We start from the raw sequence: 144,179 nt of genomic DNA on the forward strand, positions 1-144,179 counted from the left end.
ATAATCTGAACTCATGGTTACCAAGTAACAAGGTGGTCAAGATTTCATTGTGCCATCAAGTTTTCAATTAGATATAATGGCTCTCCACTAATCAAATGGCTGACTTACGTGATTAGTGTTTTTGCAAATAAAACTCATCATCTCACTGGCTATTGATCAATAGTACCACACAAATGAAAGTGAAGTATCCACACTATTGTGCACTATGCCCATTCGATGGACAAACTAGGAGCCTAGGGATGCAAAAGGACTCAAAGTATGCAAAGTGGCTGGAGAAATCCCTATTTATAGACACGTGAGCCAACTGTCCAGGTGGTGCCTGAGCTGTCTCGTACTTTGGGTGCATTAAATGGGGGTACCCGAACACTTCAGGTACATTTGCTATTTGAGTTTTCGGAATGTTTCAAGAGCTAAAAAAAGGGGGTTAAAGTTAATTAACCCCTATAATGCCTCCTTTCCCGATGGTCTCATCAGACCCTGCAAGATGCAGGTATCAAGGGTATCCTAAAATAGTGGCATTTGTCAAGAATCGCGTGGTGGGGGGACTTGCTTGAGCTGCTGCGCAAAACACACACAGTATACACAAGAGGAAGCTCACTCAAGAACACAAGAAGAGAGATGGAGGCCAAAACGTTTTCTTGCTGGTTTTTTCTTCTTCTTCTACATACTATACAATGTACACAAAGTATAGATAAGATACAACATAAAGGAAAGTGGCCTACTAAGTCAAACAATGCATGACCGACTACACTAATCGACTGGCGCTATATCTTTGCCCCCAGCTGTATGTAGGTGTAACAAACTAAATTTAATAAGTGATAAGTCAGTGGCCATGTAAGTATCATAATGACCACCAATGTGCTAAGTGTAGATGTGCGGACCCATCTAGCCAGGTGGTCCATCATCAATGTCCACACGTGTTGAGCTTGCCATCTCAACACCCCCCCTCAAGCTCAGCTCTATCTCTGTAACTCCAAGTAAGCTTCGGAACTTTCAAAGCTTCTCTGCACCCAATGTCTTTGTGAAAATGTCAGCTATCTTATCTTGTGTGCTGACATATACCAAGTCAATCTCTCCTGCAAGTACCTTCTCTCTCACAAAGTGGTAGTGCACCTCAATGTGTTTTGTCCTAGCATGGAACATTGGATTCCTAGCTAGCTGTATCCTACTCATGTTGTCAGAATGAATGACAACTGGACCATCTCCCTGCACGTCCAAATCACCTAATAACTTTTGCAGCCATACCACCTCACATGCTGCCATAGCAGCACCTCTATACTCAGCCTCTATACTCGATAAAGCAACTGTAGTTTTCTTTTTGCTGCTCCATGTAACTGCTGCACTACCAAGGGAAAACATGAATCCACTTGTAGATCTTCTGTCTAGCATGCTACCAGCCCAATCTGCATCTGTGTATCCAAAATCCTGTACGTCGTTACCTGCCTCATAAAAAAGTCCATAATGTAAAGTGGACTTCACATACCTCAATATACATCTAACAGCATCCAAATGAGGCTTTCTAGGCATCTGCATAAATTGACTGACAAGGCCAACAACATAGCTCAAGTCTGGTCTTGTGATAGTCATGTAAATCAAACTCCCTACTATCCTCTTGAACATAGTAGGGTCTTCTATCTCAACTCCAACATTAGCACTCAACTTCACATTGTGCTCCAATGGTACTGAAAGAGGCTTACATGCAATCATACCATACTTGGATAACATATCCAAGCCATACTGCCTTTGGGACAGCCATATACCATCATCACATCTGATCACCTCAATACCAAGAAAGTATCTCAGCTCACCCAAATCTTTCATCTCAAATTTCTTCTTCAAGAAGTCCTTAACCTCAGCAATCCCATTGTCACTGTCACCTGTAATAATCAAGTCATCCACATAGATGACTATGATGACTAAGCCTGCATCTCCCTTTCTCACATAAAGTCAATGATCAGCATCAAAAATACAAAATCCAATATTGAGAAGATACTCTCCAATCTTGTCACGCCATGCTCTAGGTGCTTGCTTCAGCCCATAGAGTGCCTTCTTTAACCTGCACACATATGTGGGATGCTCTAACTCCTCATAACCTGTTGGCTACTCCATATACACTTCTTCTTGAAATTCACCATGCAAGAAGGCATTCTTAACATCCATTTGCTCCAAACTCCAACCTTTGGCTGCTCTGCCAAGGCAATCACATACTTAACAGTTGCCATCCTAGCAACTGGACTGAATGTCTCTTCATAATCTATGCCATATGTTTGAGCATAGCCTTTTGCAACCAGCCTAGCCTTATACCTGCTAATTGAACCATCTGCATTATGCTTGACTTTGTAAACCCACTTATAGCCAATAGCTTTCTTACCCCTACGTAAGGGTACCAAATCCCAAGTCTTATTGGCTTCTAATGCAACTATCTCCTCATCCATTGCTCCATCCCAATGAGCATGACCAACAGCATCCTCAAAACAAGTGGGCTCAACATCTTCAACTAGTTTCACCATATAAGCATAATGGTGAGCTGCATAATCTTCAAAACCAAATCTTTTAACAGGATATCTGACCCTGCTAGATCTACGTACCACCGGATCACTCAATGGACCCTTTACCTTACTATGAGCTCTCTGTACACTTGGTGTCCTGACTGAAGGAATACCAAGCTCATCATCCAAACTCTTTGAACCATTAGAATCTCCGTCACATCCCAAATGACTGGTAGATGCATCATTACCATCCAGCACTTTCTTCTTTCCTTTGTCCTTCCCTACAACACTTACAGATCCACCTGAAGATGTGGGGCTACTTCTTAGTCTCCCAGACCAAGGTCTCACTGTAGGTGTAATACCAGATGATATTTCTAGTCCACTAAGACTCCGTGATTCTTGTTTATCTTTCTTCACATAGCTGTCCTAATCATTATCATCATCCGAAACATCACCAGCAGATGTATACCAACTTTCCATCTCATCAAAGATAGCATCCATGCTCACTCTGAACTCACCTGTGACAGGGTTATACAACGATACCCTTTCTGATCTAAGGAGTATCCAATGAAAACACATTTTTCTACCTTTAGATCAAGCTTCTTCTGTAGCTCATCTGGCATATGAACGTATGCAACAAAGCCAAATACCTTCAAGTGTGATACATCATCAAGCTTCTTGCCAGTAAAGCATTCTTCAGGAGTCATCCCATGAACTGCAACTATGGAAGATCTCTTCATAACGTAGACAGTAGTATGAACAGCCTGAGACCAAAAATGTTTAGACATATTCTTTTCAGCCATTAATGCCCATGCAACTTCTGCAATATGCATGTTTTTTCTTTCTGCAACACCATTTTGCTGTGGGGTATACCTGCAAGTAAATTGCCTCTTTATCCCATGAGTCCTCAAGAAGCCACTGAACTCATTAGAGAGGTACTCTCGTCCTCCATCTAATCTCAAGCACTTCACTTTTAAGCATGTTTCTGTTTCAACAACTGCCTTAAAGATTTGAAGTTCTCAAGCACATCACTCTTTTCCTTCATGAGTATACCCATAACTTCCTTGAACAGTCATCAATAAATCTGACAAAGTATTTGCTGCCACCAAGAGATACATTCTGTGTAGGCCCCCAAACATCTGTATGTACTACATCAAGTATATTTCTGCTCACTTCTCTATCATGCGAGAAGGGTTGTCTTGCCTGCTTACCAAATTGGCATGCTTCACAGACTTTATGCAATTCTGCAACTCTAAATGAAGGCAACCCTGTAACCAATCCTCTGGACTGCATTAATTTCAGCCTTTGCACATTTGCATGTCCAATACGTTTATGCCATATTTCAATATCTGCAACTACTCCTTTTCCTTTAGCATACATAGAAGCATCCATTGCAGGAATTCCAGCATCTAAAGTGAACATTCGGCCAACTCTACTTCCTTTTGCGACCAACCTACACTTATCATTAAATTCTTCTACAAAACAACCTTTTGCATTGAATCTGACTTGCAACCCTTGCTCTATCATTTGGCCAACAGATACTAGATTCTTTATAATTGATGGCAAATGTAACACATTTGTCAAACTCTTTGTTTGGCCATCATACAAGGACAAGGGAACCTTTCCAATGTGTGAAATTGGGTGGCATGAATCATCACCCGTCTGCACATAACCTGAGTTTTGTAAGTCCTGCATCCATTCAACATGACTGGTCATATGATTAGATGCACCTGAATCAACATACCATACATCATCATATGTCCCATTTCCTGTAATTGCATTCATCATATGCTACATAACAAACAGACACTCATTTTTGTCTTCATTCTGTCATGAAGATGATGCATAGTTTCCTTGATGCAATTTACTACTACGAATATCATCCTTCTTTGCATAGCAATGGGCTGCAATATGGCTTGTTTTGTCACAATAATAGCAAACAATAGCAGAATTTCCAGAACCTCTATTCTGCCATCCACCTCTTCCTCAAGAGCTCCCCCTACCTCTAAAGTTTCCTCTGCCTCCAGAAACCTGCATTTCACCAAACTGTTGATTGAACCTGTTTTGTTGGTTATCGCCAGCACGTCCCATACCATGGCCTCTCAAGAGGATCTTCCACGTTCTCTTCCTGAACTCGAGTAAAATGCTTGGACCTATTCACCATTTCTTTCAGACGAATCACCTTACATATTGATCTCTTCAGTAATCATGAGAGAGATCAGCTCATCAAAATCTGGAAATGGCTTTTGTACATATACTGAAGTAACAAATGATTTTCATGCCTTCTCATTGTTAAGGCCACTCAGAGTGGATGAAACCAAATCATCATCATCGGGCATTGCATCAATCGCTGCTAAGGCATTTGCAATGCTCCTCACCTTCAAAACATACTTATTGACAAGCATTTTTCCTTTCTTCAAGGCATTCAACTCTTGCTTGAGTTGAATCTTTCGTGCCTTTGTATTTACTAAAAACATGCTCTCAAAAATTGTCCAAGCTGCATGTGAAGTTTCTGCATTCCTGATATGTCCCAGCATAGTATTATCAATGATTGCAGATAGCCAGTATATCAGCTTTTTATCTTTCCCATTCCACTCTTTCCACGATTTTAATTCATTTGTAGTCGGAGGGATACCCAGCTCTGGCTACTTTTCTTCACCTGAGACAAACTCATAAAGGCCCTTTCCAATAAGGAAGTTCGTCGCACGGAACTTCCATGAAGGGTAGTTGTTCTTATCGAGCTTCTCAATAATGGGATTTCCACTATTCTCTGCCATTATCACAAGCAATGATACAGCACAGTAAGCTAGTCTTCTGCAATCTTTCACAACACATGAATAGCACTACACCAAGCAATTTTTTTCACTGATTGCTCAATAGTACATGTAATCTGGAACCTGTTTGCAAATAAACCTTATGTTTGCTTCCTACAAACACCTCAAAAATTATAGATTCGCAATCTGTAACCTGTGCACCCACTTTCGGTCAATACAGTCGAAATCACAGTGTACCCTAAAACTGTTGTCTGCAACCTTGCGACTCTAAAACGGGGCATGAAACGGCCTCAGACGCCCAAAATAACTGTGGGCCAGCCTTAAAGGGCTGATCTGCAGAATATACAATGATTTGCTTATACACCAAATCTTACAACAATCTGAGATTTTTGCTCGACCCTGCTTTCGGTGCCTCCACTAGCACTATCCAAGAGAGAGAGTGGAAGAATGGGAGAGCTTCTTACCGGTTGCTTGCTTGCTCAAACCTTGCTTCTTCTCCTTCACTTCAGCCTTTGAGATCAGCCTCTCTCAGTGGCGCAGCTTTAATACCATGTCAAGAATCGCGTGGTGGGGGGTCTTGCTTGAGCTGCTGTGCCAAACACACACTGTATACACAAGAGGAAGCTCACTCAAGAACACAAGAAGAGAGATGGAGGCCAAAACATTCTTGTTGGTTTTTTCTTCTTCTTCCACACACTATACAATGTACACAAAGTATAGATAAGATACAACATAAAGGAAAGTGACCTACTAAGTCAAACAGTACATAACCGACTACACTAATCGACTGGCACTATGTCTTTGCTAGCTATAGGTAGGTGCAACAAACTAAATATAATAAGTGATAAGTCAGTGGCCATGTGAGTATCATAATGACCACCAATGTGCTTAGACGTGCGGACTCATCTAGTCAGGCGGTCCATCATCAATGTGTCCGCACATGTTGAACTTGCCATCTTAACAATATGGGACCCTTCTATCTGTAAAAAATGTGTAAAACTAGTATTTTAAAAATCCCTTATGTTGAACTCACGTGATACATACTTATATTGATGAGACTGATCTCCCCGGGCATTTTACATATTTACCCTGTTTATGACCAACAACCTTTGTTAACAAAAAGACTGTAAAATTCTGGAACCTGAAGCTATTATATACATGACTAAATGACCATTAGAGCTTATAATACTTATTCTAGATATTTAGTAAAAGTCAAGAATCATCATGTTGAGGAATCCTAATGGATGATAGTCCATGTTTTACACTCTTATCATGCTTTGCTCTCTATATTGATCATGGGCAACTAAGGGCATTGTTGTATTCACCTTGGGGGTATATTGCCACAAGGCATTTATTTAGCCTGTGAGAAATATGCCCTTGAGAGGCGTTTATTCTGCTTGAGAGATGTATGTCCCTGAGATGTGTATTATTCGTGCCAGTGAGAGGTCATAAGAGACATATTTAATGGCCCATGAGACGTGCATTTATAGACCCATAAGATGTATATAACCATGAGAAGAAAACACCCATGAGAGACACATGTATTGACCCATGAGAAGCACATTGCCCATGAGAGGCATATCTATTGGCCCATGAGAAGCACATTGCCCATGAGAGGCATATCTATTGGCTGGGAGATATTAATAGTTGAGTTTGACTATTATCATCATTAGACTCGGCTTATGTGTAAAGATAGGCAAGGATACATCTACGATGATATTAGGATAAGTTGCAACTAATTCTAGATGATTCACATTTATGTATGGATATCATCAAATTTATTTATTTGTGAAGGCATGCCAATGGATGTATTTATTTTTGTTGTGTTTCCTATAGTATTTGTTAATTATTGATTGCAAGGCATAATATATTTAGTATATTGGATAATTATTTAGGCACAATATTATAGTATTTTTTATGAAAATGGTTAAGAACCTTAGTGAAAATGATTATTTTTGTGAAAATGACTATTTTTGGACATAAGAATAATCAAATCATTACGTCCTTGTATTAAGGAGAGCCTTCTCAATGCATGTGGGGAGATTGTACCAATGTTAGTATCCTTCACTCTCTTGCTTTTTCCCATGTTCATGCTTTCTTGCTTTTCTTCTGAATTTCTTGTGTATGAAAGATTAAACTATGATATTGAGGTTTCGATAATGGCATGTGAAATTGATGCTTCTAGTAACTTATAATACCCTTGGAAACTTCCTTTAGACTTTTAGCTCCAACAATGGTTGTTATTAATAATTACCATTTTTAATAGTCATTATAATTAGTTATTTTTACATTTGGTTAACAATGTTAAAGGAACAAAATATTAGTGACTAATGACCAAAAGCATTAGCCATAAGAAACAACGGCTCAAGCATAATGATTAAGTTCCTTTGGAAATAATTCATCTCACAAATATTGTTGAGAAATAGACAAATGATATATGATCCAAGAAGAGATGCCATGAATCCCATATGCACAGTGAGGAGAGTGGAACAAACGCAACTTCTATAAAGCATTGTACTTGACTATCATTTTCACAATGGAATGAATACAATATCATGATGCTTTGTACTTTCACTTAGTATCTTGTTAGTGTCAGTTCATTACACAAAATTGTCTTTATGAGTCTAAGCTAATGTATCTTGGAACCTAATTCACTTATGTAACAGCTGGTCTCTCTTTGCCTATGTCAACATGAGACTTGTCTTCATCTTCCATCCTCCATAGCCCCTGCCATGCTCTAGATCCGCTCTTTTTTAACATGGTATCACGAGCCCAATCGGGCATGGCTTATCTCATCTCGATCTCTTCTTAGCTTAGTTTGAGTGTTGGATCTCATCTCTAACTTCATTTGCATTTCTACCTTCAATAAAGCTTCCATGGCAGCCATAGCCAATAGTAGCCTGTCAGCTTGAAGCTTTTATGTCTCTCTCCACATGCCAAATTTCTATGGACTTCCTTCTAGAGAAGTGTTTACTACTTCGAGAGATCCTCCCTTACACCTCAATCATTGACATTGGGGAACTATAGCCTCAGCATTACCTGTTTTCAAAGTTGCTACCATAACTGTGTCTGTGGACAGTAGCACCTACCTAACTTGGAGGAGTTGGATCTCCACATACATGCTATATTTCTTCAAGCTCTCTTCTAGAGAAACATCCTTGAATTCCATGCACTCCTGTCTAGCACATTACAGTGGAACATTGTTGCTTCTTGGCTCTAGCATTAACAAAATTTGTCGTGCTGCCCTGAAATGCATTTGCCCGTCATTCATATGTTTATATTCCCTGCACACAACACAATATTTACCAAGACCATAGAGCTTTGGAAGCTTGGTTCTCATAAGCTTCTTCTTCATTAGACGATTCATCATATAAATGTGCCTACAAGCTACCCCAAGTGAAAAACCAGTCACTTGCATGTGTAACCCTAATTCCACCATAGCCACTTCAACTACAAGCTCAATTTTCATCTTACTCTTTCACTATTTACAATACACTAAGGTCACTACCACTCAGATTTACTTCCAGCAAGGGCAATCTCCAAGAAAAAGATTTGGAAGTTCAAGCATCAACTATCAAAGTTCAACATCAAACTTCCACTACATAGTATCTCTTGATACTAGCTAGTGTTGTTTAACACTACTATTACTTGTATCTCTTGACACATTGAGGAACAAATCCTTTGCTAATTGATTTGCTACTAATCAACAGGTAGAGCTTGAGCGAATAGCTAAATTCAACGATGAAGGCTTTCATGCCTGGAAAGAGAAGACCATGTACCACCTTATGCAAAAGGATTTGTGGGACCTGTTTGAAGATGATACAGATAGCAAGAAGAAAGATGATGAAGATGGGTTCGTTGAAGAATACCAGATCGAGACAAAGGAGTGGAAAAAGATGAACAACAAGGCTCTAGGCATCATTTCCTGGGGACTAAGTGATGATGTGCTACATCATATCTTTGGCATTAGAGATGCTAGAACTGCTTAGGAAGAACTTGACAAGATGTTTGGTACCCAAGCAAAGAATTCAAAGGTAAAATTACTCATGTAGTTTTATAAACTAGATATAAAAGACAGTGCTTCCATGACCATACACATTAACAAGTTCAAGAGCCTGTACTGCTTGCAAGTGTAAATAAGGATCCATATGAGACCCTTGTGTCCACCCTAAGCAATGTTCCGTCTCTCACTTAAAGGTATTGAGCACTCTCTTCTTGATGAAGAGAGCAAACAAAAGAATAAGAATGCAAAAGATGGTATTCCATCATATAGGGAAAATGTATTATACACCAAAGGAGCTGCTAGACCCAAAGGAAGAGGTCAAGGATTCAACACCAACAACAAAAATCGGATGACATGTCATTATTGTGGTAAGACTCACCATATAGCCAGTGAATGTTTTCACAAGAAAAGAGCACAGCAGATGCAGAATGATCACCATCAAAACTAATTCATGAATGAAGAAGAAGAAGAAGAAGATGCTTTCACTACCATCAACAACTCTAACATAATATTCTAAAAGAATTTTCATTGTATCTTTCATATTTTTTCCCTTAGTGTATTTGTTTTATAAGAATTCCTGCCAAAAATGTAAAGTTTCAAGCTTTAACTTGACTAGGCTGCCTATGAGATAGTCTTCCGAGCCATATCATGAAGGGGGAGCAAAAGCCAGCAAGTGTAGGAACTCGTCATTTGAGGGAGGGTGTTGAGAAATAGGCAAATGATGTATGCTCCAAGAAGAGATGTCTTGAATCCCATATGCACAGTGAGGAGAGTGGAACAAACTCAACTTCTATAAAGCATTGTACTTGACTATCACTTTCACAATGGAATGAATACAATATCATGATGCTTTGTACTTTCACTTAGTATCTTGCCAATGTCAGTTCATTACACAAGATTGTCTTTATGAGTCCAAGCTAATCTAAGTTGGAACCTAATTCACTTGTGTAATAGCTTGTATCTCTTTGCCTATGTCAACATGAGTCTTGTCTCCATCTTCCATCCTCCATAGCCCTTGCCATGCTCTAGATCTGCTATTTTTTAACAATTTTGTTGTCTGCCGATTAAGTTGGTTATTGATCAAGGCACCCACTTCTTAAATGAAGTGATAGAGGACCTCATATCCACATTCATGATCATACACCAAAATTCCTTTCCATATTATTCTCAAGCTAGCAACCAATCAAATTCAAGCAATAAGATACTTACCTTGGCATTGGTCAAAATGATCTAGGGGACCAAACTAATGGAAGTCTTGTGTATGTATAGAATAGCATATAAAAGAGCCGTGGGCCAAATTACATTAGATTAACTTGTGAAGCTAATGTGATACATAAGTGGTGCTCTTTGTTTTGAGAATAGTAATACAAGAAACATGGGAAGGAAATACTTGGATATAGTATTTGATCGAATTGAAAAGATTGATAGAAACAAAATTGTAGCATTCCATTCACTTGTTGTAGAGAAAGCCTACAAAAAGACTCAATATTACAAGTATGTCTAATAGAGAAGCTTTGTTGTGGGTGACCTAGTTCATATATTCATAAAAAGAGGGTCATATAAAGGAGACAAAGTCCAAGGACTTCCCCATTAAAATATCAAGTCTTCAATCAATTTCATGGTAGAAGATCTAATAGGAAAAGGGATGGGCTATTATAACAAAAGGCATATCAAAAGGCCCTACCCACCTAGAGATCCAAGACATGAAGAGCCCTTACAAGATGACGAGCTAAAATTCAAAGTAAGAGCAATGTAGACTAGATACCTAAATGAGGAAAATAATGTGATTGTATCCCCTATATTCATTAGGCTAATCGCTAAAAGGGAATGTTTTATAGCTATCCATGTTGATGAAGGATCAAATCAAAACGTCTTACATTGTGAGGATATGCCTACAACTTGAGCAATGAGAATTTATGCTAAGGAACGCTTAAATTAGTCCCCAATAACTCCTACTCATTCTTAGTGAAGTGTCAAATTTTAATGATGATTGAAACAAAAAATGTGCCAATAATGTTTTATATGCTTCCTAACTAAGGGGGTGCAAGAGAAGAAGTTTTTATTGGCAAATAATTTAGGGCTAACATGATCTAAAGGGTCAACTGTATAGATGTAGAAGAGTGCATTTTACCCTATCAATTGCTACTTGGGTCACACCCTTTAGCCAAAAGCTTACTATGACAAAAGATGAGTGGAAGGAAATCAAACAAAGCCCTAATCAAAGAATAGTGAGGGAGGTAAGGATTGGTGTAAAGACCTTAAGAAGAAAAATCCCAAACCTATCATTCAAGCCATCTTCTTAGAAGCTATGATGCAAAAGAAGACAACCCAACCAAAAAGACTTAGAGAGAGCAATCACATCTTCATCAAGGGACCAAGCTTAATAGTAGAGAAGATAACCATAGGGAGAAAATAATAAAAATATCATGACATCAAAGAAAATACAAGTAAATACCAACCATCTCTCACACATACATGCACCTCTATCTCGGGTGCAAAGCAAGATCCTTCTTAGACATGCATGCATCTTGAGGCTCTAACTCACCTACAAATAAAAGCTTGGTTGTCAAAACACACACACTTTATACATTACTGCACTCAAGGCTTTCTAGATGTCAAGACTAATCATAAGAAGGGTTTACATGGCAATCACAAAATAAAACTAGAAATGTTATAAATTCATGTCATTCTCAAAACGATAGCATTCTATCTAGACTTTGGGGGACACCATTGAGTTAAAGACAATAAGTCATTTAAAGAAGTAATCAAGTCTAATAATACAATTCAATGTGGAAATTTAATGCGTCTATTAGCATTCTAGAAATGCCACAAAAAAGAGGCCTAAATCCATGTAGGACCATAAAAATTTGACACCTTAACAAAATCTTTTGTTATATTGCCCTATAATGGTGCTCTAAGCTCTAAACACATCCTAAAAGAGAAGTAATCCAAGAGCTACCATGTATTTCCTCACATCAATAAAGTAGCCCTTCTTCTATGCTTTAGGGTAGTGACATGCCTCCAATACATCCCAAGCTATTTACATATTTCTTGTAAAGCATGAAGCAACAAACAAGGTGCACCTACCAAGCTAACAACCATTAAATAAAAATCATATTAAGCATGATATTTTAGGTCACTTTGGGGTGAATATGCAACAGTCAACTTGTGCCTTTCCAAGATGCTTGTTGTGATTGGCAAGATCCTAAAGGCCCTTTCGGCCATTATTCATGCTCAAGTTTGACATCCGGTTCCAAATGATGGCCACTTGAGATAATCATGCACTTGATGCTATCTATACTTTAAGATCATAACCAATCTTCTCTTTACACAATTGTGGCAATTTATTATAATTGAAAGTGAATCCAACTACATACTATTTACATAGGAGATTCAAAATTCCTTACCCTACCCAACCTCAATTTGTAATAGAAGACTTTCTTGGTCCAAGAACAAAGCATTCCTAGTTCACCAAGTCAACAAACGAATACTACCAATACTAGACATGTAAGATCAACATTATATGAGCTCGATTTGCTAGAGTAGTGTCTTCAAAATGTAATCCGATTGAAAATGCCCTTAACTAACACTAAAATATTCTTTTTGTAAGATAATAGAGAGGTATTGATGAGTACATCATATACATGTGCTATGGGTCAAAGGACAATCTATGTGATTGTGATTTGGAGATCCATTGGCTTTTCCCTAATCAAGGTCTTTTTCAAGCACATGCCCAAATTGTTAAGATAGGTGCTTTAAATATCAATGTCCACTACCAACTACAAGGCTTCTTGTACATAATGTCCAAACTAGTTGCGTGCTAGGAAAAGTTGGGAAGATCATAGAGCAAAGGAGATAAAAGATAAGAGTTCAAATCAAAGTACAACCCTAGAGCCAATTCCAACTTGGGTATCGAGTTCAAATGAGATGGTTCAATTACAAGTTTTGTTCAAGTTTTAAGAAAGATATCTCCTCATACATGTTCAAATAGAAAAAATTATTTGCAAAATTTTCCAATTGCATTGTCATTGATAATGCTAACCTCTTTAATAAATAAGATTCAACAATACCTCCTATATCAAACCCTTTGGAGATGAGATATATGGAGATTACAAAATGAAAGTAAGTTGTTGAGTTGTAGCCGCTATATAATTATGAAGATCAACCATTCCTCAAGTAAGCCATTGCATCAAGAAAGTGATCTAATGCAAGGTCCAATATCAGGATGTTCACAATGTCTCTATACAATTGTTGCATATGGAAATACCCATCCCATGTGTTGCATTCTATTTTATATGTCCTCAAGCCAATATATACTAATATTTATTTTCATTAGATTATTTCATGTATATTAGTTCCATTATGATGTTTCAATAAAAAGCATTAACTTAAAATTTGTAATACAATTATTGCTGCAATAAAACTACAATTAATATGGATATAATGAAAATCACATTATATACCACTAATAATAATTGCATTTTTAATTGAATGTTATCTTAGTCACAATACAATTATATTCAAAGATGTCACCGAATATCCATGACTTATGAAGCCAATAGTTACTTTTAATTTTTATTTGTGTGAGCCATATTAACCTAAATACCAATTAATACAACAAGATTGCATGTACATAATATTATTCTAAAAGTAACCATTCTTATTATGTATCCATTTTAAAACACTATCATTAAATTAGTTGTATTAACAAGTTTTTAAACCAATATTGTGTTATGTTTCATATGAAATAAGCTATCATCAATTTAGTTAATGATTACTATTATTAAAGCGATTGTCTCTAAAACAATTATCTAAGATGCACTTTGCATTGGTTACTGTATTTACATGTCGATCTATTGTCTTACCAAATGGTATATGAGTTTTCACATCAAATCAAATAACGTACTATATTTTCCTTATTATTTGTGTGTGTGTGTGTGTGTGTGTGTGTGAGCATCGGTATCAATGTCGCATGTGTGTATGTATGTATACACGCGCGCACGCATGTGTGTGTGTGTGTGTGTGTACACATGTATATATCTATATATATTACATATATATACATATGTATACATCTATATATCTATATATATACATATACATATACATATCTACACACACACACACACACACACACACACACACACACACATATATATATACACAAAAAAGTACTCAACGATTGTTTAACTTGAACACTTCAGAAAATATGTTGCAGCAAGGTACTTCAACTAAGTTATTGTTTGATTGGAGCTCTTAATGTGCAACAAGGCAAGTTTGAGATAATAACCCCTATAATTTTATTTATATGAAGACAGGACCATGTTCACTATATAATGAACTTGTTTCCATCAGTTCCTCCTTTAACAACAGCACATCCCAGACTCTAATGTAAGCTCAAGGGGAAGCTTTCATGTCTGACATGATTGACAAATCATGGTTGAAAACCTCTGCAGCATTGTCCTTCATCCTCAGGGGCACATCATAAGCACGTTTCAGACAATCAAGGGACTGAAACTAATGCCCCTTTAGATCGATGGAGAACACCACATGCACACACAATCTCTAGGTAGAATGTCAACTCTTGACAGTTTTCAGGCACTGGTAAGTGAGAGACATAGAATGCTTTCACCATTGCCACACCAACGTACTCAGCCTTCTCATCATTGCTCTCCTCACCTCTTCTCACATAAATGTAGTAGCTCAAAACCTGAGCATCTGTAAGGTCCTCTGCATCCCAAGTCAGTAACAGACTTACAACTTTCTTTCCAGACTGTCTTTCCCATACGATTTTGGAACTTTTCATAGTGACTGTGCAGAAAACATCATGACTATGAGAGTTAGAAATAGAAATATGGCCAAGAAAAGCCGAGTAAGACATAGTCACTGGGTTCTCTGAAGCATCAGTATGTTTGGAATGCCTGTGTTTAGACTCTGCAGAAACAAGATGCATGACTTCTTCTATATTCAACTCATGAAAATAACTCACAGCAAAAATGCCCTCTACCTTCCCCTGTACATCAATTGTATAACTTCTGAATGTCCACTCAGGATAACCCTGGATTTGATATGTGTCAGTAGGGGACATGGATGCTAATACCAAGCTGTCAAATTTGTGGTGTTCCTCTTTCATGCAGGTTTCATCCGCTTGACCCATCAAAAGAATCTTGGTGATGCCCACTTGATCATGCAACTTGAACAGCAGACACAGTCGAGAATCGTGTTCCTCCCTGATCTGAAACTTTCACAACAGAAAATTTCAACGCACAGGGTCACAAACAAAACTGTTTTTGATAGATGATGTGAAAAAACGACATTTTCTACCGTAAATGAGACATTGAGAGCTGTATCAGTGATGTTGATGTCTGGTTCATATAGCACCACCAGGCAACAACATTGCTTTTCAAATTCACCGGAAATTTTCAGAGAACCCCCACCATTATACACAGGGCAATCCTGACTGCCAAGAGTTGGAAGTCAGCCTCTACCTTCATGCTCAACTACTGTCTAGCAAAGAAGATAAACATTTTCCACGGCTTTTCACCTCACAACAGCTCGAATACCTCCCTTGCAACCTGGCATAGAACGAAGAACTGGCTACACAAAGTACATACATACATGAGCCATGAATTTGATTAGCCCATTGAAAAGGCTCTCAAGTTAAAATTAAAAAAGATGCCACCAGATCCAAATTGTCAACTGAAGATGGGAAACCTTGAATTAGCTATAGACCCCATGGCTGATCAGCAAACACAGTTGTCACTCATTATACACAATTGAGTATTTCATCTCACACATGCATAAAAGAGCTCATGCCATGTCTAGAAAGGGAATCTCAATTAATAGACTACACTATCCAACTTAAATTGTGTACTTTTCCAAGGCTTCAGAGCAACTGCTCATCTAGTCCTCCAAGTGGACCAACTAATTTCTCAATGTGGCTCGAGAAAATCTCTGGCCTAGCTAGCTCGCACCACAAACCACAGTTGTGTCTCCATTCTACCTAGAGTCTAGACCTGTGAGACCTTGACACTTCTAACCTATCCAAACATGTCCCATGGCCCACATATCACTGCTGGGCACATGTAACATGTAAAACTCTGCCCTACCCACTGTCGAAGCATATTCGCAAATCTTTTAGTTGCATAGTCCAAAAAATGCATGCACTCAAAGATGCTTTTACATGATGAGTGCCCTGAGATTGTAATCCACACTTTGTAATAGTCAACATACAAGTTAACGAGCCAGATGACATACGGTATCTTAGCCTTTAGACCCTGCTTTGAACAATGCCCCTCTTCCTGAACTGTTTCAATCATATCTACCCTCTCTCTCTATCTTATCTCTCGCTATTAGTAAGCCTCCTTTGTTAAGGGAAGCCAAGACACTCAGTTGAAGGGCTCATATTATTTCTTAGACACCTTTTTAGATCTCTTATTTCCTTTCAGATTCTTCAATATGACTTGAGTGGTACAAATCATCGTCAATATTTTACGTCTCTCTAATGCTATGACATGTCTTTCTTTGGCTATGGTTCGAGTTTTCATGGCAATTTTTGCCCAGAACCATGAAACAACAACTGCAAAGATCTCTGGAAAAGAAACATCAACTGCAAAGATATCATATCAAATTTTCATGCTAGGCATCTACTTAGACTTCTCTTACATAATTTCAACAGGTACCTTTCCTCACAGAAGTGTTACAATATTCAAAGTCCAGCATGGAATGAAGAAGGAAACACTTTCACTGTCTTATCCTATTGGCAAGGCAATGGTATCTTAACAAATGAAGAATCTGAGACTTTGTTACTTGGTGGTTTTTTGGAGTTAAGCAATGAAAAATCTTTGTGTAATTTTGCATCTTCCATAGCAGCTACTTGTAGTCTTTTTAAGCCTACTTGGGTTTCCCAAGTCCTAGCCACTGAGTAAAGTTTAAACATACTCGCCTTTTTGCTTCATCTATGGACACCAAGAAAAAAAAATATTCACAACAATATAGTCATACGACCACATTTGAGTTTAGGACCTATGCACACACCTAAAATGTCCCAATGCAACCTATTAGGAGTCATTTGTGCTACCTCTCCACAGCAACTCAACTCCTTTAAGAATAATGAGATCCTTTTGACTTTCACTCAAATTAACTAGGGCTCCATACTAAGTAAAATAAAAATATTTATGATATCATCTTGATTTGCTAAATCCTTCGACAATAAAATATAATATAGAATGTAGATCCTATTATGAACATAAACCATAAACAAGAAAATGTATTGGAATACTTTGCAAGCCCTTTCAATTGTTGAACTTACTTGAAAGTGATTTAAATACAAATGATTCCACTATCACATCAAAACAAGTAGATAGCAAAAGGGAAAAATAAAAATGACTCCATCTTTGTTTCTGATTACCTGAAGATGTTGGCATGAGAGGTTGCTCCATGGGTTCCCTGATACTTCACTTCCCTTTAGATACAATTTACCTCCAAAGCCCTATTCAAATAATGAAACTGACATGAAATTTGCCAAAGCCTAAAAACATAGTCAAGCATAGAACAAAAGATTTAAGTTCACATATATCAGTGAAGGCCTTCACTTGATCAAAGTCTGAAAAGAAGGGAAGTTTTGTTAGGCAATGTTGTGTAGAAGGCCAACAATCAGCTATAAGACCCCACCAGCTGCATATTAGGAAACAAGAGAATTAAAATTTACATATTTATCAGAGAAGCATTAATGTTGCCCAATAAGAGCTTGGCAACACACATCATTCTTCTAGCATACAATCTAAAAGGTTGCCTAATCTCTGAATACTCAATATATACAAATGTAGTAGCTCTAGCAAGTCAATATTGTTAGCTTTCCATCACACAAGCACATAGCATAGTGAAGAAGGATAACATGAAGAGCCCTTGAGACATCAAAACAATGTCCCCAAGTCGAATTGTGTTAAGAGCATGTCTAAACTGGTGGGGACATCTCTGCCCTATCCTTGACAAGGGGATGATTAAGGGATTGATGTCCCATTGTCAAGGAAGATAAAAGTGACCCCCAAGGGACAACTAGGTGGTGTTCACATGCCCCCGCAAGCATACACATTCTCTCACATTTCTACACTCACACATTGATGGTTTTTAGTTTTGAAATGTTCTTTGTATATTGAGTTAACTACTATCTGCTCTCTAAGAATAAATAGTGATATTTATATTGTGAGAGTGCGCAATAGAAAGAGGAAAGTGAACACTAAGAGAAGAAACAATGTGACTGCAATGGGTAATGGTACAAGGCTGTGGCAATCAGCCCCAACATGCAGCTCTACGCGTCAATGTGGGCGCCAAACAGTAGCAAGGGGATGAGAGAATGAGGGCTGGCTGATCAAAAGGATCAATGATGGATAATGAGGGAGAGCAAGCCGCCTATATATAGGCAAAAAATAACAAAACCCTAAATAGGGTCAAAACCCTAAAAATGGTCAAAAGTGCCCAAAAAGAAATGCACAAATGTGCCCTCCATCTAAAGTGTCTAAAACACATAAAATGACAAACAAATACACATTCAAAGCTCCTAATGTCCCCGTCTTGACTCAAATTGAGGCTCTAGCTCACTGTGACATACATCCTACTCAAGCACCAATGGAACTAGCTCCTCCCAAGTGAGAGCCTCTCGGCTACGAGAAGTGAGAAGGCTAGTGTAGAACACATCATATGTCGGTGATGGAAGATGTGAGAGAAGTGTCACAACGAGGTCCTCCAAAGAAATGTCTATACCAAGGGATGCAAGCTCATCCTAAAGTTCCTCCATCTTGTGGATATGGTCCCTCATTGTAGGGGAATCTGAGACAAAAAACTGTTGTAGATTCAACTCAAGAGTAATCGATGCCCAAATGTTTGGATCCCGAAGAGAGATAGATGCCAATCTCCTCCAAATCTTTGCAGCATTGCTGATATGTCGAACATGCACAAGCACAAAATCTATACAACTCAAAAAGAGAAAAGAGCGAGCTCTCGCATTCAAGCGATCCCACAAAGCTGTCGAAGCCGCGGTCACACCATCATGAGGATCCACAGTAGGTCGAAGTATAGAGACAGTAACAAAATCCCAAAGGTCACACTTGTCAAGGAGACACTCCATGTAGTACAACCATAGATGGTAGTTTGTTTCATCCAACTTCTCGGATGTGCGTAGAGAGGGTAGGACTAGCACCTTCTTACGAGATGCCATCAATGCCAATCGGGGACTAGAAACCCCGAAAGAATATAGCAGGAAAGAGAGATAGGATGGTGGTCAATCTGAATCATCCTGAACCACACAATCCCCCATAGCATACACATCAGCCATATCTGTCCTTCAAGAAATACCTACAAGAAAACAAAGAAGTTGTTGCCACTGGGATGCTCTCAACCTGTATGGGCTCCGTTGATCTGTAGGTCAACATAAGATGTATTTGCAGCAATGTAGACGGGGAGTATCCGAGGTGAGAGAGACAACTCAATGCTGAGCAAAGAGGAAGAGTAAAAAACACAAATGAATACAGGTCTTCAACCTATAAGCATAGCCAATCTAGGGGCTGGTATCGTACCAGAAGTGCCCAGAAGTATAATGCATGCACTAAATGCACATTTGCCCTACGTTAAGCCTGATAAAGAGGCCACCCAACACCGAAAAAGAAGTGGTCATTCTACTAGCTGGGTTGCACCATATAGACCTGCATTTTTTGTAGGCAGCTCTCGGCACACTTTCTACAGAACCAGGCCTTGCATTGCCTGTGTTTTTTGTAGACAACCTTCCTCTGCATTTGCATTTAACAGTAGGGCACCCTCCTTCAGTTAGGTGGCACCTATTCTCAGCTGGACGGCCTGTTTAATAGGCGGACAGAATCATTACACTGCAAGGCCTGGTTCTGTAGAAAGTGTGCCGAGAGCTGCCTACAAAAAACACAGGTATATATGGTGCAACCCAGCTAGTAGAATGGCCACCTAACCTGTCGAACACCGCCCAAGACAAAAGCGCAAATCTGCCCTGGTAAATGTTGGGAATAAAGGGCCATCGTGCCTATTATATGTGCACAGGTGTGAACACACCCTTAACACATTGTACTTTCATACATATATCTATCTAAAAACCTAAAGTGGTATACTGGTCATTGTACCGAAAAATGTGTTCACTCTCTACTCTGCTCTCTTGCACTCTATCTGTCTCTCTCACTGCGCATAACGACTGTTTGCCTCGATCTCTGTGCCTAACCCTTCCCTACAAACTGGTATCAAAGCTGACAAGAGACAGCCAAGGTGCTGCAGGAGTTCGACGAGTAGCAGTTGAGAGGCAGTCAACAGGAGCAACGGGCAGGTTGAAGGCAGGCTCGTGTGTTGCACGAGTTCGACGAGTAGTAGTTGAGAGGCAGTCGACAGGAGCAACGGGCAGTTGACGGGCTGATGAGCGTGCGACGGGCTGGGTGAACAGGCAACGAGCTGGACAGGTCAGTCGCGTGACCAAGCGGGCGACAGCTACACAAGGACAGCAGTCGTCAGCGTGTGACGGTCCAGCGCGTGGCAGGACCAGCGGGGCAAGGACAGGCCTGATGGGTCAATGGACCCATCATCCAAATTTTTTTTCTTCAAAAAATCTTTTTTTCAAACTCCTCTCCTCCAGGCGTTTGCGCGCCCAAGCACAGTGTGCAGATCTGTGCAAAATTGAGCCAAAGATTTGGGGCTTTTCCCGAATTTCAGGATCTCAACACAAAATTGGACTATCTGACTCAGAAATTGTAAAGTCGGTGCACATTTACCCGGGAATTTTGGGGCTTTTCACAATATAGTGAAATTCCTTCAATTTCACTAAAATTAGTGCACGCAGGACTTGGAAAATTTGGGGATTTGTCCGATTTGATATGAACAAGATGCAACAATGATATTTGTCTCCGAAATTGCAAGAATTTGTGACATACTATCCCCGAGATTTGGGGCTTTTCATGTACATGCACAAATTGGGCTGAAATTAACCCAATTTCTCGACATTGAGGCACATTGGACCCCGTGCAATTTGGGGCTTTTGCAATTTGGGCAAAATTTGTGCAACATTTGGTCATTTTATGTACATGTAGGTTGAATTCCGAGCAATTTGGACATCAACACTTTGTAAAATTTGGGGGTTTTGACGAAATTGCTTTATTTTGGCAAAATTGGACAGTCCTATGCATGACAGAGGAAATGCAGACGTGTGTTTGACGCTTTGAGCACAAATTTTTGGGGCTTTTGACCGTTCGTGTCAAATTTTATGCCCGTGGATACATGTACAACAGAAATTGCAGCTAAAATTTTGGGATTTCTCATGTAATGTGATGCACATGCCCTTTGGAACAGCTGTAATCAGTTGGATAATGGTTTGGTGCTTCTGAAAACTTAATTAGAGATCTGAAATCAGTACTTCTACGTGGTCATTTATTGCTGATTGGTACTTGTTGGTACCTTGGTCACTTGGGTGACCGTTTGGGCCTACATTTACTAGTTTTTTTTGTCACATTTGGGCTGAAAATCATGGCTGGCAACAATGATAGCAGTAATTTGATGCACGTAAAGAAGCTTGAAGGCGCACATAATTTTGTAGTTTGGCAAAAACAGTGCTACAATATCCTGTTACAAAAGAAGCAAGCCAAGCCGATCAAAGGGGCAAAGCCTGCGGACATGGATCAGGATGATTGGGATGAGTTGAATGAGCTTGCACGCTCAACAATAGAGCTATCAATTTCTGATGCCTTGCTGTTCAACATTGAAGGTTTGGATTCTACATATGCTATATGGACTAGACTAGAAGAACTGTATGCACAGAAGACTGCTGCAAGCAAAGTGTATTGGTTGAAAAAGCTTATGGATTTGCATATGAAAGAAGGTACAGCAATGTCTACTCACTTAAGTGAGTGTAACTCCATTTTCAGCCAGCTGGTTGCCTTGAAGTTCATGATTGATGAGGAATTTAAGGCTACTTTATTGCTTTGCACTCTACCAAAGAGTTGGGATACATTCAGGACTGCTATGAGCAATTCTAATGTGATCCTTTTGTATGCTGATGTAGAGAGTGCTCTACTTATGGAAGAGATGAATCGGCAGAACAATGCATCCAATAAGTCTTTCAATGCTTTGCATACTAAGGGCAGATCACAGCAAAAGAGCAAATATGATGGCAAGGGACGTAGTAAATCACGTGGCAAAGATGTTGAATGCCATCATTGTGGCAAGAAGGGTCACTTTAAACGTGACTGCTACAAATGGAAGAAAGAGAAAGGAAAAGGTAAGAAGACAGATGATTGCAAGGAAGAGAAGAGGGACAGTCAGCCTAAGAAGAGCAGTGTAAAAATTGAAGAGCTGAATGTAGTCACTCATGACAGTGACAGTGGGAGTGATGTACTCTTTGTCTCTTCACATTTTGGTGCACATGCTTTACTTGCAGATACAGATGATGACATGCATACCTGGATTCTTGATTCACGTGCTTCCTTTCATGTCACCCCTCATTGTGAGTGGTTTTCCGTCTATACAAGGGGTCGACATGGTGTTGTCCATCTTGGGGACAACTATGCATGTGAGATTGCAAGTATTGGCAGTGTGCAATTACAGTTTCAACATGGCTCTATCTTTACACTTCAGCATGTACGCCATGTACCTCAGCTCAAGAAGAGCTTGATTAGCACAGGGCAGCTAGATGATGATGTTTTTCATACCACCTTTGGTGATGGGAAATGGAAGATCTGTAAGGGATCTAGGGTTATTGCCAGAGGTTGCAAGAGTGATACTTTGTATCCACTTCATGTATCTAGTGTGCGTGACCATGTTGTTGCCGTGACCGAGCAACCAAGCGTTTCTTTGTGGCATGGCCGGTTGGGACACATGAGTCAAACAGGAATGAAAGTGCTTTCTCGTTTGGGTTACTTGCCTTGTCTTCGTTATGCTGATTTTGAGCACCGTGATCATTGTATTTATGGCAAACATGCACAAACTTCTCACAAAAAGTCTCTTTCTTTGAAATCTTCTCCTCTAGAGTTAGTGCATTCGGATGTATGTCAAATCCTAGGATTATCTTTAGGGGAAAAGAAATATTTTGTCACCTTTGTCGATGATGCTACACGGAAGGTATGGGTTTATCCCATTCGTAGCAAGGATGAAGTGCTTGATAAGTTTAAAAAATTCTTGGCATTGGCTAAAAATCAGACAGATAAGACACTTAAGTGTCTTCGCTCTGACAATGGTGGGAAATATGTGTCCAAGGCCTTTCAGGCATTTTGTGACAACAAAGGGATAAGGAGGGAGCTAACTACCCCTCATAATCCGCCCCAAAATGGAGTTGCAGAGCGTATGAATCGGACCATACAGGATAAGGTCCGTACGATGCTGTCTCATGCTGCATTACCCCATGGTTTTTTGGGCAAAGGCTGTTATGACAGCCGTTCACTTGATTAATCGGTCACCAAACAGGTCTTTTGGGGGGGGGGGAGAGTTTCCCAAGAAGCGTAGTTGGGCAAGCCACCTTCATATGCTCATCTGAAAGTGTTTGGTTGCGAGGATTTTGTGCACATTCGTAAAGAAAAACGTAGCAAACTTGAGCCAAAGTCCTGTAAATGCATTTTCCTAGGATATGGTGACGAGGGTGAAATGGGGTATAAATTGTAGGATCCCGAGAAAAGGAAAGTAGTACGCAGCAATGATGTTATCTTCCGGGAAGATCGCATGCACAAACAGCCCGAAAAGACTAAGGAGGTCTGTAGGGTTGAATTCCAAGAATAAATACCTTTTGGACAGCAAAATGTGCCCACTGTACAGGAGAAAATACCTACTGTAAATGAACCTGTAAATGCTGGAAATGATGCTAGAAATGATCAGCTAACTATTGCCCATGAAAATAAGCCATTACATGTGCAGGAACAGCCAAGACAACAAGTTGTTAATGCTGATTTGCAGACTGAAATGCCAGGACAGCATGCTGAAAATGGAAATTTGCAGGAACAGCCAGCAAACAATGACCATTGGGTTAGGAGATCGTCTAGGGCTACTAGACAACCTGACAAGTTTGTTCCTGGTGCAATTAATGTGGCTGATTATGTCATGCTAACAGACTGTGGTGAACCGTCTTGCTTCAAGGAAGTAATGAACAGACAGGACAGCAAGAAATGGTATAAAGCCATGCTGTCAGAGATGGAATCTCTTGAAAAAAATGGCACTTGGGACTTGGTGCAGTTGCCTAAAGGACAAAAAACCCTTCCATGCAAATGGGTTTACAAGATGAAGGTCACTTCCGGTTCCTCACCAAAGTAGAAAGCAAGATTGGTTGCAAAAGGATACCAGCAAGAGCATGGAATTGATTTTGATGAGATTTTCTCTCCTATAGTCAAGATGACTACATTGAGAACCATTTTGGGCTTGGTTGCAGTTAAGGATATGGAGCTCATACAGATGGATGTAAAGACTACGTTTTTACATGGTGATCTGCATGAAGACATATATATGCAGCAGCCTGAAGGGTTTGTTAAACAAGGGAAGAAAAAAATGGTATGTAAACTCAAAAGAAGTTTGTATGGGATGAAACAAGCACCAAGAGAATGGTATCATAAGTTTGATACATTCATACGATCCCAAGGCTTTCATAGAAGTCAAGTGGATCACTGCTTGTACACCAAGAAGGCAGCAGATGGCAGCCTGATTATCTTGGTTTTGTATGTAGATGACATGCTGATTGCTGGCAGGGATACTCATGCCTTGGATTCATTGAAGCAAAGTCTTCATGGCAGCTTGACATGAAGGATCTCGGTGATGCAAATCACATTCTTGGCATGCGAATACTCAAAGATAGATCGAAAGGCTTACTCTATCTATCTCAGTAGGAGTATATCTCCAAAGTTCTGCAGCGTTTCAATATGGAGGGGGGGAAAACAATTGGGGTTTCATTGCCTCCATATGTGAAACTCAGTGCAGAGAACAACCCTACATCTGATGATGAGAAGGCTGAAATGGCCAAGATACCATATGCTTCAGCTGTTGGCAGTTTGATGTATGCTATGGTTGCTACACGTCCTGACATTGCTTTTGCAGTGGGAGTGGTTAGCAAATACATGGCAACCCCTAGCAAAAAGCATTGGGATGCAGTGAAAGGTATTATGAGATACCTCAAAGGCACAAAGGAGTTGTGCATCTGCTTTGGAAAGCGAAAGGCATCTGTTGTTGGCTTTACGGATGCAGACTATGCTGGTCATGTGGACTGTAGGAAGTCCACTTCTGGGTATGTGTTTACTTTCAAAGGAGGAGCAATCTCTTGGATCTCCAGGCTACAAAAGTGTGTTGCATTGTCTACTACAGAGGCAGAGTATGTGGCTGCCACTGAGGCAGGCAAGGAGGCTTTATGGCTTTCACATCTAGTGGGAGAGCTTGGCATCACAGAGTTACCTGTTCTCCATTGTGATAGTCAGAGTGCTATCATGCTAGCACGGAATCTTGTCTTTCATGCAAAGACAAAGCACATGCAGGTGAAGTACCACTTCATTAGAGATGTACTTGACAGCAAGAGCATTGAGCCTGTCAAAGTGCATACAAATGATAATCCTGCAGACCTTCTCATGAAGGGTCTTCCAGCAAAGCGGTTTGCTCATTGCCGACAAATGACGGGAGTTGGATAGATATATTTATTTCAGCTTTGTACATACCTAGACTTAGTTGATTCTTTTCTCCTCTTAAGGCACATTGCCTTTAGGTGGGAGGTTGTTGGAAATAAAGGGCCATCGTGCCTTTTATGTGCACGGATGTGAACACACCCTTAACACATTGTACTTTCATACATATATCTATCTAAAAACCTAAAGTGGTACACTGGTCATTGTGCCGAAAAACGTGTTCACTCTCTACTCTGCTCTCTCGCCTTGTCTCTCTCACTGCGCATAACGACTATCTACCTCGATCTCCATGCCTAACCCTTCCCTACAGTAAACACAACAGTAAAGGGCTGGAAACAAGCCGCCTTGCCTTGTTTGACTCCAAATGCAAGGTCTATAGCACGTGGAATGACGACTGGCAAGTTTCACTGTGCGGATAGCACACTCCTCTTCAAGATCTCCAACTCCCAGGGGTGACTCTAATATCATGTGAGAGTGCGCACTAGAAAGAGCAAAGTGAACACCAAGAGGAGACAAAGAGAGAATGAAGGAGAGAGAAGGAGCAATGTAACCGTAATGGCTAAAGATACAAGGCTACAATAGTTAGCCCCAACACACAGCTCTACACATTAGTGTGGGTGCTAGATGCTAGCAGGGGGATGAGAGAATGAAGATGGCTGGCTAATCACAATGCGGATAATGAGAGTGGGAGAGCTAGCCATCTATATATAGACAAAAAATAGGAAAACCCAAAACAGGGTCAAAACCCTAAAAAATGCCAAAAGTGCCCAAAAGGAAATGCACTAATGTGCCCTCCATCTAAAGTGTTCTAAACACATAAAATGACAAACAAATACAATTCAAAACTCCTAATGTCCCCATCTAACTCAAACTAAGGCTCACAGGCACAAGATGACTACACAAGACATACACGACTGCTAACATATACATTCCGTTAAAACTTGCCAATTCGGCAATGCCCAATGTTTTAGTCCGTTTGTAGTGTGAACACGACTACATTAATAAGTTGTGTCACCCCTTCTAGAGTTAGCTAACTTTAGTTAAGTTGGGGATTTGGTCTACCTTAGACCTAAGGTTGTACTTTCACTCTATTGCTTTCAGTTCACTAAGTACTATCTATCTTTTTCAGTTCACACTGTCTACTCTCACTCTCTCATTTCTCTCTTCTCTATACCTGGTCAATTTCCAAGGTTTGGGATCAAAGCCATCTGCGCGCGAGTTTCACTCAACCACTGCCAACTAGTACCGGTCCACCTGAGGTCCTACAACAACCAGCTCATCTGCTCCACCTGTTTGTGTCGCCTATGCCACATCTTCCTGCTTCTGCCCGCCTCCTATCCCGCTATCGTCCGCCCTATCTGCCAGGTGTTGTGCTAAGAAATGCACTTAGCCACTTAAACAGCCCCAAAACGTGCTTATTTTAGGCTTATTTTAGCCAAAACCCTAAAACGGGGAGCGGATCGAGAGAGTTAAGTGGGAGAGAATCTAGAACTCTAATTTTCTATAAATTGGCAGCCAGCCCTCCACTCTTTTACAATCTCGTTTTTGCAGGTTTCAGGTGTTACCAGCTTGCTGCCCACACCCCGGTCACGGAGGACATCTTAGTCCTTGCTGTCCATCACTGTTCCCTACAGTCCGGTGCCTGTTTCCAACCCTCCACATGCTGATTGCTGCTGTTTCTGCCTGGCGACTGACTGATGTTCATCTGCACTGTTGTCGTACAGCCTGCCACGCCACCAAACTGCTGCGTTTGCAGGCTCCAACTGCCGCCCTAACAGTTTTCTCTCTTCTGTCTACAGTCGCTATAGTCTTTCTCTCTCCTGTAAGCTGTCATGCCTGCGTTTTCAGTTTTTCTCTCTCCTACAGTCTCTGTTTTTAGTCTTTCTCTCTCCTACAGGCTGTCCTACCTGCGTTTTTAGTTTTTCTCTCTCCTACAGGCTCCGTTTTTAGTCTTTCTCTCTCCTCACTGCTGTCTGCATCAGATCAAGCTTCTCACTGCTGCGTTTGTTGGTGTTCGACATCCGAAGGCTGCCTTGCTGCGATTCAAGATCCGTTTGGAGTACAACACACTCTCCAACTCATTACCCCTGCCCTGATCCTAGGGATACAGGAGTTCGAGGTTCAGTATTCATTCACTGCATAGTGTGTTTGCGACATGAGCATCATATTATTAGTAGTCATATCATTGCATTTATTCACTGCGTTCATTGTCTCTCAGTTACTCTAACCCTAACCCTAACTGTGTTCTTTTTATCAATCTGTGCTTTGTCGTATGGTTTCTATTTATGTTTTTGTGTTAGGGTATTTTCTTTACATGGTATCAGAGCCTGGTACTCTCTGAGAAACCTAGGCCTTTGATCTGAAAGCTCTTCGCAAGAAGCAAGAACAATAGTAGGTTCAAATGACTTCGAGCACATCAACACCAATTCAGTCTCCAGATCAGCCTATGCCGAGAACCGAGCGAGAGTGGGCCGATCAACTTGCTCCACAAAGTTCTGACATGGTGGGAGAAACATCTGAGTACATGGAAGAAAAGATAGGCAAGCTGACCTCTGAGGAATATAAACTGATCATAGCCTATCGACAAAAGAAGATTGAGGAGCTCGACCGAAGGATTGCCCTTCAAGAAAAGCTTCTAAATGAAGGTATGCATGGATTTCACTCTTCAGATGTTGCGCATAAGTCTGATGATGTTGCAGGGCCGTCGAGACCTCCATCAAGGATGGGTCTCCCCTCTTGGAGAGCAAGATCCGGAGTATGTTCCATTTTTTCAGACTCTTTCGTCCTCTCCGGTGCAAGGTACTTTTGATTCGTCTTTTGTGCCTTCTTCTTTTACCTCTTCTGTTTTGCAATATACTGGTAGAGATTATATGGAAGAAAGAGTCCAGTCTATTGACTACGGAAAAGATCCTCTGAAGGACCAATTCTTGTATGTTAACACACGTCGCGGGGATTATAAGAAAAAGCCAAGTAACTCTTCTTCTGTCCTTCCTTCTTTTCTGTCTACTTCACATAATCAGAATGAATTTGGTGTTCCTTTCACTTCATTATATGGTGTATCATCATCTTCACAGTTTCATTTTCAGTCTTTAAATGATAAAAATGAACAAAAAGAATCTGCACCTCATACACCTCACTTTCAAAGCCCACCCATCCCACCACACTCTTCCGCTACTTCACCACTTCCATTTACGCCATTTACATTTCCATTTCAGACACCTCATGTCGCACCGCACATCACTCCGAGGGTTATGGAAACATAGGCACATCCTTTAGGACCTCATCCTTCCCTCAGCCGCATGGTGTTCCACTTTCGGAATCATTGCAGCCTGGGTATCCCACTCAGTCTCTCTCGAGTGTGGATCAATTGCTTCCACAGTTTGCCTCCATGGCATTGCCTAGTGAACCTTCTGGCCATAATGTTGTGTCTCAGCCTTACTTTGGACAAGGCTATTGTGTCCTAGTATCTCCACCTACACCGGCACCTTATGGAAACATTCATGTTCCAGTGCCTCCACATCAATCGGCACTCATTGGACACTCACAGCCTACTTCTGCCTACCCACCTCTTCCCCCTCCTTCTTACTCTTATCAGACACTCTCACCTCGACCATCTTTCCACCATCATCTTACTCTACCCACCCGACACCTCATGGTTCTAGCTCATCTTCTGCCAAGAATGCATTTAATGACAAGACTCGTTTTAACGGGTCAAACTTTACTACTTGGTCGAATTTGATGAGACATGTCCTTGATTCACAGAACCTATGGGATCTAGTGCAGGGATTGGAACCCCAATCCGATCCCGCATTTGTTCCATACGAGGTCGTTCACTCATGGAAGGCTAGGAATGCCTCCGCTATTGTCGAGCTGATGCAGGGCTTATTGCCAGAGTTTCATTCTCAACTTCAGCATTTTGACTTAGCATCAGAGCGATTAGCACACTTGACTGACCGGTATGCGGCTCGAGATAGGACCCGTCGTATTAATCTTGACCATGAGCTTCAGCTTTTCAAAATCACTCACCGGGATGACTTGAAAGTCAAGTTAGCTGAGTATCGGTGTCTCCTCGCTGAATTCTCCACTACGGGGACTCCCAAGTCCTCTGACGATCAGGTCACATTGTTCCTAAATAAACTCCCCAAGAAATACTTCAATTTTGTGAAAGGAATAGTTTCAAAGCCTACCATGCCCACATTCTATGAATTTGAGTAACAGTTGTTGCGTTACGCACGGTTGTTCGATCAGTTTCATATGAATTCCTCTTCAAAGGAGGCTCTTCTTGCTCATTCTCAGAAAGGGAAACAAGGGAAGGGCAAACCAAACCAAACCTCCACTCAAAATCAAAATCAAACTCAAAAGCTAAATCAATCTTGGGATTCTCAAGGAAACTCCCAATCACAACTCAAACCTGGGTGGTAGAATATACCTAAAAAGAATAGGTATTGTCAACATTGTCAAAAGACTGGTCATTTTGACGATGAGTGTCGATCAAAGGCACGAGGCACAGCACCAAAACCTAAGTCTCAGACCCCTGCCCCTCAATTGGGTAACCCCCAGCAAGGGAGGCAGGGTGATAGCAAGGGGCAGTTTAAAGGTCAGACTCACACTGCCACCGCACAATCATCTCAGTCGACAATGTTCTCAACTCCAGAAAGCTTGTCTGTCTGGTCTGCAGAGGCCCATATCGTCTCCATAGAGACATCAAATGCGAGTCTCGTCTACATCTGTGAATTGCCTCCCGACAAGGTCACTCCAAAGGCCCACTTGTCACAACCAAGCACTTCAGCTCCAATTTGGATTGTGGACAGTGGAGCTACACATCACATGACTCCTATAGAGGACATTTTCCGTACCCGAGCCCCTGCAGTCGAGTGGGTCCATGTAGGAAACAACTCCTCGGTCAAGATTCAAGCTCAAGGTTGCGTCAGTTTTGCCACTGACAAGGGTCCAGATCTGGCTTCGCTGGACAATGTATATCATGTCCCTCAGCTTGGGGTGAACTTGTTATCTGTTCAACAGCTTTGCCGGTTGGGGCGAGCAATTTTCTTTACAGCGACCATAGTCGAGATCCTTGACTTTCTGACTGGTTTAGTGATTGCTCGCAGTGAGGCACAGCCTAATGGCCTATACCACATGACGCACTTTCTGACCGAGCCGACCGCCAAAGGCATAGCTTCCAGGCCTTAGCCACATCTCGGTGGCCTACGCACAATGAGCGTCTTTGACATTTTTGCTTAGGACATCTTGGTTATAACTCACTTTATGAGTTATCAAGTTGTGAGCCTGTTGAGGGCCTTCCACGCCTGAAGCTAGCTCGAGATGTCTGTAAAGCCTGCCAGCTCGAAAAGCAGCACCGTACCCCATTTCCTCAGCAGTCTACACATAGAGCTGAGGAGCCTCTTAGATTCATTCACGTTGATCTTTGCGGGCTGACATCCACTACCGCTTTGAACGGCGCCCTGTACTTCTTTTTGATAGTGGATGATCATTCTCAATACATGTGGGTGTACTTCCTCAAGCATAAGTCAGATGCTTTTCCTTCCAGTTTGAGAGGGGACGGCTCCTACTCTTGATTGTGACAGTGATGATGCTTACAATTTTTTAGACATTACATTCACTTATTCTTTTGTATTGTATTATGTGCATTTGTAACTTCATCCGCACTATCAGGATGACCTAATTGTAAAAGGACAATTGGCAAGTGAACACTTCCCCTGCGAGGATACTGTCCCAGTGGCACCGTTCATGACATCTTGCATCTCCCTTTGCATTACCCTATGCATTGGCATTCTGTTCATGTCAACATGCATCCGTGCGCATTTATCCCTTTTTGATCTTTTGGAGTGGTCGACTCTAGGATCCACCATATTCATAGCATAACACATGGCAGTTCTGCTAAAGGTAGTTTTCCTACCCTTGCTTGCTTGCTTGCTTTGCTTGTCTTACTAAGCCCACCGTTTTTTTTTTTTTGCTTCTCACATATTCAACACATGATTGGCACATACACTCACTTTTATCATCCTTAGGTACTTTTCCTCGTCAGTGCGAGGGATTGGCTTGCTAGTTTTGTGAATAACTTGGGTTTAAAACTCTCTTTATCTTTTCCTAACTGTTACTAAATCGGCCGCTGCCCCTATATTACTTATGTATTTTCAAAACACTTTTCAAAAAAAGAAAAAAAAAGAAAAACAAACAAACAAATAAACAAGCCCATTGTTGATTCCATCCGCCTTTGTAGGCCTTGGTAGGCCCTTGGGTAGCCGACGAGCACCCTTGGTATGATGCCCTGACCTCTCTGGGGTGATCACTTGGGCTCCCTTGGTAAGATATCCATCGCCTCTGTAGTCTTGGTAGGCCACTGGGCAACCGACGTGCACCTTTTGTCCGATGCCCTTGCTGCTTTGGGGTGGGACGCCTTGGGATAAATCAAAATTTAGGCTGCCTTACTTTTCTCGCCCTATTTTGGGCGTGAGAGGGGGTGTTGTGCTAAGAAATGCACTTAGCCACTTAAACAACCCCAAAACATACTTATTTTAGGCTTATTTTAGCCAAAACCCTAAAACGGGGAGTGGATCAAGAAAGTTAAGTGGGAAAGGATCTAGAACCCTAATTTTCTATAAATTGGCAACCAATCCTCCACTCTTTTACAATCTCGTTTTTGTAGGTTTCAAGTGTTACTAGCTTGCTGCCCACACCCCGGTCACGAAGGACATCTCAGCCCTTGCTGTCCATCACTGTTCCCTACAGTCTGGCGCCTGTTTCCAGTCCTCCACACGCTGATTGTTGTTGTTTCTGCCTGGCAACTGACTGCTGTTCATCTACACTGCTGTCGTACAGCCTGTCATGCCAACAAACTGCTGCATTTGCAAGCTCTAGCTGCCGCCTTGACAGTTTTCTCTCTCCTATCTACAGTCGCTGCAGTCTTTCTCTCTCCTACAAGTTGTCCTGTCTGCGTTTTTAGTCTCTCTCTTACAGGCTGTCCTACTTGTATTTTTAGTTTTTCTCTCCTATAAGCTCCGTTTTTAGTCTTTCTCTCTCCTCACTGCTGTCTACATCAGATCCAGCTTCTCACTGCTGCGTTTGCTGGTGTTCGACGTCCGGAGATTGCCTTGCTGCGATTCGAGATCTGTTCGGAGTACGACACACTCTCCAGCTCATTACCCCTGCCCTGATCCTAGAGATATAAGAGTTCGAGGTTCAATATTCATTCACTGCATAGTGTGTTTGCTGCATGAGCATCGTATTATTAGTAGTCATATCATTTCATTTATTCACTGTGTTCATTGTCTCTGAGTTACTCTAACCCTAACCCTAATTGTGTTCTTTTTATCAGTCTGTGCTTTGTCGTACGGTTTCTGTGTATGTTTCTGTGTTAGGGTATTTTTCTTTACACGAGGTTGCACAGCCCTACGCCCACCCTATCAGCACACAGTATTGTCATCACGACCTAAATACATCTCGAGACCGAAGAACTCAAAAATAGGCCACAAAGATCAACATGAATCAATCTCAAAGAAGCCACAACTCTATGAGTGGATTGCTATACCTATTTTTCTTAAGTACATTCTGTCACCCGGGTTTGAGAGATGATTGGGCCTTTCCTTGGGTCTCACTAGACTGATTTTCAGTCTAGGTGGAATTTTGAGATTTATTGCCCTTCCCTTGCTGCCCCTTTTGGGAAGAAGCAACAAGAGCCCCCTCTACAAGAGATGCCCCCATGAAACTAATCAAACAACCGAGCATAACGCAGTAGCTAACACTAAAATTCATAGAATGTGGGTATAGTGGGCTGTGAGATCACCTGTTGCACAAAGTTAAAATACTTCCTTGGCAGTTTATTTGGGAACAATGTGACCTGTCATCATCAAGAGACATAGAGGCCTTGTAGTGAAGAATCAACAAGGAGTCGCCAATACTCTACCAACTTGACCTTCATCCCAACATTGATTTTGCAACATTGAAGCTCATGATCTAAGTTTATGTGGCAAATCCTATCATAAGCCACATAGCAGTCAGTCAAGTGTGCCCAACGCTCAGATGCTAAGTCAAAGTGTTTAAGCTAGAAATGAAACTCAAGTAGTAAGCCCTACATCAACTCAACTATAGCATTGGCATTCCTAGCCTTCGATGAGAGGACAACCTCGATTATGGTTCCAACACTACACAATATCTCATAGGTTCTGTGAGTCAAGGATATGTCTCATCAAATTTGACCTAGTATAGCTAGACCCATTAAAATGCATCTTATAATTAAATGCATGCTTGGCTAAGAAGGGCGAAGAACCATGATGTATCTGAGAAGATGGATACGGATAAGGTGGTGGAGATGGAGAAGGTAAAGAAACAGGAGTAGGAGGGTAGACAAAAATAGGCTATAGGTGTCTAATGAGTGTCAATTGATACACAAGAACTGAAACATAAATGCTTCTATAAGGTGCTAGTGGAAATGGAGACATTGGGACACGTAAGCCTTGTCCAAATGTGGGTTAGGGCACTATAGAATGAGCAAGTGGTCCACGAGGTAAAGCCATAGAGACAAACTATGGTACCAAATTGTAAACGCCCCGAACAACGTAGTATGATTAACAATTATAATATTCGCTTGTTTTCGAGATTTAATATAAAAGAGAATGAACACTTAAAGCTGAAAATGAAAATTACTCACAAAATTACAGCCATGAAAATGTAAAAGTAATGGAGACAAGATTGAGGGTTGAAGATGGGCAACCCCCCCGAAGGAATGTATTTCTGCTCAACCCAAGTCCCTTAGGGAAGAGCTCAGTTACAATCAACCTGAGAGTGAGGAGAAGTAATTCTCACTCTCACAAGATCATGCAAAGATGTACGAACACACATGCATTATCTATTATGCAATGATAAGAACTGATTTCTTTACAGTATGAGAGAAGAAAGAGGGGAAATCAACCTTTCTTCATCGTTGATCAGCAGTACATGGATAGGGCTTGCTTCTTGTTGCTAAAATGGAAGAAAGAGCTCGAGAAGGAGCTGCTGTAATGAATTTACAGGCTTCATGTCCTGTAAAACAGCAGTGATAGAAGAGAGAATATAGAGGAATTTGATAATGGAGAAGTGGGGGATGATGATGGGGATAGATGGGGCCAGTTTCTAGCTATCTATGGGTGTTGTACATGAGTTTACAGCAAAGAAAAATGATGCTGAATGAAGAAAAACGAGCTCTTATTTATAGGAGAGGGAAGAGCTAGTACAAAAGGGGAAAGTGGAGTAGCACAAGACAAGTGTCCAGCCACATGTCATGAGATGTGACAAGTGGTGGGACACTTGGAAACTTGTGTGACAAGTGTCTTGGCACTTATCTCTTCTCTATGGCCTTCCTTTTTGGGCTGAATACTGTCAAGAATAGAAACAACCAAATTTAGTAAGCACAGTCAAAGTACAGAATTTACTATTTTTAAAATGACATCCCTATTTTTTAGGACTAGCATTTTTAGGCTAATTCGAGGGACCTTCTAAAATTTAGGGATCCCCCAATATGGGTGTCATATGAAAGTTTTTTCCGTGTACATCGCACAAATGGTATCAAAATCTTCATGTGACTTTCCTATGCAAAGAAATGTGCATTTCAAGCTTTCAGCCCACACATGCACATTGTACAAGCATTTCATGATCATGCCATCTTGTTGATTGTAACTGTCTGTTCTGGCAGATCTAGCCCACACTTCAAGGCATCAATCCTTTCTGTGTGCGAGTCTAACCCTGATGTGCGTGAGTTCTGGCCGCAGGCGCCCAATCGGCCATATAAGTGGAAGTGTGAACTATCTTTTCTCTAACCCACCGCGTAGGTCCATCATAACCTATGACCACTCATCAATGGCCAGCTCCAATGCACTTTTCTTTATATCTAATTAGTGCAAAGGAAACAAATTTAATAAATCATTATATAGACAAATTAATGAAAAAGGGTAAAACTCTGTTTATATAGAGTTGTGACATAAATGCTCCACACTCGATGTTGTCCCTGTGGGGGGATATCTTGAAAGTATATGTGCGGGAGAACGAGTTTCCATCACAAATACACCACCCGAATAAGAGAAATGAGAGGTCCTAAAGGCTGTGTCTAAGTGTGAGAAACCCCTCTATGTGGGGTGTGGAGTGTAATGAGGTGCACTTAATAAAGGTAGAAAGGAGTATGCACCAGAAGATGAGAAATGGATGCATAGGAGATTAAATGAATTTGTAACTAGTGTAGTAGTGGAAAATGTGTTAAGTTCCTTTTGTCCATTAAATGCAAATGATAAAAAAGATGATTCACCAAAATCAAATTGACCATGAGATGTAAAAGCGTAAGGCAAAGATGGAGAAGGAGCACTCTATGAAGATATGCTAGGGCTTGCACTGAGGAAACACAGCATGTACAACCAAGACTAAAACACAAAGACTCAAACAAAGACCAGCAAAACTCAAACCCTAAGTCCAAAACACAAATGCAAACTCAAAAACTCAAACACAGAGACAAACACAAACAAAAGAAACTCTGAAGTGAATGAATGATGTAAATGAATGTAAGAGTATATAGAATGCCCAAGGGTAGTGCAATGTAGTGTTGGAGAGTGACGTCCAACATAGACGGATCCCAAGTGTTGTGACCACCAGTTAGAGTGTCGAAGAGAGAAAGATTGCCAAACACAAATCTGACAGATGCTAGAGATGCTAGCGACAGCTGTGGATAATGAATGAGAAAGGTGGCAACACTAAAAGGCTGCAAATGCAGTTGAGTAGAAGACACCTAGATGAGGAGTGTTGCCAGTTGCTGCCTCAAGTGGTGAAGACCAAATGCAAGCTACAAAAGGTCGCCGGAAGGTGTGGGAGATCACTACCAACTGTCGCCTAGTGGAGGAGTGTCCAAATGCAAGCTAGAGGAGGTAGACAATGGCAATAGAGTCCAAACGCAGTAAGGAGAAGAGCACCAAACAATGGATGACAGCCAGGGAGAAAGGTGCCAAGCACTACAAGGACTAATGGAGGAGTGGCAACAATCACGAAGGGTAGACCGCCACATGGGTAAAGACTAATGGCTGAAATCTGCATTGAAAGAATAAGACTGAACAGTGGCAACCTATCTATTTATAGATGTTGAAAGATACCCCAAAATTAGGGTTTTAGGGGACCACTGAAACTCTCTCGAACCGCACACCAAATTTGCATTTTTCATTAATTAAGCATGTTTTGGGGTTGTTTAAAGATGCTAATCAACTGTAAAGTGTGTTTTAGCTCAACACACTCACCAATGGATCTTACATCTTTCACTTACTTTTTTTTGAGTTCAAATATAGAAATCTATCTTCTTCAGGGCTTATGAACCAATATGTGCTTTGAAGAGTTCTTTCATCCTGAGAATCATCTATATCTTGCCAAAAAAGAGGAAGAAAAATCAAAAGATGATGAAGTACTGTTTTGCATACCTGACATAGGAGTGAATGAAGGTGATGTAAATGAAAGAGATAAGAGAGGTAGAGATGGAGATGAATGTGGTAGAAAGATGAAGGGTTTGTACTCCATGCCAGTTTTCATGTCAAGTTGGCCAATCCTTTGTGGAGCTTCTGTCCTTGCAAAATCATTAGACCGGCGCACTAAATCTAAAGGGAAAAACTCAAATTTACCTTCAATCTGTTGTTGAGCTCGATGCACCAAGATAAGATCGTACTCAGCTCGAGTAATCTCGTAAGGTCGAGGTACTTGATGGTATCCAATGACTCATTGGCAGCCAATGGGTCGCGTTTAAATTGGGAGTTTCAATTTCTCATCAGCTTCTAAGTCTACCTATTGTGCACCTCCCTCTGCATTGTAGACTCGGTCATTTGGGATAGTATACCAAAGGAATCTATGGAGTATTATTAAAAGGGTTTTGAGGTAGAGGATTACTTGGACCTACTTCTTATGACTTTCCATGTTTCCTCCATCTCAAGATTTTGAGGTATTCTTCTCAAGAGATAAAATAATAGTTGTTCTCTTCGAGATATCCCCATGTGTTCTTGGAAGGAGAGTCAAGATACCACTCCCTCAGTCTCTAGTGAGGGGAAATTTGTGTTGGGGGTAAAGGCACCTGTGCCTACGTCGCCCTGTATTTACTTCACACACCGTGACCGTACACTAGTACACTATAGGTAGCAGGCACCCATCAATGTAACTTTATCTTTGTTCTTTCAGTGACTATTGAATAAGGGAAGGCCAATCACTAATCGTGACTATTGGAGTCCCCATATACGGTGTCTCTCTCTCTCTTGCTCTTTTACTCCATCTGCCACAGCTCTTGCTTCCACGTATGTGCTTCCACTCAGGCTCTAACTTTCAATTGGTATCAGAGCCAACCATTCGAGGAGCTTCTTTATCCTTTGGTTCAACCCTCGGATTCAAAGCTTTAACTCAGAGTTTCATGGCAGCCATTGTTTCTTCCTCCCGAGGTATGCATTGAGTCTTCCCTAGTTTGTTCCAACTTACTCCTAGCTTGTGGAGGAGCTTCCCAGGGTTTAGCTAAGCCTTATTGAGTATGTATTGAGCTAAGGAGCAGCCATTCTATCCATTTTGAGTGGATACAGAGCATGCTGCAAAAGTCGTAGATAGCTATGGTAGCTTGACAGCACTTTCAAATTTTGGCCATAACTTTTGTATACGACATCAGATTCAATTGTTCTATAACTAGAAACGAAGAGCACAACGAAAGCTACAAATTTGAGCAATCATAGAGTTAATTATGTGAAATTTTCAGTTCTTTGTTTCATACATAACAAAACAATTCTGGTTTAGACAGCAAACAGTACATTCCATAATGCATGTTTAATGCTTCGCAGATGCTATTTTGGTGCCCATATGGTATGGCTATGCTTTCGGATGCTATTTGGATCGTTTAGAGCTTGATTAGCTCAATATTGCAAAGGTTTATTGCTATCATAACAGTTTGAACAGCAAGCATTCAACAGTGAGCTTCATGTTTTGAATACCTATAATGCCTACATGGTATTTCAAGTATGCTACATGTCTATGGTGATATCTAGCATTGATGTATGAGCCCGAATATACTTATGATATGCTTTGGTACTTGGATTTAAGCTACATTTGATATACTTGGACTTTGGTTAGTTGCTTTGAGCTTTTATGCTTACTCACTTACGGGTATTAAAGCTTCATTGGACACATACTCCCGGATGTATTTGTGATGCATATGGGCTTACTAGATGCTTTGATGTATATGTCTTACGCTTTGCTTCCTCACTTTCCATTCCGGATTCGCTTCCAATAGGAGACACTTCTACTTGCTTGGCAGAGCTTGATTCTTTGAGACAATGGGACTCTTGGTTCATACATATGCTTTCTTGTATGCTATTGGACGTAATTACCTCCACTTATAAGCTAATTTAATTCTATATACTTTGGACACCAGCACTTACCTCTGTCAGCAGTTTGTCAGTAATGTGTATGCTTATGGGATGTATGGCTTATTGACAATTTGAGTTTGTGACAACCTTTGGTATTGGTGGTCTATGCTTAGTCACTACTAGTCGCATTCTTTGTATCCCAGTTGTTGCTACTCGGATATCCCTGGCAATGAAAGCTTGCTTTCTTAGCTATTTGCCCATAGTTGAATCGACATATACTAATGTCTTTATTTCAGCATTGCTGTAATTAAAGTTTTCAGTATTCATAGATGAAGTACATATAGAAGATCCTTGAGTACTTTCATAAACAAGATGTTAAGCCTATTGGCTGTCCTTTACCTTCCTATGTGAAGGTCAATCAGGTAGATTGTCCCCAATCAAATGAGCAGAAAGCCGAGATAACCAAGATCCCTTATAAATCTACAACGGGCAATTTGATGTATTCTATGATAGCCACTTGCACTGACATAGCATTTGCAATGGGAGTTGTGGCACGCTAGATGGCTACACCTAGCCAACAACATTAGGACATCGTGAAGAGTTTCATGAGATACTTGAAAGGCACTGCAGATATAAGCATTTGCTATGGTGGTCAGGATACTACAGTCATGGGTTACATTAACTCCAACTATGCCAAACCTACAAATAATAGGAAATCCACCTGTGGGTATGTCTTCATTTTTGCTAGATGTGCAATTTCTTAGATGTCCAAGATGCAAAAATGCACGGCCTTATCTACTACTGAGGCAAAGTATGTTGCAACCACTGAGACTTGCAAGAAGGCCCTATGATTAGGCTATCTTGTGACAGACCCTGGTATTACTGTTACTCCTACACTGTATTCGGATTCTACGAGTGCTATTCAATTGGCCCAAAATCTGGTCTTCCATACGAAAACAAAGCACATTGCGGTGCGCTCTCACTTCATCAAGGAGGCGGTAGAGAACAAGTCTGTTAAGCTTTTCAAGATCTCGACTAACGAGAATCCTGCAAATTTTCTCACTAAAAGTTTCTTAACCAAACATTTTGCCTTCCTTACAAAAATGATGGGCATAGAATGAGATTATGTCTATTCCTCATCCTGTTGTACTTTATATATATTTGTACTACCCATTTTTCTTATTCTCTCCTCACTAGAGGCACATTCGACTTTACGTGAAGTTGTTGAAGGTAAAGGCACCTATGCCTACGCCACCCTGTATTTACTTCACACACCGTGACCGCGTAGTTGTACACCGCACATGGCTAACACCCATCACTATCACTTTATCCTTTATTCTTTCAGTGACTATTGAATAAAGGAAGATCAGTCACATATTGTAACTATTGGAGTTCACACATACAGTGTCTCTCTCTCTTGCTCTCTTGCTCCATCCGCCATAGGTCTTGTTTTGCTCTTGCTTATGCTTATGTGCTTCCACTCGGGCTCTACTTTTCACATTGTTGCCGAAGGAATAAGAACTAAGGGAGATTGCTTTGATGAAGATAGTTGAGACATCTCAAGAAGTGTTATCATGTGCTCTAGAATGCCAAGCTTTCTCAATCAAGACTCAAGTGTCAATCAAGAGCATCCAGCTATGATACCATGTAAAGAAATACTAGGGCAAACACAAAGAAATGCAAATAGTACAACACAATGAACATGATCTAATGCAGATGAGTCTATAGGAATGTAGATGATACCAATGACAATCCCAAAACACAGCAGCAGCAGTCCACCAGACCTGATGATGATGTGGGTAGCGATGAAGGGACTGAAACATGGTCCGCTGTGCAGCAGGATGTCAATGAAGACTCCAGGCAGCAAACGCAAGTATGCTGGCTGAAAATGCAGACTCACAAACAGCAGTAATGGTAATGATGATGACATCAGCTTCCTGTCCACTAGAAGCAGTAAACACAGACTGCACAAGTGAAAAGCACAGGCTGCAACTGGCCATAACAGTGGCTGGGTGGCAGACTGGACAGCAAGGTGGCACCTGCTCTGGCTAGGCAGTAGCTCCTCCAAGAGGTTGTTAGAGATCAGATCAGATCAGGGCAGCAGGCCAGGTTTGGTGCAGTCGGACTGCCTGCAGTCGGACTGCCTGCAGTCGGACTGCACAGTCGGACTGCCACGTGGCAGTCCGACCTGCAGCAGGCAGTCGCCTGCAGCCGCCTGGCCATTTCTGGCGCCCTATTTCCCCCGGTTTTTCGACTATTTATACCTGGCACTTTCAGCAGTCTGGTACACTTCTCTACTCGCAGATTACAGACCGGTGACACGCGTAGATTCCGTCTCTGTTCACAGATTTCAGACAGCAGACAGTGCAGACTGCAGCCGACTTCGAGGTGAACAGCAGGTTGCATCGTCGAGGTGGAGACACGCAGTCCAGCGCACTGCGCCCATGTATATATCTGCATATCTTTGTATTCAGCATTCTTTATACAGCAGATCTTCATCGTCCACTGTCTCTTTCTCTCTCTTCTCTCTCTGCGTTCTCTCTCTCTCAGTCCTACGCTTCCGCACCGCTGCACTCTGACATGGTATCAGAGCAGTGTTTGAGGGCTGACTGAGCGCAGAATCAACCTGAAGAGGAGTTTCCATCGCGACACAAATTTGTGTTTTTTGCGTTTAAGGGCAGACAGGAGGGCTGCGCCTTGGAACAAGGCTGAAACGAGTGTGGGCGCACAGGAAAGGAGTACAGGTGGTGGATTTGCTGCTGTTTACTGCTGTTTGACGCGGAGGAAGTTTGAGTTTTCAGCCTACAAGTGCAGGTTTTGCTTTTTCATCGCCTCCGGCAGGTGAAGAAGCTTCAGGACGCGGAAGAGCCTTAGCAGGCTGAGTTTTCCTAGTCACAGGGGGCTGCTTTTGTGTTTGTGAAGGCATTGCAAGTGAAGATATCTACAGAGATTGACTTGGAGTTCCAGGCGATTATGGACCGGAAGGTGCCTGTTTTACTGGCTCTTCCTGCTGATCAGAAGCTCGACAGCGACAACTACCGCATTTGCCGTGTCATGATGTTGGCCATTCTTGAGTCCTATGATTTGGCGGAGCTGGTACAGAAGGAGATTGACCGGCCCTCGGTAAGAGATGAGTCCAAACTCTCTTCCGATGCTCGTGCGGAGCTGGCCAAGGCCCAGTCTCATTGGGACAAACTGAATGCCAGGATTCGATCCTTTCTCTTTCTATCATGCACTACAGCCGTGATCGCTCACATCGAGCACTTGACGGTGGCTCGGGAGATATGGCTGGAGCTTGATCAGATGTACAATCGGATGACCCTAATGAAGAGGGTTTCTTTGGAGGTACAGATGCGGACCTTGTCCGTAAATAAGTCTTCTTCACTACGGGAGCACATTAACAAGCTAAGGCAGCTACAGATGCAAGTTCAGAATGCGGGGAAGCCAATTTCCTCCGAAGACATGGCGATCACACTATTGTTCCAGTTGCCGCCACGATTCGGTACATTTTACTCTCCCCTTATTGCTTCGGGGCGAGAGTCTACTCTTCGATGGGAAGAGTTGGTTCCTATGGTCTTGGACCAAGAGGAATAGTTAAAGGGACAGAATGCTTCCAAGTCGGAGGCGCTGACAGGTCAAGCCTCTCAGAAGAAGGGGAAGGACCAAAAGAAGAAGAAGGGGGATAACAAGTCCAAGAAGGACAAGAAGAAGGACAAGGACAAAGACTCCACATGTCATATTTGTGGAAAGACTGGCCATTGGAAGAAGGATTGCCCTGACAAAGACACGAAGGACGCCAAGAAGAAGAACACCAAGGATTCTGGAGCGGTGGCTGCACCCTCATCAGCTGCATTTCTTCATCTAGCTGTCATTGAGGACGCTTCACCGAATGCTTCTGATGCTGTGATGACGGCTCCCCAGGCTCGAGAGTGGATCGTTGATAGTGGTGCCTCACGGCACATGACTCCTTCATCAGATGGTGTTGCCCAGCTGCGACCCTCGCGTGGGCAGATTCTCATTGGAGACAGCTCTTCAGTATCTATTGCAGGTCGGGGTAAGATGCAGCTTATTCCGGATGGACAAGGTGGTACACATACCTCAGAGGTTTTGCATGTACCAGGATTAGGGTACCATCTCCTTTCAGTTCATAAGATTTGCTCCCTTGGTCTTTTGGTGGAGTTTGACAGTTCTACGGTGCGAGTCCTTGATCGTGGATCAAGGAAGGTTCTCTCATCCGGCTATGAGGAGAACGGCATTTACAAACTAAAGTCTTCCACCGCCCTCTCTACTCTTCTTCTTACCTCTCAGTCACAGTCAGAGTTATGGCATGCTCGGTTTGGTCACCTGAACTATGACTATCTTCGGAGGGTGTCACGTGGACAGCTTGTTCAAGGGTTGCCGGATATAGTGGTGAGCCAGCAGCCATGTGTCTCCTGCATACGGGGGAAACAGCATAGGGATGCCATTTCCCACACAGCTTCGCGGCGGTCTACTTCACCAATGGAGCTAGTATCTATGGATCTATATGGCCCTATGAGGAATGAGTCCCTGCGTGAGAGCTCGTACTTTATGCTGATCGTGGATGACTACAGCAGGATGACATGGGCCTACTTTTTGGCACTAAAGTCAGAAGCTTTCTCGCACTTCAAGGATTGGCTTCTCTTTGAGGAGAACCGATCGGGCCGGAAGTTGAAGACCTTGCGATCCGACAAGGGAGGTGAATTTGTTTCTAATGAGTCTGCTCGGTTTTGTGCAGATAGAGGAATTCACTAGGAGTTTGCCAATACCAACACTCCTCAAGAAAATGGTATTCTTGAACGGAAGAACCGCAGTGTGATCAAGATGGCGCGCACCATGATGGAGCACCGACAGACCCCTCAGGTTCTGTGGGCCGAGGCTGTGGCTACTGCAGTCCACATCCTTAATCGATCCCCTACTTCGGCCGTGAAAGGGATAACCCCATTTGAGGCTTATTTTGGGACGAAGCCAGATGTTTCTTACTTTCGGGACTTTGGGTGTGATGCCTATGTTCACATTCCCAAGACTCACTGTGATAAATTTGAAGCAGCTTCCCGAAAACAGGTATTTGTTGGCTACAGCTCCCAGTCCCAAGGCTACCGACTGTATGATCCCGTCAAGCGGGATGTGTACACTAGCCGTGATGTGCGATTTGTGGAGGTTCCGGCTACTTCAACGAGTGAGGAGCATCCCGTTCTTGGAGATCCCGGGGAGAGTTGGGCTCCTTCTACAGTTCCACTGGAGCCCGTGCCTTTTGATTATGATTTTGTTTCTGACACAGAGTCTACTGTTCCACCGGACACCTCTGAGGCATTACCACCGGTGGATATTCCAGAGTCTTCTGCTGCTGATGGAGAAAGACGAGGGGAGGTTAGGCCTTCTCCTCGCTGGGCCCATGACACACTCCGTGATTCACAGATCGAGGGGGTTCCTGAGGAGTGGGGACCACAGGATGGTCCGCGGCGGTCACGGAGGCACCAGGCACATTCTACGGAGCTTGTTTGCTCCAACTATTGTTTGATGACCCGTGTTATGTAGGATCGAGAGCCCACCTCCGTGAAGGAGGCTTTACAGTCCGCACCATGGAAGAAGGCTATGGAAGCCGAGTTGGAGGCTATTGAGAGGAATGGCACTTGGTCACTCGTGCCTCGCCCCCCGAAGAAGAAGGTGATTGGAGTCAAGTGGGTCTTCAAGACCAAATACCTTAGCGACGGTTCTTTGGATAAGCACAAGGCCCGCCTTGTTGCTAAAGGTTTTGCACAGCGCCCAAGTATTGACTGTCATGATACTTTTGCCCCCACAGCTCGTATGGCGACCATTAGAGCTGTTCTTGCTTTGATTGGCCATAGGCGATGGCCTGTTTATCAGTTGGATGTCAAGTTGGCCTTCCTCAATGGTGATTTAAAGGAGGAGATCTATGTTGAGCAACCTCCTGGCTTTGGATCTTCAGATGGGCAAGTCTACAGGTTGAAGAAGGCCTTGTATGGCCTCAAGCAGGCTCCGCGTGCATGGAACGAGAAGATTGATTCGTTCCTCCAATCTCAGTTGGGATATCGGCGGTCCAAGACCGATCCGCAACTGTCCAAGAGACGAAGTCAGCTTTACATCGGACGTTCGAGATGACGGACTTGGGTCTACTCCATTTCTTTCTGGGCCATGAGATTTATCAGTCTCAGAGGGGGATCTTTATCTCTCAACAGAGATATGTACAGGAGCTCTTGGTGTCTTTTGAGATGGAGGATTGTCAGGCCCTCTCTACTCCTATGGATCCGAACTGGAAGGCCACTTCCCATTCAGCTTCTCTTTTGGCGCATGCGTCCCGCTATCGACAGTTGATTGGGTCCTTGATTTGGCTTCTCAACACTAGGGTTGATCTATGTTTTGCTGTTGGGCTCTTGGCAGGGTTCATGAGTGAACCTAAGACGGTGCATTGGCAGGCTGCTCAGAGGATACTTCGGTATCTGAGGGGGACGTCTGATTTAGGGGTTCAGTACCCCGCAGGGACAGATGGGTCAAATCTTGTACTTGCAGGTTGGAGCGACTCGGATTGGGCCGGTGACGTGAACCACAGGCGGTCTACTACAAGTTACTATTTTACTTTGGGTGCAGGTGTTATTTCATGGAGTAGCAAGAAGCAGCCCACGGTAGCCCTTTCGTCTACTGAGGCGGAGTATCGGGCCGCGTCTTCCACCACATGCGAGGTTGTGTGGCTTCGGAGATTATTGAAGGAGCTTGGGTGCCCCCAGACTCGTCCTACATTGCTACGATGTGACAATGAGAGTTGCATTGCCTTGGCAAGGAACCCTGTTTTTCATGCCCGGACGAAGCACATTTAGATCCAGTACCACTTCATCCGAGAAAAGCTTCTGGATGAGACCATCACTGTGGAGTACTGCAAGACGGAGGACAATCTTGTGGATTTGTTTACGAAGGCGCTTCCTCAGGCTCTACTTCAGAGACATTCCAGATCCCTCAGGCTTCTGCCCTGTCCAGGCTCTGAGAGGGGGTGTTAGAAATCAGATCAGATCAGGGCAGCAGGCCAGGTTTGGTGCAGTCGGACTGCCTGCAGTCAGACTGCCACGTGGCAGTCCGACCTGCAGCAGGCAGTCGGCTGCATTTCTGGCGCCCTATTTAATGCAGCAGGTAGTCGGCTGCATTTAATGCAGCCCGCCTGGCCATTTCTGGCGCCCTGTTTCCCCCGGTTTTTTGGCTATTTATACCTGGCACTTTCAGCAATCTGGTACACTTCTCTGCTCGCAGATTACAGACCGGTGACACGCGCAGATTCCGTCTCTGTTCGCAGATTTCAAACAACAGACAGTGCAGACTGCAGCCGACTTCGAGGTGAACAGTAGGTTGCATCGTCGAGGTGGAGACACGCAGTCCAGCGCACTGCGCCCATGTATATATCTGCATATCTTTGTATTCAGCATTCTTTATACAGCAGATCTTCATCGTCCACTGTCTCTTTCTCTCTCTTCTCTCTCTGCGTTCTCTCTCTCTCAGTCCTACGCTTCCGCACCGCTGCACTCTGACAGAGGTATGGACAGCAAAGGAGAGGATGATGGCTGTTGGCTGTGTGGATAATGAGGGATGAGACTATATTAATGTTCTCACAAGAATAAAAGAAATTAACAGCTCCTTCCAGAACTCTTATGAACAGGAATGCACAGAACTTGCAAAATTTCCAAAAATAGATTCATGTCAATTTGCACTAGAGCCGTGGTCATTGTTAAGTTGCAAATGTCAATAAGTACAATACCGGTTTTGAGCTGCAGGAAAACTAGGGCCTTGCTTTGTTTCCAAGACCCAGCCTGGAGCAAAAATTGCAGCAGAAACATTTGCCTCCCTTGCAACATTCAATGCAACATTGCTCTACAGTTTAGATACACAGCTGTGCAATATGAGAAACAGGGGAAGAAAGCCTTAGAAATTAATCTACTTTACCCTTTGAAGAATAAAGATAACAAAAGGCTTTTTGTATATCATCATTCTTAGTGAGATGTAACCTTAATATGTAAATAATCCATCACCTGAAAGCCACCACCTCCATATGTATTTCTCCCAAAGACATCCACACCCATATACACATCATAACGCCTTGATCCAGCTTTCAAAGCAGATCTCAAGGGGTATTCTTTCTGTACCAACAACTTTCAACTTTGTTAAATGTTATCAAATGTACATAGCGACTTTAGAAACTAATTCTCAGCTACTTGAAGAGTGCCACCTTCCAAGTGTAATTGGTGAATATTCCATCGCATAGATCAAAATAGCACTCATTCATGTCATTCAGACAATTCTGCCAGTCCAATTTCCCATCTTTAGTGACACTATCATACCTGCACATGTTCACCTTGTATGGGTTAGAACCCCGACTGCAAAAACAGGGAAAACAGAAGAGAAAGCTATGTGGGACTGAAATGTGTACCATAAGACCACTGATCCAGGTACAGCCTGATGCATGTAAGAAGTGAGGGCTTGTACAAATGCCAAGAGTGTATCCACATGCTTCTTTCCCACTTTATTTTCAATGTTCAGCTGTTAGTACATTCTGGAATTAATTGAAAATTGTCATACTAAATTAACTGAGCATTTAAATTGGAGATCATCGAACTAAATTAAACATACTTAGCATTTAAGTGAGCAACAAAGTCAAAGAGCTACAATTATCTCTTAGCAGGTGACATGAGCATGCATCATGAAGAGTCCTCTGCTGCCTTGTAAACAACCAGGGCAAACAGGTGCAGAAATGCTCACAAGAAGGAGTAAAACCCACTACAAGAGTGCAAATGATGCAAGCTGCATATGCTACAATTCAAGAAATCCCTCTGCCATCACCAGTATATGCAGTTCACAAGATTGTCACATAAGGTTGCAATCCCACAAAGAGCAGGAGTCCTTGCATTGAATTGCATATATCTCATTCAGGCAAGAAGTTGTAGAACTCCTTGTACACACATGACATGTATGCTAATTGCATCTATTATTATACGAAAAATGAAAAAAGACCTTACAGAAAACCAATGGAAAACAGATAAGCTCACTTATATCAGCAGCAAAAGGATATAAAACCATACCAGCCAACCATCAAATCCGAGAATTGCAGCAAGCTCTGCCAAACGGGAGGCGTACATGAGTGCTGACTCCTTAGAGTCTAGTAACTGGTTACAGATGGCTCTCCCTGCATCCCATTCAGTGATGAAAGTGCCCAGCACCTGACGGTAGGATAAAAAAGATAGTCATACACTCACAACGCTATCCAAGACCTTATGTCTTATGAGATGCCCAACACCTAATGATGGAGGTACCACAAGTTTCTATGTTGAAGTTTGCAGCAGAAGGGATGAAATGTTTCCTTTTAAAAAATGAATTAAGATACTGTGTGTTCTATGTTGAAGTGTTCGTGACAAAAAGATACAAATGAATTAAGATACTGCATGTTCTTATGTCAAAGTCTGCATAGCAACAGAATGAAATCTTTTGATTAAAGACCATTGAAAATTGGTTAAGATTCTGTATGTTCTATGTTGAAGCCACCGCACCAAACACCATTAAAAATAAATTGAGATTGTTGTAGATTGAAATATTCCATAAGATAAAGGATGAAAATGTTCTATATTGAGGCCTCCCTACCAACAGGATTAATTTTGGGACTAGATACATTAAAAATATTACATTGCAATGCTCCAAAACATAAAGGATGAAAACGTGTGTTAAATAAAGACTCACCTGTACTCCGTGCCTGTGGGCAGCATTTGTCCAGCAAGGAGGAGGGATGGTCACCAAATGATGTGAGAAGTAGACAAAAATGTCAATGAGATGCCAATGCCAGAGAGAGTAAGCTTCAGAATTGGAGCTACCCTGTATCCATTTGTCATCTCCATAACCTCCTTGCATATCGTGACAGACAAGGAGGCGCGGTCTCTTCTCCCCCGAGGTGAATGTCGTGAGGGGAACAGAACATTTGTTGAATGGAAGATGGAAGGATTGCAAATACGAGCGATCTTCAAGCTCCCGCAGAGAATCCAAAGGAAAAGAGACAGGCAGACCAGGTTGACCCATGGCATTGACAGGCTGATCCATGGCCTTCACGGAGAGTTAGCTCGAGAAAATAAAATGTAAACTTGCGATAAGTGCACTGAATCAGGCACAATGTGAAACACAGCAGATGGTCGCAACCCTTTATAAAGTGTACTGCTAATGGGTCTGCTAGTGGGTCTCTGCCCTTTATTGGGCTTTTTTGCCGCGATTTACAAGATATACATGGGACCCACCTATCGCGATGCTTTATAGTAACTTGTGGGTCTCTTACTACAAAGAAACATAACACACGCACAAGCGCACACGTACACACACACACTCTTTCTTTCTCTCAACTCTTTCGCTGCAATTTATAAGACCTACAAGGTACAAAGTTGGAAACTCTGAGGGTCACTCTAATAATCGGGCACCCTAGGCACATGAGCAGAATCTGATGGGCTTTTGACTCCCTTTTGTTGAGATTCTAACACGCCCCTTCACATGTGTTACTAGAAAGTAGATGAAAGGTCTGATCATTGCCTAACAGACAACATTGACATGTTCTAACCAATAAAGGATAGGTAAGCTTAGGTATCCAAGCATTTCATGCCATACCATTGCATTGTGGCCTAGAGAACACTTCCATAGCATGTGTCTTGTTAACCCCAATGCAAAGAAAGCAAAAAGAAAATTAAAAAGATGCAAGGCAAAGCTAGAAAAAATGGCCCGACCAAAGAAATAGGAGGAAAAAATACCAAAAGCACAAGGACAACCTTAAAAGTTCAGCGTAAGCGCAAAAGAGGAAATGCGCATTTTAAATGCAAAGGCACACCCTCAATTTTTATAAGAGAGTGTGAGGTTCCCTCCTGTGCAATTTGTAAATGTAGACATGCATGGGTGAATGCACAATGCAAATAAGAAGGAAATAGGAAAAGAGGACCTAAGCTAAATTAGCCGGGCATGTAAAAAAAGGATGGGTGCCAAAGGGGATTAGGGCTTTGTATAAAAGGAAAAAAGTGAATGAAGAAGCTCATTCTTGTGTGTGGCCAAAACTAGCTCTCCTCCTCCTCCTCCTCCTCTTCTTCTTCTTCTTTCTCTTGCTTGCTTGAGCTTGTGCTTGAGAGAGGGAGTGTGTGTGAGGGTGATGGACCATGGTGGAGAAGCTCTCATATTCTCCTCTCTTTTTCTTCTCTTCTCTTCTCTTCTCTTATCTTATCCCGCTCATGGCAATGGAATATGGAGCTTGGAGCTTGAGGATCGAGCTTGCTTAAGCTTGCACCTTGGATTGTGGAGCTATAGGAGTACTTGAGGGAGAAGGCAACTCGATCGAGCATGGAGGTAAGCTCACTACAGTCATAGGTGTGAGAGCATGTACAACTATGTGAGAGGTAGCCATTGCACTTGGCTTGAAACGCTTGAAACAATAAGCGGTCCATGGGTCTTGTTGGTTGAGAGAGAGCTCCCACATTTTGGTTCCGTTGTTGGAACCAAGGGATTCAAGCTTTGAGTGCTTGCGCACTCCAAATTGAGCATTGAAGTAGAGTTTGCCTCGAACCGGTACTTGAGATAGATAAAAAGCAAAGGAATTGAAGAGGTATTTGATCTCTTTTGCAAGTAAGTTTTTCATGTTTTTGGATTTGGGTAAGTAGATTGAATTAGTGTAAGTGGTTGCTTGTGATTTGGATGCATTTAGGTAAGGAAAAAACAAGGAAAATAGAGAAACACACAATAGGGTTTCTCATGTAATAACATGTCTGAAACAAGAAAAAAACAAGGAAAAGAGAGCTTCAAGGCATTAAGATAGCAAAGAGAGAGAAGGGGAAGTAACAGGACAAGAGAGAGAGGGTTTAAGAGGCCAAGAAGAGAGAGAGAGAAAGAGCTCATTTATGTACATTCAATCAAGAGAGAGCTTGAGAGAGAGAGAGAGCTACAGGGCAAAAGCACAAATTCATTCATCGATTCGCATTCCCGCATCCTCGAGCCCTATAAGTATGCTCTGAGTGTTAATTGATGCTTGTTGATCCTAGTCAAGACCTGGGTTGCAATGTTAGAATAGGCACGATAAGTATTTAAGTGATTTTTTGTCGTTTTGGACCCCTAACCGTCGCACTCGAACATTGTCTGCAGCCTTAGATGGCCTCGACCGAGACTCGGATAGCCCGAGTCACAAGTCCACTCGACCAACCACAAAACCATCTGAGTCCAAGACTCGGACTTGGACCTTGGACCTAATTCGGCTCAAGTGGCCATCCACACAGACTCGAATGGATGAGCGCCAAACCATTTGGACTCGAACAAGTCGAACTCGGACATCCGAGTCTACAACTCGAACACTGCCACTCATATGAGTTTACAGGATGACAATTTTGGCACATCAAATCCATTCTAAGTCTGGCAGACTGAATCCAAGCTAGGTGTGACACCCCTGTAGACCTCCAAACGTGTAGAACGGCTCATAGAGCCAATAGACTCAAGAATCGTGACCTGACGGTCCAGGAACGACTACAGTCACACTGACCATTAGTCGCTTATCCCGATAGAGACCTAGACGAACTGACCGAACCTGCTACCCCTCAAACCACATGTCTAGAACATCATAGAGACTAGAATGAACCGGCTAGAGTGGTTGTCACCCACATAAAAGAATCAGGACAAGTGTGTGTTGCACTATATTGTTTTCATTAAATTCGTACATTGCATCAATTAAACATTTGACATGTACCAAAAAAGTTGAAATCCTAATTTCGCACACTGCACTTTGAGGAGCACCCCACTAGCATCTGAGTGCCCGTAACATTGAGGATTGTTTTGAATAACAATGAATTCACGCAAGATAAGATAAATTGAATGAACCCACTAGTAGGAGGAGACCCCTAGACATCGAATGGTGGCCAAGGACACTAATCACCGAATACTGAGAGACTTGAATTGTCGAGCTATTTAGGGAGCAACAGTGACAGGCACGTATAGGGACGCAACTTTGCCTGATCCAATCAATTTGATTGACACACTAGTTGCTCAAGAAACCGTTGACATGTTGGAAGCCAACACGAACCCTGTAGATGATGAGCTTGACTTGGGAGAATTCCTAGTCAACATTCAGCAAATGGTAAATCAGTACGACCTACAAACCAAAATGGTGCATCATAGTAGACCAACCAAGGAGATCATAACCAATCTCAAGGAGGAGAGAAGGTTAACAAGAAAAGTACTGCAAAGCATTACTGCCTACAACAAAGAGCAATGAGCTCAGAATTTGAGACAATACATAAAAATGTGCAAGGTCTAGCACGTCTTAGCTCTCACCAATAGAACTAGGATAGGACTAAACACTGAGAGGGAGAGAGCACTAGAGGGCGAGCAAGCTGCTCACAAAGTGACTCTTAGATAGCACGGCTATAAAGCAGAGTGGAGCAGCCCTGGTAACTTCATTGCTAGCAGGACTAGGAATCACCCCAAATTCTAAGAGCCAAGACCAAGATACTTGTGGTTGTTAAGCAACTCAACAAGTATCAACTCGATAATGACCCATATAGCTTTATGGAGCAGTTTGAGCAAGTATGCAAGGCGAACAGCCTCACGGACCTTGCTCAATGCACGTGCAAGCTTTCGAACATTGCCTAGGAGATAAAGGGCAAACATGGTACACTAGTCTAACACAATAACTTCAATAACCTCAAGAGTCTATTTATCAAGTGATTGTTTGAGGCAGGACACTTTGACAACCTCATTGTTAGATTGATGAATGTTAATCAAAAGGACAAGGAGGACATCCAAGACTACATCACCCATGTGCGGAGTCTCTTCAAGAGAATCCTAGCCGTCGCAGAGCGACCTAGCGAACGAGCGGTCTCCACCATATTCATAAGCGGAACCCGAAGTGAAGAGCTTTACAAGGCCTTAGTGAGCAACTCAAGCCTGCAAAGGGACGTGCTAGCTAGGGTCTTTGAAGAAGCCAAAGTGGATGACCTGCTCAAGGAGAGAAGCTCAAGACCCATAAACCGAGATTGATAGCATTGCCTCTAGAACCTCAGCAAGAGCTACGATTGTTAATGAAAGATCTTGCCAGAGCACCCAAGACAAGGGAAAGAGTGTCGACCAAAGCCAGGTCGACGTGAAGCTAGAGTTGGCTAGGCTTCAAGAGATAATGAGAAGGCCCGCACAACCTCATGTCCGATGCATGCATTGCAGAGGAAACCACCTTCCGGCCGAGTACATGGATCTTAGATCCAAACCCTATGCCAATTGTGGTAGGTTTGGCCATGATGCAATGCATTGTCGACTACCGAGGCAATTGCCATACTCATAGCCATACAATCGGCCTTACTATCTAAGGAATAGACTGCTACCTTTCGGAAGGGGAGCTCCACTAGCTCTCGCAACACCCAATGACTCAAAGCCAGTTGTCCCTCTAGGATGGATATCAACCCCACATGAATACCTAGAGTACCTTGACCCATCGTGACCCATCCATTGAGATGAGCGATGCTTTGATACATTACATAGAGGAGCCGAATGAGAACGAAGCATACATGAACCCTTGCATCTCATACGACGAAGAGGGTAATCCCATCTTGATGGATTTTAAACCAGTACTGGTAATGGCATTGGGTAGGGGAAGAGGTAGAGATCTAAGAGGACAAAAGCTAGAACCCATTGCATACTAGACTTGCGGTCACCCAGAGCACATCTCATCTCGATGCCCCAAAAGGAAGCAAGCCAATCGAGACAAGGCCGACCTAAGATGCCCTGAGTGTGGGATCACACACTTGTACACTGAGTGCCCTAGGTGAAAACCTTCCACTAGTTTGGCTATTATGCCATCCATGCCATTGGGGCTATTTAGAGTTGAGACACTTGATGGTAAAGCCACACCGATTTTGCTGAATGTCATGACCCAAGCACAAGCAAAGCAGGTTAGTATTTCATTACCCGGACCTAGCAACCTCGACACTGCTTCAATAGGGAAGAAAAGTCGTAGAAGAAGGAGGAAGAGGGCTAAGACGAAGATTATCCTTAAGATAGATATTGCCACCACGTTAGCAAAGAGGAAGCAAGTCATGGACGCAGAAGCAAAGACATCTGCTCCTAACATAACAGAAAAGGAAAGTGCCAAGGTTGGAGAGTATCTTGATCCAAGGCACCAATTAGAAGTAGTTGATAAGGTCAAGGAGTAGGTGAGAGAAGCCCAAGCACACCTAAAGGATGTAGAATCCATTATCGAAGACAAGGTCGATGAGCTCTCTAGCATGAGCACACTAGTCTTGCCTACTCGGTTAAGATCAAGAGACACATTCGCACCCCACATACCACTGTATAGACAGAGCATAGATGCCACAAGTAGGTAGACTGCTCAAGATCATTGGCAACAGAGTGTAGAGCCTAACGAAAAGCAAGCGATTGGCAACCTACTCACTACATTGATATCGACCCCCTATGACTCTGCCTTTGGGAGAACTGCTTATACAAAATCCAACCTTATGGCAAGTGTTGAAGTAGTGGATAGAACAACATGACAAGCTTAGAGTGGGGCCGACTTACCTAACCATGATGTAGTAACGCATATACCAAGCTTAACCTTGAACTCAATGCCTAAGTCTTCACATGTAAATGCCTTTTGGAAAGGCACAAAGATGCACATAGTCTTGCTTGGCATAGCATTAGGGGACACACATGGATATAGGAGTAGGAGTTAGTGTACTCAACCATGTAGTCATGTAGGCTTGGGGTAACCCACCAGTGGAGACTGCAAGGTTCAATGTCACACTGGCCAACATAATGAAAAACATGCCATTTGGGGTGTTGAAAAACTGGCCCTTGAAGATAGCAGGGGTCTAGTTCTTAGTGAACTTCATAGTCATGAAGGGAGTGGACAATGACATCCTACTAGGCCGACTTTGGATGCGAAACGCACAAGTGATAGAAGATTGGAACAATGGTCTTGTATTCTTGGGTAACAGAGGCTATAAGAGGCGAGATGGATACTTGGAAGACCACACTGGTTGACCTAATGCCATCTTCGCTATCTTGAAACGATACTCATAGGTTAGAAATTCTTATAGGCCACTAATAAAGTATATCCCTTGCCCTGAGGAGGACGAGAAGGATTGGGTGCATGTGTTAGCCACCATTGACTTGCTTTTCTCAGATGATGAATAAGATTATAAGCAAGCTGCAAGAATAGCCAGTGAGTTCCATAAAGCCACAACATCTCAGTTGTCGAAGGGTAAGACCAGGGGCACCATCAATATCACTTTGCATGATAGCCAAGAGCTCTACTAGAAAACCAACACATGTTCCTTTCCACATTTTTTCTGACAAAATCTTTAGGATATCCTTGAATACTTGACAAGAGAGCTAGCAGGAAACCCAACCTACCAATCTCAAACCCCTCAAGGATCTCATGGACGAGCCGGAGTGGCGGTGGACCAAAGTGCATGACTTGAACTTAATGTACAATTGGGCATTGATCACAAATGAGAAGATGGCTTAGAATAGAAACCTAGGGGACGATAAGCAATCAATTAGAAGGTAATGATTCGGACGATGAGAATGAAGATTACTACTGTCCAAATGAAAAAAGTGAGGAAGAGGTCAAGACAATAGAGTGTGACATGGATGGTCAAGTGATTGAACAAATACGAGTAGACTCCAAGCCATGAAAAGCCAATGTCTTTAGGATCAAAAAAGGATTCTTCAGAATGGAATGCGATTGGGCCACCTCGGATTGATAAACTACGAGGAAGCTGGATTAGTTTAACCAAGTACCGTACCACTCCTTAAAACAGAATTGGCCTTAGAGTTCAGGGGAAATGCCTTCTTTTAGCGAAGGTTGTGAGTTTAACTCTAAGTTGGAAGTGAGCTCTGAGAGCGACCTAGAAATACCCCAACCACCTTAAAACCAAATGCACTAAAGGGGACTTGCCAGTTGTTGATATGGCAAGCTCAACACGTGCGGACATTGATGATGGACCGCATGGCTAGATAGGTCCACACATCTACACTTAGCATGTCGGTGGTCATTATGATCCTCACATGGCCACTACCTTATCACTTATTATATTTAGTTTGTTACACCTACCTATAATTGGCATAGATATAGCGCCTAGTCGATTAGTATAGTCAGTTATGCAGTGTTTGACTTTCACTTTCCTTTATGTTGTGTCTTATCTATACTTTATGTACATTGTATTGCGTATAAAATAAGAAGAAAAAACCAATAAGAAAACGTTTTGGCCTCCATCTCTCTACTTATGTTCTTGAGTGAGCTTCCTCTTATATATACAGTGTGTGTTTGCTGCAGGAGCTCAAGCAAGTCCCCCCGCCACGCGATTATCAACATGGTATCAGAGCAGCACCATTGAGAGAGGCTGGTTTTGAAGGCTGAAGTAAAGGAGAAGAAGCAATGATTCAAGCAAGCAAGTAACGGGTAAGAAGCTCTCCCATTCTTCTACTCTCTCTCTCTTGGATAGTGCCTATGGAGGCACTGGAAGCAAGAGTGAAAATATCAGATTGTTTTGAGATTTGATGTGTAAGCAGAGTATTGTATATTCTGTAAATATATCCTTCAGGGCTTTCCCACTACTTTTTTGGATATCTAAGGCCGTTTCGGATCTCGTTTTAAAGCCACAAGATTGCGAACATCAGTTTCAAGGTATATTGCATTGGTTGTATTGATCGAAAGTAGGTGTACAAGTTGCAGATTTCAAATCTGTAATTTTTTAAGGTGTTTGCCAGGAAGCAAACATGAGTTTTATCTGCAAATAGGTTGCAGATTACATGTACTATTGAGCAATTAGTGAAAAAGGTTGCTTAATGCATTGTTGTATACTTTGCAAAAGACTTGCTTGTTGATGTCTGTATCATTTTTGTGATAATGACAAAGAATAGTGAAAAACCCATCATTGAGAAGTTGGAAAAGAACTACCCTTCATGGAAATTTCGTGTGATGAACTTCATCATTAGAAATGGCCTTTATGAGTTCATTTCAGGTGAAGAAAAGGAGCAAGAGTTGAGTATCCCTACGACTCCATATGAATTAAAGGCATTGAAAGAATGGAATGCAAAAGACAAAAAGGTAATGTATTAGCTATTTGCAATCAATGATAATACTATGCTAGGACATATCAAGAATGCTTAAACTTCTCATGCAGCTTGGATGATTTTTGAGAACATGTTTTCAGTAAATACAAAGGCACAAAAGATTCAACTCAAGCAAGAGTCTAATACCTTGAAGAAAGGGAAAATGTTTATCAATGAGTATGTTTTTAAGGTGAGGAGCATTGTAGATGCTTTAGCAATTATTGATGCAATGCCTGATGATGATGATTTGAATTTATTTACTTTGGGTGGTCTTAATAATGAGAAGGCTTGAAAATCATTTCTCACTTTTGTATATGTACAAGGACATCCATTTCCAGATTTTGATGAGTTGGTCTCTCTCACAATTACTGAAGAGATCAATATACGAGGTGACTCATATGAAAGAAATGGTGAACATGTCCAAGAATTTTACTCAAGTTTAGGAAGGGAATGTGGCAGATCCTCTTCGAGAGGCTGTGGTATGGGATGTGCTAGTGATAACCAGTAAAACATGTTAAATTAGCAATTTGGTGGAATGCAAGTTTTAGGAGGCCTTGGAAACTTTAGAGGCAAGGGGAGCTCTAGACGAAGAGGTGGATGGTAGAACAGAGGTTCTGGAAATTTGCTATTGTTTGCCATTATTGTGGCAAAATAGGTCATATTGCGGCCCATTGTTATACTAAGAAAGATGATATCTGCAATGGTAAAATGCAGGAAGGAAACTATCATCGTCTTCACAATAGAACGAAGAAAAAATGAGCATATAATGAATGCTGTTACAGGAAAAGGGATACATGATGATGTATGGTATATTGATTCAGGTGCATCTAATAATATAACCAGTCATGTTGAATGGTTTGGAGAGATGCAAAACTTGCAAAATCCAAGTTATGTGCAAACGGGTGATGATTCATGCCACCCAATTTCACACATTGGAAAGGTTCCCTTGTCCTTGTATGATGGCTAGGCAAAGGGTCTATCACATATATTACATGTGCCATCAATCACAAAGAATTTAGTGTTTGTTGGCCAAATGGTAAAGCAAGGGTTACAAGTTCTATTTGATGCAAAAGGTTGTTTTGTAGAAGACTTTAATGATAAGTGCAAGTTGGTTGCGCAAAAGGAAGTAGAGTTGCCTACATGTTCATTTTAGATGTTGGAACTTGTATGCTAAAGGAACAGGAGTGGTTTTTGCAGACACTGAAATATGACATAAACATATTGGATATGAAAATGTGCAAAGACTGAAATTAAGGCAGTCCAAAGGATTGGTTACAGGGTTGCCTACTTTTAGAGTTGTAGAATTTCATAAAGTGTGTAAAGCATGCCAATTTGGTGCAGGCAAGACAACCCTTTTTGCATAATAGAGATGTTAGCAAAAATATACTTGATGTTGTGTATATAGATGTTTGGAGGCCTACACAAAATATATCTCTTGGTGGCAACAAATACTTTGTCACGCTTATTGATGATTATTCAAGGAAGCTATGGGTATACTTTATGAAGAAAAAGAGTGATGTATTTGAGTAATCTTTCAAGGCAGTTGTGAAATAGAAATAGGCTTGAAAGTTAAGTGCTTGAGATCAGATGGAGGGGGAGAGTATCTCGCTAATGAGTTCAATGGCTTCTTGAGGTCTCATGGGATAAAGAGACAATTTACTTGCAAGTATACCCCACAGCAAAATGGGGTTGCAGAAATAAAAAATATGCATATTTTCATGCAATTAATGGCTGAAAAGATTATGGCAAAAAATATTTTTGGTCTAAAGTTGTTCATATTGCTGTTTATATCGTAAACAAAACTTCCACAGTTGTAGTTCATGGGATGACCCCCGAAGAATGATTTATAGGCAAGAAGCCCAATGTGTCACACTAAAATGTATTGCATACACTCATGTGCTAGATGAGCTGCAAAAGAAGCTTGATCCAAAGGCCAAAAATTTTATTTTTATTGGATACTCTTTAGAGCAGAAAGAGTATTGTTGTTATAACCCTGTCACAGGTGGAGTTCAGAGTAAGCACAAAGGTTATTTTTTATGAGATGAGCAATTAATATGCATTTATTGGTGATGTATTAGATGATGATAATGATCATGATAGTTATGTGTAGAAAGAAAAGCAAGAATCACAGAACCTTAGTGGACAAGAAACATTATCTGGTACTACATCTACGGTTAGCCCTTGGACTGGCCCTTGGACTGGGAGACTAAGGAGTAGCACCACATCTTCAGGTGGATCTACAAGTGTTGCAGGTAAAGACAAAGGAAAGAAGAAAGTATCGGATGGTAATGATGCATCTGCTGGTCTTTTAAAATTTGATGGAGATTCTAGTGGCTTAGAGAGTTTGGATGATGAGCTTGGTATTCCTTCAGTCCATGACACCAAGTGTACATAGAGCACATAGTAATGTAAAGGCTCCATTGAGTGATCCAGTGGTACACATGTCTAGCAGGGCCAGATACCCTATAAAAAGATTTGGTTTTGAAGGTTATGTAGCTCTCCATTATGCTTATATGGTGAAGGTAGTTGAGGATATTAAGCCCACTTGTTTTGAGGATGCTATTGGTCATGCTCATTGGGATGTAGCAATGGATGAGGAGATGGCTATATTAGAAGCCAATAAGACTTGGGATTTGGTACCCTTGTCTAAGGGAAAGAAAGCTATTGGTTGTAAGTGGTTTTACAAAGTCAAGCATAATGCAGATGGTCTAATTAGCAGGTATAAGGCTAGGCTGGTTGCAAAAGGCTATGCTCAAACATATGGCATAGATTATGAAGAGACATTCAGTCCAGCCGCTAGGATGGTAACTGTTGGATGCGTGATTGCCTTAGCAACACCCAAAGGTTGGAGTTTGCAACAAATAGATATTAAGAATGCCTTCTTGCATAGTGAGATGCAAGAAGAGATGTATAGGGAGCAGCTAGTAGGTTATGAGGATTTAGAGCATCCCACATATGTGTGCAGGTCAAAGAAGGCACTCTATGGGCTGAAGCAAGCACCTAGAGCATGGTTTGACAAGATTGGAGAGTATCTTGTCAATATTGGATTTTGTATTTCTGATGCTGATCACTCACTTTATGTGAGAAGGGGAGATGCAAGTTTGGTCATCATAGTCATCTATATGGATGACTTGATTATTATAGGTGATAGTGACAATAGGATTGTTGAAGTTAAGGACTTCTTGAAGAAGAAGTTTGAGATAAAGGATTTGGGTGAGCTGAGATACTTTCTTGGTATTGAGGTGATTAGATGTGATGATGGTATATGGCTATCCCAAAGGCAATATGGCTTGGATATGTTATCCAAGTATGGTATGATAGCATGTAAATCTCTTTCATACCATTGGAGCAAAATGTGAAGTTGAGTTCTAATTTTGGGGATGAGATAGAAGACCCTACTATGTTCAGGAGGATAGTAGGGAGTCTAATTTACATAACTATTATAAGGTCAAACTTGAGCTATGTTATTGGCCTTGTCAGTTAGTCTATGTAGATGCTTAGAAAGCCTCATTTGGATGCAGTTAGATGCATATTGAGGTATGTGAAGTCCACTTTACATTATGGACTTTTTTATGAGGCAGGTAGGATGTACAAGTGTTTGGATACACAGATGTTGATTGGCTAGTAGTGTATCAAATAGAAGATCTACTAGCAGATTCATGTTTTCCCTTGGTAGTACATTAGTTACATGGAGCAGCAAAAAGCAACCTATAGTTGTTTTATCAAGTACAGAAGTTGAGTATAGAGGTGCTACTATGGCAGCATGTGAGGTGGTATGCTTGCAAAAGTTATTGGGTGATTTGGATGTCTAGGAAGATGATCCAATTGTCATTCACTACAATAACATAAGTAGGATACAAAACACATTGACGTGCACTACCACTTTGTGAGAGAAAATGTACTTACAAGAGAGACTGACTTGGTATATGTCAACACACAGGATCAGATAGTTGATAGTTTCACAAAGGCATTGGGTGTAGAGAAGCTTCGAAAGTTCCAAAGCTTACTTGGAGTTGTAAAGATAGAGTTGAGCTTGAGGGGGAGTGTTGAGATAGGAAGCTCAATACGTGCATACATTGATGATGGACTGCTTGGCTAGATGGGTTTGCACGTCTACACTTAGCACATCGGTGGTCATTATGATCCTCACATGGCCACTAACTTATCACTTATTATATTTAGTTTGTTACACCTACCTACAACTAGTATAGATATAGCACTTGTCAATTAGTATAGTAATTTATACACTATTTGACTTCATAGGCTACTTTCCTTTATGTTATATCTTATCTATACTTTGTGTACATTATATTGTGTGTGGAAGAAGAAGAAAAAAACATGCAAGAAGGCATTTTGGCCTCCATCTCTCTTCTTGTATTCTTAAGTGAGCTTCCTCTTGTTGTGTGTACAGTGTGTGTCTGGCACAGTAGCTCAAGCATGTCTCCCCACGATGTGATTCTTGACACCAGTTCACCTAAGGTGCAGGTGGTTGAAGGAGAAAAAGAGAGAGCAGTCAAAGGGGTCAAAAGCCGAAGAAAAACGGAAGCCCCAAGACCTACCTGGGTACTTCACGAGAAGTTCAAAAAGGGCGACAAGGTAGTGATCTTGTTAGGAGCTAAGGGGCAAGGACAAGCAAATGAACCAATAGAAGGGTCTGCTAGGGTCAGAAGTTGAAGAACAACAAAAGCCCCAAGTCCTACCTAGGTGCTTTACGAAGTTCAAAATAGGTGACAGGGTAGTGATCTTGTTAGGAGTTAAGAGGCAAGGATAAGCAAATGAACTAATAGAAGGGCCTGCTAGGTGTCAAGGAAGCCAACTTGGCAGGGGAAGGGGAAAAGCCTCAACCCATGCTCATAGTTGATGACTTGACTAAGCAAGAGGTCTTGTTGCTCTCTTGTGAGAGTAAATAGATATATTCACTTGGTCCTTAGATGAACTCAAAGGAGTTGATCCGAGGGTCGTGACCCATAACATCTTGATGACTCATGATGCAATGATATTCGGTGAACCCGTTAAAATACGAAAACACACCAGTTAAATAGTGGCCATACCGATGAATCCAAAGCATGCACATAGAGATAGATATGTTGTTGAAGGCCGGATTGATCTATGAAATCGAGCATATGGACTGGATATCACCCATGGTGATTGTCCTGAAGAATGGAAAAATGCGAGTGTGTGTAAACTATAAAATAGTCAATGCTATGACAAAGAGAGATAACTGTCCACTATCCTACATGAAGCACATGCTCGAAAGAGTGGTAGAAAAAGAGACTTACAACTTTTTGGACGGCTTCTCAAGTTATAACCAGGTGTAGATATACCTCGATGATAGGCATAAGATAGCATTTGCGATGAAATGGGGCATGTTTGCCTACATAGTCATGCCATTGGGTTGATGAATGCACCAACTAGCTTTCAGTGTCTCATGTATGCCATCTTCAAAGACATACTTAGGCGAGAATTGGAGGTGTTTGTTGACGATCTATACATTCACTCTAGCTGGAGTGAACACCTAGATAAACTTCGCATAGTCTTTCAGCAGTATTGGCTATATAATGTCTCCTTGAACCCCTTGAAGTACTAGTTCTAGGTAAAGCACGGATGTATCCTAGGGCATGTGGTGTCTAAGAATGTCATTGCTACCGACTTCTCTAAAGTCAGAGACATTGTGGATTTACCACCACCCATGTGCTATAAGAGACTTCAGTGCTTCTTTGGGATACACAGGGTACTATCAGCGATTTGTTTTGAACTATGCATTGATCGCTAGACTCCTTTACAAATTGCTGATTATATTCAAGTGGACCGAGGAATGCCAATGTACCTATGAGGAACTAAAAAAGGCTCTCATGACTGCACCGATCCTACTAGTCCTAGATTGGAACATAACATTCCACATGCAAATTCATGCCTTGAAGTTTAGTGTGAGAGCAGTTTTGTGCCAACCCAGTGAATATAATCTTGATTATCCTGTGAGCTTTGCTAGTAGCAGACAACTCATAGATACGGAGATGAATTACTCCACAATGGAGAGGGAAGGCCTAGCCATGGTATCACTGTAAAGAAGTGTCGTCATTATCTTTTAGAAATGCCCTTTACCTTCTTCGTTGACCATCAAGCCTTGCTTTATCTAGTGAACAAACCTTGCACTACAAGACACATAGCTAGATGGTTGCTTTTGCTTCTAGAATTTGACTTCTCGGTGGTTGTACGCAAGGGTAAGTAGTATTACATGGTAGACCATATGTCCTGCTGCATACCCATAGGAGATGCTACTGGATAGGGCATTGTAGATGACTTTCCTAATGCACACTTGTTTAGCATGTCCAGTAAGGGAGACCTATTCAGGGTAGCCAACCTAACACCATATTGGGCAGATGACATAGTCCAAGTCCTAGAGCATGGATTGCTTGAGAGACCTATAGAGAAGGCTAGGCTAAAGTGCCTTACCCTTAAGATTCAACCCTACAAGTTAATTGTCGACCAACTCTATAGACTAGGATAGGATGGGTTATTGCAAAGATATGTGTGTGAGCATGAAATGCAAGATGTGCTTGCCAAAGCACATGGTGGAATCGCTAGAGGACAATTCAGTGGAGACACTACAACATACAAGGTATTGCAATCTCAGTTGTGGCGGCCTATCCTATTTCGCGATGCTGCTAAGTTTGTGAAGCATTGCGATGAATGTCAAAGGACCAAAGTACCCATCCATAAGGACAAGATGGATTTGACCCCGATGATAGCATAACAACCCTTTGAAAAGTGGGGGATTGACTTTATTGGGCCAATTAGCCCCACATTAGAGTACTCACAAGCAAAGTACATTATTGTAGTGACATATTATCTCACAAAATGGGACGAAGCTCAGGCTACCAAAAAGAATGACGCTAGGATCATAGCTAAGTTCCTTTGGGAGTAGATGTTCTTGCGATTCGATTGCCCCATAATTGAGCTAATTAGTGATCAACGCGGCACACACTTCATTAATGAAGTGATTGCCCATTTACTATCCACATTCTTGATCATCCATAGAAAATCATTACTATACTACCCTCAAGCTAATGGCCAGGTGGAATCCACGAACAAGATCCTCGTGAATGTCCTAACTAAGGTAGTCTCTACCTTGTGCAGTGACTAGAACAATAAACTCATGGCAATGCTATGGGCCTATAGGATAGCCTACAAGATGACCGTAGGGAAAACACCATTCAAGCTGACCTATGGGACTGAAGCGATCCTGCCAGTGGAGTTTTTCGTTTCAAGCTTGAGAGTGGCAATGCAAGAGAGATGGGATGGAAAGGAGGCATAGGCAAACTGCATGGCAGAGCTAAAACACCTTTTTGAGACCTGACTCCTAGCTACCCATGTGCTAATTTGCAAAAAGGCAAGAGGCAAGAGCTAGTTTGATAAATATGTCAAACCATTTGACTTTGAGCAAGATGGCCTAGTGCTATTGTACTTTGTAAAAAGGGCCATAAGCAGAATATGAAGTTTAGAGGATTGGGGCCTTTCAAAGCTTGCAACATTAGTTGAACTTGCAATGTTGAGCTCAAGACCCTAGAGGGAGAGAGCGTAGGCTTCGTCAATGGTAGTTTCCTCAAGAAGTACTACCTCCAATGCATCCACTACACGAGCCTCCAATGCTAGAATCCCTTGTGAACATAAGAGTAGCCACCATCACCGAGATAGATGACAAGGATGAGAAAGCAGTAGAACCTACCTACCTATGTATATCAATGAGTGCCTAGAAGACACACGCCTTTGATGCACTTTTTATTGACGAGGGATCTAACTTTAATATCTATTCACACAATCATTGGACCCTCATTGGTCAGCCCCAACTACATCCTACTAACACTAAACTCAACCCATTTTGGGGGATAGTCCTACTCACTGCTGGAAAAGTGCAAAATAGAGATCTCTATCGAGACTAAAAGCCTACTTATGATCTTCTATGTATTGCCTAACATTAAGGCCACCGGTGAGGAATCACTACTAGGACACACATTCAAGAAACAAGCACACTGTAATATTGACTATAACTCCCAGTGCATTTACCTCACCATTGGCAATGTTCACATAATGACTGCTATTAACTGGTAGACGAACAAAGTGGAAAATCTGGAAAAGCTAAAGCAGAAGACAAAGGCTAAGGCAAAGTGAAATTGAAGACAAAGGCACACAAGGACAATCTAGAAACACAAGAAGTGCAGAAAAGTCCTAAATAAGGGAGAAAGGTTAACCGGTAGATGAACAAGGTGGAAAATCTGGAAAAGCTAACGCAGAAGACAAAGGCCAAGGCAAAGTGAAACTGAAGACAAATGCGCACAAGGAAAAGCGCAAGTCAATACTTTTGTAAAAGAGCGCAAGTGCATCATGATTTAATTTAAGGAGCGCTAGGCTCTCACCTGTGCAATTTGTAAAGGTAGATGGGCGGTAGCAAGGAAGCTAGGAAGATAGGACAATGGGAAAAAGGGCCTAGGCCACGACTGGCCATGTAAAAAAGGGGATAAGGGGATGACCGCCCAAAAGGGATTTACGGTTTTGTATATAAAGTTGAAAAGTGAATGAGAAGCTCATTCTTGTGTGTGGCCAAAGCTTCTTCTTCTTCTCTTGTTTCTTGCCTTCTTGCTTGTGCTTGAGTGAGGGATTGAGGGAGTGTGAGGGAGCAAGGGAGTGAGTGTGTGAGAGTGAGGGATTGTGGAGAAGAAGCTCCCCATCTTCTCTCTTCATCTTCTCTTCTTCTCTTCTCTTCTCTTTTCTCGCGCGGCTATGGAGGATGGAGCTTGACGGAGAGGGCTTGAGGTTGCTTGAGCTTGCCACAAGGATCATGGAGCTACCAGAGTGTAAGAGAGAGGAGGGAACTCGATCGAGCATCAAGGAAAGCTCACTACACTCGTAAGGTAGGCATTGCGCATCAGCTATGTGAGAGGTAGCCATGGCCGCTCGGCTTGAAACGCTTGATTAATAAGTGGTATGTAGGTCTAGGGGTAGAGCTCCGTAGCTCCCTTTCATTTTGGTTCCATTGTCGGGACTGACGGAATTGAGCCTCGAGCACCACGTGCATCGAATCAAGCATAGAAGTAGGGTTTGCAGCCTGAACTGGTGCTCGAGATAGTTAGGAGATTTAGGAGGTTTTAATCCTTGGAGCAAGTAAGTATTTTGATTTGTTGTTGAATATTAGAGTAGGACCATTCATCTCCATCTCTGTTTTTTATTTTTATTGCATTAGGTTAAGATTAGGATAGGAAGGAAAACACAAAGGGTTTTGCTGCTGTTGGAAATAGGAAAATAGGGGCACATATTCAAATTTTTGGTTGGAAGAGTGTGACAGATTAGCTTCTGAGGTTACAGCAGGCTGGGATGGGGCAATAAGAGGCCCAGGGAACTAGGAAAGACCACACTTGACATTCTGCTTTGTGAGAGAGAGTGAGCTTGAGAGCCAGGGAGAGGGAGAGAGAGAGAGAGAGAGAGAGAGAGAGAGAGAGAGAGAGAGAGAGAGAGAGAGAGAGAGAGAGAGAGAGAGAGAGAGAGAGAGAGAGAGAGCTGCAGGGAGATCCTTGGAATGCCGTTCGATTCGAGCACCACAGTGATTCTAGGTATGTCTGGCATTTCCTTGTAGTGTTTTGCACCTATCTAGAAGGCACTGGATGATTCCATGGAGTAGGCGTTGAGCTTGAGTCATCGCCCGAAACCCGCGGGCTGTCGTCTGCTTAGTCAGACCAGCTCATTCGATTCCCAGAATCGGACCACCCGATTTCAGGAGTCAGACCGTCCGACTGCGAGAATTGGACCACCCCGTCCGACAGCGAGAATCGAACCACCTCATCCGATCCGATTCCAGCAGTCGGACCCAATGCCAAAATCAGACCACCCTGTCCGAGTCCCACAATCGGACCACCCTGTCCGAGTCCCAGAATCGGACTAGCCCGTCCAATTTTCATAATCGGATGGTCCGATTTTGAGAACCAGACCACTTCACCAAAACTTAAAATAGAGGGTTTTTGAACCTGCCTGACAGTCCTGGCCACCCTGTTCACATCTCTGACACCCCTTGGAAACCCAATTTAGCCCTTAGAAGCTAGAGACCAGACATGATAACCAAGGATTCACCCCAAACAGCTAGACATTGAGCGAATCAAATTTAGAACTTGACTTGACTTTCAATAACCAACCAACCAACCCTGAAGCAGAATAGAGAACACAGCATGGACTTTCAGTAAGACCTTAGATCAACCAACCTGCGCTTAGAGCCATATCAGGCTACGAACGTGAGGGGAAGAGTGGAGTTTGCATTGAGCATTTCCTGCATCTGCACCTCACTTTTGATTTTATCACCAAAGGTGCACTACAAGAAAGAAAAAGCCTGTTTTCGCACTGAGCACTAGAAAGCACAAAGCATAACTTGTGAATAAGATTGACAACTGCTTTCAATAACAAGGAACTCATCAAGAGATATAATAACATCAAGGAACCCAATATTAGGAGAATATCCCAAAACATAGTGGGGTGTCTGAGAGCTCCATCAGTAGGACCTTAAGAGGACACGAAGATCCAGAAGGCGACAACATAGAGGATCAGATGTTGCCGGAGCTACTCAAATTGATTGACGACCTTGTGGAGTTGGAAGAGGGAGCAATGTCAGGATCACGAGGTGGACAAGGAGAGGACTGGACTTGGGAGAATTCGTCTTAGTGCAGGAGTTAGTCAATGAGTACGACTTGTTGACTAGGACGGTAGTTCAAGGCAGACCAGTAGAGGAAGTGGTAGCAAGCCTAGAAGAGGAAAGAAATGTGATTAGAAAGGCGCTAGAGAGCATAATTGCCTATAACCACGAGCAGAAGGCTAGGAAACTCCAACAAGATGTAGACATGTACGAGGCTCGGCGTGTGCTAGCCTTGGCTGGTGCAGCCAAAGCAGGGCCAAATGCAAAGAGAGAATGAGTAGTAGAGGCTGACTTACCATCGAGTGAACTCGTAGCCAACCGGCTCATGGACAATAAATCTGCTGAGTAGAGCGCAACAGCCTTAGCCACCACATTACTCTTGGGATTAGGGGTCACGCAAGGGGCAATCTAGAATCCCTATTGTAGCAAAGCAGCTAGACAAGTATGAACCTAGCAATGACCCATATAGCTTTATGGAGCAATTTGAATAAGTTTGCGAAGCAAACGGTCTCATGGACCTTGCACAATGCTCTCAAGCTTTTGGTATGTGCTTAGGTGATAAGGGGAGAATTTGGTACACTAGTCTAGATGCAGCTGAGCACACGAACTTTGCCTGTCTTAAGGACCTCTTTATCAAGAGATTCTCTGAGGCAGGGTACTCTGACAATCTCATCGTCTGATTGATGAATGTCAGTTAGAGGGAAAAGGAAGACGTAAGGGACTATGCCACTCATGTGCGTAGCCTCTTCAAGAGGATCCCTGCAAATGAGCGACCTAACGAGAAGGCTGTTTCTACCATATTTATAAATGGAATTCGAAGCGAGGAGCTCTACAAGGCTTTGGCTAGTAACTCCACTCTACATCGCGTGTTAGCTAGAGTCTTTGAAGAGGCAATAAGGGTGGACGATCAACTTAGGGAGCGAAGCATGAGGAACACAGTCGGACAATACAAGTCAGAGAGCTCCAAAGTGGTCAACAATCTCAGGAGAGAGAGAGAGAAATCTAGCATACAGAATAAGGAAAAGAGTGTTGACCAAGGCTAGGAGCTGGCTGAGGTGAGAATGGAGCTTGCACGATTGCAAGACCAAATGAGGAAACCTGTGCGGTCACATGTGCAGTGTATACCCTGTGGCAGTAACCACCTCCCAGTCGAGTGCCAAGATCCTAGATTTAGGTCGTGCTCGAGCTGTAGTAGGTTTGGTCATGATGCATTACATTGCAGATGGCCAAGGAGATTCCCATATGCACAGTAATACAACCCTCCATACTTAGGCAATAGGCCACCTAACCTCTTTGGTAGGGTAGCCCAGTTGGCGCTTCCAACACCAAATGATGCAAGTCTGGCCATTCCTAGGCTAGAGATGAACCCAACAGGCATACCTAGACCACCAGGGCCCTATGTAACCCATCCATCGAGTGCCGCTCCTGTTCACAATGTGGAAGAACCTAGTGAAGAGGAGACCTACGTGAACCCATACATATCCTATGATGAGAAAGGCAATCCAATCCTGATGGACTATTGACCAGTACCGGTGATGGCGCTAGATAGAGGAAGAGGCAGAGGCTTTGGAGGACCAAGCCAAGATCCAATCTCATGCTAGACTTGCGGTCATCCAAGCCATATTTCATCATGCTGCCCGAAAAGGAAACATGCAAACAAGGACAAAGCTGACCTTCGATGCACCGAGTGTGGAATCACACACCTATTTCTTGACTGTCATAGATGGAAGCCATCAACTAGTTTTGCCAACGTGCCCTCAGTACCCTTGGTGCGGTTCGGTGTGGAGACCTTTGACAGTGAGGATACGCCCATTCCACTACATGTCATGACGCGAGCATAGACAAAACAGGCAGGCATCTCATTGCCTGGGTCAAGTAACCTGGATGCAGCCTCGTTGGGAAAGAAAAACCGGAGGAGAAGGAGAAGGAGAACAGACGTAAAGATTACCCTTAAGACTGAGGAAGCTACAACGCTAGTGACAGGAAAGAGGGTCACTGATGTAGAGGCAGAGACCTCAGCTCCTAAGACAACAGAACTAGGGAGTGCCAAGGTAGGGGAATACTCCCACCCCAAACGGCAACTCAAGGCTATAGCTAAAGTCAAGGAGTGGGTCAAGGACACCTAGGAACACCTTAAGGATGTAGAGCCCATACTGAAAGACCAAATTGAAGATCTCTCTAGTGTGAGTACACCCGTTTCACCATCACGACCTCAATCGAGGAATGCACCCACACTACATGAGATGCCACAGAGGCAAGACCAGGAAGAAGCATGTCAGCAAGCTAACCAAGACATATGGCCAAAGAGTGCTAACCAAGGAGGAAGGCAACCAACGAGCAACCTCCTCACCACTTTAGTAACCACGCCAGTAACCTTGAGCCTAGGAGATCTGCTTCGGCAGCACCCTTCCTTATGGCAAGGATTAAAGCACTGGGTGGAGGGAAAAGAGGGGCACACTGCCGCTGACTTGCAAGAGCAGGACACAGTCACGCAGATTCCAAGCCTAATGCTACACTCAGTTCCAAGGTCACTGCACGTCAATGCTTTCTGGGAAGGAACTGAGATGCATGCAATCTTACCTATCTTAGCCTTGGGGGATGTAATATGAAAAGGAATCGTAGACATAGGTGCCGATGTCAGTGTCTTGAAACACACAATTCTATAGGCATGGGGAAACTCACCCATGGAAACTACTAGGTTCAATGTCACATTGGCCAATGGAATGAAGGTTAGACCATTCGGGGTCCTAAAGAACTGGCCAGTGAAGGTCGCAGGCGTGCAGTTTTCCGCGACTTCATTGTCACGAAGGGAGTGGACTATGACATACTGCTAGGCCAACATTGGACGAGGAACGCTCGAGTTATTGAAGATTGGGGTAACAATCTCATCTTCTTGGGGAATAGAATGGAAGCGGTAAGGGTTGAGATGGATACCTAAAAAGACTACCCCAGCCGACCTTGATGCTATCTCAACCGTGCTAAAAGGTGATGCATTGGCAAGCAAACCCTATGGGTCATTGACCAAGTACATCCCTTTCCCTGAGGACGAGCGGGATTGGATGCACGTCTTGGCAACCATTGACCTACCATTCTTAGATGAGGAAGAGCTATATATGCAAGCTGCTAAATCCCCAAGCATGCCAGCAAGGGAGTCCATCGTGTCACTCTACATGATGGCAAGAAGCTCACGTAACCCATGGAAACCGGTCTCATTCCATATCCCCACCAACAAGCTCAAGCTTCAGAAAATCATAGAGTACCTGACCAATAAACTGAAGGGCAACATGGCTTTGCCAATCTAAAACCCCTAAGTGATCTTTTGGCTAAGCGTGAGTGGAAATGGACCACAATTCACGATCTGAACCTATTATATAATTGGGCTTTAGTCACTGACTAAAAGGAGATTGGAGAGGAAAGCCTGGGGGATGATGAGTAGTCAAAGGGGCAAAACTCTAATGATGAGGAGTACGAGGACTGCCGCTCTATTGGAGACGAGAGTGAAGAAGAGTTAGACACGATAGAATATGACACTGAAGGGAGATGATTGAATAGATCAAGGTAGACTCTAAGCCTAGAAGGGAGAGGGCAGGCTGGAATGAAAGAGGAGTCATGCGGATGGAGTGCGATAGATCCTGGTTGGAGCACATAGGAGCCATGGATTACAAGCATGCAAGAGTGGCGCAACCATTGGTAGTTCCAGTGTTTAAGATGGATTCACCTCTACTAAATTATAACCCCCTGGTGAAACTCCTTTCTCAAGCGAGGGAGGTGAAGTCAGAAGTCACTACTGAATTACGACCCCCTGGCGAAACTCCTTTCTCAAGCGAGGGAGGTGAAGTCAGAAGTCACTATGGAGAGTGATCCCGAAATACCCCAATCCTCTAAGGTCAGATGCACCAAAGGGGACTTACCAGTCCACCTAAGGCGCAGACGACTAAAGGAGGAGGCTAGGAAGCAAACTAAGGACTCAGAAGTAGAGAGGCAAAAGAAGCCGTAGGATCTCCCCAAACGCTTCACAAAGTTTAAGAAGGGTGATAGAGTGGTGATTCTGCTAGGAGCAAAGAGAAAAGGGCAAACCAGTGAGCCAATTGAGGGACCCACAAAGGTCAAGGAAGTCAACTTGGCAGGGGAAGGCGAGAAGCCTCGACCTGTGTTCATTGCTGACGACTTGACCAAGGATGAGGAGGCTAAACTTGTTGCTCTCCTACGAGAGTATGTTGACATGTTTGCTTGGTCCTTGGAGGAACTTAAAGGAGTCCATCTTAGGGTTGTGACCCATAATATCCCAATGGTTCCAGATGTGGTGCCCAACGCAATAACTTTACCCTATGAATCCCAAACATGCCTATGCAGTGAAGGAGGAAATCGATAAGCTCTTGAAGGTGGGATTTATATATGAGATTGAGCACACGGATTGGGTATCACCTATAGTGATCGTTATGAAAAAGAATGGTAAAATTCGAGAGTGCGTGAATTACAAGAAAGTTAATGCCGCTACGAAGAGGGACAACTACCCCTTACCATATACCAAGCACATGCTGGAGAGGGTAGCAGGCAAAGAAGCCTACAGCTTCCTGGATGGCTTCTCTGGCTATAATCAAGTGCAAGTGCATCCCGACGACAGGCACAAGACTGCCTTCACCACGGAGTGGGGTGTATTCGCCTACATTGTTATGCCCTTTGGGCTAATGAATGCGCGTGCGACCTTTCAACGATTAATGTGCACCATCTACAAGGATATGCTTAGATGTGAGCTAGAGGTGTTCGTAGACAACTTATGCGTACACTCTAGTTGGGCCGAACACTTAGAAAAGTTGAGAGCTATCTTTGAACGGTGTCGGTTATATAACCTCTCGTTGAACTCCTTAAAGTGCCAGTTCTGGGTGAAGCATGGATGTATCCTAGGGCATGTAATGTCAAGGAACAGCATTGCCACTGACTTCTCAAAAGTCAGGGTCATTATCGACCTACCACCACCCATTAACTACAAGGGCGTTCAGTGTTTCTTAGGCCATATGGGATACTATTAACGCTTTGTACTGAATTACGCACTGATTGCTAGACCATTGTACAAGCTGCTGATCGTATTCGAGTGGACTGAGGAATGCCAGTGTGCATATGAAGAGTTGAAGAAGGCTCTCACCACTACACCAATCTTACGAGCCCCAGACTGGAGCATAATGTTTCACGTACACATAGATGCCTCTAAGTTTTCTATTGGAGTTGTTCTATGTGAGCCTGGTGAGCATAACCTAGATTACCCTGTGAGTTTTACCAGCAGGCAGCTCATTGAAACAGAGATGAACTATTCCACTACAGAAAGGGAAGGGTTAGCCATGGTGTTTACTGTAAAGAAATATAGGCATTATCTATTGGCCACCCCCTTTGTCTTTTTCGTTGACCATCAAGCCTTGCTTTATCTCGTGAACAACCCGTGTGCTACAGGTCGCATAGCTAGATGGTTACTTCTCTTGTTGGAATTCGATTTCTCTGTGGTTACACGTAAGGGAAAGCAGCACTACATGATTGATCACATGTCTCGCCGCATACCCACAAGAGAAGCTGCTGGATAAGGCATACGTGACGACCTACCGGACACTCATCTCTTTGGCCTGTCTAGTGAAAGAGACTTGTTTAGAGCCGATCTGACGCCATATTGGGCCGATGATGTAGTTCAAGTGCTAGAGAACGGTCTACTTGAGAGAACTATTGAGAAATCCAGGCTAAGGAGACTTATCTTAAAAATCCAGCCATACCAATTGATTGCCGGCCAACTCTATAGGCTAGGACAATATAGTTTTGCTGCGTAGATGTGTGTGTGAGCACGAGACGCATGATGTATTGAGAGAAGCACATGGTGGAATAGCTGGAGGACACTTTAGTGGGGATACAACAACCCGTAAGGTGGTACAATCCCAACTATGGTGGCCCACCCTATTCCGTGATGCTGCTAAATTTGTAAAACACTGCGATGAGTGCCAGAGGACTAAGGTGCCTGTGCGCAAGGATAAGATGGAGTTGACCCCCGTAATAGCATGACATCCCTTCAAAAAATGGGGCATTAACTTCATTGGACCTATCAGTCTTGCAGCACAGTACTCCCGGGCACGCTACATCATTGTGGCAACTGAGTACCTGACGAAGTGGGCAGAGGCAAGAGCCACTAGGAAGAACGATGCTAGAACCACTACGAAGTTCTTGTGGGAGCATGTGCTTTCATGTTTTGGTTGTCCAATTGAACTAGTAAGTGATTAGGGTATGCACTTCATTAATGAAGTGATATCCCATATGCTCTCGACCTTCCTAATCATTCATAGAAGGTCCTCGCCCTACTACCCTCAAGCAAATGGCCAAGGAGAATCCACGAATAAAATCCTAGTCAATGTGCTTACGAAGGTGGTATCCACATCACGAAGTGACTGGGATAAAAAATTAATGGCGGCCTTGTGGGCCTATCATACAGCTTATAAGACAGGTGTAGGACAGATGCCCTTTAGGCTGACTTATGGAACGTAGGCCATTCTACCCTTAGAGTTCTTTGTCCCTAGCTTAAGGATAGCAGCCCAGGAGTGTTGGGAGGGAAAAGAGGCTTGGACCAACCGCTTAGTGGAGTTAGAGCGTCTCACAGAGACTCAACTCTTAGCCACCCATGCTCTGATTTGTGAGAAGGCACGAAGAAAGATGTGGTTTAACAAGCATGTCAAACAGCACAACTTTGATCAGGGGGACCTCGTTCTACTATACTATATGAAGGGTCACAAACAGAAAATGAAATTTCTAGGACTAGGACCTTTCCGAGTACATACAATTAGTAGAACAGGCAATGTTGAATTGGAGACACTCGAAGGTGAAGGAATAGGCTTTTTCAATGGCAGTCGCATGAAAAAGTACTATCCTCCTTCCCATCCATTGCATGAGCCACCTATGCTTGAAGCCCCTGTCAACGTCTGCATGGCCACTATTACCAAACTGATAGATCAAGATGAAGAAGCAGTGGCACTCGCCTACCTACGAATCACGGTCACTGCAGAACGGACATATTCTTTTGATGCCTTGATCGACGAAGGTGCCGACTATAATATCTTGACGCATGACCATTGGACATGCATTGGTCAACCTAAATTACAGCCCACAAACGCTAAACTTAGCCCATTCGAGGGAAATACTTACTCACTCTTAGGAAAATGCAAAGTGGCTGTCTCTATCGAGTCTGAAAGTATACCAGTCTTCTTTTATGTGTTGCCAAACACTAAAGGGGCAGGTGGTAAGTCACTAGTATGTCGCACTTTTAAAAGCAGACGAACTGCAATGTGGACTATAACCTAGATCGCATCCATCTTGCTATAGGCAATTACACAAAGTGACTACTTTCATCAAGGGTTTCTTGATCCTTCTACAATTGCAAAGCCATCGATAGAGACCCCTATGACCACGCATATGATCAAGCCTAGGGAGAAGGGCTGTGATATCTCACCCTACGCTCAAACTACTAGAACCAAGCCCACCAAGGCCATTCACAAGGCCAAGGAGTCCACGCTCATATGGGTGCCAAAACGACAAGGGCCACCTCCTTGTAAACCGTAGAAACATGCTTCTAAACGCAAAAACTATCAGTCACACAGCCTAAGAGGCAGCTCAGACGCTATCGACGTAGGCGATTGACCATGCCGCGATGGATCCCCAAAGATCTCATGTGAGCACAAGGATACTATGAGGGCAACCCCTGGATATGGGTGCCTAAGAGTGGACATTCAAGAGGCTCAACTCCAAGCAACCTCACTCCAGCTAGAGAGGCTTGCATATACGGAGCCCAGGCTGCAAAGCAAGCTGGACCAGCACCGATTGTGATTAATGAATCCCAACACATTTATCGTCCAAAGCTAGATGCACTAGAATTATCCAAGTCAGAGGAGTTGAGCACCCCCATGACGGCTCAGATAGAATGCAACACACCTCCTATGCCACTGGAGGCCCCTGCAATGTCTCAAAGTGTTTCTGAGTGCAAAGTCCCATTTGTGACGCCATCAATGGAGTCACCACTGTCCAGTCCAATTGCACCATCACCACCAACAGGTCTTAGGCCTTCGTATGAAAGATGGATTTTCCTTTCAATGGCCAAGGATCTTGCTGAGACCTCGGGAGATGACGTAGTGACATGCATCAAGGAGTTAGATAACACCTTCACCACATTCGCTAGGAGCTATGAGAGGCTTGACCTAGGACTTCTCAATGAACCCCTTGCTTCTGATGTTCGTGCGTTTCCATGCACTTGGGAAGACTATGAATTTATGATCGTCAAATTTCCCAAAATTTCCGCCAAACTAATCGCTAATGGAGAAATCTCAAAGGAGCAAGCCATTCTCAGAAGACTAATTACCTCATACTGCAAGCCTGCTCGCTCTGCACCTAAACAAGAATTGGAGGAGCTCACACAGCTTGCCAACTCTGATTCTTCATTCTTACAACTGTGGTATGCCTTGCGACTGCAATGGGAGAAAAAAGGCTGCTGCACCATGACCAATGCCGAGCAAAGAAGGGCAATCAAAACAATTGAACACGACCCTACTTATGTGGCACCTCTTTCGGTTAGGGTTTTGGCCATTACATGCAACATACACTTAGATGACCATGCATTAGCCCACCCTTACATTGACCAATTCCTTACGGAAGAGGAACTGCACGTTGCTAGCCGCCTCAACTCTGGGGATATCTTTCATGATGTCTTGACCTATATCACCCAAGCTTCCATACGACCATGTAAACTTGATCGTGATGCCCAGCTTGAATATAACCCTAACCTCTATACTTGGTTGTTGACCAAGTAACTCGCCCCACAAAGTCCATGTGAGTCCTCCTTCTTCCTTTGCTAATCCTAGGAAGGATTCCTTTAAAACTTAAGGAGGGGGGAGCAAAGTGAGAGCCAAGTGATGTAGCAAGGTGTAGTGATGGATGAAAATGATCAACTAAATTTAAATAGGAAAGAATGCAAGGAGAAAATAGATGTTGCTTTTGAATTATTTCCAAGTTTCATACCTTTGAAGCAGTACGACAAATTGTCACACGCATTCTTTCTTGGGTTTTTATTAGTGATGAGTCAATTCATAATGCTATTGGCATGGTGTAATGACAGGTACCTACCATGGCAGGACAAGAAAAGGGGGTAAACTTCCATTCGCTGAAGAGGAGCTGACAAAGTATGGGATCAGTGTTGAGACACGTGGATTTAGCCAATTCACATTCAAACATACCCTGAATTTACACGATGCCATCCTGGAAGAGCCGACAGTGCAGGAGTTGGTGGATAAATGCAACCTTCGAAAGTATGTGGAAAAGGTCGGACATGCTGTAGATTACAGCATGTGCATTGACTTTTTAAGTAGCTTTGATGAAGGTAGGAGCTATGGCACGGTCACAATAAGGACTCGTGACCAGGAAAGAAGGGCGCAAGTGCCCCTTAATGCAGCTAGTGTCGAGAAAGCCCTGGGGCTTGTGTCCAAGAAGGAGAGGCGCCCAAGAAGAGATGTATATACCATGATGGGAGTCAAAAAAGATGACGTCCACATAGTGGATGGAATCAATTTGGCTGATATTCCAGATCCCGCAACAAAGATGCAAGCTAAAATGGTCCACACCCTTTTCTCAGGACAGAGATACAATGCTTTAATGAACAGAATTGGGGTGCCATTATTAGAGAGCATCGCTGCAAGAGTTCTAGAGGAGGTGGATTGGAACGGTTTTGTGTAGAAAACTATCAAGAGTTCAACCACGCTCCTGGCTCCAGCCACAGCACCAGCTGGTGGGGAGTCTCGTGCTTCTACTGCACGATCCGCAAGGAAAAAGCCTGCCTCGAAAGCGTCCACAATTAAATATGGCAGTGTCCTGACGGCAATCATCGATGAGGCTATCAAGGATGCTGGTGTAGATGAAGAGCAAGCTGTGCATCAAAGCTCACCTCATCGCGAGGAAGAAGGCTTGAGTGAAAGTACAATAAGCAACAAAGGAGAGCCAGAGGTACCACCTACTCAAGCGGCTAAACCACGGGAGCAAAAGAAGAGTGACAAGAGCCAGAAGGAGAAAAAAGAAAGACTGAGCAAAGAAGAGCGAGCCAAGATGAAGAGGGCTCAAAGAGAGTCAAGAAGGATGGAGGAGGAATGAAGGAAAAAAGAAGAGGAAGGACTTGAAAAAATTAGAGAAGAATCAAAGAGGGCAGAAGAAGAGAGGCAAAGAAGAGCAGAGGAGGAAGCTGAAGAACTAATAATGAAAAAACTTGCTGAGTTGGCTGAGGCCACTCATAGATCTATCGAAGAAACCCATGGGGGAGGAGAGATCGATCCTTTGAGTCCCCGCCATGAAGCTGAAGCAAGTGGCAGTGTGGAAACAACCCCAGTAGTTGTAGGCAAGGGCAAGTCCCTGCTGCACCCCCTGCCTTCCTCCTTTGTGCCAGTACCAACTGACACCACAACCACAACCATCCCGCAACCCATGCCCTTTCTAGACTCGGCCCAATTGATGAACATGATGCAGCTACTTGTCAGTAAAGTGGCTGAAATTGTACCAGAAGCCAGAGCAAAAAGGCCCGCTGTGCAGATGCCAAGTCTAGGCGAGATCCAAAACGACAGAAGCTAGAGGCATCAACCACTACAACCCTTACTCTCGTGCCATCTAGTGCTGATTATGATGCTTATGTGGCTGAGCTTCTAGCAAAATTGGACAAGGCAAAAGAAGAAAAGAAGATAGCCCTGGTGGAGTTAGAGAAAGAAAAGGAAACTTCGACAGCCTTAAGGCTGGAAGTTTCAAAGCAAGGAGCCAACCGAAGAAGGGAAGTGAAAACTCTACAAGATCAGCTGGAAGCAAAGACCAAGGAAGCCCAAGACAATGAGAGTTGCCTAAGACAAAGGTTGGAAGATGAAGAGCAAAACTTGGTGGCAGAATAGCGAAGCTTGAAGTTACTAGTGCAGCAGTATGCTGACTTGCAACAAAGAATTGTCAAACTGGAAAGATACAGACAGATAGAAGCTCAAGAGGGCGAGCCAAGTGAGCAACAAGAAGATGCCATAGCTTTTTGGCTATGGTATGAACTTGAAGAACAAGACAGATTGGAGAGGGAAATAGAGTTCCTAGAATAGGAAAGATCGGGAGTTCCCATAGCAGAAGCACAAAGGCTGCAGAATGAGGCACAATGACTACAAGATGCACTGGAGATTACCAAGGGAGACATAGAGGTCCTCATGGCCATGGCCTTCACCCAAAGAAGATTGCACTTCGTAGAGATCCAAAGTCACGAGCAGCTTGTGCGAAAAGTCAGAGCTATTTGCTGAGGTAGAAAAAAGATTCAGCATTGCAAATCATGCAAAAGAAATTGCTGAAGAACAATTCGCTCAAAAAATCTAGGGAAAGGAACCGACTCTGGTTCTTAACGAATGAGCAACAGCAGGTTGTGTGTAATATTTCCACTTGTGAATATTGATTTCCCCCACACTGCGTAAACCTCGTGCAAAGGTTATCTTTCATATTGGAATTACCGGCAGTATAATGTGTAACCTGCACGCGAGAAATCGAGACCATCCGCATTGGCAAAGCAAGCCCGAGGGTTCAAATCCGAAATTCACATGTAAACACCCTCTTGGGAGGGGCAAAATGGATATTATTAAAGCAAATTTTTTTTATATTTATCCCTTTCCCCCAGCCGATGCACGGCTGGAGGAGAGGGAGTGTGGGGGGATGGGCTTGGTTGAGTCGTGGGCTACATGAGGAGGGGGGAACCCATGCAGGGGCCACGTGGTGGAGCTCTCCTCTTCCCCCCCCCTTGTCCTATAAATACACCTCTAAGGTGTGAAGGGAGAGGGGAGGGATGAATGCTGCAGCCATCAAAAAGCGGCCGTGCTGTGAAGGTGGAGGCTACTGTGCTGATGAAGGGAGGCTCAGACGTTCTACCCTGCGGTCATCATCTCACACGAGACCCCCCTTGTGGTCAAGTGGAGGAAGAGAGAGGAGAGTGGGAGGCTGCCGTGCTGAGGGGAGGATCAGACGAAAAGGAGAACGCTGCCGTGCTGTGGGAAGAAGGCCGCCGCCTGCTGTGAGACCACCAGGCCGCCGCCCATCCTCGCCATCGTCATCAAAGTCCCTCCCCTTGTCTTCGACGCCTTCTCCTTCCCAATCATTGGCCCTCCCACGACATCTTTGCTGATCTTCAGAAGCTTCTTAGAAGCTTCTTTAAGAAGCTTCTAAGGATAAGCCCATAAGCCTTGTTCCTACGTGCCCTTCCCGGTTTTAAAACCGGGTTTGTAAAGCTCCAAATCCCACAAGCTTGCTCGTAAAACCCCAAATTCCCACATGCCCTCGCAAAGCTTCATTCTCGCAAGTTCCCGTAAAGCCCAAATCCCATAAGTTTTTTTTTCACAAGGCCTTCCATAAGCCCAAATCCCGCAAGCCCGGTATTCTCAAGGATCCGCACTTTGGAAGGGATCTCCTGCGTACGAGGGAAAAGGGGAAAGATCTTGAAGCTGCTTACAACGGTTGGAGAAGACTCACTGATCGCGTAAGGGTAAAGGCAAACCGGAAGTCCGTAAACACGCTAACGATGGCTCCCAAGAAGTCGCAAGGCGCGCCTGCGGGAGGTTCTTCTCCTAGCATTCACGTGGACATCTCCCCGAGCCCACAGACCTAGGTTTTTACTATTGTGATTTCATACTAAAGTAATGCATTAAGCATGACAACTCCATGGATTAGGAAGCACCCGTGCATGTTCAAATTCACCTAGCCTAGTTAAATGCAATTGGGAAAAATTGGTATTTTCAATATAAACGCAAATTGTCCATCCATCTTACGACCTTAATAGTAAATTGCCTTGTCGTGCATTTTCAAAGGAAAGCCACATATTGCCTAGGGTTAAAGAGGAAATTGTTAAGTGCATTGGTCATGAAGGAAAGGAGTATTTTTGCAATAACTCCCTTCGTTATGATTCGCATGAGGGAATTGTTAACTTCTGTTGCACGGCATGAAAAAGAACCCCGATCTTATAAGTTGCATGGGAAAAGATGCTTGGAAATGGATTAAATCGACACTTGCCTTAGTATTGCATGAACTTCATTCACGATGTTGTTGTATCTAAGGGTCGCATTTATACTTTCGCAAATTTCATTTCATCAAGTTGCATTTAGGAATGATTGCATGGCTTATAAAAGCATGAAATTCAAATACTTAGACAAAAGGTTGTAGGTGTTATTCCTTGATGTAAATCCTAGTAGGCCCTATGTAAGTTATTCTTCAAATTATCATGCCTTTTGACTTTAGCAAAAAGGGATAGGGCTATTGCAGATCTTATGGTGCGTAGAAGTAATGAATTACATGTTTACATGTATTGTAACATTTTGCAACTATTTTTCTACTTTAGATCAAGTTTATCATCTCTAGGAAAGAATTGTCCTTGTCATAAGACAAGTAGGTCAATTCACCCAAGTCAATTGTGGTATCATGACTGTTAGGGTTTCGTATAGGCATAACTAGCCGATTCAATAAAAACCTCAAGTACTAGCTAGGGCTTGGCACGTTAGAAATGCAGCCAAGTATCGTACTTGGACGCCAAGTCGAAGCCCTCAAACCCAAAGGTCCTACCCACCTTCCCGGAATGTTGAGTTAATTGGATGCTCACGCAAATAATGATCTAGGGTTTCTACCCTAAGGATCATTCGACCTAATGCTAGAACTTGGATTGAGATGGAATCGCTAGGACCGAACGTTGTCGGCCTAGTGCAATTAGGATTGGGTTGAGTAAGAAGACACCCTAAACCCTACTTCTAGTCTAATCATAATTCCTTGACCAGAAAACACCGTTCAATGGGTGAAATGATCCCTTGGAATAGAGGCGACACTTGTGCAACAAGTTGCAACGTCGCATAGCCTTGTGGTTTGATCACAAGAAAGTTTTGCCATTCCTTGGAATGAGGTTGGCAGGTTCTTGCGCAAGTTTAACTTGCAAGAGGATGAGTAGTCATCCTGTTACATCACCCTTATTGGGAAAATTTGCCAAGTTAAGGGAAGTTAGGTATTTGCTTGGAAGCAAATGATCAATCAATAAATTAAAGCGACATGGCCGCCAGGGTTTACTGTTAATAAAACCTAAGGTATTGGTTAAGTTGGGTTAACAGGGTATGACCCTAACCCAAGGACAAAAGGGTGAACAAATAAATCCTTGGGGGATCTTGCCAAGTCGAAATTAATCCCAGATCGAATGATGGATGCATTCGGAGAGAAGGATTCACTCCTTAATAGTTGGCCAAATAAACGACCACTGAAATTGATTGTGCTTGTAATAGTTTAGAAAGCACTGTTTGCATTGTTTGCTCAAGGAACTAAAGGATGAAAAGATATCTAAATGCTTCAGGTTGAAGGCCTGAAGGGAGAGGCAGCTTCAGTTACCCCCGACTGCCTGCCTGACCCTAACCAAGGGGGTTGTTGACCGCGCCGGGAACGTGGACCGAACCCGCCGCGAGAGGTCTTTCCGTTGAGCTCTACTTGGAGCAGGAGGACACTTTGGTGCCAGGGGGGGCTCTGGCTGTAAATCCCTCGCCTTCCGGGTCCTGCACAAGAGGCTAACGTGACTCGGGATTGGATCTCGAGGCCCGCATACTAGTCTACGGGCAGAAGCTTGGAATAGTGATCCCTAACGGATTACTGGATAAGCCTTCGGGCGGATTATGGACAAGCCTACGGGCGGAACTCCTTGTATTTCAAAGATAAAATGATGAAATGATAATAAAGAAGTTGTTTGATATTGTTTTTCTATGTCACGTGATAAGATTACGTGAAGGAACCAGTGCCTAACAGGGTTAATTAAAGAAGCTGATTGTTATATGTCAAATTAATGTGTTAGATAATTACATAACTAAAACAAACCGAGGAAAGTGCGGAGGATGGACCATGGGTCCGTCCTACGGATGGGTGGTCCCGGTTAGCCGGGAACTTTTCTCAAAAATCTCGAAGATTAGCGGGATGATCATCATTATCAAAACGAATAATGAGAGCAATGACCTAGACCCGATTTACGGAATAGGACTATGCCTATTGGTAGAGAGGTTGAGTTTTGCATCCCTCTCATTTCCCATTCTCCTTGAACCAAGTGCAGCATGAATCCGCTTCGGACCTGGCAGTTCGCTTGGGTCTGACGCTAGTTGCTGTTAGTTAATAACCAAACAGGAAAACCAAATTCCGATCGATCCTAAGTGGGAACGGCCAGGATACTTCCGCTACATGGCAGACACGGGAAGACCTAGATTGCAAAACCCGTAACATTCCAAGGGAGTGCCGGGCGGAGTTTTCTAGACATCCTTTCCGATGGACTGCTAAGACGTGTCCTGTATGATTCTGGTGGACACGTTACATTGTGACAACCTTAGCAAGTGAGCCGGAGGAGGGAAGAAAGAAGATGGACGAGAGAGCCAGTGAGTGGAAAAGAAACAATTTTGAAAGAGTTAGGGATTTAACAGAACGCTTGGTGGTGACTGAGTGCAAGAGAGTGCTTGCGGAGTCCAAGGCAGAAGCTGCTGATGTATATGCCAACAGACAAAGGCAAGCCTTCGTCAGCACAGTACTACACGTCACCCAGGCAGAGGGCAATGATTCAGTGGAGAAGGTAAGAAGGAAGCTAGAACTGACCACCCGAGCACTAAAGTATGGCCTTCAAGAATGGGAGCTTCCAACAGGCACAGGAATCACAAAAGAGCAGCAATTTCACTACCTACGCCATGCCGGTCTCTCCATTGTTGAGCTTAAGAAACTTGGGTTTGAAGAGCATGAGCAGCCACCGCCACCACCACAAGCGTTCCATCAGTTGTCGAGTAGAATGTCGAAGAGGGTCCGGACTTTGAGCAGGATGCTGAAGAAGAGCAACAAAGAATGCCCAGTCCACCTCTACCAGACCTCCCGCCTGAAGAGCCCGAAGATGCTGATATGCCCGAGCGCATTGTGGCAGCTAGAAGAATAAGACAAGAACTAGCAGAGGAAGCCCAACGCAGAGCACAAGCACTGCCAAGACAATTCCCTAAAGAGCTTGTGCCACTACGGGGGGATCCCCATCCTATCGATTGGCCTCAGGAATTCGTCATATGGCATCAATAGGAGTTCCAGACGAGGCCGTTTGAACTTTCATTTGCTTATCCATGCTCTCTGGATCGTGCATTGCCTCTAGATATTCTAGCCAAGATCAAGGATCTAGCTAATGATCTTGCAAACAGGTGGATAGAGGAAAGAAGCCTCATAATAACCAGATGGAGGCAAGAGCCTAAAGACTACTAGCAAGACAAGGTAAACAGGGTTCCCAAAACCATCCAAGGCTACAAGGCACAGCCAAAGTGGCGGAGGAGGATTTGGGATACCAATTTTGACTCTTGGAATGCCTTTTGCAGCTTACTCCCTGAAGAACGCAACGACCCCATCTACATGCCCTACCCCCGTAGGCATGGAGTTGACTATGATCGAAATATTCATGGGGATTTTGACTTTCCTAAGATATATAATGTTAATGCCTGGAGCCCCGAGGAATGCCTAGTCTTTAGGTTAGAGGATCTCCTCCCATCTATCAACCGCTTCCTCTCGCAGATTTTTCTTCTTGCCCAGATCCAGCCTTCTTAACTACCTATAATTATCTTAGGCTTATCAAGTTCCTACTAATGCAGAGACCCATAGCCGAGGAAGCCCACATCCCTCCACTCTTTTTTGACATCAACCTAGGGATAGATAGTAGAGCCATGACTAGACTAATGATGAGGGCAACCCTGCTTCCTTTCTTTTGCCTAGAAATCTTAGAGGATATGAGTGATACCCACTTCACGAGGTGCAATCATCCTTTCTTGTCATCCACACCTCTGAAGGCCCAGGCCGGTATTCAAGAATATCTACAAAGTCACGCATTCCTATCCCAATGCTTGCGACCGCCTCGTAATCTAGTTGAAGGTGATAGGCATTAGCCAAGACATCTTCCTTGTATGCAATTCTTCAAAAAAAAAAGAGAAGAAAAAGAAAAAAGAAAAGAAAAGAAAAAAGTACGAGGGCTCACTTCACTCACTCCACCTAGGGTTTATACCTAGCCCCTCCCCCACTTTACACTTAGGGCACATCAAGGGTAGGACCTCCAGACCTGTCACCCTAAGTTTTGCACTGCACCTCCAACAACACACGAACTGGGTCCTCAAGTGTGGGGCATTACCAAGGGCTTACCCAAGGTTAGACCCATCTCCCAGTTCCACTACACATGCACTTATACCACACCGTGAGACAGAGACACCCCTTAGGGAGTGCACAACTTTCTCTTGCAGGCTATGATCGTGACTCAGTGAATGGCTATCCAACTAAAGAAGACCATCCACGACATCTGCTAATGACCAAGAAATTTTCCATGAGTCGGACATGACACCACTATAGCAGATTTAGGAGCTTTTGCATACTCCGATGGTTGGATGGACCAACATGCTTGATGTAGCTGACCATCTGCCTATTGATGGCTACTATGACTGAACCAAATCAAGCAGAAGGAAAACTCAGTGATGGACCCACCATTGGCATAGATTTTGGAACCTCATATTCTCCAAACGTATGTTCAAACCCCTAGACTTGCGGATTGCTTATTGATTAAGTGCTTTCGGATTAGCACGGGATGCACGGCTACATGGTTCTCAACAGCCGGCTGGCAATGAACAGGATTAGAGATGCCCATGCAAAACCTTTATCAGCTGTCGCAGAATGGGAGCTACAACTGTGTGAGAAATGCCGAGCATCTTCATGAAGTCTAAAGCATGCCAGAATCTCTCCCGGTCATCGTTAATCAAACTCTATCACCTCTCATTCACAACAATACCTTTTGATTGTAGTCATCTACCCACCAGTTCCACTTAGCAACAACCCCAACTACCCCACTACTCCCCACCACAGTGCCATGGGACTAGCACTCGTCTAGGAGGGGGGTAATGTTAACCGGTAGACGAACAAGGTGAAAAATCTAGAAAAGCTAAAGCAGAAGAAAAAGGCCAAGGCAAAGTGAAACTGAAGACAAAGGCGCACAAGGAAAATCTAGAAACACAAGAAGTGCAGAAAAGTCCTAAATAAGAGAGAAAGGTTAACCGGTAGACGAACAAGGTGGAAAATCTGGAAAAGCTAAAGCAGAAGACAAAGGCCAAGGCAAAGTGAAACTGAAGACAAAGGCGCACAAGGAAAAGCGCAAGTCAATACTTTTGTAAAAGAGCGCAAGCGCATCATGATTTAATTTAAGGAGCACCGGGCTCTCACCTGTGCAATTTGTAAAGGTAGATGGGCGGTAGGAAGGAAGCTAGGAAGATAGGAGGACAATGGGAAAAGGGCCTAGGCCATGGCCGGCCATGTAAAAAAAGGGGATAAGGGGATGACCGCCCAAAAGGGATTTAGGGTTTTGTATATAAAGTTGAAAGGTGAATGAAAAGCTCATTCTTGTGTATGGCCAAAGCTTCTTCTTCTTCTTCTCTTGTTTCTTGCCTTCTTGCTTGTGCTTGAGTGAGGGATTGAGGAAGTGTGAGGGAGTGAGTATGTGAGAGTGAGGGATCGTGGAGAAGAAGCTCCCCATCTTCTCTCTTCATTTTCTCTTCTTCTCTTCTCTTCTCTTTTCTCACGTGGCTATGGAGGATGGAGCTTGATGGAGAGGGCTTGAGGTTGCTTGAGCTTACCACAAGGATCATGGAGCTTGATGGAGAGGGCTTGAGGTTGCTTGAGCTTGATGGAGAGGGCTTGAGGTTGCTTGAGCTTGCCGCAAGGATCGTGGAGCTACCGGAGTGCAAAAGAGAGGAGGGAACTCAATCGAGCATCAAGGTAAGCTCACTACACCCATAAGGTAGGCATTGCGCGTCGGCTATGTGAGAGGTAGCCATGGCCGCTCGGCTTGAAACGCTTGATCAATAAGCAGTCTAAAGGTCTCGGGGTAGAGCTTTGTAGCTCCCTTTCAACTGCTTTCAGCAAGGGTAGCACGGCTCCATTAAAGCATGTAGTGCCACCGGTAGAGGAACCTAGTGCAAGGTCTAAGGAGGGGGGTCGTGACTTGTCCTGCCCTACCAAGACAAACCGATTGCAACCCAAGGGGGACACACCCAATATCACTGAGTGTCCAAATGACAATTGCAGCTACCTAGAAGCCAAACTGCATCATGAATTTGTAACCACAGAACCTCATGCCATAGGCCTAGGAGACATAACTGGCACTATAGGAGCCGATGAACCATCAAGCCGCAATGGGTACCCAAAGGCCTATTGCGTGCTCAAGGGTACTATGAAGGCAACACTTGATTTGGTTGCCCAAGAGACTATGAGCGACACAGGTACCCCTCAGTCTAGGCCCTCCAACCCATCTCCACAAATGGTAAGTTAGCCAGGAATGAGAAGCCAATTGACTCAAAAAGCACCAAACCCATACAACCTCAACGAGTTTATCGACCAAAACCATAACTAGCTGCCTCTAGACTGACTCAACCTGACACTCCTAGTGTCCCAATTGCTCCATAAGCAGAAAGCAGTGCATCAAATCAAGCCACAATACCAATCCATCACACAAGTGGCCGCGAAATATACTACTAACCAATCCACAAAGCAAGCATCAGTTCCTAAGTTATCTAGTCTAGCCAAACCCTAACCTCCTGTCGTAGGCCTCAGACTGTTCTATGAGTGTAGATTTATCCTTACCTTGGCCTCAAACCTAGCCACAAATACGGGGGATGACTTAGTCACTTGCATTAGACGATTGGATGCCACCTTCACCATGCTAGCTTGAAACTATGAAACATTGGATTAAGCCTCCTCGATGAGACATTAGCAATGGAAGCATGCTCCTTGCTATGTAGCTAGGAGGAATCCGAATTCATATTTGTCAAGATTCCCATGGTAGTTGAGGAATTGATCATGCCAACGAGATCCCTCGCTCAAGAGCAAGCTCGCAAACAACAATTGATTACATCCAATAACAAGAGCAAAGTCTCTACAACAAGCAAGGAGCTAGAAGAGCTGAAAAAGCTAGGTGACTCTCACTCTTCTTTTCTATGTAAATGGTATGCTCTTCATCTCCATGGGGACCAAGAGGGCTACCAAATTATGATCAATGCTGAGCAGCGACAAGCAATCAAAATCTCCAAGTACGATCCAACCTATGTGGCTTTTACCTCATTTAGAGTGTTGGCCATTGGTCGCAATCGATTGTTAGAGGAACACGTCATGGCCCACCCCTATTTTGATCCAATCTTCACTAAGGAAGAACTGCACATCACTAGCAGGATGAACTTTGGTGACTTCCTCATTGATGTTCTAACCTAGATTACACGTGTAGGCATTAGACCTCATGACATGGATTGTCACGCCCACTTGGAGTATAAGCCAAACTTCTACAATTGATTGATGATGAAGTAAAGCACAACAAGTATGAGCTTAATGCCCTTAACCCTTCATCCTCGAATCCTAGGAAGGATTTTCATCACTCCTAGGGGGGAGAGGCTAAGGTGGAAAAGAAGACAAGACTGTTGGGGGTAAAGGCACCTCTGCCTAGCTGCATGTGTATTACTACACTAACAGTACCCGCCATTGCATATTGCAAGCGGCGGGCGGTGAAGATTCTTTTAGTGACAGTTTGAATAAAGGATGACCTGGTCACACATTGTGATTGTTGGAGTTCCCATTTGTGTGTCTCTCTCTTCTTGCTCTTGCTCTCCGCCATAGCTCACTTTCAAGTAAGCTTCGATCCTTCTCACCTTTAAAGTGGTATCAAAGCTTTGGATTAGAGCTTGATCATGCTTGGCCCGGCATTACTTCAGCCCAGATTGAAGACCTAAAGCTTGGAGCTTCAATGCCAGCCATGGCTTCTTCCCCCCGAGGTAAGATTTCATCTCCTGCCTCTCCCTTGCCCTCATAGGCTCTTTGCAGGTGTTCCTTGGCTTCATTGGGCACCTTGTATGCCCCCATTTTTTCCTTTATCCTCAGCATAACCAGCAGGCCCCATAGTTAGCTCACTTTTTTTTTGCGCTTGTTTCAAAATTCCCATTTTTTCTCATATCTCGGGTATCCGGAACCCGATTTAGGCAAGATAAGAGTCTAACTTGGGGTTTTGGCACGCTTCAAATGTAGTGGAGATGTTAGATCTATCAAGATATGAGTTGATTTACAGAAAGAAAATGTCATGCGCTTAGCTTATGTGATGCTCCCGAGGCTTGGTATTGGATGCCAGATACTTTGGGGATGTTTGCCCAATGTTTTGAGATGCTTTGGGACTTGGGTTTGAGCTTCCATAGCTCAATTTATGTAGGGATTTACTATTGTATATTGTTTGGGCAGCAAGGTTTTATCAAGGATGGCTTATGCATAATGCTTTTTGTTGACATTTGGGTATCTTGTTAGATGTATTGATACTTGGTCATCATGGTTTATGCCCAAATATGCTATTTGAGAGCTATTGAGCCTTGATTTGGATGCGGACACTTCATTGTTGGTTTGGATTTATGCTATCTTGGTTGACATGTTATTTTACCTCCAGTTCGGTTATGCCTATTGGTTTCAGGCTATGTCTTTGGGATATGCAATGAAGTATTGACCTTCGGGGTACGACATCGAGCTTGTTTTTGGTTCGGATCTTCATTTGAGCTTGAGCTCAGCTTTGGAATGCATTTGATACTCCATCTTGGATGTAGATATGGCATGTATGTTACCTATGTCTGACCGGTCTTGACATGCTTGGCCTATGCCAGTACTACATGCTACTTACATTGTTTGGAGCCGATTGCTACTAGTGCCTTGTCTTGGCTTGCATCTGGCTTTCGAGAACTTACTTGGGATATTTCTTGGCTTGCCAGAGTTGTATTTGGGATACAGTTGATGTCTATGGATGCTCTAATTGGTGGCTACAGAGCCTATATGCTCATGATGTCTTATTGATGTCTGGTCTTGGATCTTTCGTCATCACTAGTGCTCTCATATGCCCTTCTTGAGCTTCTTGGCTTTATCCATACGGATTTTGTGCTAGTGGGAGCATCGTTGGATGTTTGACAGACATTGAGCAGGTGGTTTATGCTATTGAGCTTTGAGTCTTCTGAGATTGGGATCTTCTTCACTTGGATATTGCATGGTTGATATGCCATGGTCTACATACATGTACTTGGGCTGTTTTGGGCTTTGTACTCCCTGTTGAGATATCGAGCTCCACTCATGATACGCCAGGGTGACCATTGTGTATTTATGTCACCGACTTGTCAGTTGCAGATGCGGTTGGTACACCGCCCATGAATAATAGCTACATGATAGCTATCCTTATCTACTCTAGTTCGTGGCTCAGTTAGTATGCCACCTTAGTTAGTTGAGTTTGGTTTGAGACCCATATAGAGGGTTCTTCTATTTCTTTGTACTTGAGTTCTTTTGGCTTACACAACTAAGAAGAGGAAAACTGTTTTCAGCCTCCACCCTTGTGTGTCTTCCCCCATTGTGCAAGCAAGAAAGCTTCAAGCGAGACTCCTTCCTTCTCTCCCACAATTTTGACATGGTATCAGAGCCTTGTTCGTGGTAAGGAGCTCAAGAAAGCAAGCCAAGCTCGCGGTGTTCTGGTAAGAGGAGTAGTGTTGCTTTCATTTTTTGTTTTGGGAGTAGATCTCTGCAGGTAGCACAACCGGAAAGTACAGGAGTGCATTGTCTCAGGTTGAGACGCCCTTCGCGGTGAAGCAAGAGGGCAGTATATGCTGCGGGACAGGGCTTTAGCCCTTGTCGACCTTGTTTTTTTGATTTGAGGCCATTTCGGGGCCTGTTTTGGAGGTGGAAGTTTTCTGCACGCACTCAGGAAAAGGCCCAGTTTTATGCTGTGCAGCCACTGTTCTACAGGTCGGTGAATAGTTACTGTAAAAATTGCATTGTATGCTTGTGCGCCGAGACATTGGGAGTTACAGAATCATCCCTGTTGCCTGTTGATGCAAAATCGTCACTAGGAAGTGACTGTGTGGTCAAATACCACTTTCGCCAGTTTTGCAGATTTTCCCTTGTGAGGGTGAAGCTGTGGTTTTTGCAGTGACAGAATTTTTTGCAGTCTTCTGTAATGGCATCTGATTCTTTTTCACAGATTGTCACTGAAAAGCTTGACAAGAACAACTTCCAAGCATGGAAGTTTAGAATGACGAATTTCCTTATGGGAAAAGGATATTGGGAATTTGTTGCAGGAAATGAAGAAGAACCAGTTCTTCCTGATGTTCCCAATCAACAGCAAATGCAGGCATTTAAAGCATGGCATGAGAGAGCCAGGAAAGTTATGTATTGGCTGTCTATCAGCATTTCAGACTCTATGATTGTGCATATTCAGGATGCAAGTACGCCAAAGGAGGCATGGGATACTTTGTCAAAAATGTATAGCACAAATACGCAAGCCAGGAAAATGCAGCTCAAGCAAGAGTTGCACAATGTGCAAAGAGAAAATATGAGCATCAACGACTACCACATGAAGGTGAAGAAGATTGCAGATGCACTTGCTTCCATTGGGTCACCAGTGGAAGATGATGATTTAGTTTCTGTGACCTTGAATGGTCTAGGAAAGGATTATGCACAGTTTCGGACATCCATTTCAGTTCGTGAAAGATTTCCTGATTTTGAGGAGCTGATTGCTCTTCTAATTTCTGAGGAGCAAAGAAATGGTGGTGCATCTTCTTTAGGAGGAACCTCAAAAGAAGCTGTCTTCTACTCAAATGCTGGAAGAGGTAGAGGCAGAGGTAGAGGAGGTCGATATGGAGGCCGTGGTAGAAATCAGAATATGCAGCAAACTCAAGAAAACCAGTCCTATGGAGGAGGACGTGGTAACTCTAGAGGCAGGGGGAGCCAAAGAGGTCGTGGTGGATGGCAAAGAGGTCAAAATGCAAACAGTAATGTTGAATGCTACTACTGTGGTAAAATGGGTCATATGGCTAAAGACTGCCAGTCCTATGGAGGAGGACGTGGTAACTCTAGAGGCAGGGGGAGCCATAGGACTGGTCAAGAAAACCAGTCCTATGGAGGAGGACGTGGTAACTCTAGAAGCAGGGGGAGCCAAAGAGGTCGTGGTGGATGGCAAAGAGGTCAAAATGCAAACAGTAATGTTGAATGCTACTACTGTGGTAAAATGGGTCATATGGCTAAAGACTGCTATAAAAAGCAGAATGACATCATGAATGGAAAACTGCAACAAGGGAATTATGCATCTTCTAGCAGACAGGGTGATGACAGAAATGAGCACTTGTTCATGGTGCAGCACATGAACAATTCTGTGACAAGTGCAGAAGAAAGCAATGATGTATGGTATGTTGACTCAGGTGCATCAAACCACATGACAGGTCATGCAGAATGGATGGAGGATGCAAGGAAAATGGAAAAACCAGGATTTGTGGAGACTGGTGATGATACTGCACATCCTATTGTGCAGATTGGAAAAATTCCCTTGTCTATGCAGGATGGGAAAAAGAAATACCTGTCCGATGTATTTCATGTCCCGAATATCACCAAGAATCTGGTTTCTGTTGGTCAAATGGTTGAACAGGGCTTGCAGGTCAGATTTAATCCTCATGGATGCTTTGTTGAGGATATGAAAAATAAAGGTCGCTTGATAGCAAAAGGAAAGAAGAAGGGCAGGATGTTTACGTTGGATGCAGACATGTCTGAATTGAGTGCAGCAATGTTTGCACATGGGACCGGTGTAGTTGCAGATATTGATATCTGGCATAAACGCATTGGTCATGTTAATGTACAGCGACGTAAATCAATGCAGGCCCAAAATATTGTTGCAGGTTTGCCGAAATTCAAGGTTGCAGAAATGCATAAGGTATGTGAAGCCTGTCAGTTTGGAAAACAGGCAAGGAAACCATTTCCTAGACATGTTCAAGAGAGTGAGAAGCCATTGGAATTAATCCACTCTGATGTGTGGACTACTAAAGCTGCATCTCTTGGAGGCTGTCATTATTTTGTCACTTTTATTGATGACTATAGCAGAAAAGTTTGGGTGTATTTTATGAAAAAAAAAGTGAAGTTTTTGGGCATTTCAAAACCCTTAAAGCTATGGTTGAAAAAGAAACAGGTTTGCAAATAAAATGCCTAAGGTCAGATGGAGGGGGAGAGTACCTCTCAAATGAGTTTGCAAAGTTCTTGCAGGAGCATGGCATAAAGCAGCAATATTCATGCAGTTATACCCCACAACAAAATGGAATTGCAAAAAGGAAAAACAGGCATATTGGAGAGGTATCTCGTGCCATGCTCAATGAAAAAGACTTGCCAGATTTTTATTGGACTGAAGCAGTTGCTACAGCAGTCTATGTAATGAACAAGACTCCCACTGCAGCAATACATGGAATGACTCCGGAGGAGAGATATACTGGTAGGAAACCAGATATTTCTCATTTGAAATTTTTTGGTTGCATTGCCTATGTACATGTGCCAGATGAGTTGAGATCCAAGTTGGATCCAAAAGCTGAGAAGTGCATCTTTATTGGTTACTCTCTGCAGCAAAAAGGGTATAGATGATATAACCCTTCTACTCGTAAGTTTACAGTGAGCAGAGATGTTGTTTTTGATGAGATGAGTAGCTGGTATAAACCAGTAAATGTGATTGATGATGTAGATGCACAAAATGGTAATGCTGCACAAAATTCACAGCAGCAGTCACAAAATATTAGTGGACCTGGAGCGTCCTCTAGTAGTGGTTCACATTCTTCACCATGGACAGGTAGATTGAGATCAGGAGAATCTTCTCAAAGTAATGCAGATAGTGGTATGCAGGTATCACGAAAAGGAAAAGAGAAGGTTGATCAGTCCATGTTTGATGTGAATGCAGGTCACTCTTATGTGGATGGTGAATCCAGTGGCTCAGAACAGAGCATTGATGATGAGTTGGGTATTCCTTCTATTGTTACACCTGGAGTAAGGAAGACCAGGGATGTTTTGAGAGCACCTGGGAGTGAACCTACTTTGCGCAGGTCTACGAGAGCTAGGTATCTTGTGGATAGGCTGAAATATGATGGATTTACAGCCATTCACTATGCATATATGGTCAAAGTGATACAGGAACCAGAACCCACATCTTTTGAGCAAGCCATGGGAAAAGAAAAATGGGAGAAAGCCATGGATGAAGAAATGGATGCCTTGGAAGCAAATGCTACATGGGAGTTAGTACCTTTGCCTAAAGGTAAGAATGCAATTGGCTGTAAGTGGGTTTATAAGGTGAAGCACAATGCAGATGGTTCTGTGAACAGATACAAGGCAAGATTAGTAGTCAAGGGGTATGTACAAACATATGGCATTGACTATGAAGAAACATTCAGTCCAGTTGCAAGGATGGCAACTGTAAGAGAAGTCATTGCTATGGCTGCATCAAAGGGATGGTCTTTACATCAGATGGATGTAAAGAATGCCTTCTTGCATGGTGATTTGCAAGAAGAGGTCTATATGGAGCAGCCACCAGGTTATGTGCATGCTATTCATCTTGAGTTTGTTTGCAGGTTGAAGAAAGCCTTGTATGGCTTGAAGCAAGCACCTAGAGCATGGTCTGACAAGATAGGACAGTATCTTGTCACTATTGGCTTTCAGATTTCCAAGGCAGATTTCTCACTTTATGTGAGAAAAACAGAGAAAGGTATTATGCTACTTGTCATTTATGTTGATGATTTGATTATGACAGGTGACAGTGATGAAGATATCCTTCATGTGAAAATGTTATTGAAGCAGAAGTTTGAGATGAAGGATTTGGGAGAGCTGCGTTATTTCTTGGGCATTGAGGTGATTAGATCACCAAGTGGGATACAGCTCTTGCAGAGGCAGTATGGATTGGACATGCTGTCCAAATATGGGATGACAGGCTGTAAGCCTATTTCAGTTCCTTTGGAGCAGAATGTGAAGCTGAGCATAGATGCAGGTGAGCTTCTAGAAGACCCTACTATGTACAGACGCATAGTAGGAAGTTTGATTTATATGACTATTACCAGGCCAGATTTGAGCTATGTTGTTGGATTGGTAAGTCAGTTTATGCAGGCTCCAAGGAAACCACATTTGGATGCGGCTAGACGCATACTCAGGTGTGTGAAGTCCACATTGCAGTATGGACTATTTTTTGAGACTGGGGTTCAGATACAGTTGCATGGATACATTGATGCTGATTGGGCTGGTAGTATTTCTGATAGACGATCTACCAGTGGATATGTGTTCTCTTTTGGGAGTGCTGCAGTCACTTGGAGCAGCAAGAAACAGCCTACAGTTGCCTTGTCGAGCACAGAGGCTGAGTACAGGGGTGCAGCAATGGCTGCATGTGAGGTAGCTTGGTTGCAGAAGCTACTTTATGATATGCATCAGTCTACAGATGGACCAGTTGTCATTTACTGTGACAACATGAGTAGTATACACTTGGCAAATAACCCAGTCTATCATGCTAGAACAAAGCACATTGAGGTGCATTATCACTATGTGCGAGAGAGGGTTTTACTAGGTCTTATTGATCTAGTTTATGTCAGCACAGAGGATCAAGTAGCTGACATATTCACGAAGGCATTGGGCGCAGAGAAGCTGCGCAAGTTCAGAGACCTGCTTGGTGTGCAGGAATTGGGATTGAGCTCGAGGGGGAGTGTTGAGATATCGAGCTCCACTCATGATACGCCATGGTGACCGTTGTGTATTTATGTCACCGACTTGTCAGTTGCAGATGCGGTTGGTACACCGCCCATGAATAATAGCTACATGATAGCTATCCTTATCTACTCTAGTTCGTGGCTCAGTTAGTATGCCACCTTAGTTAGTTGAGTTTGGTTTGAGACCCATATAGAGGGTTCTTCTATTTCTTTGTACTTGAGTTCTTTTGGCTTACACAACTAAGAAGAGGAAAACTGTTTTCAGCCTCCACCCTTGTGTGTCTTCCCCCATTGTGCAAACAAGAAAGCTTCAAGCGAGACTCCTTCCTTCTCTCCCACAATTTTGACACTCCCTGAGCATACACCTCTTTGTGTTAGGTCTTGCCAGTGTTGTGTACACTTTTCCCTATTACACAAGGGGTGTGCTGGCTTACTGAGAGATTTGTTTGACATGCTTGGGTGTTTGCTCGATGTCCATATAACTGTCATATGTTGATTTATGCCCACTTGATGTTGGTTATGCTTTGACAGTCAGTTGACTTGGTGCGTCGATTTTGTCTATAGTTTGCTCTCATTGTACCTGGCTATAATTTATTACATCAATAAGTTATGTATGGAATGATGTGGAATTTTCATGCTGAATCATCCTTATTTTATGTACTTTTTATGGTACTTGGTGGGCAACATCATTAGCTATCAGTTCGTGGCCATTTTGTCTTGGTTTTGGTGGTATTTTTGGCAGTTTACAACAGAAAACAACAAGCAGTTCTAAACTATCTACACTGTTTTGGAATGCATTATGGGTTCTTCTTCCACTGACAGTGCTATCTTCAACATCAATAAGCTTGATGGTACGAATTATGTCTATTGGAAAAGCCAAGCTTGGCAGGTATTGGTACAAAAATCGTAGACAAAGCCACTAAGGATGCATGGCGAGCAGCCTGAAACTATGACTGATGACGAATGGGATGAGCTTGATGAGTTATGCAAGTCCACCCTCATCTTGTCTCTCACTGAATAGGTGCATTACAATGTGGTTGAGGAAGCACAGAGTGCTTGGCAGCTTTGGGATAAAATTAAGAATCTCTATGATAAGAAAAGTCCAGCAAGTCAGATGTATTGGCTGAAGCAGCTTATGGACCTGCGCATGAAGGAGAATATGACAATGTCTACTCATTTGAGCCAGTTCCATGCTATTCTCAAGAACTTGACTTCACAAGGTATTATCTTTAATGATGAGGTTACTCCATTGTTTTTGCTTGGAACTCTAAGTGAATCATGGGATGTATTCCACATTGCCTTATGTGCTCCTGCTACTATTTTGAACTTGCCTTATGTAGAGAGTGCTCTTCTGCAAGAAAAGATTAACCGTAAGAACTTGGATGTCTCTCGTGTGTCGCATGCTTTGACTGTTAGAGGCAGACATGGTAATGGCAAGAATGACCGTGGGAATGGCTGTGGCAGAGACTCACAGAAGTCTAGGTCTAAGTCGCATGGTAAGTCGCGCAGCAAGTCTCATGGGAGAAATGCTAATGTGACATGTCATCATTGCAACAAGAAGGGTCATATATGCCCATAGTGTCATGAGTTGCGCAATGAGAAGCGCAAAGTGAAGGGGAAAGACAAAGTACATGAAAAGTCCTCTGATTGCAGCCTTATGCCTACGAAATCTAGTGTGAAAATAGAGGAGATAAATGTCATGGAGACTGATGACTTCGATGGGGAGTACATACTTGCAGCTAGTTCTTGTAATGCTACATCATTGACCGATGTTCACTCTATGTATGCGCAGTGCTAGCTTTTGGATTCTAGTGCTTCATTTCATGTTACACCATGCCACGAGTGGTTCCACTCCTACCGCACTGTCTTTGGTTCAGTTCGCTTGGGTGATGACAGGTCACTTGCTATTGTTGGCATTGGGGATGTACGGCTGCAGTTCTCTACTGGCAGTACTTTTCTGTTATAGGATGTACGTCATGTACCTGCACTTACATGCAATCTTATGTCTGCAGGGTAGCTTGATGATGCTAGGTTTCATGTTTCATATGAGGATTCTACCTAGAAGATCACCCGTGTGGCAGACTTGTGCTTGCTAGAGGTGCCAAAGCTGACAACCTCTATCCTCTTGTAGTTGATGGGTCCTCTGTTGACCATGTTTTGTCAGTGGGTTCCATCCCACATGTATCTCTTTGGCATGCCCGTTTGGGCCATATGTCCTTGAAGGGAATGAAAATGCTTTCTGGTTTGCAGTACTTACCGCCCCTTGAATACGCACATTTTGATTCATGTGAGCATTGTCTTTATGGAAGACAGACTAGGAATGCACATAAGAAGTCTGGTAGGATACAAATGAGTGAGCCCTTGGCATTGGTATATTCGGATGTCTATGGACCTATGCCCTGTCAGTCTATGGGTGGTGCAAAGTATTTTGTGATGTTCATTGACGATTTTTCGTGTAAAGTCTGGGCTTACCCCATTAAGCTTAAGTCTGAAGTCTTGGCTATATTTCAGAGATGGCTTGCATTGGTTGAGAACCAGACCAGGCATAGTCTGAAATGCCTTAGGACTAATAATGGGGGAGAATATGTGTCACGTGCTTATGAGCAACTATGTGATGAGAGGGGTATTAAGCATCAATTGACCACCCCCTATACCCCACCCCAGAATGGTTTGGCTGAGCGGATGAATAGAACCATCCAGGAGCATATAGGCAGTGTGCTTAGTTATGCAGGCTTACCACAGAGCTTTTGGGCTGAGGCAGACAGTACAGTTGTGCATGTCATAAATAGATCACCTTCTAGTGGTTTGGATTTCCAGGTTGCAGAGGAGGTATGGACTGGGAAACCTTCGTCTTATAAGCATCTACGTGTCTTTGGATGTGAGACATTCTGCCATGTGCCCAAAGACAAGCGTACTAAGTTGGATCCTAAGAGTGTCAAATGCATTTTCCTTGGCTATGGGGATGCATGCGAGATGGGTTACCGCCTCTGGGATCTGCAAGCGCAGAAAGTTATCCGCAGCCATGCTGTAGTTTCCATGAAGACAAGATGCATAGGTAGCCTGAGAAGGTGGTAGAAATACACATGGTTATATTCCAGGAGGAGCCACGTGCTCCTGTATAGCCAATTGGATAGCCTGCAGCAGTAGTTGGTACACATGGCTAGGGTGTTGGATTGGCTATAGAGCCTGCCATGAGACGGTCTACTAAAGATAGAAGTCTACCTGATAGATTTGAGCCCTTGATGCATTATGTCTTGGTTACAGATGCAAGAGAGCCTCTCACCTATGATGAGGATATGCACAGGGGTGACAGTCACTCCTGGGAGAGGGCTATGCAGTATGAGATAGACTCCTTGCACAAGAACATGACTTGGGATTTGGTTGGGCTGCCTTAAGGCAAGAAGACTTTGCCATGCAAATGGGTGTACAAGCAGAAAAGTACCCCTAGAAACCCCAAGCCGTCTTATAAGACAATACTTGTTGCTAAGGGTTTTAAACATGAGTATGGAGTTGAGTTTGATGAAGTCTTTTCTCCTATGGTCAAGATGACCACCTTATGCTTGGTTTTGGCCTTAGTCGCACAGCTTGACTTGGACTTGTATTAGATGGATGTCAAGACTGCATTCTTGCATGGGGATTTGCATGATGAGATATACATGGAGCAACATAAGGGCTTTGCAGAACCTGGCAGGGAGCACCTAGTGTGCAAGTTGAAGAAAAGTCTTTATGGCTTGAAGCAGGCACCTAGGGAGTGGTATCATAAGTTTGATACCTTTATGCAGTCATAAGGCTACAACAGAAGTGCTATGGATCTGTGTCTTTACACGAAGAAAGCTCGTGATGGCACATTGCTTATTTTGGTACTTTATGTGGATGATATGCTGATAGCATGGAAAGCTCATGATGAGCTGGATGCTCTTAAATCTCAGCTAAAGAAGAGCTTTGAGATGAAGGATTTAGGATAGGCCTCTCACATTCTTGGTATGTGCATTAAGCGTGACAAGCATCAGGGACTACTCTACCTCTCACAGAGGGAGTACATTCATAAAGTCCTTGAGCATTTCCTCATGCAGAATATAAAGCCTATTGGCTGTCCATTACCTTCTTATGTGAAGGTTTCACAGGCTGATTGTCCGCAGACGAATGAGCAGAGGGTCGAGATGGTCAAGATCCCTTATGCATTAGCCGTGGGCAGTTTGATATATGCCATGATAGCCACTTGTCTAGATATTGCCTTTGCAGTTGGTGTTGTGGCACGCTATATGGCTACAGCTGGCAAAAAGCATTGGAATTTCGTAAAGGGTATCATGAGATACCTGAAGGGCACAACAGATATGTGTATTTGCTATGGCAGCCAGGATATATGAGTTGTGGGCTACACAGACTTCGATTATGCAGGACATGCAGATAGTAGGAAGCCCACTTCCGGCTATGTCTTTACCTATGTTGGAGGTACTGTTTCTTGGATATCCAGGGTTCAGAAGTGTACGACTCTCTCTACCATTGAGGTTGAGTATGTTGCGGCCACTGAGGCTTGCAAGGAGGCCATTTGGTTGGGCCGTTTGATTCATGACTTGGGATTGATACTATACCTACACTGCATTCAGATTCTATGAGTGCTATTCAGCTAGCCAAGAATCTGGTCTTCCATGCGAAGACGAAACACATTGAGGTGAGGTATCACTTCATACATGCGGTCGTGGAGGACAAGTTTGTTGACCTTGTCAAGATCTCCACTGACGAAAATCCTACAGATCTGCTCACGAAAAGCCTCAGTACTAAGTGCTTTGCCTTCCTTAGGAGATTGATGGGCATTAGATGAGATGACGTTTTCCTCATCCTGTTGTACATGTGTACATTGTAATATCTTTTCTTTTTCTTTTCACTCCTCACTGGGGTAGATTCACCTTTAAGTGGGAGGTTGTTGGGGGTAAAGGCGTCTCTGCCTAGCCGCCTTTGTATTACTACATTGACAATACCCACCACTGCACACTGCAAGTGGCGGGCGCCCTTCACAGTCACTTTATTCTTTATTCTTTTAGTGACAGTTTGAATAAAGGAAGGCCCGGTCACACATTGTGATTGTTGGGGTTACCATTTGTGTGTCTCTCTCTTCTTGCTCTCACTCTCCGCCATAGCTCACTTTCAAGCAAGCTTCAATCCTTCTCACCTTTCAAAGACTTGAACCTTAAACCAAATTTTAAAAGCGAAAAGGATAGATAAAAGTCAATTTATACTTAAGAAAAATTTTCATGAAATTCTTGTTTGGACTGTGTGGATTGCTTGAAGCAAAACTTTTAATTCTGTACTTGAGCATTTCACATTTCCATAGCATATATTCATGATCCTCTCATCTTTTTGCAAAAAGTCATTTCAAATCAACTAATAGTGAGTTGTTGCATCATGTCAGGAATCCAAGATGGCAAGGTACGATAAAGGTAGCAATCTTTCATTCATGGAAGAAGAGTAGGCCAAATATGGCTTAATGACGAAAACAAGGACCTTTAATCAACTTAAGTTGAGAAGCATCCAGAACTTAGAAAACATAGCGATGAAAGAGTAAGTGGTAAAAGAGATTGTCAACCAGTGTAATCTTGGTAAATATATGAAGACGGTCAGCCAAGGCATTGACTACAGCAAGTGCGCAGAGATCAAACCTTTGATGCTAATAGGAATCGTTCAAGGAGGAGAGACTCACAGAGTAGAAGTGGAGTTGAGCCTTGAAATGGTGGAAAGAGCCCTAAGGATGGTCAACAATCCTGAGAGGCAGCCCAAGAGAGATGCTTATGACATGCTAGGGATGGACAAAAAGAAGGTTTACACTAATGAAGAAATTAGCCTAGCTGATATTTCAGAACTCACCATTCGACTGTAGGCTAAAATGGTCCACACCCTTTTCTCAAACTTGAGATATAATGCTCTCATGAACATAACATGCGTACCATTGCTGGAGAGTCTTGTAGTCAATGCCTTGGACGAGGTAAATTGGAATGCTTATGTCTAGAAGACAATGCAAGCATCAACAAAGGTACTCGCCACAGCACCAAGGGTAGCAGAAGGGGAGTCTCCGGCTACCACAATAGAGTCAGAGAGGAAAAAAAAACCTACCTCCAAGGTTTCGATTGCAAGGTTTGGAGGAGTGTTAGCTGCCATCATTCAGGAAGCTCTGGGGGAGGTGGAAAGACAAGTAGTAGAGGAGATCTTGGATCCATCACCAAATTGAGAGGAGCATCTCTCTCCCATCCCATCAAGCCCCCCAACCATCTCGCTTTTAATAGGAGAACAGGGGGACGATGAAGCCCACAAGGAACATGAGGACAATACAGATGCATTTGCCAATAAAAAGAAGAATGACCAACCATCTCAATATCAAGAAGCCTCAAACAAGAGGACAATTGGTGAGCAACAAGGCTTAGAGTTGTTGAGCCTAGGGGAGAGGAAAAAGATCACTCTCAAAATTCCCATAAGGAGAACTGATCCACCTGCGAGAAAAACAGGGAGTTGCAAAGGGTGGAGGAGGAATCAAAGAGTTTAAAAAGAGCACCAGAAGAGGCAAGAAGAGAAGGAAGTACGACTAAGGTAATAGGAGGAGGAGGAGAGTGCCCTAGCCATTCGGAGATTCATGGAGTAGCCCTCTTGATCTCAGGAATACTTAGTTAGCAACATCATGAATCTCCATGAATCTTCGAATGGCTATAACAGCTGAAGAAGTGGGACCAAGATCGGTGCCAGAAGGCAAGGGTAAAGCCCGCTGCACCCAATCCCACCTATCATGGCCGCATCATTAATCACCCCAACACAAGAATTGTGGAAGGGGGGGGGGGGATCAATGAAAGCAACATCATGGATTAGGTGCAATACTTAGTTAGCAAAGTCCAAGAATTTGCATCTTTATCCAACAAAGAATCCCCCCTCTATAGCCATAAGTATAGTCAGAAGAGGAGAGGGTTACATGCAAAGCCATGAATTCCTTAGCAAATCTCTTAGGCCCCCTCAAAATATAGCTACTAAAGAGCATTAGGATGATGTCTAGCATGCTCCCTCCCAATGTATCTCACAAAAAAAAAAGAGAAAAACAAGGGGAAAAGAAAAAGAAAAAGAAAAAGAATTGAGAAAATAAATAAAAGACCCACAAAAGCAAAATGGAAGGAACAAATAGCTTTCCCATGTAATACCAGAGTGCCACAAATACGCACCTAGGGGTTCTCAAGTTAGGTGCATCTAGTGGCCTCAGTTGGCTGGCTCCGTGCATAAGTCCCTAGCCCTCCCTGTCCCCCCAGTTTACACTTAGGGCACATCAAGGGTAGGACACACCTAGGGAGTTTGTGATTAGACCTTCTCCCTAGCTCACACCCACAACATCTCCCTTTGTACACAAATTGGTTCCTTGTAAGTGTGGGACAATACCACAAGCTTCCCTTGACCCAACTCCTAGTTTCACTAGCTCGGACACCCCGCACTGCACAGTGAGGTAGGCACATCCCCTAGGTAGTGCACTTCCTTTTCCTTTTCATGTGCATTCAACAATCTGCAATCGACCATTGACTTAGGAGGCCCCCATCATCCACTCAATCTACTCTCGGCCTCCACAAGATCACATCCATTTTTTAATGTTTCTTTTCCACATCCAATCTCCATGAAGCCCCATCATTGACCCACATGGCAACCCTTCAACCACCCGAGCCCTCATCAACAAGTGCCAGCAAGTGCCATGGGACTATCACTCGGCTAGGACGTGCATAATGTTTAACCCCAGTGCAAAGAAAGCCAAAAAAAAAAGACGCAAGGCAAAGCGGAAAAAGGCAGGCCGACTAAAGAAATAGGAGGAAAAAAAGCCAAAAGCACAATGACAACCTTCAAAGTTTAGGGCAAGCATAAAAAAGGAAAGGCACATTTTAAATGCAAAGGTGCACCCTAGATTTTTGTAAGAGAGTGCTAAGCTCCCTCCTATGCAATTTGTAAATGTAGACGAGCATGGTTGAAGGCACAATGCAAATAGGAAGAGAATAGGAAAAGAGGACCTATGCTAAATTAGTGGGGCATGCAAAAAAGGGATGGGTGTCCAAATGGGATTAGGATATTGTATAAAAAGCAAAAAGTGAATGAAGAAGCTCATTCTTGTGTGTGGCCAAAACTAGCTCTCTTTTTCTTATTTTTGTTTTTGCTTGCTTGAGCTTGTGCTTGAGAGAGGGAGTGAGTGTGTGAGGGTAAGGGACCGTGGTGGAGAAGCTCTCCATCTTCTCCTCTCTTTTTCTTCTCTTGTCTTGCATGCGGCGATGAAGTATGGAGCTTGGAGCTTGAGGATTCAGCTTGCTCGAGCTCGTAGCTTGGATCGTGGAGCTACGAGAGTGCTTGAGGGAGGAGGTAACTCAATTGAGCATGGAGGTAAGCTTACTATACTCGTAAGTATGAGAGTGCGTTGTCGAAGGGGTTTTTGTCGAAAGGTCAAATCCACCGGGGATCAAAAGTAGAAGAAAGTAGAGATAGGAGATGGAAGAGAAGATAGAGAATACACAAGTGGTAAACACTACAAAGACAAAGCACAATTAATTGAATCAATATGTATTGAAAGAACCTAGAATCTTTGCACTACTCAGAAGCAATCTCCAGGCATTAGATCTCCTGTAGCTTCTTCATAGAACAAAATGTTCATAAAAATTATAGCTCCTTCTCTACTGCTTGGAACCCAAATTTGATGGCTCTGTTGGCTCCGAAAGGGGGATAAAACCTCAGGACACCTGGTCACGGATATCCCAGATCACTCCTTATTCTTCTTTCAGTTCAATCTACAATTTTTAGCCAGCGATTGTGATGCGTGCAATTTCGTCAATCTGTCCCTTTGTGAAAATCCCATAATTAGTTGAAAAAGTAACTAGCTTTTTTGCATGCCATCCTAGTCTAGAAGCTTTTCTAAAATTTTCAGATTTTTACAATAAATAATATAAAAAATATTGAGATGACAAGCTCAACACATGCGGACATTAATGATGGACCACCTGGTTAGATGGGTCCACACGTTTACACTTAGCACGTCAGTGGTCATTATGACTCTCACATGGCCACTGGCTCATTACTTATTATATTCAGATTGTTACACTTATTTACAACTGGCATGGGCGCCAGTCGACTAGTGTAGTCGGTCATGCATTGTTTGACTTAGTAGACCACTTTCCTTTACGTTGAATCTTATCTATACTTTGTGTACATTGTAAAGTGTGTGAAAGAAGAAGAAGAAACCAACAAGAAAACGTTTTGGCCTCCATATCTCTTATTGTCTCTTGAGTGAGCTTCTCCTTGTGCATCCTGTGTGTGTTCAGTATAGCATCTTGATCAAGTCCCCCCACCACGCGATTCGTGACATAGTATCAGAGCTGCACCATTGATTGAGGCTGGTTTTGAAGGCTAAAGTGAAGGAGAGGAGCCAAGGATTAGAGCAAGCAAGCAACGGGTAAGAAGCTCTTCCATTCTCTACTTCTTCTCTTGGACAGTGCCTGTGGAGGCACCAGAAGCAGGGCATAGCAAAAATCCCAGATTGCAATGAGATTTGATGTGCGCGAAGAGCGCTGTGTATTTTGCAGACAAGCCCTTTAGGGCTTATCAGATGCTATTTTGGCCCTTCGAGGTCATTTCAGGCCCCATTTTAGATTTGCAAGGTTGTGGACAACAGTTTGAGGTATCCTGCAATTTCAGCTGTGTCTGCTGTATACAGGTGCACAGGTTATAGATTTTAGATCTATAAGTTCAAAGGTGTTTACTAGCGAATAAACACAAGGTTTATCTGCAAACTAGTTGCAGATTGCATGTATTATTAAGTAGATAGTGAAAAAGGCTGTCTAGTGTATTGCTGTGCATTATAGATCAAGGGTTACAAAAGATTTGCTTGCTGTTTGGTATTAGTTTTGTGATAATGGCAGAGAACAGTGGAAACCCCATCATTGAGAAACTCGACAAGAACAACTACCCTTCATGGAAGCTCCGTGTCACGAACTTCCTTATTGGAAAAGGCCTCTACGAGTTTGTTTCAGGTGAAGAAAAGGAGTCAGAGGTGAGTGATCCTCCAGCTACAGAAGAGACAAAGGCACGGAAGGAATGGAATGCAAAAGACAAAAAGGTCATGTATTGGCTGTTTGTAGTAATTGACAATAATATGCTGGGACATATTAGAAATGCAAAGAATTCATATGCAACTTGGACCATATGTGAAAGCATGTTTTTCGTAAATACAAAGGCACAAAAGATTCAACTCAAGTAAGAGTTGAATACATTGAAGAAAGGAAAGATGTCTATCAATGAGTATGCACTGAAGGTAAAGAGCATTGCAGATGGCTTGGTAGCAATTGATGCAATGCCCGACGATGATGATTTGATGTCGTCTACCTTAGGTGGACTTAACAATGAAAAGGCTTGGAAGTCTTTTGTAACTTCAGTATATGTCAGAAAGCCATTTTCAAATTTTGATGAGTTGGTCTCCCTTATGATCACTGAAGAGATCAACATGTAGAGTGAGACATATGAAAAAAGCGGTGAATAGGTCCAAGCTTTCTACTCCAGTTTAGGAAGGGAACATGGTAGGTCCTCTTCAAGAGGCCGTGGTACAGGATGTGGTAGTGACAAACCATCAATAGATTGAATCAGCAATTTGGTGATATGCAAGTTTCAAGAGGTCATGGTAACTTTAGAGGCAGGGGGAGCTTTAGAGTAAGAGATGGATGGCAGAACAGAGGTTCTAACAACTCTGGTATTGTATGTCACTACTGTGGCAAAACAGGTCATATTGCAGCCCAATGTTATGCTAAGAAAGATGATATTCGCAGTGGTAAGTTGTAGCAAGAAAACTATGCATCATCTTCACGACAGAATGAAGACAAAAATGAACGTTTATTTGTTATGCAATATATGCTGAATGCTGTTACAGGAAAGGGAACGCATGATGATGTTTGGTATGTTGATTCAAGTACATCCAATCATATGACCATCCATGTAGAATGGTTTGGAGAGATGCATGATTTGCAAAATACAGGTTATGTGCAGACGGGTGATGATTCATGCCACTCAATTTCACACATTGGAAAAGTTTCCTTGTCCTTGCATGATGGTAAGACAAAGAGCCTTTTAGATGTATTACATGTGCCATCTATTACAAAGAACTTGGTGTTAGTCGGTGAGATGGTAGAGCAAGGCTGCAAGTTAGATTTAATGCAAAGGGTTGCTTTGTAGAAGACTTCAATGACAATTGCAGGTTGGTTGCAAAGGGAAGTAGAGTTGGATGTATGTTTACTCTAGATGCTGGAATTCCTACTATGAATGCTACTATGTATACTAAAGGAAAAGGTGTTGTTGTAGATATTGAAATTTGGCACAAATGCATTGGACATGCAAATGTACAGGGGCTGAAATTAATGCAGTCCAAAGGGTTGGTTATAACAGGTTTGCCTACATTTAGAATTGCAGAATTTCATAAGGTATGCGAAGCATGTCAGTTTGGTAAGCAGACAAGACATGAACCCTTTTCACATGACATAGATGTAAGCAGAAATATCCTTGATGTTATGCATATAGATATTTGGGGACCTACACAAAATGTATCTCTTGGAGGCAGTTCATACTTTGTCACATTCATCGACGATTGTTCTAGAAAGCTGTGGGTATATTTTATGAAGGAAAAGAGTGAAGTGTTTGAGCACTTTAGAACTTTCAAGGCTGTAGTTGAAAGAGAAACATGCTTGAAAGTAAAGTGCTTGAGGTCAGATGGAGGGGGAGAGTACCTCTCGAATGAGTTCAGTGATTTTCTGAGGTCTCATGGGATAAAGAGACAGTTCACATGCAGGTATACCCCACAGCAAAATGGGGTTGCAGAAAGGAAAAAAAGACATATTGCAGAAGTTGCACATGCCTTGATGTGGCTGAAAAGAATATGCCTAAGCATTTTTGGTATGAGGCTGTTCATACTGCTGTTTATATTATGAACAGAACTCCCACAGCTGCAATTCATGGTATGACCCCCGAAGAATGTTTTACAGGTAAGAAGCCTAATGTCTCACACTTGAAAGTGTTTGGCTATATTACATATGTTCATGTGCTAGATGAGTTGCGGAAGAAATGGGATCCAAAGGCTGAAAAGTGTGTCTTTCTTGGATACTCTTTAGAGCAAAAAGGATATCGTTGTTATAACCCTGTCACATGTAAGTTCAGAGTGAGCAGGGATGTCATCTTTGATGAAATGAGCAGTTGATATGCATCTAGTGGTGATGCATTGGATGATGATGATGATGATCATGATAGTCATGTGCAGGTTGAAAAGCAAGAATCACGGACTCTTAGTGGACCAGAGACATCATCTGGCAGTCCTTGGTCTAGAAGACTAAGGAGTATCTCTATATCTTCAGGTGCATCTAGTAGCACTACAAGTAAAGACAAAGGAAAAAATAAAGTGTCAGACGGCACTTCATGGAGACTCCAGTGGCTCAGAGAGCTTGGATGATGAGCTTAGTATTCCTTCAGTGAGGACTCCAGGTGTGTAGAGAGCACACGTCAATGCAAAGACTCCATTGAGTGATCCAGTGGTATGCAGGTCTAGCAGGGTGAGATACCCCGTTAACAGATTTGGTTTTGAAGGTTATGCAGCTCACCATTATGCTTATATGGTAAAAGTGATTGAGGATGTTGAGCCCACATGTTTTGAGGAGGCTATTGCTCATGCTCATTGGGATGCAGCAATGGATGAGGAGATGGCTGCATTAGAGGCCAATAAGACTTGGGATCTAGTATCATTGCCGAAGGGCAGGAAAGCTATTGGATGTAAGTGGGTTTATAAGATTAAGCACAATGCAGATGGTTCTATTAGTAGGTACAAAGCTAGGCTGGTTGCAAAAGGCTATGCCTAGTCATATGGCATAGATTATGAAGAAACCTTTATTCCAGTTGCTAGGATGGCAATTGTCAGATGTGTGATTGCTTTGGCAGCAGCCAAAGGTTGGAGGTTGCAGCAAATGGATGTGAAGAATGCCTTCTTGCATGGTGATTTGCAGGAAGAAGTATATATGGATCAGCCAGCAGGTTATGAAGATTTAGAGTATCCCACATATGTGTGCATGTTGAAGAATGCGCTCTATGGGCTCAAGCAAGCACCTAGAGCATGGTCTGACAAGATCAGAGAGTATCTTGTCAATATTGGCTTTTATGTTTCTGATGCTGATCACTCACTTTATGTGAGAAAGGGAGATGCAGGTTTGGTCATCATAGTCATCTATGTGGATGACTTGATTATTACAAGTGATAGTGATAGTGGGATTGCTGAAGTCAAGGATTTTTTGAAGAAGAAGTTTGAGATGAAGGATTTAGGTGAGCTAAGGTACTTCCTTGGCATTGAGGTGATCAGATGTGATGATGGTATATGGCTGTCCCAAAGACAATATGGCTTGGATATGTTGTCCAAGTATGGTATGACAGCATGCAAACCACTTTCAATCCCGTTGGAGCAGAATGTAAAGTTGAGCGCACTGATGTTGGGGATGAGATAGAAGACCCTACTATGTTCAGGAGGATAGTGGGGAGTTTGATCTACATGACCATTACAAGGCCAGACTTGAGGTACACTGTTGGTCTTGTGAGTCAGTTTATGCAAGTAACTAGAAAGCCACATTTGGATGTAGTCAGATGCATATTGAGATATGTGAAGTCCACATTACATTATGGACTTTTCTATGAGGCAGGTACAGATGTACACGTGTTTGGATATACAGATGCAAATTGGGCTGGTAGTATATCTAATAGAAGATCTACCAGCGGATACATGTTCTCTGTTGGTAGTGCAGCAGTTACTTAGAGCAGCAAAAAGCAATCTACAGTTGCTTTGTCGAGTACAGAGGCTGAGTATAGAGGTGATGCTATTGCAGCATGTGAGGTAGTATGGCTGCAAAAGTTATTGGCTGATTTAGATGTGTAGGTGGAAGGTCCAGTAGTCATTTATTGTGACAACATGAGCAGTATACAGTTAGCTAGGAACCTTGTGTTCCATGCTAGGACAAAACATATTGAGGTACACTACCACTTTGTGAGAGAGAAGGTACTAGCAAGTGAGATTGACTTGGTGTATGTCAGCACACAGGATCAGATAGCTGACATCTTCACGAAGGCATTGGGTACAGAGAAGCTATAAAAGTTTCGAAGCTTACTTGCAGTTGTAGAGATGTAGTTGAGCTTGAGGGGGAGTGTTGAGATGAGAAGCTCAACACATGCGGACATTAATGATGGACCACCTGGTTAGATGGGTCCAGACGTCTACACTTAGCACGTCGGTGGTCATTATGACTCTCACATGGCCACTGACTCATTACTTATTATATTAAGATTGTTACACCTATTTACAATTGGCATAGTTATAGCGCCATTCGACTAGTGTAGTTGGTCATGCATTATTTGACTTAGTAGGCCACTTTCCTTTATGTTGTATCTTATCTATACTTTGTGTACATTGTAAAGTGTGTGAAAGAAGAAGAAGAAACCAGCAAGAAAACGTTTTGGCCTTCATATCTCTTATTGTCTCTTGAGTGAGCTTCTCCTTGTGCATTCTGTGTGTGTTCGGCGCAGCATCTTGAGCAAGTCCCCCCACCACACGATTTGTGATAAAAAATAGGCTAAAATTATCCAAAAATCTAGTATTTTTGGATAATCCATGCAATTCACACTAGTACTAATGGCTAGATCACATTGACTCTCTAGATCAATAAAGAAGTCGGATGATGATGCATTCCATGCTTTTTCACACTGTGTTCTTGTAACATCACGACATCCACCCCCTTTGAACCTGTACATCCTCCGGTATGTGCCAAAATCCTAGTTGTCACCGTATTCTAAGTCCTCATTCTCTACAACCATATCCTTTGCTTCTTCATCTTCCATATCTTCATAGCTATCCCTTGTATCATGCCACCATTTTCTTCCAATTCTGGCAACTCATAGGCAGTAGATTCCCGTCTCTTGAATAATTTGATTCCTTTCCCTGCAACCGAAAGTTTTATGGTTGTTCCATCCAGCTCATTTAATGCATAAGTAGCATTGTCAACTATATATCTTACCACATAGGGTCCAAGCCATCTTTTGGAAACTTTATGCATAGCACTATGCTGGTTGTCTAAACTGTTGAGATGGCAAGCTCAACATGTGCGGACATTGATGATGGACCGCTTGGCTAGATGGGTCTGCACATTTATACTTAGCATGTTGGTGGTCATTATGATACTCACATGGCCACCGAATTATCACTTATTATATTTAGTTTGTTACACCTATCTATAGTTGGAAAAGACATAGCGCCAGTCGATTAGTGTAGTCTGTTATGCACTGTTTGACTTAGTAGGCCACTTTCCTTTATGTTGTATCTTATCTATAATTTTGGTACATTGTATAGTGTGTGGAAGAAGAAGAAGAAACTAGCAAGAAAACGTTTTGGCCTCCATCTCTGTTATTGTGTTCTTGAGTGAGCTTCCTCTTGTGTATACAGTGCGTGTTTGGTGCAGCAGCTTAAGCAAGTCCCCCCACCATGCGATTCTTGGCATGGTATCAGAGCTGCGCCACTGAGAGAGACTGATTTTGAAGGCTGAAGTGAAGGAGAAGAAGGAAGGTTTGAGCAAGCAAGAAACGGGTAAGAAGCTCTCTCATTCTTCCACTCTCTCTCCTTGGATAGTGCATGTGGAGGCACCGAAAGCAGGGTCGAGCAAAAATCTTAGATTACTGTGAGATTTGGTGTGCGAGCAGATCACTCAATATTCTGCCAAAAAACCTTTTAGGGATTTTTTGCATTTATTTTGGGCGTTTGAGGCCGTTTCATGCCTCGTTTAAGAACCGCAAGGTTATAGACAGTAGTTTCAGGATACACTGTGATTTTGGCTGTATTGACTGAAAGTGGGTGTGTAGGTTATATATTGTGAATCTTAATTTTTGAGGTGTTTACAGGAAGGAAACATAAGGTTTATTTACAAACAGGTTGCAGCTTATATGTACTATTGAGCAATCAATGAAAAAGATTGCTTGGTGTATTGCTGTGCATGTGTTGTGAAAGTTTGTAGAAGACTAGCTTGTTGTGCTATATAATGGCAAAGAATAGTGGAAATCCCATTATTGAGAAGCTCGACAAGAACAACTACCCTTCATGGAAGTTTCGTGTGACGAACTTCCTCATTGGAAAGGGCCTTTATGAGTTTGCCTTAGGTGAAGAAAAGGAGCTAGAGCTGGGTATCCCTCCGACTGCAGATGAGTTAAAAGCATGGAAAGAGTGGAATGCGAAAGACAAAAAGGTAATGTACTGGCTATTTGCAATCATTGATAATACTATATTGGAACATATCAGGAATACAGAAACTTCACATGCAGCTCGGACAATTTTTGAGAGCATGTTTTCAGTAAATACAAAGGCACAAAAGATTCAACTCAAGCAAGAGTTGAATGCCTTGAAGAAAGGGAAAATGTCTATCAATGAGTATGTATTGAAGGTGAGGAGCATTGTAGATGCTTTACCAGCGATTGATGCAATGCCGGATGATGATGATTTGGTTTTATCCACTCTGAGTGGCCTTAACAATGATAAGGCATGGAAATTATTTGTTACTTCAGTATATGTACGGAAGCCATTTCCAGATTTTGATGAGCTGATCTCTCTCATGATTACTGAAGAGATCAATATGCAAGGTGATTCGCCTGAAAGAAATGGTGAATAGGTCCAAATATTTTACTCGAGTTCAGGAAGGGGACGTGGTAGATCCTCTTCGAGAGGCCGTGGTATGGGACGTGCTGGCGACAACCAGCAAAACAGGTTCAATCAATAGTTTGGTGAAATGCAGGTTTCTGGAGGCAGAGGAAACTTTAGAGGAAGGGGGAGCTCTAGAGGAAGAGGTGGATGGAAGAATAGAGGTTCTGGAAATTCTGCTATTGTTTACCATTATTGTGGCAAAACAAGCCATATTGTAGCCCACTGCTATGCAAAGAAGGATGATATTCACAGTGGTAAATTGCAACAAGGAAATTATGCATCGTCTTCACGACAGAATGAAGATAAAAATGTGTGTTTGTTTGTTATGCAGCATATGATGAATGCAGTTATAGGAAAGGGGACACATGATGATGTATGGTGTGTCGATTCTTGTGCATCTAATCATATGACCAGCCATGCTGAATGGTTTGGAGAGATGCAGGACTCACAAAATCCAAGTTATGTGTAGACGCGTGATGATTCATGCTACCCAATTTCACGCATTGGAAAGGTTCTCTTGTCCTTGTATGATGGCCAGACAAAGAGTCTAATAGATGTATTACATGTGCCATCAATTACAAAGAATCTAGTGTTTGTTGGCCAAATGGTAGAGAAAGGGTTGCAGGTCCGATTCAATGCAAAAGGTTGTTTTGTAGAAGACTTTATTGATAAGTACAGGTTGGTCGTAAAAGGAAGTAGAGTTGGCTGAATATTCACTTTAGATGCTGGAATTCCTACAATGGATGCTGCTATGTATGCTAAAGGAAAAGGAGTAGTTGCAGATATTGAAATATGGCATAAACGTATTGGACATGCAAATGTGCAAAGGCTGAAATTGATGTAGTCCAGAGAATTGGTTATAGAGGTGCTATTTTTAGAGTTGTAGAATTGCATAAAGTCTGTGAAGCATGCTAGTTTGGTAAGCAGGCGAGACAACCCTTCTCGCATGATAGAGAAGTGAGTAGAAATATACTTGATGTAGTACATACAGATGTTTGGGGGCCTACACAGAACATATCTCTTGGTGGCAGCAAATACTTTGTCACATTTATTGATGACTGTTCAATGAAGCTATGGGTATACTTCATGAAGAAAAAGAGTGATGTGTTTGAGTACTTCAATTCTTTTAAGGCAGTTGTTGAAACAGAAACAGGCTTAAAAGTGAAGTACTTGAGATCAGATAGAGGGGGAGAGTACCTCTCTAATGAGTTCAGTGGCTTCTTGAGGACTCATGGGATAAAGAGGCAATTTACTTGTAGGTATACCCCACAGCAAAATGGTGTTGCAGAAAGAAAAAACAGGCACATTGCAGAAGTTGCACGGGCATTGATGGCTGAAAAGAATATGCCCAAACATTTTTAGTCTGAGGCTGTCCATATTGCTATCTACATTATGAACAAAACTCCCACAGCTGTAGTTCATGGGATGACTCCTGAAGAGTGCTTTACTGGCAAGAAGGCCAATGTATTGCACTTGAAGATATTTGGATGCGTTGCATATGTTCATGTGCCAGAGGAGCTACAGAAGAAGCTTGATCCAAAGGCTGAAAAATGTACTTTTATTGGGTACTCTTTAGAGTAGAAAGGGTATCTCTGTTATAACCCTGTCAAGGTGAGTTTAGAGTGAGCAGGGATGTTAACTTTGATGAGATGGGCAGCTGGTATGCACCTACTGGTCATGTATTAGATGATGATAATGATCAGGACAGCTATGTGCAAAAATAAAAACAAGAATCACAGAGTCTTAGTGGACCATCAACATCATTTGGTACTATACCTACAGTGAGCCCTTCGTTTGGGAGACTAAGGAGTAGTCCCACATCTTCATGTGGATCTATAAGTGTTGCAAGGAAGGACAAAGGAAAGAAGAAAGTGCTGGATGGTAATGATGCATCTACCAGTCATTTCGGATTTGATAGAGATTCTAATGGATCGAAGAGTTTGGATACTCAACCCTTGTACTCGACAAAGAAAATGTAGATTGCTTTTTATTGCTCCAAGCAACTGCTGCACTACCAAGAGAGAACATGTATCCACTGGTAGATCTTCTATCACACATACTACCATCCCTATTTGCATTTGTGTATCCAAACACCTGTACATCTGTACCTTCCTCATAGAGAAGTCCATAATGTAATGTGGACTTCACATATCTCAATATGCGTCTGACTACATCCAAATGTGGCTTTCTAGGTACTTGCATAATCTGACTCACAAGACCAACGGCGTAGCTCAAGTCTGGCCTTGTAATGGTCATGTAGATCAAACTCCCCACTATCCTCCTGAACATAGTAGGGTCTTCTATCTCATCCCCAACATTAGCACTCAACTTTACATTCTGCTCCAACGGGACTGAAAGTGGTTTGCATGCTGTCATACCATACTTGGACAACATATCCAAGCCATATTGTCTTTGGGACAGCCATATACCATCATCACATCTGATCACCTCAATGCCAAGGAAGTACCTTAGCTCACCTAAATCCTTCATCTCAAACTTCTTCTTCAAAAAATCCTTGACTTCAGCAATCCCACTATCACTATCACTTGTAATAATCAAGTCATCCACATAGATGACTATGATGACCAAACCTGCATCTCCCTTTCTCACATAAAGTGAGTGATCAGCATCAGAAACATAAAAGCCAATATTGACAAGATACTCTCTGATCTTGTCAGACCATGCTCTAGGTGCTTGCTTGAGCCCATAGAGCGCATTCTTCAACATGCACACATATGTGGGATACTCTAAATCTTCATAACCTGCTGGCTGATCCATATATACTTCTTCCTGCAAATCACCATGCAAGAAGGCATTCTTCACATCCATTTGCTGCAACCTCCAACCTTTGGCTGCTGCCAAAGCAATCACACATCTGACAATTGCCATCCTAGCAACTGGAATAAAGGTTTCTTCATAATCTATGCCATATGACTAGGCATAGCCTTTTGCAACCAGCCTAGCTTTGTACCTACTAATAGAACCATCTGCATTGTGCTTAATCTTATAAACCCACTTACATCCAATAGCTTTCCTGCCCTTCGGCAATGATATTAGATCCCAAGTCTTATTGGCCTCTAATGCAGCCATCTCCTCATCCATTGCTGCATCCCAATGAGCATGACCAATAGCCTCCTCAAAACATGTGGGCTCAACATCCTCAACTAGCTTCATCATATAAGCATAATGGTGAGCTGCATAACCTTCAAAACCAAATCTTTTAACAGGGTATCTCACCCTGCTAGACCTGTGTACCACTGGATCACTCAATGGAGTCTTTGCATTAACGCGTGCTCTCTGCACACCTGGAGTCCTCACTGAAGAAATGCCAAGCTCATCATCCAGGCTCTCTGAGCCACTCGAGTCTCCATCAAGAACTGCATCAATGCCTTCTGACACTTTATTCTTTCCTTTGTCTTTACCTGTAGTGCTACTAGATGCACCTGAAGATGTAGAGGTACTCCTTAGTCTCCCAGACCAAGGACTACCAGATGATGTCTCTGGTCCACTAAGAGTCCGTGATTCTTGCTTTTTAGCCTGCACATGAGTGTCATGATCATCATCATCATCCCATGCATCACCACTACATGCATACCAACTGCTCATTTCATCAAAGATGACATCCCTGCTCACTCTGAACTTACATGTGACAGGGTTATAATATCGATACCCTTTCTGCTATAAAGAGTATCTAATAAAGACACACTTTTCAGCCTTTGGATCCAGTTTCTTCCGCAACTCATTTGGCACATGAACATACGCAATGAAGCCAAACACTTTCAAGTGTGAAACATCAGGCTTCTTACCTGTAAAACATTCTTCGGGGGTCATACCATGAACTGCAGCTATGGGAGTTCTGTTCATAATATAAACAACAATATGAATCAGACAAAAAATGCTTAGGCATATTCTTTTCAGCCACATCAAGGCACGTGCAACTTCTGTAATATACCTATTTTTCCTTTCTACAACCCCATTTTGCTGTGGGGTATACCTGCATGTGAACTATCTCTTTATCTCATGAGACCTCAGAAAATCACTGAACTCATTCGAGAGGTACTCTCCCCCTGCATCTGACCTCAAGCACTTTACTTTCAAGCCTGTTTCTCTTTCAACTGCAGCCTTGAAAGTTCTAAAGTTATCAAACGCTTCACTCTTTTCCTTCATAAAATATACCCACAGCTTTCTAGAACAATCATCAATGAATGCGACAAAGTATGAACTGCCTCCAAGAGATACATTTTGTGTAGGCCTCCAAATGTCTGTATGCACAACATCAAGGATATTTTTGCTTACATCTCTATCATGTGAAAAAGGTTGTTTTGCTTGCTTACCAAACTGACATGCTTCGCATACCTTATGAAATTCTGCAACTCTAAACGTAGGCAAACCTGTAACCAACCCTTTGGACTGCATTAATTTCAGCCTTTGTATATTTACATGTCCAATGCGTTTGTGCCAAATTTCAATATTTGCTACAACATCTTTTCCTTTAGCATACATAGCAGCATTCATAGTAGGAATTCTAGCATCCAGAGTAAACATACGTCCGACTCTACTTCCCTTTGCAACTAACCTGCACTTGTCATTGAAGTCTTCTACAAAGTAGCCCTTTGCATTAAATTTGACTTGCAGCCCTTGCTCCACCATCTGACCCAGTGACACCAAGTTCTTTGTAATAGATGGCACATGTAATACATCTGAAAGACTCTTTGTCTTACCATCATGCAAGGACAAGGGAACTTTTCCAATGTGTGAAATTGGGTGGCATGAATCATCACCCGTTTGCACATAACCTACATTTTGCAAATCCTGCATCTCTCCAAACCATTCTGCATGGCTGGTCATATGATTGGATGCACTTGAATCAACATACCAGACATCATCATGTGTTCCCTTTCCTGTAATAACATTTAGCATATGCTGCATAACAAATAGACGTTCATTTTTGTCTTCATTCTGTCGTGAAGATGATGCATAGTTTTCTTGCTGCAACTTACCACTGCGGATATCATCTTTCTTAGCATAACATTGGGCTGCAATATAACCCGTTTTGCCACAGTAGTGACACACAATACCAGAGTTTTTAGAACCTTTGTTCTGCCATCCACCTCTTCCTCTAAAGCTCCCCCTGCCTCTAAAGTTACCATGACCTCTTGAAACCTGCATATCGCCAAATTGCTGATTCAATTTGTTTTGCTGGTTGTCACTACCACATCTTGTACCACTGCCTCTTGAAGAGAACCTGCCACGTCCTCTTCCTGAAATGGAGTAGAAAGCTTGGACCTGTTCACCACTTCTTTCAGATGTCTTACTCTGCATGTTGATCTCTTCAGTGAGATCATACGAGAGACCAACTCATCAAAATCTGGAAATGGCTTTCTAACATATACGGAAGTTACAAAAGACTTCCAAGCCTTTTCATTGTTAAGTCCACCCAAGGTAGACGACACCAAATCATCATCATCTGGCATTGCATCAATCACTGCCAATGCATCTGCAATGCTCCTTACCTTCAGTGCATACTCATTGATAGACATCTTCCCTTTCTTCAATGTATTCAACTCTTGCTTGAGTTGAATCTTTCGGGCCTTTGTATTTACAGAAAACATACTTTCAAGTATGGTCCAAGCTGCATATGAATTCTCTGCATTTCTAATTTGTCCCAGCATATTATTGTCAATTACTGTAGACAAACAATATATGACCTTTTTATCTTTTGCATTCCATTCCTTCCGTACCTTTGTCTCTTCTGCAGCTGGAGGATCACTTACCTCCAGCTTCTTTTCTTTACCTGAAATAAACTCGTAGAGGCCTTTTCCAATAAGGAAGTTCGTGATACAGAACTTCCATGAAGGGTAGTTGTTCTTGTCGAGCTTCTCAATGATGGGGCTTCCACTTTTCTTTGCCATTATCACAAAAATAATATCAAACAGCAAGCAAATCTTCTGCAACCTTCGACCTGTAGTGCACAGCAATACATCAGGCAGCCTTTTTCACTATCTCCTCAATAATACATGCAATCTGCAACCAGTTTGGCTATAAACCTTGTGTTTATTCACTAATAAACACCTTGGAACTTACATATTTGAAATCCGTAACCTGTGCACCCACATTCGGTCAATACAACCGAAGTCACAGTGTATCCTGAAACTGCTGTCTGCAACCTTGCGGCTCTAAAACGGGGCGTGAAACGGCCTCAGAAGCCCAAAATAACTACGGGAAAGTCCTAAAGGGCTAATCTGCAGAATAGACAGCGCTCTTCTCGCACAATAAATCTCACTGCAATCTGAGATTTTGGCTTGACCCTGCTTCCGGTGCCTCCACAGGCACTATCCAGGAGAGAGAGTGGAAGAATGGGAGAGCTTCTTACCCGTGGCTTGCTTGCTCAAACCTTGCTTCTTCTCCTTCGCTTCAGCCTTCGAAATCAGCCTCTCTCAGTGGCGCGACTCTGATACCATGTCAAGAATCGCGTGGTGGGGAGAGTTGCTCAAGCTGTTGCGCCGAACACACAGAATGCACAAGGAGAAGCTCACTCAAGAGACAAGAAGAGAGATGGAGGCCAAAACGTTTTCTTGCTGATTTCTTCTACTTCTTCCACACACTTTACAATGTACACAAAGTATAGATAAGATACAACATAAAGGAAAGCAGCCTACTAAGTCAAACAATGCATAATCAACTACACTAGTCGAGTGGCGCTATAACTATGCCACTGTAAATAGGTGTAACAACCTGAATATAATAATTAATGAGTCAGTGGCCATGTGAGAGTCATAATGACCACTGACGTGCTAAGTGTAGACGTGTGGACCCATCTAACCAGGCGGTCCATCATCAATGTTCACATGTGTTGAGCTTGTCATCTCAACATCACCCTCTCTCTCCTTCTCTCTCTCACCCTCTCTCTCTCTCCCTCCCTCTCTCCCTCTTCTTCTTCTTCTTCTTCTTCTTCTTCTTCTTCTTCTTCTTCTCACCTCTCTTCCTTCTCTCCCTCTCTCTCTCTTTCCCTATGCAGCATCCAGGTGTTCCTCCTCCTTTTTGCTTACGATGGGTGGGGGGGTTTATAATAGGGAGGGGAGGGTTATTATGGGGAGGGAGGGGTATGGGGAAGGGGTGATGGAGGCACTCTCCTTATGCTCCACCTGGGCGGGCCAAAATGGTTACCCTTCTCTACATGGCAATGGGGGACTTGAGAGAGCCAGGGGGTGGTAGGCCACGTGGCCTCCCCCTCCATCATCACCATCTCCATTGCAGTCGACTTCGCCTTTGTCATTTTTGCTTGCTTCCTCCCCTTGCCACCTGTTCGGCGACGATAGGGGGGAGTAACAAAAAAAATTGCATTAATTTAATTATTAGGGGGGATACATCCCATACAGAAGGGGGGCGGGGATATTACATGTAATAACATGGCAGCAAGCTTGTATATTCTTTTGGGGATTCTCATTTGATGCTAAATACATGCGTGATGCTTGACAAATGAATTGGATACCTTGTGGGGTGTTTTGAGCTTGTATTTGCTCAAATTTTTGTAGAAATTAGAAAGGTCACATTTTTGCCATCCGGTCACATAGACCTTATTTGACATACAAGTTAGGGCCTATAACCAATGTTAGTGCTCACACATGGCCTCTCCTCATAATGGGGGACCTTACAACTTAGAGTACCATGGATTATTGATTGCACCTTACAAGGGTGGGGCATTGAACATATCTAACATTTTTACCTCTATGTTATTGTTGGTTATTATTGGACAGCAAGTAGTTATTGAGCAGTTATCAAGGAAAAGTTTGTGCTCATTGCCACTTCGATACTTTATGGGATACTCAGTGGATGTACTACTACTTTCGTTGTTATGTATCTGTCTCGATATGCTATGAAATGCTTTTGAGCTATGATTTGGGCTTGGTTACATTGACATTGGTTGTGATTTATGCCATTGGCTGCTTCTTTGGATGCTACAATAGAAGCTTGAAGAGGATACCAAGTCTTATGCTCTCAAATATATATCAGTTGTATCTTGGATATATGGATGCTATACACATGATGCACCGAGCCTCTTTTGCTCATTTGGCATTCATTTTCTATTCTAGTGGGAGCTTTCATGACATTTTGGATGTTACATAGAGCTTTGGATTTTCACAGTTGAGCTTGAGCTTACTTTCACTCAGATTGTGGGACATGTACATGATCTCTTGATGCATATTGGATACCGTTACTCTACCATGGGGGGCTGATTTGATCACTTACTTTGGACCTAGTACTTATGTCTGTCTATGTGTTGTCAGTGACATTTATATTCTTCTGGGTTATGTATTGAGCTTTACTTGGTGGGTTTTGCATTTGACAGTTCTCTTCTTTCACCCTGAGATCTACTATGTGCATGATGTCTATACCTATCACATGTATGGCTGCTGACACAATGTACTTGTGACAACTTTTAGTGTTAGTTGTTCTTGGTCTTTGTTTCTTGGTTGCTCATAGTTCGTTGTTGGTAGATTGCTACATCTTATTACAATAGCATGTCATTTTAGTTTTATGCATTCTATTTGAGGGCAATCACTTGTATTTGACCATTGCTTGATTAAATTTGTTGATAGCGCACCATTTTGGAAGTTTCTCTTACTTAGCCCCTTGACTTGGCTATGATTTTGGAGTTATTTATAGTCATTTACAGTAGCTTGTTTGTGCTGTGTTGTGCCTTCATTTCTTACATTATGGTTGGTGGGTTGAATGAAAATGTTATCTTCAATATTGACAAGTTGGATGGTATAAATTACAGCTATTGGAACACACAAATTTGACAAGTTCTCATGTGGAGATTGCAAATCAAGCCATTGAGACATGAGGATTAAAGCTCAAATGCTTTGATGCCAAGGATTGGGCTAAACTTGATGAGTTATGTAAATCTACAATCATTTTGTCACTCTTTAAGTAGGTCTACTATAATGTTATCTATGAAAATGGCAGACTGCTTGACAACTATAGGATAAGATTCATAATGCCTATGATAAGCAAAGCCCTGCCTCTCAAATGTATTGGCTGAAGCAACTCATGGACATTCGTATGAAGGAGAGAATTTCCGTGTCTGCATACTTAAATAATTTTCATTCTAATTTTAGCCACTTGTCTTTGTAGGGAATTGACTTTAAGGATAATCTTCCTCCCTTGTTCTTACTAGTTAGATTACCTGAGTTATGGGACACATTTCATACTACTTTGTGTGCAAATATGCTTGTTGATAGGCTAAGATTGCAAAATATAGAGGTTGTGCTCTTAAATGAAGAGGTTAATAGAAAGAATGTTGATGCTTCGCATAATTCTCATGCTTTGACAATTAAAGGCAATAAAAGTAGAAGTGGTAATGATTGCCATGGGAGAGACTCTCAAAAGTTCCATACCCAATCATATGGATAGTCTTGTAGTAAGTCCTATGGTCGTAAGTTTGCATTGGCTTGTCATTATTGTGGGAAATAGGGTTATATCTGGCCTAGTGCTATAAAATGCATGATGACAAGCACATGGAAAAGGAAAAGATCAAAATGTAAGAAAAGAATGATGATTGCACATCATTGTCCCTAATAAGTCCAGTGTCAAGGTTGAAGAAATTAATGTTGCGCATATATTGATTTTGATGATGATTACATACATGTAGCTTCTTCTCTTGATGTTTTGCAGGCGTCCATCTATGCTCGGTGTTGATTGATTGATTCAAGGGCTTTATTTTATGCCACCCCTTACTAAAAGGGGTTTCATTCTTATTATAGCATGATAGGATCTTCAAATTGGGTAATAACTTGGCATTGGATATTGTTGGTATTGGAGATATTGACCAGTAGTTTCCTTTAGGTAGCATGTTTACTTTGTATGATATATGCCATGTTTTGGCTTTGATTAAAAGCTTACTTTCGACTGGATAGTTGGATGATGCAGGTCAGGTTGTATCTTTTGGCGATTCCTCATGGAAGCTTACATGTGAGAATCTTGTCTTGGCACAATATACTAAGTCTAGCACTCTTTATCCCTTACTTGTATCTAGGTCTATCGACCATATTTTGATAGTGATTGCAGTACCACATATATTATTATGGAATCATTATCTTGGGTACATATCATTAAAATGAATGAAAATGCATATCCATTTGTAGTATATCCCACCCCTTGACTATAAGTATTTTGATTCTTGTGATCATTGTCTTTATGGAGGGCAAACGTATAGTTCACATAAAAAGTTTGGTATTATACTCATCGATGAGCCTTTGGCTCTTGTTCATTCAGATGTTTGTAGACCTATTCCCTATAAGTAATTAGGTGTGTAAAGTACTTTGTTACTTTCATTAATAAATACTCACATAAGGTTTGGGCATACCCCATAAAGCAGAAGTCAGAAGTCTTGGATACACTTTAGCATTGGCTTGCTTTTATTGAGAACCCATTTGGGTATAGGCTAAAATAATTATGATCTGACAATGAGAGCAAGTATGTATTTAAAGCCTTTAAGTATTTTTGTAATGAGAGGAGTGTTAAGCATCAATTGACTGCCTAGTACACTCCACCCTAGAATGGTATGGATGAGTGCATGAATAGGATAATTTAGGAGTGAGTTCATAGAATGCTTAGCTAGGTAGGCTTATTGCAACACTTTTGGATTGAGGCAATTAATACTGTAGTACATTTGATTAATCGATCCCCATGTACTGCTCTTGACTATCAGGTTGCCGAGGAGGTATAGTCTAGAAAACCTCCATCATATGCTCATTTGTGTGTTTTTGGTTATGAGACTTTTTACCATGTTCCCAAAAGGACAACCACAATAAGTTGGATCATAAGTCTATGAAATGGATCTTTCTTGGTTATGGGGATTTAGGTGAGATGGACTATCGCCATGGACTATCGCCTATGGCATATGTAGATGCTCGGAAGGTCATTCACAGCCATGATGTTGTTTTCCATGAAGAGAAAATGCATAAGTAGCATGAGAAGGTCATTGAGATATGTAGGGTGATATTTCAATAGGAGTCTCTTATTCTTGTGCAGCCAGCTAGACAGCCTCTATAGCAATAGTTGATGCTCTAGGGGCCCAAGACCCTAATGTTAGATAAGATGTACATGCCCCATAGTTTGTTGTTTTATGGTGGTCTATTAGAGATAGACATTAGCTTGATCGGTTTGTGCCATCTACATATTATGTTATGGTGAAAGATATTGGTGAATCTCTTATCTATGATGAGGCCATATGTAGAGGTGACAGTCACTTTGGGGAGAGGGGCATGTAGTCATATGACTCACCATAGAAAAATCATATGTGGAATTTGGTTCTTTTTCCTAGTGGAAAGTGTGCATTACAATGCAAGTGGTATACAAATTGAACAGTACCTTGGTCCACCTATAAGGCCAGATTGGTTGTTAAGGGTTTTAAGTAGGAGCATGGTATTGACTTTGATGAAGTCTTCTATCTTATCGTTAAGAAAACTACTGTATGCTTTATTAGCTTTGGTTGTGTAGCTAGATCTAGACCTCTATCAAATGGATGCCAAGACAACTTTCTTACATGGAGACTTGCATGATGAGAGCCATATGAAATAGCTAAAGGGCTTTGAGGAAAAAGGTCAGGAACACCTAGTGTACAAGTTGAGAAAGAGCCTTTATGACCTTAATTAGGTACCTAGGGAATGGTACCACAAGTTTGAAGCTTTCATACATTTACATGGATATACTTCCAGTGATATGAATTTGTGTTATGTATAAATAAGGCTCGTAATGGTAGCCTTATGATTTTGCTACTCTATGTGGATGATATGTTGATTGTTGGGAGCACTCATGATGAGTTGGATACCTTGAAAAGTCACCTTAAGAAGGGCTTTGAGATAAATGACATGGGACAAGCCTCACATATTCTTTGGATTCACATCATATGTACTTGCTTTAAGGGGCTTTACTTGTCATTGAGATGGTGTACATCCACAAGGTCCTTGAGTGCTTTCCTATGCAAGTTATTAAGCCTATTGGCTATCCTTTACTTTCTCATGTGAAGGTTAGTTAGACTGATTTTTGTAGTTTGATGAGCATAAGGCTAAGATGGCCAAGATTCCTTATACCTTCACAATGGGTAGTTTGATGTATGCCATGATAGCCACTCGTCTTGACATAGCAGTTGTAGTGGGATTTGTGCACTACTTGCAAAGGTGGCATTAGGATGATGTGAAGAGTATCATGAGGTATCTTAAAAGGATTGAAGATATGTACATATGTTATGGTGGCCAGGATGCACGAGTCCTAGGGTACATTGATTTTGATTATGCAGGACATGTAGACAGCCACCTTTAGCTATGTCTTGACCTTTGCCAAAGGTGCTATTTCTTGGATGTTTAGGGTACTGAAATGCACATCCCCATCCACTACAAAGGTAGATTATATTGTAGCCACCCACTGAGGCTTGCAAGTGTCAAAGATGTGGATCTAGAGCATGGCTCTAGCGGCTTGTAGGCATAGGTTGAACTCATGATGACATTGACCAAGGACTAAAGGCCAATTATTACACAAGTGAATTAGGTTCCAAGATGGCAGCTTGGACTCATAAACACAATCTTGTGTAGAACTATCAAAGACAAGACAGTTAACTGAAAGTACAAAGCATCATGACATTGTATTCATTGTATATGAAAAGTGGTAGTTAAGTACAATGCTTTATAGTTGTTGGATGGGTACAGTTTTCCCTCTCTGTGCATATGGGATTCCTGTAGCCTGCATGTCTTCAATCCAAACTACCTCATACAAAGAGGCTACATTAGGTGTGATTGCAAATATCTCAACACCCCTCCTCAATCACAACCAGAGAGTACAAAGTGTGTAGAGGCTTTAGTGAAAGCAACACTTGCAAAGTGTGGGCACACCATAAACATGGCAAAACACTAGAGGCTATCATAGAAAAAGGCTAAGTGTGGGTGCCACAAACATGATGGACATCCAGAGGCTGGCAGGGGCCTTACAGAGGTTGTAGTACAAGGCTACATGAGGAGTTTACAAGCTTATGATAAAGACATTTGGGCTATACATTAAAAGGCTAAAAAAGTCAGTAAAAAATTGGATCAAGGACCGGCATGCCCTTGCAGTTTTCAACATTACTTTTGACATAGATCTTCAATTCATTGTAGGTCTTCTTGTTGGAGTAGCTCAGCTTGCTCTTTTTGATCATGTACTTGCTCTTCACTTTGCTTGCCGCTTCAGAGTCTTCATGATTTTTCTACTTCTTCTTCTTCTTCTTTTTCTTTTTGATCTTTCCTTCATGGTCATCATTTTCATGGACTTTGCTTGCATTAGTCATCTTGTTCTTTTCTTTATGGTCCCCCTCAAGCAAAGGTACAATCTTTGAGGCAACAAAAATATCTTCAAAATTTTGCACTTCCATGTCTTCAAGGTCTTCAAATGGATACACTAATGGCATTTGGATATAGGCAGCTCCATGTCTATATGTAGGTAGAGTAACATCTTCTATGTAGTGTAAATGGCCCGTACGATACATGTTATTGAGAAGCACCTACTTAAAAAAACTTCACTTCAAATCCTTGATTTTTTTAACCAACAAAAAGAGTTAAAACCTAATGTGTCAAAGGACACAAATGAGGGTAGTGCCAAAAAGACACTATGAGAGTATCAAGAAACACTATGATAATTCTTGATGCTTGTTTGTTGCTTGATGTTTGATGTGACCCCTTCAACTTGTTCAACTTGAGTCCCCTCCTTGTTGATGTGATGGATAAATCTGATTGGTAGATCTTAGTGGCAGTAGTTAGCTTGGCCAAATTGAGTAAAGAAAGAGTGAGAGGATGAAGTAGAGGAGGAACTTGAGTTTGACTTGATGATCTTCAAGGAATCTTCACAACTTCCCTTTCTTGTTGATTTGAGTGGTGAATCTTGTTGGGTTTTTAATGTGATAATAGACCACAATAACAGTAAGATTCTTGGACTAAGGAGAGTAAAGAAATGATGACAATTATGAGAATTTGGTGGTTGAGGCTATGGAGGACTAGGTTTCTAATAGAGAGGCGACTAATTTTTCATTTATAGTACTCGTATAGGCAGCAATGGCGTGAATGATTTGGTGAGGAGGAAGCTTATAAGGCAGAATTCATTTGCCCCATGACCAGTGACGGATCCATGCAGTGCAGGAGAAGATCGAACCAGCATATAGTGTAGAATGGGCATCGACCTCCAATTTTGACAATGCTGGGATGTAGAAAGGCCAATGTTGGGATTGCTTGTGCTAGGATGAACCGCCCAGATGTGAGGAATGATTCCTCAGAAGGAAGCATGAGGAATTATGGCCTAGAAAGGGAGATGTAGATGCTCAAAGCTAGCTGGGTCTGTTTGGCTATGGCTGCCACAAGCTTTGATTGAAGATGAAGTTGAAAAATGAAGTCTTGAAGCTAGATTTGAGCTAAGCAGAGATAATCATAGCTGAGAAGAGATTGGAGAGGTAGTGCCATGCTCCGTTGAGCTTTGATACCATGTCAAAGATGTGGATCTAGAGCATGGCTATGGTGGCTTGTAGGCATACATTGTACCCATGATGACATTGACCAAGGATTGAAGACCAACTGTTACACAAGTGAATTAGGTTCCAAGATGGCAGCTTGGACTCATAAACACAATCTTGTGTAGAACTAACAAAGACAAAACACTTAACTAAAAGTACAAAGCATCATGACATTGTATTCATTCTATATGAAAAGTGGTAGTCAAGTACAATGCTTTATAGTTGTTGGATGGGTACAATTTTCCCTCTCTGTGCATATGGGATTCCTGCAGCCTGCATGTCTTTAGTCCAAACTACCTCATACAAAGAGGCTACATTAGGTGTGATTGCAAATATCTCAACACCAAGGAGGCTCTTTAGTTAGGCTGTTTGGTCATAGACATTGATAATACTAATGTGATCCCTACATTGCAATCAAATTTAATGATTGCTCCAGTCTTCCATATGAAGATAAAGAAGATTGAGGTGCATTACCACTTTATCCAAGAGGTCATTGAAGACAAGTCCATTGAACTTGCTAAGATCTCAACTAACAAAAATCCTATTGATCTCTCACTAAAAGTCTCTCAACAGAGTGTTTTGCCTTAAGAACTAGATGGGTGTTGGATAAGATGATGTCTTTCCTCATCTTGTTGTACTCTATGTACACTTATACTTTGTCAATTTTTTTTTCTTATTCTCTCTCACTAGGAGCACACTTGTCTTTAAGTGGATGGTTGTTGGGGATAAAGGCACCTATGCCTAACTCCATGTGTATTCACTACACAAATAGTACTCACACACCTATACATTGCAGGTGGTGGACACCCATCATTGTCACTTCATTCTTTATTCTTTCAGTGAAATTTGAAGAAGCAAAGGTTGGTCACACATTGTGACTATTGGAGTTTTCACATCTTGAGTCTTTTACTATTTCTCTCTTACTCCTTTTACCATAGCTCTTGTTTTTTCTTGTGTGCTTCCACCCCAACTTCCCTTCATCCCATTCAATAAACTTTATTATGACTTCAAACATTTCCAAAGAGCATACATGAAGCACCTTGCTTTCAATCTTATTTTCTGCATTTATTATGTAATATCCTCCCCCTCGCTTGCGTAGGAACCACCCCCCAATACAAATCAAAATATTAAAAAAAATTTTAATGCTCCCCCTCCCCCCCGATGTCGCCGACATGTGACGGGGGAAAAAAGGGTTAACGACGTGGTGGGGTGAGAGGATGACAACAAGGGGAAGGAGGATGTCAACGATGACGAGGGAGGAGTGGAGGAAGCTAATGACATGGCAGAAGAAGGAGGAGTCAATGAAGAACAAGACGATGATGATGAGCCCTCGAGCATAACAACCAGCTATGGGTATTTGGGAGACCCCAATAATACACCCCCCCCCCCCCCCCCCCCCCAAACACCTATATAAACCCCCATCCCATTGTAAAACAAGAGAGGATACCACCTCTTTGCCCCTTGCTGCTGTTGAGGAAAAGTGGGTGAGAGAAAGGGAGGGAGAGAGAGAGAGAGGGAGGGAGAGAGAGAGGGAAGGAGAGAGAGAAAGGAGGAGAGAGAGGGTGAGAGAGAGGGAGGAAGAGAGAGAGGGAATGAGGGTGATACAGAGGGTGAGAGAGTGAAAGAAATAATAGTTCAAGGGGTTTCCTTCCCTTCCCCTCCTTAGAGGGTGACCACACATGTTGCTCTTCTCCCCATCTTCCCACGAGTTTAACCCCCATCTCCCCGCAAGTTTAACCCCCATCGCAATCAAGAAGAGTCACGCCGACACACTATCTCTCCGATGAGAGACAGAGAGGGAGAGAGAGATTCATGTAACGTGCTCACATATTGGCTATCCAAGCACGTTTTAGCAGTCCATCGAGAAATGAATCTAAGCATTGCCACACGGCATTCCCATTGAATGTCACAGGATTTGTCACCAAGTGTTTTCTGAGTCCACCTTGCAATACAGTGTTCGCGGCCAGACCCACTAGGATCGACTTGAAAATTGAGTCCCTAGTGGTCAAGGTCTCCTGACATCATTCTAGAGTCGATCGTGGACATCCTACTTTACGTAGAGATACCCAATCCAAACTAGATCCATATTGCACTTGGTTCAAAGAGAATGGGAAACGAGAGGGACACATCGCTCAACTTCTTTGCTCATAAGGTGTAGTCCCATTCCGGTCCCCTAAAATGGCATAAATTGGGTTCTAACCTAGCACTGCCTAAAGGTTGAACGATGGTAAAACCTTATGAGAAGCTACCTAGTTCTCTGGAGCCACCCTACCATAGGACAGACCCGTCGAGGGTTTTGCCCACCCGCTTCCCTTGATAGCTTTAGTTTTCTAATTAGGTCCTATCATATTTATGTGTGACATTCAAAATCAGCTTCCTTAATTAAGCCTTTTAGGGAATAGGATTTGTTTGCATAATTTATAGCACAAACACGAATATAGAGCAAGAAATCCTTTTGATAAACATGTTCCTTAACTTATTTTCCAATTAATCTTTGTCTCCTGCCCATACAGGAGAATTATGTATCCCTTCTGTCCAACAGAAGTACCTGATCCACATGGCACCATAATTTCTATCCATGATCTAGAATAGGATCTTCCAACGTCACAAATGTTGGGCTCACGGGAGTCTACAACTCCGTTTTGGTCTAGGCAAGGGGTGTCCAGAGCTCCAACTGACCCCAAGCGACCTAGGAGTGAGACACAACTTCTATGGTTGGCCTTTTTACCACTCAACCTTCGACCCGTGAATCGAGTAATGCCCTTTTGGGTTGAAATGCGGTGTGACCTTGGAGATGATCCACCCACGCAAAATATCATTTCTTAATTAATCCAATTAAAAGTCAAGCACAATTGAGGCAATCAGCCTAATTTCATCTTCCAAGAAAACATTTCTTTATTTTCCCATGGAAACTTGTCATTACAGACCCTTGCCATGAATTTTCTAGCAATCACAAGCACTTGAAATAATCATCCAAATCACATGCCACAATCAGTTTAATGCAAAAGCATTTTAGAATGTTATTTGATCAATCGACAAAAACACTTTTCCAAACATTGTAGGGATAGTCGCGATAAACTCTCCATTGCATATTCACTCTCCCCCTTGGGATCAAGAGCAGTTCCATATAAAATTTACTTAACACACCCTTCTTTTGGCTAAGGCATTTGTTAGGGGTTTTAACATTATAAAAGATATAAGTTCCATAGGTCACTTACCTTGATCGATAATCCAACCTTGAATTGGATTGGTGGAAGTCGTAGTTATCAAACGGATCTCAAAATATTTTAGCTTTAATCCTTATGAATAATTTCTTGTATTAGTTCTTAGCCAAGCCATGAAACAAATAGGAAAGTGTTCTCATATATCAAACATGTTATAGACCTAACATTGTTGTCGTATTAAGGGTTGAAGGTCTACCACCGGGGCTTAGTGCAGAAGAGGAGTATGGGATTCAAAGTTCAGGAAAGGGAAAAAGATTGGGGTTTAATAAGATCCGGGTTTTAGAAATGATTTAGATGTGGAAGAAGAATTCAAGCTTTTTCTATGTAATAAGCATACATGAATGGAATAAATAACTCTCTCTTGATTACATCAAATGCCTTTGGATACATAATCCATAACATAAAGGATATACTCAGATTCTTAATCCAAATATGAATATCAAATGCAAGCTCTAATGGCTTTTATTTCAAGTACATAGATGGATTTCAACTCTAGGGAACAAGTATTATGTTGGTAGACTTCAAATACATTCAAGATTTGGACCAATGGTACATGAAATGCATTGAAGAAGCATAATCTTTACTTCAGCCCTGTTTTAAAACAGAAAATTCCAGCCCATAATCAAGCTAAAAAAGAGTGCATAAACTCATGAATAAGCTCCTCTATTCATTAATGAGTAAAGTCCTAATGAAAGGAGGTCATTTTCTTCTATTACAACCACATAAATCTCTTGTTTGCTCATAAAAAAGGACAAGAACAGTGGGCTGCCCTATTTATGACTGGTTATTTCAGCCCATAATAGCCCATACACCTTCAAAATCCTCACCCTTTGCTTGCCCCAAAGTCACTCAAGTACTTGGGTACAAGTTGGGCTTCATTGAACCATGAATCAGGTAGACAAAAATGAGAGAAGACGTACATAAGAGTAGGGCGAATCTTTTTCTCTCAGATTTTCCCCTTTTATAGACTCTAATACCATGCATTTTCGTCAGACCAAATGGACAAATAAGTGGAGCTCTCACCGTGTTTGCATCTTCATCTTCAGCTCCTGTTAATCTCCAGTTTGCATGCTCCAAAGCATGCACCATGGCTTCAGTTCTCTCCAGATGCAGTCAGGATGTGCAGCCCGCATTTTGCGCCGAAAAATGCGGGCTACTTCCTGCTCAGGCCCAGGTCACATTTTGACCTACTTAGGTCACTTCCTGGTCACATTAGTCTGTTACTTCAGGTCCCCCGTTGTCGTCGTGTTAAGGGCTGAAGGTCTACCACCGGGGCTTACTGCAGACGAGGAGTATGGAATTCAAAGTTCAGGAAGGGGAAATAGATTGGGGTTTTAATAAGATCCGGGATTTAAAAATGATTTAGATATGGAAGAAGAATTCAAGATTTTTCTCTATGTATTTAGCATACATGAACGGAAGAAATAACTCTATCTTGATTACATCAAATGCCTTTGGATACATACACCATATCATAAAGGATATTTTCAGATCCTTAATTCAATTATGAATATCAAATGCAAGTTCTAATGGGTTTTATTTCAAGTACATAGATGGATTTCAACCCTTTGGACAAGTAGTGTGTTGATAGACTTCAAATACATTCAAGATTTGGGCCAATGGTACATGAAATGCATTGAAGGAGCATTCTTTTAGCTTAAGCCCTATTTTAAAACAGAAAATTCCAGCCCATAATCAAGCTCAAAATGTCATGAAGAAGCTCCTCTATTCATTAATGAACAAAGTCCTGATGAAAAGAGGTCATTTTCCTCTATTACAACCACATAAATCTCTTGTTTGCTCATAATAATGGACAAGAACAGTGGACTGCCCTGTTTATGACTGGTTATTTCAGCCCATAATAGCCCATATACCTTCAAAATCCTCACCCTTTGCTTGCCCCAAAGTCACTCAAGTACTTGGGTACAAGTCAGGCTTCATTGGACCAAGAATGAGGTAGACAAATTGAGAGAAGTCATGCATAAGAGCAGGTTGAATCCTTTTCTCTAAGATTTTCCCCTTTTATAGACTGTTTCGACATGCATTTTCATCAGACCAAATGGGCAGAGAAGTGGAGCTCTCACTGTGTTTACATCTTCAGCTTCTGGACCTGTTGATCTTCAGTTTGCATGCTCCAAATCATGCACCATAGCTTCAGCTTTCTTCAGTTGTGCTCAGACTGTGCAGCCCGCATTTTGCGCCGAAAAATGCGGGCTGCTCCTTGCTCAGGCCCAGGTCACTTTTTGACCTACTCAGGTGAACTTAGTGGACTTTTGGTAACTTTTGGCAATTTTCTTGAGTTCTGACCATATTTTGCACCTGAATCAATGTGATTTATCCTGCAGACTGTCAATTACTTCCAGTTGACCAAGTTGTAGGTTCCCATAGACTTATTTTTCAACAATATACATGGTATAACTGAGAATTATATGCTAAATACAAAAGAACTTATGTAACTAAGTTGGTTATTGGATAACAATGTCTGAATTTTGTATGCAAATTCCTCATATAACTCTTAGTGAAGTTCTTCTGTGTTCATAAGAATCCCATGATTTATATTATGAACAGTAAACTCTATGACACCGTGAACCTAGTGGACTTTTGGCATTTTCTTGAGTTCTAACCATATTTTTGCACTTGAATCAATGTGATTTATCCTGCAGACTGTCAATTACTTCCAGCAGAGCTGACCAAGTTGTAGGTTCCCATAGACTTATTTTTCATCAATATACATGGTACAACTGAAAATTATATGCTAAATACAAAAGAACTTATGTAACTAAGTTGGTTATTGGGTAACAATGATTGAATTTTGTATGCAAATTCCTTATATAACTTCCAGTGAACATCTTCTATGCTCATAAGAATCCCATAATTTATATTATGAACAATAAACTCTTTGACATTTACCCCCTCCTAACCTGCACATCCTTCGGCATATGCCATTTCATAAGATTACAGGTTAAGGAGGGTCTTCTTCTGATATATCTTCATCTTCATCCTCTAAGTCTTTTTCTTCCTGCTTGTCTTCAAGTAGAGGGTTCATATCTAAGTCATCAAGCTCATAAGTTAAAGATTCTCTTCGTTTGAAGAGCTTAATTCATTTCCCGGCTATTGGTATTTTTATCATGGTCCCATCCATTTCAGCCAAAGAGTAAGTAGCATTATTATATACTACTTTTACAACATATGGTCCAAACCGTCGCTTGGCTAACTTTCTATGAGTACTATATTGATTGTCCAGGCTGCTATCATAGACAAGTATCCAATCATTCTCTTGAATAGCTCTTGGACGGAGTCGACGATGCTTGTCAAACCTCTTCTTATTCTTTAATCTTGCTGTTTTCAGCCTTTCAATGGCTGTCTTGACATCTTCTGGCCTTCTTTCAAGTTGCCTTATGCGCAGAGTCAGCAATTCTTCTCTATTCATGCCTTTATCTCAAGGTAAGATACTCCATGTGACAATGGACTCCTCAATAGGCATAATAGGTGGCTGTCCATATATTAGTTCAGCCGGCATATAACCTGTTACTGCAGTATGGGTAGTTCTATCAACCCATAATGCGAATGGTAGCATTCTAGGCCATTCCCTTATCTTTCCTTTGCAAGATTTTGCTAAAGCTTTAAGAATTGGTTGATGTCCTCTTTTTCTCTTACCATTGCCTTCAGGGTTGTAGGCTGAAGTACGAGATAGCTTAATTTCCAATTGAGCAAAGAAATGGCGAGCCGCATCAGCATTCGATTCTCCTCTATCGGCAGTTACTTTGGCAACACAACCATACCTGCAAAAGACTTCTTCAAGTAAAAATCTACAAACAGCTTGGGCAAACTTTGTTGTCAAGGCCTTTCCTTCCACTTGATTTGTGAGATCTTCTCTAGCAAGTACTAGATATCTCATGTTCCAAATTCCTGTAGGCATGGTTACTAAATCAATAACCCATCTATAGTGAATGGATAAAGGATAGGTAGGCTGAAGCCCATCTCTATGCTTAACCATAGAGTACATTTAACAAACATGACAAGACTCAACAAAATGCTCAATGTCTTTATACATGTTTTGCCACCAAAATTTCTCTTTTATTTTGGTAAAAGTGCCCCATATGCCTATGACCAGCCAATAGGCTTTCATGAAATTCTTGCATGACCTGTCTTTGAGTCTTTTCGTCTCCCAAGACACGAACAAGTGCCCTTCCTTTCTTTTTCACATGCCTCCAAAGGTAACCATCTTTAAGAAAAAAGCCATAAGCTTTTCTCTTAATTCTCTTGAACTATTCATTAGACCAATCTTCCTTCTTTGTCATAGTGCTCAAAAATTGGCCAATTTTTAGCCAATCATCTGCATAATATTCTTCTTTAAAGTGTGAGCAAACCATAACAAAACATTGAGCATGCTATCTACTAGTTGTCCACTGTCCTTCTTTGGTTGTTTCATCCTTTCTTGCTGATGTAAAATTGGTTTTAGCAATTGAACCTATTGTACTTGCTGTAATTATTATTGTACTTGCATTTTTGACTGCTGAATCATCATTAGATTCAGCTGTACTTGCTGTTTTCAGATTTGTACCTGCATTTACAGCATCATTTATAGACTCTGATTCTTATTCATCCATCATTTCTTCTTCATCCTTATATCTGGCACGCAAAAAGCATGTCAGCACAACTGGATTATCTCTTCTTGCAATATGTTTCAAATCAGGATTTAAGGATTTAATATAGGCTATCCATCTTAGCATAGCTATATCGGGAGTGGAACAGTTGGCAATCATGCCCAAGAGTGGAAGGCAATCTGTTTCAACTATTACGTGTGCACCCATGAAGTACTCCCTGTCACATTTCAATGTAGTTACTACTCCCCAAAGTTCTCTTTTAATTTGAGCATACCTTCTTTGTTGTTCATTAAGAACCTTCGCTCCAAAGCGGATTGCATATCTATTGCCTTCAAGGTCGTCTTGACCAACTGCCCATCCTATTCCAATAGGACTTGTGTCCATTGTGAGTATAATAGGTTGTCCATTAGAGTAATTAGCCCTCCTTAAGGTGGGGGTTGAAATCAACAACTTCTTCAGTTTTCGAATAGCTTGAGTATGTTCTTTTTTCCATATAAACCTTTGGCCTTTTCTTAGCAGTTGATAAAGATTTTCAGCAACATGAGCAAAATGTAGGATCCAAATAAGGTAAAGACACATGCACCAAGAAATCTTCTCACCTCTGAAACATTTGTACATATTTCCTGCATTTTGCTGATAGCATCAATCTTGGATGGAGAAGGCTTTTGGCCATATTGTCCACACATATGCCCTACCACAAGAACTTCTTCAACTCCAAAAACAGACTTTGCACCTGAAAGAGTAAGATGGACTTCTTCTAATTTAGACAAGATTTGAGCACAATCATTAATATGATCGGAAACAAACTTGCGACATCCAAGTTCATTGAGTTCTTCATTCTTCTCATGAACTTCACATCCTTTGATTGGAACATCATCAAGAAAAGGAAGAGTTAATTGAGGAATATAATCCCTCAATACTTTATGCATGGCATTCATCATGTGAGCTACTGAATTCGTAGCCCCTTGAGGTAGAGTATACATGTGGACTAAGCCAAGAGGTGTCTTCATTGTGGTAATGTCTCGGCTTTTCAAAGCAAGCTGAAATTGGTCATAGCCTGAATATAAATCTCCCATGGAATAGATTGCTCTACCTGCAAAAGCTTTAGCAAATTCATCAACAGTTTTCCCTGATCCAACATTTCTAATAGTGACTTTATTGACAGGCTATAAATCTTGAATGAATCGCAAAGATCCATGATGCTGCGCCAATCACACACAGAATGCACAAGGAGAAGCTCACTCAAGAGACAAGAAGAGAGATGGAGGCCAAAACGTTTTCTTGCTAATTTCTTCTTCTCCTTCCACACAACTTACAATGTACACAAAGTATAGATAAGATACAACATAAAGGAAAGTGGCCTACTAAGTCAAACAATGCATAACCGACTACACTAGTCAACTGGCGCTATAACTATGCCAGCTGTAAATAGATGTAACAACCTGAATATAATAAGTAATGAGTCAGTGGCTATGTGTGAGTCATAATGACCACCGACGTGCTAAGTGTAGACGTGTGGACCTATCTAACCAGGCGGTCCATCATCAATGTCCACATGTGTTGAGCTTGTCTTCTCAACACTCCCCCTCAAGCTCAACTGCGTCTCTGTGACTCCAAGTAAGCTTCAAACTTTTGAAGCTTCTCTATACCCAATGCCTTCGTGAAGATGTCAGCTATCTGATCCTGTATGCTTGACATACACCAAGTCAATCTCACCTGCTAGTACCTTCTCTCACAAAGTGGTAGTGTACCTCAATATGTTTTATCCTGGCATGGAACACAGGGTTCCTAGCCAACTGTATATTGCTCATGTTGTCTTAATAAATGACAACTGGACCTTCCACCTGCACATTCAAATCAGCTAATAGCTTTTGCAGCTATACTACCTCACATGCTGTAACAGCAGCACCTCTATACTTAGCCTCTGTACTCGACAAAGCAACTGTAGATTGCTTTTTGCTGCTCCAAGTAACTGCTGCACTACCAAGAGAGAACATGTATCCGCTAGTAGATCTTCTATCAGACATACTACCAGCCCAATCTGCATCTGTGTATCCAAAAACCTGTACATCTGTACCTGCCTCATAGAGAAGTCCATAATGTAATGTGGACTTAACATATCTCAATATGCGTCTGATTGCATCCAAATGTGACTTTCTAGGTACTTGCATAAACTGACTCATAAGACCAACAACGTAGCTCAAGTCTAGCCTTGTAATGGTCATGTAGATAAAACTCCCCACTATTCTCCTGAACATAGTAGGGTCTTCTATCTCATCCCCAACATCAGCACTCAACTTTACATTCTGCTCCAACGGGACTGAGAGTGGTTTGCATGCTCTCATACCATACTTGGATAACATATCCAAGCCATAATGTCTTTGGGACAGCCATATACCATCATCACATTTGATCACCTCAATGCCAAGGAAGTACCTTAGCTCACCTAAATCCTTCATCTCAAACTTCTTCTTCAAACAACCCTTGACTTTAGCAATCCCACTATCACTATCACTTGTAATAATCAAGTCATCCACATAGATGACTATGATGATCAAACTTGCATCTCCCTTTCTCACATAAAGTGAGTGATCAGCATCAGAAACATAAAAGCCAATATTGACAAGATACTCTCTGATCTTGTCAGACCATGCTCTAGGTGCTTGCTTGAGCCCATAAAGCGCCTTCTTCAACCTGCATACATATGTGGGATACTCTAAATCTTCATAACCTGCTGGCTGATCCATATATACTTCTTCCTGCAAATCACCATGCAAGAAGGCATTCTTCACATCCATTTGCTGCAACCTCCAACCTTTGGCTGCTGCCAAAGCAATCACACATTTGACAATTGCCATCCTAGCAACTGGAATAAAGGTTTCTTCATAATCTATGCCATATGACTAGGCATAGCCTTTTGCAACCAGCCTAGCTTTGTACCTACTAATAGAACCATCTGCATTGTGCTTAATCTTATAAACCCACTTACATCCAATAGCTTTCCTGCCCTTCGGCAATGATACTAGATCCCAAGTCTTATTGGCCTCTAATGCAGCCATCTCCTCATCCATTGCTGCATCCCAATGAGCATGACCAATAGCCTCCTCAAAACATGTGGGCTCAACATCCTCAACTAGCTTCACCATATAAGCATAATGGTGAGCTGCGTAACCTTCAAAACCAAATCTTTTAACAGGGTATCTGAGCCTGCTAGATCTGCGTACCACCGAATCACTCAATGGAGCCTTTGCATTACTATGAGCTCTCTGTACACCTGGTGTCTTGACAGAAGGAATACCATGCTCATCATCCAAGCTCTCTGAGCCACTGGAGTCTCCATCAAGAACTGCGTCAATGCCATCTGACACTTTATTCTTTCCTTTGTCTTTACCTGTAGTGCTACTAGATGAACCTGAAGATGTAGAGGTACTCCTTAGTCTCCCAGACCAAGGACTACTAGATAATGTCTCTGGTCTACTAAGAGTCCGTGATTCTTGCTTTTCAGCTTGCACATGAGTGTCATGATCATCATCATCATCCAATGCATCACCACTAGATGCATACCAACTACTCATTTCATCAAAGATGACATCCCTGCTCACTCTGAACTTACATGTGACATGGTTATAACATCGATACCCTTTCTGCTCTAAAGAATATCCAATAAAGACACACTTTTCAGCCTTTGGATCCAGTTTCTTTTGCAACTCATCTGGCACATGAACATACGCAATGCAGCCAAACACTTTCAAGTGTGAAACATCAGGCTTCTTACCTGTAAAACATTCTTCGGGGGTCATACCATGAACTGCAGCTGTGGGAGTTCTGTTCATAATATAAACAACAGTATGAATCAGACAAAAAATGCTTAGGCATATTCTTTTCAGCCATCAAGGCACGTGCAACTTCTGTAATATGCCTGTTTTTCCTTTCTGCAACCCCATTTTGCTATGGGGTATACCTGCATGTGAATTGTCTCTTTATCCCATGAGACCTCAGAAAATCACTGAACTCATTCAAGAGGTACTCTCCCCCTGCATCTGACCTCAAGCACTTTACTTTCAAGCATATTTCTCTTTCAACTGCAGCCTTGAAAGTTCTAAAGTGCTCAAACGCTTCACTCTTTTCCTTCATAAAATATACCCACAGCTTTCTAGAACAATCATCAATGAATGTGACAAAGTATGAACTGCCTCCAAGAGATACATTTTGTGCAGGCCCCCAAATGTCTGTATGCACAACATCAAGGATATTTTTGCTTACATCTCTATCATGTGAAAAAGGTTGTCTTGCTTGCTTACCAAACTGACATGCTTCGCATACCTTATGAAATTCTGCAACTCTAAACGTAGGCAAACCTGTAACCAACCCTTTGGACTGCATTAATTTCAGCCTTTGTATATTTGCATGTCCAATGCGTTTGTGCCAAATTTCAATATTTGCTACAACATCTTTTCCTTTAGCATACATAGCAGCATTCATAGTAGGAATTCTAGCATCCAGAGTAAACATACGTCCGACTCTACTTCCCTTTGCAACTAACCTGCACTTGTCATTGAAGTCTTCTACAAAGTAGCCCTTTGCATTAAATCTGACTTGTAGCCCTTGCTCCACCATCTGACCCACTGACACCAAGTTCTTTGTAATAGATGGCACATGTAATACATCTGAAAGACTCTTTGTCTTACCATCATGCAAGGACAAGGGAACTTTTCCAATGTGTGAAATTGGGTGGCATGAATCATCACCCGTCTGCACATAACCTGCATTTTGCAAATCCTGCATCTCTCCAAACCATTCTGCATGGCTGGTCATATGATTGGATGCACCTGAATCAACATACCAAACATCGTCATGCGTTCCCTTTCCTGTAACAGCATTCAGCATATGCTGCATAACAAACAGACGTTCATTTTTGTCTTCATTCTGTCGTGAAGATGATGTATAGTTTCCTTGTTGCAACGTACCACTCCAAATATCATCTTTCTTAGCATAACATTGGGCTGCAATATGACCTGTTTTGCCACAGTAGTGACACACAATACCAGAGTTGTTAGAGCCTCTGTTCTTCCATCCACCTCTTCCTCTAAAGCTCCCCCTACCTGTAAAGTTACCACGACCTCCTGAAACCTGCATATCACCAAATTGCTGATTCAATTTGTTTTGCTGGTTGTCACTACCACGTCTTGTACCACGGCCTCTTGAAGAGAACCTGCCACGTCCCCTTCTTGAACTGGAGTAGAAAGCTTGGACCTGTTCACCACTTCTTTCAGATGTCTCACTCTGCATGTTAATCTCTTCAGTGATCATAAGAGAGACCAACTCATCGAAATCTGGAAATGGCTTTCTAACATATATGGAAGTTACAAAAGACTTCCAAGCCTTTTCATTGTTAAGTCCACCCAAGGTAGACGACACCAAATCATCATCATCGGGCATTGCATCAATCGCTGCCAAGGCATCTGCAATGCTCCTTACCTTTAATGCATACTCATTGATAGACATCTTCCATTTCTTCAATGTGTTCAACTCTTACTTGAGTTGAATCTTTTGTGCCTTTGTATTTACAAAAAACATACTTTCAAGTATGCTCCAAGCTGCATATGAATTCTCTGCATTTCTAATGTGTCCCAGCATATTATTGTCAATTACTGCGGACAACCAATACATGACCTTTTTATCTTTTGCATTCCATTCTTTTCGTGCCTTTGTCTCTTCTGCAATTGGAGGATCACTCACCTCCGGCTCTTTTTCTTCACTTGAAACAAACTCGTAGAGGCCTTTTCCAATAAGGAAGTTCGTGACATGGAGCTTCCATGAAGGGTAGTTGTGCTTGTCGAGCTTCTCAATGATGGGGCTTCCACTGTTCTCTGCCATTATCACAAAACTAATACCAAACATTAAGCAAATCTTCTGCAACCCTTGACCTGTAGTGCACAACAATACACCAGACAACCTTTTTCACTGTTTGCTCAACAATACATACAATCCGCAACCTGTTTGCAGATAAACCTTGTGTTTACTCACTGTAAACACCTTTGAACTTACAGATCTGAAATCTGTAACCTGCACACCCACTTTCGGTCAATACAGTCGAAGTCACAGTGTACCCTGAAACTGTTGTTCGCAATCTTGCGGCTCTAAAACGGGCCCTGAAATGGCCTCAGATGCCCAAAATAACTGCGGGACAGCCCTAAAGGGTCAATCTTCAGAATACACAGCGCTCTTCGCGCAAACCAAATCTCACTACAATCTGAGATTTTTGCTCTGCCCTGCTTCCGGTGCCTCCACAGGCACTATCCAGGAGAGAGAGTGGAAGAATGGGAGAGTTTCTTACCCGTGGCTTGCTTGCTCGAACCTTGCTTCTTCTCCTTCACTTCAGCCTTCAAAATCAGCCTCTCTCAGTGGCGCGGTTCTGATACCATATCAAGAATCGCGTGGTGGGGGGACTTGCTCAAGATGCTGCGCTGATCACACACAGAATGCACAAGGAGAAGCTCACTCAAGAGACAAGAAGAGAGATGGAGGCCAAAACGTTTTCTTGCTAATTTCTTCTTCTTCTTCCACACAATTTACAATGTACACAAAGTATAGATAAGATACAACATAAAGGAAAGTGGCCTACTAAGTCAAACAATGCATAACCGACTACACTAGTTGACTGGCGCTATAGCTATGCCAGCTGTAAATAGGTGGAACAACCTGAATATAATAAGTAATGAGTCAGTGGCCATGTGTGAATCATAATGACCATCGACGTGCTAAGTGTAGATGTGTGGACCCATCTAACTAGGCGGTCCATCATCGATGTCCACATGTGTTGAGCTTGTCATCTCAACAATCGGTTGGAATATGGAGCTGAGGATGGCTCCAATATTCACATTTTTATCTTTTCATTTAGAAGTTTCCATAACTTAGGCAAATGAGCCCTTGGTACTGGAATTTGTTTAAGATTCCAAGGAACATGTGGGACCGTAAAAATCACCATTGGTGCCACAATGCTTGGATCCACACAGCCAATTTCATGTTGCTGAAATGAAAAAGCTTTGCCATGATTTTTTAACATCTGCATGAAGATTTGCTTTTCAGCTGGCAACAGGAAAGAGTCTTCACTAATTTTCAGCTTTTGTAGACTTTTTGCCGTAGATTGGTGACCAATATCTTTAGGATCTCGAAGGCTTGGCTGTTTGGATACCCTTTCTGCCAGCCCTTCGCTTTCGAGTGATAGAGGAGTAGCCACCAGCCACCGGCTTGACCTTTTTATCAACTATTTTATACTTTGATTCTACTCTTACTTCATCCTTGTTTGGCTGTCCAAAAGCTTCATAATCTGCAAATTCTTGAATTATGTCATACATGTCCAATGTACATACCTGTATGGACTGATTTTCAGCTTGGTTTTCTGCATGAACGGCTGCATAAATTTCAGCCATTGTATCATTATAATTCAGCCCATAAAATAGCCCTGAAATTTCTTCATCTTTAGGTAAAACATCAATTTGCTTCAGCTCTTGTTCCATATGACACATACTTTCTTTCAACCCTATTCATGGTGGCTGAAAATTGTTTATAACAGCCCACACTATTGGCTGTAAAAATCTGCAAGTCAGCTTTTGGCCTTGCCTCCTTTATATGTGGAGGAAATTTTTTATGACATGATGCACTGCCATAGCCTCCACTTATAGCAGCGCTACCCGAAAACCCTTAAATTCTCGGGCATTAGGAGGAACAGGATGATCTCTCAACCGATCCCTATTCTAGTGATGATTTACACATACAGTCAAGAATTGGACAGCTTTGTCATTATCCTTACTTCTTATCCGAGCATATGATAAACCATCATCAAGGGCCTTTGTCTCTAAACGAGACTCAGAAATAAACGGTTGTCCAAGAATGATAGGATAGCTACATGAATCTTGAACAAAGAAATGAAATTCATCTTTTACATTACCAATAGTAACTTGTACATAAGGACATGCTGCATAAAGATCACCAAAAGAGTTATTGGCTGCCTTCATGCTCTATCCTCGATCCACATCAATGGGCCATCCACCATTCTCATAGAGAGTTCTTGACATAACATTAATCTCCGAACCATGGTCTATAAGGGCAATGCATGGAGTCTCTTTTTCAATGATTTTAACAACGGTTTCAGTAGTCGCCCTTGCCCAATGGGTACGGGAGTAGTGACTACTAGGAATAAAGTGAGCATCACTTTCTTCTTGCATGTTGTGAAGATGAGCTTCTTTCTTAAGCATGGGCTGCACTTTAGATTGAGAAGTCCCCACTTCAAGTGCATAGATGGATTTCAACTCTAGGGAACAAGTATTATGTTGGTAGACTTCAAATACATTCAAGATTTGGGCCAATGGTACATGAAATGCATTGAAGAAGCATAATCTTTACTTCAGCCCTGTTTTAAAACAGAAAATTCCAGCCCATAATCAAGCTCAAAAAGAGTGCATAAACTCATGAATAAGCTCCTCTAATCACTAATGAGTAAAGTCCTAATGAAAGGAGGTCATTTTCTTCTATTACAACCACATAAATATCTTGTTTGCTCATAAAAAAGGACAAGAACAGTGGGCTGCCCTATTTATGACTGGTTATTTCAGCCCATAACAGGCCCATACACCTTCAAAATCCTCACCCTTTGCTTGCCCCAAAGTCATTCAAGTACTTGGGTACAAGTCGGGCTTCATTGGACCATGAATCAGGTAGAAAAAAATGAGAGAAGATGTACATAAGAGTAAGCTGAATCTTTTTCTCTCAGATTTCCCCCTTTTATAGACTGTCATACCATGCATTTTCGTCAGACCAAATGGACAGATAAGTGGAGCTCTCACCGTGTTTGCATCTTCATCTTCAGCTCCTGTTAATCTCCAGTTTGCATGATCCAAAGCATGCACCATGGCTTTAGTTCTCTCCAGATCCAGTCAGGCTGTGCAGCTCGCATTTTGCCCTGAAAAATGCGGGCTGCTTCCTGCTTAGGCCCATGTCACTTTTTGACCTACTCAGGTCACTTGTTGGTCACATTAGTCTGTTACTTTAGGTCCCCCGTGAACCTAGTGGACTTTTGACATTTTTCTTGAGTTCTAACTATATTTTTGCACTTGAATCAATGTGATTTATCCTGCAGACTGTCAATTACTTCCAGCTGACCAAGTTGTAGGTTCCCATAGACTTATTTTTCATCAATATACATGGTACAACTGAAAATTATATGCTAAATACAAAAGAACTTATGTAACTAAGTTGGTTATTGGGTAACAATGACTGAATTTTGTATGCAAATTCCTTATATAACTTCCAGTGAAGTTCTTCTGTGTTCATAAGAATCCCATGATTTATATTATGAACAATAAAATCTTTGACAATTTGTAAATACCTAATAAGTG

The 144,179-nt window shown here is 42.3% G+C and overlaps 1 protein-coding gene across 1 annotated transcript; it reads right to left on the reverse strand.

The window, feature by feature from the left end:
* Window positions 1-14,522: 14,522 nt before the first annotated feature.
* LOC148017974 (cytosolic endo-beta-N-acetylglucosaminidase 1-like) lies at window positions 14,523-49,470 on the reverse strand. The gene is made up of 11 exons (XM_087661240.1): window positions 49,018-49,470; window positions 48,366-48,503; window positions 47,717-47,826; window positions 47,516-47,627; window positions 47,319-47,426; window positions 47,048-47,160; window positions 17,861-17,942; window positions 17,677-17,757; window positions 15,811-15,863; window positions 15,591-15,726; window positions 14,523-15,501 (listed from the first exon to the last, which is right to left on the reverse strand). The coding sequence occupies exons 1-11, from the start codon at window positions 49,369-49,371 to the stop codon at window positions 14,770-14,772; spliced, it is 2,019 nt and encodes a 672-aa protein (XP_087517366.1). The 5' UTR covers window positions 49,372-49,470; the 3' UTR covers window positions 14,523-14,769.
* Window positions 49,471-144,179: the final 94,709 nt, after the last annotated feature.

Source organism: Lygodium microphyllum, chromosome 21, assembly GCF_053477565.2.
Source record: "Lygodium microphyllum isolate KBCC chromosome 21, Lygodium_microphyllum_v1.1.10, whole genome shotgun sequence".
Classification (NCBI taxonomy): domain Eukaryota; kingdom Viridiplantae; phylum Streptophyta; class Polypodiopsida; order Schizaeales; family Lygodiaceae; genus Lygodium; species Lygodium microphyllum.

Bases quoted from the DNA above. Each gene is read 5' to 3' on its own strand.
- LOC148017974 (XM_087661240.1), bottom strand. From the start codon at position 49,371: ATGGATCAGCCTGTCAATGCCATGGGTCAACCTGGTCTGCCTGTCTCT. The intron at 48,504-49,017 runs GTGAGTCTTTAT...TCCTACCGTCAG, and splicing joins CCCACAGGCACGGAGTACAG to GTGCTGGGCACTTTCATCAC. The intron at 47,161-47,318 runs GTGATGGATTAT...TCTAAACTGTAG, and splicing joins ATGGAGGTGGTGGCTTTCAG to AGCAATGTTGCATTGAATGT.